General features: G+C 35.2%; 14 protein-coding genes and 2 long non-coding RNA genes across 35 annotated transcripts; 10 read left to right on the plus strand and 6 right to left on the minus strand.

The window, feature by feature from the left end:
• The first annotated feature begins 1,070 nt into the window (after nucleotides 1–1,070).
• Nucleotides 1,071–11,966, plus strand: Nox (NADPH oxidase). Of its 3 annotated transcripts, XM_072013652.1 has the most exons (19): nucleotides 1,071–1,317; nucleotides 3,154–3,248; nucleotides 3,380–3,491; nucleotides 3,597–3,694; nucleotides 3,829–3,949; nucleotides 4,264–4,414; nucleotides 4,530–4,740; nucleotides 4,857–5,086; nucleotides 5,198–5,386; nucleotides 5,623–5,816; nucleotides 6,135–6,456; nucleotides 6,960–7,101; nucleotides 7,246–7,388; nucleotides 7,596–7,731; nucleotides 7,980–8,200; nucleotides 8,643–8,839; nucleotides 9,102–9,315; nucleotides 10,712–10,911; nucleotides 11,538–11,966. In XM_072013652.1, exons 1-19 carry the CDS (start codon nucleotides 1,174–1,176, stop codon nucleotides 11,733–11,735), a joined length of 3,318 nt encoding a protein of 1,105 aa, XP_071869753.1. In that variant the 5' UTR covers nucleotides 1,071–1,173; the 3' UTR covers nucleotides 11,736–11,966. The 3 variants fall into 3 exon arrangements, with proteins under 3 accessions (XP_071869753.1, XP_071869754.1, XP_071869755.1); XM_072013653.1 differs by lacking the exon at nucleotides 10,712–10,911 and having other exon boundaries at nucleotides 9,102–9,311; XM_072013654.1 differs by lacking the exon at nucleotides 1,071–1,317 and having other exon boundaries at nucleotides 3,411–3,491.
• A 1,018-nt stretch (nucleotides 11,967–12,984) lies between these two features.
• On the minus strand, nucleotides 12,985–16,656 carry Dgkepsilon (diacylglycerol kinase epsilon). 3 transcript variants are annotated; one of them, XM_072013657.1, is made up of 11 exons: nucleotides 16,564–16,653; nucleotides 15,997–16,346; nucleotides 15,457–15,628; nucleotides 15,163–15,293; nucleotides 14,938–15,076; nucleotides 14,602–14,819; nucleotides 14,206–14,351; nucleotides 13,963–14,131; nucleotides 13,711–13,891; nucleotides 13,509–13,645; nucleotides 12,985–13,370 (listed from the first exon to the last, which is right to left on the minus strand). In XM_072013657.1, the coding sequence occupies exons 2-11, from the start codon at nucleotides 16,156–16,158 to the stop codon at nucleotides 13,242–13,244; spliced, it is 1,584 nt and encodes a 527-aa protein (XP_071869758.1). In that variant the 5' UTR covers nucleotides 16,159–16,346; nucleotides 16,564–16,653; the 3' UTR covers nucleotides 12,985–13,241. The 3 variants fall into 3 exon arrangements, with proteins under 3 accessions (XP_071869758.1, XP_071869759.1, XP_071869756.1); XM_072013658.1 differs by having other exon boundaries at nucleotides 15,163–15,284; nucleotides 15,997–16,656; XM_072013655.1 differs by having other exon boundaries at nucleotides 15,997–16,655.
• A 302-nt stretch (nucleotides 16,657–16,958) lies between these two features.
• LOC139992638 (uncharacterized) lies at nucleotides 16,959–17,749 on the plus strand. Its single transcript, XR_011801169.1, has 2 exons — nucleotides 16,959–17,211; nucleotides 17,351–17,749. It is a non-coding gene; the product is annotated as an uncharacterized lncRNA (long non-coding RNA).
• A 1,334-nt stretch (nucleotides 17,750–19,083) lies between these two features.
• On the minus strand, nucleotides 19,084–21,718 carry Lic (dual specificity mitogen-activated protein kinase kinase lic). 2 transcript variants are annotated; one of them, XM_072013660.1, is made up of 7 exons: nucleotides 21,583–21,718; nucleotides 21,235–21,407; nucleotides 20,838–21,003; nucleotides 20,520–20,756; nucleotides 20,253–20,432; nucleotides 19,955–20,172; nucleotides 19,084–19,819 (listed from the first exon to the last, which is right to left on the minus strand). In XM_072013660.1, coding segments are annotated over exons 2-7 (867 nt in total). In that variant the 5' UTR covers nucleotides 21,300–21,407; nucleotides 21,583–21,718; the 3' UTR covers nucleotides 19,084–19,818. The 2 variants fall into 2 exon arrangements, with proteins under 2 accessions (XP_071869761.1, XP_071869760.1); XM_072013659.1 differs by having other exon boundaries at nucleotides 19,084–19,884; nucleotides 21,583–21,717.
• Nucleotides 21,719–21,772: 54 nt separating this feature from the next.
• Nucleotides 21,773–23,794, plus strand: LOC139992639 (uncharacterized). 3 transcript variants are annotated; one of them, XR_011801172.1, is made up of 4 exons: nucleotides 21,773–21,888; nucleotides 22,143–22,333; nucleotides 22,411–22,859; nucleotides 23,342–23,794. It is a non-coding gene; the product is annotated as an uncharacterized lncRNA (long non-coding RNA). The 3 variants fall into 3 exon arrangements; XR_011801171.1 differs by lacking the exon at nucleotides 21,773–21,888 and adding an exon at nucleotides 21,943–22,061; XR_011801170.1 differs by lacking the exon at nucleotides 21,773–21,888 and having other exon boundaries at nucleotides 21,956–22,333.
• A 275-nt stretch (nucleotides 23,795–24,069) lies between these two features.
• LOC139992640 (SUN domain-containing ossification factor) lies at nucleotides 24,070–36,205 on the plus strand. Of its 4 annotated transcripts, none has more exons than XM_072013662.1 (7): nucleotides 24,070–24,854; nucleotides 25,552–25,647; nucleotides 27,094–27,298; nucleotides 27,421–27,551; nucleotides 28,931–29,559; nucleotides 29,756–31,689; nucleotides 32,006–33,758. In XM_072013662.1, the coding sequence occupies exons 2-7, from the start codon at nucleotides 25,589–25,591 to the stop codon at nucleotides 33,326–33,328; spliced, it is 4,281 nt and encodes a 1,426-aa protein (XP_071869763.1). In that variant the 5' UTR covers nucleotides 24,070–24,854; nucleotides 25,552–25,588; the 3' UTR covers nucleotides 33,329–33,758. The 4 variants fall into 4 exon arrangements, with proteins under 4 accessions (XP_071869763.1, XP_071869765.1, XP_071869762.1 ...); XM_072013664.1 differs by lacking the exon at nucleotides 24,070–24,854 and adding an exon at nucleotides 24,945–24,996; XM_072013661.1 differs by lacking the exon at nucleotides 24,070–24,854 and adding an exon at nucleotides 35,920–36,205 and having other exon boundaries at nucleotides 25,030–25,647; nucleotides 32,006–33,310.
• A 316-nt stretch (nucleotides 36,206–36,521) lies between these two features.
• Nucleotides 36,522–37,986, minus strand: LOC139993178 (beta-1,3-galactosyltransferase 5). The gene is made up of 2 exons (XM_072014663.1): nucleotides 37,073–37,986; nucleotides 36,522–36,859 (listed from the first exon to the last, which is right to left on the minus strand). Exons 1-2 carry the CDS (start codon nucleotides 37,888–37,890, stop codon nucleotides 36,628–36,630), a joined length of 1,050 nt encoding a protein of 349 aa, XP_071870764.1. The 5' UTR covers nucleotides 37,891–37,986; the 3' UTR covers nucleotides 36,522–36,627.
• Nucleotides 37,987–39,340: 1,354 nt separating this feature from the next.
• LOC139993181 (putative oligosaccharyltransferase complex subunit CG9662) lies at nucleotides 39,341–40,715 on the minus strand. 2 transcript variants are annotated; one of them, XM_072014667.1, is made up of 4 exons: nucleotides 40,608–40,715; nucleotides 40,011–40,084; nucleotides 39,706–39,923; nucleotides 39,341–39,517 (listed from the first exon to the last, which is right to left on the minus strand). In XM_072014667.1, exons 1-4 carry the CDS (start codon nucleotides 40,609–40,611, stop codon nucleotides 39,499–39,501), a joined length of 315 nt encoding a protein of 104 aa, XP_071870768.1. In that variant the 5' UTR covers nucleotides 40,612–40,715; the 3' UTR covers nucleotides 39,341–39,498. The 2 variants fall into 2 exon arrangements, with proteins under 2 accessions (XP_071870768.1, XP_071870767.1); XM_072014666.1 differs by lacking the exon at nucleotides 40,608–40,715 and adding an exon at nucleotides 40,192–40,428.
• A 329-nt stretch (nucleotides 40,716–41,044) lies between these two features.
• On the plus strand, nucleotides 41,045–46,207 carry Ints2 (integrator complex subunit 2). The gene is made up of 5 exons (XM_072014656.1): nucleotides 41,045–41,328; nucleotides 41,432–43,518; nucleotides 43,613–43,817; nucleotides 43,905–44,211; nucleotides 45,753–46,207. Exons 1-5 carry the CDS (start codon nucleotides 41,045–41,047, stop codon nucleotides 46,203–46,205), a joined length of 3,336 nt encoding a protein of 1,111 aa, XP_071870757.1. The 3' UTR covers nucleotides 46,206–46,207.
• Nucleotides 46,208–47,742: 1,535 nt separating this feature from the next.
• Nucleotides 47,743–52,722, plus strand: Grip91 (gamma-tubulin complex component 3). 2 transcript variants are annotated; one of them, XM_072014657.1, is made up of 11 exons: nucleotides 47,743–48,175; nucleotides 48,623–48,789; nucleotides 48,946–49,078; nucleotides 49,188–49,602; nucleotides 49,684–50,186; nucleotides 50,672–50,864; nucleotides 50,946–51,150; nucleotides 51,356–51,577; nucleotides 51,659–51,790; nucleotides 51,984–52,244; nucleotides 52,468–52,722. In XM_072014657.1, exons 1-11 carry the CDS (start codon nucleotides 48,103–48,105, stop codon nucleotides 52,642–52,644), a joined length of 2,481 nt encoding a protein of 826 aa, XP_071870758.1. In that variant the 5' UTR covers nucleotides 47,743–48,102; the 3' UTR covers nucleotides 52,645–52,722. The 2 variants fall into 2 exon arrangements, with proteins under 2 accessions (XP_071870758.1, XP_071870759.1); XM_072014658.1 differs by lacking the exon at nucleotides 47,743–48,175 and having other exon boundaries at nucleotides 48,652–48,789; nucleotides 48,914–49,078; nucleotides 52,468–52,721.
• Nucleotides 52,723–52,942: 220 nt separating this feature from the next.
• Nucleotides 52,943–54,930, plus strand: LOC139993182 (protein C19orf12 homolog). Of its 3 annotated transcripts, none has more exons than XM_072014669.1 (3): nucleotides 52,943–53,597; nucleotides 54,255–54,372; nucleotides 54,465–54,930. In XM_072014669.1, exons 2-3 carry the CDS (start codon nucleotides 54,273–54,275, stop codon nucleotides 54,719–54,721), a joined length of 357 nt encoding a protein of 118 aa, XP_071870770.1. In that variant the 5' UTR covers nucleotides 52,943–53,597; nucleotides 54,255–54,272; the 3' UTR covers nucleotides 54,722–54,930. The 3 variants fall into 3 exon arrangements, with proteins under 3 accessions (XP_071870770.1, XP_071870771.1, XP_071870769.1); XM_072014670.1 differs by lacking the exon at nucleotides 52,943–53,597 and adding an exon at nucleotides 53,615–53,849; XM_072014668.1 differs by lacking the exon at nucleotides 52,943–53,597 and having other exon boundaries at nucleotides 53,941–54,372.
• An 834-nt stretch (nucleotides 54,931–55,764) lies between these two features.
• On the plus strand, nucleotides 55,765–59,207 carry Rps27a (ribosomal protein S27A). The gene is made up of 4 exons (XM_072014665.1): nucleotides 55,765–55,888; nucleotides 57,739–57,856; nucleotides 58,217–58,434; nucleotides 59,011–59,207. Exons 2-4 carry the CDS (start codon nucleotides 57,754–57,756, stop codon nucleotides 59,158–59,160), a joined length of 471 nt encoding a protein of 156 aa, XP_071870766.1. The 5' UTR covers nucleotides 55,765–55,888; nucleotides 57,739–57,753; the 3' UTR covers nucleotides 59,161–59,207.
• On the plus strand, nucleotides 55,821–57,634 carry Ip259 (NSA2 ribosome biogenesis factor-like IP259). The gene is made up of 3 exons (XM_072014664.1): nucleotides 55,821–55,888; nucleotides 56,227–56,416; nucleotides 56,748–57,634. Exon 3 carries the CDS (start codon nucleotides 56,785–56,787, stop codon nucleotides 57,562–57,564), a length of 780 nt encoding a protein of 259 aa, XP_071870765.1. The 5' UTR covers nucleotides 55,821–55,888; nucleotides 56,227–56,416; nucleotides 56,748–56,784; the 3' UTR covers nucleotides 57,565–57,634.
• Nucleotides 59,208–59,340: 133 nt separating the features above from the next.
• On the minus strand, nucleotides 59,341–64,994 carry LOC139993177 (protein Aster-B). 4 transcript variants are annotated; one of them, XR_011801322.1, is made up of 14 exons: nucleotides 64,513–64,993; nucleotides 64,066–64,345; nucleotides 63,777–63,978; nucleotides 63,287–63,567; nucleotides 63,007–63,159; nucleotides 62,708–62,861; nucleotides 61,497–61,655; nucleotides 61,236–61,357; nucleotides 60,889–61,081; nucleotides 60,592–60,822; nucleotides 60,346–60,499; nucleotides 60,138–60,258; nucleotides 59,823–60,010; nucleotides 59,341–59,718 (listed from the first exon to the last, which is right to left on the minus strand). XR_011801322.1 is itself a non-coding variant. In XM_072014659.1 (14 exons), the coding sequence occupies exons 1-13, from the start codon at nucleotides 64,557–64,559 to the stop codon at nucleotides 59,876–59,878; spliced, it is 2,232 nt and encodes a 743-aa protein (XP_071870760.1). In that variant the 5' UTR covers nucleotides 64,560–64,993; the 3' UTR covers nucleotides 59,341–59,718; nucleotides 59,840–59,875. The 4 variants fall into 4 exon arrangements, 3 of the variants coding, with proteins under 3 accessions (XP_071870760.1, XP_071870761.1, XP_071870762.1); XM_072014659.1 differs by having other exon boundaries at nucleotides 59,840–60,010; XM_072014660.1 differs by having other exon boundaries at nucleotides 59,840–60,010; nucleotides 64,072–64,345; nucleotides 64,513–64,992.
• A 649-nt stretch (nucleotides 64,995–65,643) lies between these two features.
• Nucleotides 65,644–68,922, plus strand: Cbs (cystathionine beta-synthase). Of its 3 annotated transcripts, none has more exons than XM_072013673.1 (6): nucleotides 65,644–65,914; nucleotides 66,851–66,960; nucleotides 67,033–67,382; nucleotides 67,473–67,720; nucleotides 67,802–68,072; nucleotides 68,160–68,922. In XM_072013673.1, the coding sequence occupies exons 1-6, from the start codon at nucleotides 65,832–65,834 to the stop codon at nucleotides 68,595–68,597; spliced, it is 1,500 nt and encodes a 499-aa protein (XP_071869774.1). In that variant the 5' UTR covers nucleotides 65,644–65,831; the 3' UTR covers nucleotides 68,598–68,922. The 3 variants fall into 3 exon arrangements, with proteins under 3 accessions (XP_071869774.1, XP_071869776.1, XP_071869775.1); XM_072013675.1 differs by lacking the exon at nucleotides 65,644–65,914 and adding an exon at nucleotides 66,336–66,453 and having other exon boundaries at nucleotides 67,022–67,382; XM_072013674.1 differs by lacking the exon at nucleotides 65,644–65,914 and adding an exon at nucleotides 66,337–66,453.
• Trs33 (trafficking protein particle complex subunit Trs33) lies at nucleotides 68,159–70,446 on the minus strand. Its single transcript, XM_072013676.1, has 2 exons — nucleotides 70,126–70,446; nucleotides 68,159–69,541 (listed from the first exon to the last, which is right to left on the minus strand). Exons 1-2 carry the CDS (start codon nucleotides 70,249–70,251, stop codon nucleotides 69,140–69,142), a joined length of 528 nt encoding a protein of 175 aa, XP_071869777.1. The 5' UTR covers nucleotides 70,252–70,446; the 3' UTR covers nucleotides 68,159–69,139.
• Between the last annotated feature and the right edge of the window lie 53,721 nt (nucleotides 70,447–124,167).

Consider the following 124,167-nt stretch of genomic DNA (forward strand, 5'->3'; position numbering starts at 1 on the left):
AATTACCTAGTCGAATATAAGAGATTTTGTTATAACCGAGATCGAAGTGCAATGGCCTTTGGCATTTATTTATTTATATATTTATTTATAGGAAATAAATAGAATAAGTGCAACTAAATGAAAATTCATTTGGTACTTCTAAATGGCTTATAAAACAGCTTATAAAACGGGATTAATCGGAATTACATCAGGACTATGTACATACATACATACATACATACATACATATATACATATACGAAATCTCTTATAAAAGCGCCAGTGTATATCCAAGAAGATTATTAAAGAAGAAGCGAGAAATGGTAAAGGGATTTTATTTATACGGGGAAAAAAATCGGAAAAGAGGAAGAAAAAATAAGAAAGGGAAAGAATAGAGGAGGCGGAGAAAAAGAAACGGAAGGAACGAAAAAAAGAGACGATGACTCAAGAAGTGAAAGGTTGTCTGTTTATTCGTCCGTCTGTTTCTCTGTTCGATTGCATGATCTTTATTGAAAACGAATGGCATCCCCCCTTCCGTTTCGTAGATCTGAAACGTGTTCCAAAAATTCTCGTCGGGATAGATTTGACGGTGAAGAAGTGGATGGGGGTCTCTCTCGGCTTTCGTCAATAGTAATCGATTTTCGTTCGTTAGTCTGCGTCTATCAACGAACCAAGTCGCAACTTGTAAACACAAGAGTGTGATTCTGATTTTGATACACAAGTGCTTACATCGTTTCCTTTCTTCCGTCCGAAGAATCGACTCGAAGTAAAATATTTCTGTTAAACTATCGAATATAAATTAATCGACTAAAACTTTTTACGGCTACATAAAAAACAAAAACAAAAAAAAAAAGGAATGCTGTTCTTCGATTAAAACGAAGAATCCTGTGTAAAGTGTTAACAAAATCCTATTCGATACGGTGAAAAAGATAAACAAGAACCTTAAATGGAACGATTCGGTTCGTTAACTTAACTTTTCTCCCCGAAGTATTGAAAATTTGACGGAACAGTTTGAAATAATACGATCGTGACCTGAAGTGTATTCTCTAATATCTTTTATACTAGATCAAACCCTTTGTAAACGTTGTTAATGCGTACAGTGATATTTCCCTTCTCTTTTTATTTATTATAGGAATTATTCATTGGAAGAAATTATTCGTTATTTAATAAAAGGTGTGGCAAAATTTTTTTTAAATGGAAAGCGACATAAGCCATATGGAGGGGGAATTAATCGAAAGGAGGAGAGCGACCACCTTGGAAGAGTGTTCCCGTATAATCGGGGTGAACGGCGTGGCTCGTCACAACAGAGACTCGTTTAAACAACTGTTGCTGGATGTGGTGAATATTTTACTTACCTAATAATCGAGTCGAGATTTTTATGAAAATTTCGAAATGTTTATCTCTTTTCATTCGTTACGCGTATTAATAATAGTTACGAATAAAATTAGAATAAAATTAGAACGAACGGAAAAAGATGCTATCGGCTCGATTCCAATTTTCTCATTCCACTTTCATTATCATGGTGAAAGCGTATCACGGTGTACCATGGGCACATAAAGAGAAGTAAAACGGTAAAAGCCAGATACATATGTACATACTATATGTATTTTAATATAGCTACGTATACTAGAGGAAATTGATCTTACAACGAACAAGATTTTAGAACCAATTATTGCAATCTAGAGCTTCCTACCAGAGGTAGGTAAATAAGAGTCTTAGCTTAAACGTACTGACTAATACTATACTAAGAAAACTTGACGAAAATGTTGCGAAACATCGTGAATGTCGAACGGTAATGAGCGAATACGTAGATATGTATGTATATCAGCCGTTCGGTGATTCAAGAGTCGAAGTCAGGGAGTAATTATAAGTAACTGTCTGATTAAAGGAAAAAGATCGCATAGGTTGTTGGGCGGTTTAAGAAAAGCTGAAAACGATAAGAAATAAGACAAGGTCGTGCTTTCCATTGAAAGCAAATAACGCCAAGGTTAGATCGTTATCGAGCAGAGGAATGATTTAATATCGGAGAATCCGCTCGCTCAAGGGAGAAGGAGAGACAACGGAGACGGGACCGGAGGTAACGGCAATGGGATTTATCGAAGGCCAGAGATTTCGATCAAGGTGACCGATTGCCCGGAGCCAACGAGCCTCGTTCAGCCTCGCGTTTCACGCTTCGCGCTTCATGCCTCCGGCATATTCGGTGCTCGTCATTCGGTCGATTTTTACTCGATGATGATCCTGTTTCTCGAACAGAGAAACGTGGAACGAGACGAAAGATTACTCGGTGCATTACCGAGATGTCGGATCGGTTAACCCTTTACACTTTATACCGTGAAATAAGCAAGTGTGTTAAACAGGGGGTTTTCTTCTTTTATAGTTTGTGGTAGCGGTACGATATATCATTCAAACAAATACAATGTACCGTTACGCGTCGTACGCATGGTAATCGTATGCATGATTATGAAAGAGGTATGACAATGAGTTGAAAATCTGGAAAAATCCAATTTATTATTACGTGAAATAATATACATATAGAGTAATATGCTGCAAGTATTCTAGTAAAATAATTGTAAATCGATCGTTTTTTAAACACGCACAAATTTCTAATCGTGCCTATATTTTACGAAAAATTTAAATATCAACTTAAATTAAACATTTGTCGTTAACGATTTCATTTAATTAAAATTAAATTTACTTTCTTGTCAGTTTACGTTATATATCTTTTAAATAAAATTGTATCGATTATATTTTCTATACGCGTTGTCATTATTATTCATTTTTATGGAGAAAACTTTTATTCTTTCCTCTCTTGCTCTTATATGTATTGGGTTGACAACTAAGTGATTGCGGATTTTGTCATTACATGGTAATTGGATGGTAATTAGATGGTAATGACAAAATCCGCAATCACTTAGTTGTCAACTCAATATTTCAGAGACCGCTTTATCACAGAAAATACGTAGTCGCTCGCTCGAATTATAAGCTTCTGAAAAATATCACTTATAAATATATATCCTTATTACTTCAAGTTTGTCGTTTCCTCCCTTATATACACATAGCGATTTTCAATAATTTAGAAGTTTAAGATGAAAGAAAAGACATTTCTTCCTCGATAAATTATACCAATTACGCTTTTCACATTCTCTAAAATCTTCAAAATAATATACATTTCAGACGTTGATGGAAAAAGTGTTTTCATTGTTCGACCGCAATCAGGATAAAATATTGACGCAGGATGAGTGGATCGAATTCTTGAAGGGAAGATTGAAGTGAGAGCTATTATATGTATACATATATGTATTATCTGCAAAATCATGTTACAAATAATAAACACTATCTTTCTACATTTATTGTTCATATATCACGTACGTTGTATTAAACTTGTATGTTATTGTAACAGAAATGACAAACCAAACGATCTTATTATCCAGCTCGAGAACGTTGCATACAGCATATGCGGCGATAATCCTGTAACTTTTCCGAAATTTCAACAGATATTTTCTACTAAAGAGGTAAGCGTTATCGTTAAATGGCATTTGCGTGCCTCTATAAATATGTATACACAGACGTACGTTTACTAGGACACCGATGTATGTACGTACATGCATATATTACAGATCGTAGATAAATTATTTCGAAGGATCGACGAAGAGAACTTGGGATATGTAACATCGTTTCAAATCATGGAATTCCTCTCGACCATTAGCAACACAAGGTAACTTTACTATTACTATTGTCGTATAATTATCTGGCAGAAATTTTTATCAACGATATATCCTAATTTCTTAAGATCTTCTATTACGCGTATTTGTCAATGGCTCGTTGATGTCTTATAAAATTTGTTCAAAGACCACTCGCCGGCTTCGACAAGCGCAGCTTGGAATGGCTGGAAAAACTTTTTAAACAGACGGTGGGCAATGAAAAGGAAATTAGGCGCGAGGAATTTAACAAAATCGTCACTTCGAAGAACGTAGGCAGAGGGCATAAGTATTTCGCATTTCAAATTTGCACTTTAATATTCTTCTCTTGCTTTTTTTCTTACTTCTTTTTCTGTTTACAATTCTATTTCGTTCACTTTATAATACGAAATATCAGATATACGACACCATTGATTGGTTACCCCTTGTTTGTTGTATCTCGGTACTTTACTTACCATGCATATCTATCAATCATTGATTCAACTTCAACCATCAACATAGTACTATCAACGATCAACAAGTATGAAAAGAACAGTAAATCTTCACATGCTCTTGAAATATAATCGGAGATATAATTTCTTTTCAGCCGTTTTTCACCGACCGGGTGTTCCAAATTTTCGACAAGGATAATTCTGGAACGATATCGCTTCAAGAGTTCCTCGATGCGATGCATCAGTTCGCTGGAAAAAGTCCCGACGATAAGATAAAATTTCTCTTCAAAGTTTACGACATAGATGGTGAAGTAACTTTAAATATTAAACAAAATTTTTATCAGATGAAAACAAAGTGCTACCTATAATAATCGTTATCGAATCTAAACTGTTGTAAAATCTGTTGTTCGTGACGGATTAGGTGACGGATTAATACAACTTCGTGAATTGGAACACGTGATGAGAGCCTGTATGGAAGAAAATGGTATACAATTTAACGAAGAACAAATCGAGGAATTAACTATGGCTCTGTTTGATGATGCTGATCAAGCTAACCGAGGTGCCATCACCTTTGAAGCCTTAAAAAAACAATTGGAGAAACACGAAGGCCTATTAGAAAATTTATCGATTAGGTGAAAAGAGCTTTATCTCAAAATCACTTTTCCCGTTTATTTTAATTGGGAATCCGCTTGTCCGATATTATAACTTATACCTATAAAAACTCTTAACAACGAATATTGAATTACAGTATCGACCGATGGCTGGTACCGCCAAAGCCGGAAACCAAGCGAAAATCACGGTTAGAATTTCTCACCACTTCACTGCGTCCTTATCAGTTAACGAAGCCATATATGAAAAACAATTACGTTTACATCGTTTTCATCTCGATCTTCGTCTCAATCAATGTGGCCTTATTCGTAACAAGACTCTACGAATATAGAACGTCTAATGGCTACGTCATGGTTGCGCGTGCCTGTGGTAAAAGTTTCTTAGCCTATTTCTATATTTCATAAATCACCCTGACTGATCATTATCAGACTGGTCACACGGTATATCATTCGTATTTTCATAAACGTAATTTTAATACAGGTCAGTGTTTAAACTTCAACTGCAGTTTCATCCTGGTTCTTATGTTGCGTCAGTGCATTACCTTCCTACGAACTCATCGCTTTAATTCTGTACTGCCATTAGATCAACATATCTATCTTCACAAAGTGACTGGAGCTCTAATTGGTATCTTCAGCGTAGTACACACGGTGATGCACCTTCTTAATTTTGGTACGATATCACATTGTATCACGATACGATACAATTGGGGGTAGTGAAAATAAAGTTAAGCTCAAGCTTCTCTCTCTAGAACAAGTACAGTATATCGGGTCGTGCGTAAAGTTCCGTCGAATTTCCCAAGAAGAATGCTCAAAAATTATTCTTCTTTAGTCAACTGTAATATTCATTCGGATATCAACTTGAGTAATTAAGGAAAATTGTATTCTAAATGCGTTAAATGTTTTTAGGCACTATAGTGGTGTATGACGAGGCTTTTAACTACAATAACTATACAATGTCTGAGTGGCTATTAACAAGTCGGCCAGCTCTATTTGGGCTCATAGGAGGTTATGCAAACCCAACTGGAGTCATCCTTATCGTTCTTCTTGCCGTAATAACGATGTGCTCCATGCCATTTGTTCGACGCGGTGGATGTTTCGAGGTAATAAGTAATTTTTCATTGCAGCCGTTAAATCATCGTACAATTAGACGAGTAAATTGACAAGTATATCGATCGATAGCCTTTAGAGAGAGAGAGAGAGAGAGAGAGAATCCGAAGTAATGGTGTAACTCTTTAAGAAACATTGTTCCCCAAATTTGTTAAGTTCTACAAGACATCATAGCTACAAGACCTACAAGAGATATTTTCTATAGAAATATGGCAATTCATTTTTATCGTATAACACGACTATGCCTATAGCCTATATTGAAATAAACATAACATAAAATAGAGAATAAGATTAATATTAATATTTTACAGGTATTTTATTGGTCACACTTATTATACATACCATTCTGGATTTTGACGATACTACACGGACCGAATTTCTGGAAATGGTTCATAGGACCAGGTACCATATACATGCTGGAAAGGATACGTCGAATTGCCTGGTCTCGTTCACAATTGGGAAAAACGTACATAAGCTCAGGCCTTCTGTTACCATCGAGAGTGACGCATTTAGTCATCAAGAGACCTCCACATTTCGTCTTCCATCCCGGCGATTATGTTTTCGTCAACATTCCAGTTATAGCACGTTACGAATGGCATCCTTTCACTATTAGCAGCGCTCCAGAACAAGAAGGTTCAAATAATTTATTTTACACAACTAATTTAAAATTATGCGTTTATTTTAGCGTTTCTTATGCGCTTATGCAAAAAATACACAAAACCCATACACATGGGTACATAATATGCAGATATATGTGTATACATATAGGATACCTACATACAAAATATCTAGAATAAGGTATTCGTTACAAATTTTCGTTAGTGAATCATACCTTTATTTAACTTCTACATCTTTATAGTACGTATAGTTTATAAGAATATGAATTTAAATAGATAGTCCTAGCAGTCTATACTTGTAAATAATTCATACCAAGTCATCGCACGAGTAACGCTGTTTTTCTTTTCTTTTTTTCTATTTCTTTCCCTTTTTTTTTTTTTTTTTTTTTTTTTTTTTAATTTGAACAAATGTTCATATCTCGTTTAGGTGATGTAGTTGATCAGATAGAAAAGTCAGCAGGCATTATAATATATATATATATATATATAAAGTACATGTCTCATGTTTGATTTTCATAGGCTACATATGGCTTCACATACGAGCAGTAGGTGAATGGACGAATAGTCTTTACTCGTACTTTGAGAAAGAGCAGATAAAACTTCAAAGAAACAATATATTTTCTGTCGAGAGTTGCAGCAGCACCGACGCACCCAAGAAAATGTGAGTTCCACGCAGTTCTGTTTATCGGTTGACCCGTATCGCTGAAACTCTCACTATACATATGTATGTAGTACGTAGACGGACAATAGACGATAAACGAAAGATACATCATTCTTAATCGTTTCTTATTCCTTCGCGATATAGATATCTTAACGAAAAACAACAACTAAATGCCAATGACAAGATACTCTTTCCCAATACGACGAACGGAAATCATCGTTGTTTCGACAATTCTGTGTTTGTTCCTGATAGTGAAAAAATAATACACTCGCCACAATCTGCAAGCGGTAATTCATTTGAATTTTGTTAAATTATTCGAAATCCGAAGGTATTTTAGAATCAAAGTCTGTTAGCTTCGTAACATTTTCTATCTCGAATTTGAAATCTCGAATTTGAAATCTCGAATTATTATCAGAATTTCTCAAATTGCCTTCTAAGATGCTTTCTATAATTCTTACTCGTTTTATTCTTTTACTTTTACTTCGTAAAATTAGGCACAGCAGATAACAACACGTTAACGAACAAGCGGGAACTTTGTCATTCGCTGTTTACTAGCAGGACCCCTTTGGAAAAGTCTATTTCGGTACCTAACATGCTGTCAGGAAGGAAGAAAAGCGAAAGATTAGCTGTGTAAGTAATAATAATTAATGTTTCAAAATTAGAATTTTATGTTGTTTTTATATTGAACAAAACACAATATCCATAATCATGTATTGTTTAAAATATCAGAGAACTACCACTATTATAAATTATAATATAGTTGTACAATAATATGAACTATTATAAACTATATGTATACTATTATGTATACCGTTTCAATTTACAGAAAAAATTAATTTCGATGGCTACATAAAATGATCAAGTCGTTTCTTTTACAGACTTCGCGATTACACGAGATCAGAATCGGAAAGAAACTTCAACGACCGTGAAATACGCCATAAGCGTTTAAAATCTCTAGACCAGGCCTATTCCAGCCCGCAGAATAAAGGATTAGCACAAAGCTTCCGGTACATGCGAAATAAACCCACGATAATTGCTTTCAAGACTCCAAGTCTGGAAAACTACGAATTAGAATCAACAACATCGGCAAACGGATACAGTAAGTCACCGTGTTCCGACATTTCTCAAAAAATAATCTTCTTTCAGAATAAATAGCAATTTTCTGTCTGAATAATGTAAATCGTCCGTCCGTACCTGCTTATTACTTATAAATAGAGTGGTTACCGATCTCCTCCATCATCAAATTTCAATCCCGTACAATCCCTCTTTCGTTGAGAGCTACACATATTCAACTTTGACAAATAGTTTCATCTTCCGCTTTAATTTAATACCTGCTTCAATTTTGTAATTAAACTGCGTATATCTGTGCAAATTCGTACTTCTATGAATACATGCAACTAAAAGAGCAGAACCTTGTTGTTTTTCTACTATTCGTTTTCTTTGAATATGATTCGCAAAACGTTTTCATTTCTTATCTCTTGCACCTTAAAATAAAATACTTGCGATATAAAAGTAAATTGATAAAGTTCCTGATGAAATAGTAATGCCGCAAACAACTGTGGACGAATACGGAAGAAAATCATCGAATAATCCAATAATAATTACGATGCAAGCAGCAGCAGAGGAAGGTAGACTACAAATGAAATTCGAAGAGACTTCGAAAAGAGATTACGATGATATGAAATCTGACGCTCCTTCGAATATAACACCAAACTATACCGTCGGCAAACCATTGGAGGTATATTACATAAATATGCAAGGTTTTAATTTAAAAGTTACTTAAGCTACTTAAGTTTAAGTAACAGATATTTATTATGCTTCTGCTTAACGTTGTATTATAAAGAAGTAATAAAAAAATTTGAAATTCGATTTAAAGACATTAGTAAAAAGGTAAAAATGTATATACCATATGTAGGTAATAAAGGCAATTTAATAAAGTAATTTGTGTGACTTATGAAATGACTTGTAATTTAATTAGTAATTAATCATTATGTATTCAGATTTTTCTGGATGGACCATACGGAGCTCCTTCGAGTCACATATTTCAGGCCCAACATGCGGTTTTAATCGCAACGGGAATCGGAGTAACACCTTTCGCTTCGATATTACAGTCCATCATGCATCGTTACTGGAAAGCCAGGCATACTTGTCCAAAATGCAAATTCTCCTGGGCCAGTGAAATACCTCCCACCGTGATGCATCTTCGTAAGGCAAGTATCTATCGCAGTATTTACACTTTTTTTTTACGCTATCTTAGAAACTCTTTCAAATACTTTAAATGATATTCGATATATGAAATTACACCGTCTTCATAAAATCAAAATAAAAACCAAATATTCTCGAAATAATCCTCATAGCAATAATTTCAAAGCATTTGGAATAAGGGATTTATATCTATAGTATCCAGACTGCGAAAAACGTGCCTTTACGGTGGTGGTATTGTTTTCTGTCGCCTGAAAGCCGAAAATGAGGAATTCCATTTTTTCATGGAAACGAGCGGTTCTGGCCTATAAATTCATCCGAACATTTGGCCGACGAAGGTCTTAACTTTAAAAATCTGTGTAACATTTATTACACAGAAGAGAGGTAAACAACAATCGCGTTAAGCGATTTATCGAGCGACGGATGAACATACAGATGAGCGACAAAATCATGTCGCAGTAGCAACTTTTAATATGACTAGAGATTTTTAATATTGCCGGAAGATCGCCTTGTATGAGCGAGCTGAAAAAACGATACATAAGATAGAAATAGAAAAAGAACGCTGCATAGAGGCCTGTTGTGCCCTTGTCTAACGACGCTAACCGGTTTCTTCTTCTTTCGCGAGACAGAAGAACTTTATTTCACCGTTCTTCCAATCAACGGCACCGCAACGGTCTCGTACGGTAAAATAATCGTTCGTGTCCAGCCTTCTCTTTCTATTCACATATCGCATCTGCTTACACGATAACATATGACTCGTGTACTCAATCCTTGTATCGCTATGCTCTTAACAAGGCTGTTCTTTTTAGCTTATGGTTCTTCTTACCTGTTTGTCATGGATACGTACTAAAATACAAACATAATAATCGAAGATTGAGCGACAACCTTTTGCCTTTCTGTCCTTGTCTAATTAGACGTACACACTGACGCCGTTCGTGAAATCCATGTTGCACTTATATATACACTGTACGATGGTGCATGCATTATTAGACAAGGAACGCAAGAATTTGTTTGTAGCGTTCTTTTCATATTCCTGCATCATTTTACCGAGTCGCTCACGCACTCCATCTTCATACGTACTATCTCTATAGACCATACAAAGCGTTGAGCGACAAGCGACGGAACCAGCGATGGCCAGAAGACAGTTATTTGTCATCGCTTTAAAAGCCTATTTTACCGCCTATCGCTTAAATTCTCCTATTCTCTGTATTTCTTGATTCGATAAGTTCATTGCTAATTGCTTTTGCTCAGCTTTTGACTATTGAACATTATCGATTTATGCATATGAAAAGTATATTAATTCTATTACTTATAATATTAAGTAGATAATATTAATAAATTCAAAATATGTACGCATATATTTTAACAAAATATTTGATTATCAATGAATCGTCGCATCTACAGGTAGACTTTTTCTGGATCAATAGAGATCAACGATCCTTTGAATGGTTCGTGAATTTATTATCGCAACTAGAAATGGAACAAGCAGAGTTAGGCATCGCTATGGAGCGTTTTCTTGAAATGCACATGTACATTACCAGTGCCTTGCAGAAGAACGATATGAAAGCCGTTACCTTGCAGCTAGCTATGGACTTGGTTCACCAAATGGTTCGAAATCCATAAATTTCTATCCTTCTTCTTTACTTGTCTGCTTTTTCTTATTATTATTATTATTGATGCAAATCAAACGAAGAATGTCTTCACCTGTCTAATAAAAGTTTTATTTTCCCACATATTTTTAATCTTAAATATGTAATATTACGTACATGAAACATGATGAGTTTTAGTTTTTTTTCACAAAAGGAAAACAATACAGTTCTGCAATAGTTTTAACCCTTCCTTCGTTCGCTATGAAACTCAGGAGATTTTATTTTTATTACCATTAATAAAATTCTTCCTATGAATTTTCATATTTTATCTCTCTTAAAGAAATCACCTTTTTCAAATATACTTCTATAAATTCTGTTATTAGAACGTTAAATATTATAGATGTACATAAAACTAAATAACTTATTATGCCGTCTGATGATTTTAATATATGCAATTATACAAACAACACGTGCGGTGGGGGTTTCTTTCTTTTTTCTTTTTTCCCTTTTTAAATAATTATACGTAATATTTGTTGTCACATGTGTGTACACGTACTTCATAGTGAAAGGGTTCAAACCGAAATGTTGATCTTATAAAACGAAAAATTAGACAATTCCACAGGAATAAATGGCTTAATTTTTCAGGAAAAACGGGATCTTATAACAGGTTTAAAAACACGGACGAATGCTGGCCGACCGAACTGGGATAAAGTATTCAAGCAGCTTCAGGATCAGAAGAAAGGCAAAGTGACAGTCTTTTACTGTGGTCCGCCGCAACTGGCAAGAATTTTACGTTACAAGTGCGACCAATTCGGTTTTATCTTTAGAAAAGAGTCATTTTAAGCTTTTTAAGAAGAGAAACCATACCATAATGTTTATTTATTTATTACATCGTACTGTTGCGAGACATGTTTATAAAATCTTCATTCATCATCATATTATGTTTTAAAAGTAATGGCATACGTCTTAACTAAATGGATCCATTATACAGCGAATGTTATCTAATTTTGTTTCGTCTAGAATCAGTGTATAATCCTTTCAGTAATGTCATTCAAATACAAAAATTTTACTTCATGTTATTCATAATTCTGGCTGTTTCGTGCATCAACCAAATTGTTATTAATACAAGCAGAAAATTTATTTGTCGTTCTGTCATAATCGGAAAATTTGTCAAACTGCGACTACAGGACCAACTAACGATCGTCAAATTACTTTCTCTACAATTTGCAATCAGAATTGCGATATTTGGCTAATTTCAAATGTGTAACAACTTCATATGTCATATTCATATGTCTGTATGTATACCTCTGGCCGACGAGACGAGGCGCAGTAAACGTAATCAAATTTTATTTACTATATGGTTTAGTGAATATATATCGGTCTATTTATTCTGCAGAACATTTTATTTGTTATTAGAAGTGAGAAACAATAAAGGAAATTAAACTCGAAAAATAAATTAATTTATTAAAAATAACTATATAAAAATAACTAAAAATTAATGACGAAAACGGTTAATTTGAAATCACATTAAAACCGTCAAAGTTGAAGTAAAAGAAATAGAACAAGCGCGTTACAAGAATATATGTAAATAGAAAATTCATCTAAAATTTCAAATAAAATTGAAATAATCAAACTATCCGATTCATTTTATATAAGATCAAAGAAAAGACTAATATTTAGAATGATATGATAATAGATCAAGAATATTTAAAAAGTTATTAGCAGACTATCAACTGATATTATTAAAATAAATAAATAATTGTATATTTCAGGGAACAGTAGATGGTGATTTGTGACAATTAATTGTAGGATTTAACGCGTGCATTGGCAACTGTTACACAATCTAGGAATATAAGACAATTACGGCTGTGTGCTATTTAATATTAATAATACAGATAGTAAATTGTCAAAACCTATTCATGAAGCACAATTCTAAACATAGATTGCAAATAAAGATAATATGCGAGAAGAATCTTATACATCATCCTTCCTTTATTACAACTCACAATAAGTGCTTGATATACGTAGTTAATTGTTATTATAGGCTTTTCTTATAGTTAAAGAAATATAGATAATAAATTATTACATATGCGAAAACAATATCAATATATACCTTTTATTTCAAAGTTTAATAACACGAATTAGTAATAAGGTTTAAAGTACATAACTAATAAATAAAAATATAAAAATATACAATTCACATGCATAGAAAATAATTTCTATCTTACATTTTACCTTTATCATGCTTGTTCCTTTATTCATGAAATATAGTGAATCCTTTTCCATTTAAAACCAAACTTTGGAATGTACAAGTAATTGAGACCTCTTACATACTCCAGAATGAAAGAATTAAATAGTTCTTTCAACTGTGTTTACAAGCATGACTGCTTTATTACAATATCTAATATTGAATTCGCAAGGATGTTGATACCATGGTTCGCCATCAATTTGCATAGCGCAAGGTTTTATTATCTTTACCTGAATTTTATAAAATGTTTGTGAGAAGAAAGATAGATAATAGTAGAAATATAAAGTAAATAATATCACACTACGGATAATGCTTCTTTAAATATTTTTAAAAGCTCGATCTGTTGATTTGAATAAACTTTAAAATACCTTTACACTGTTAGCTTGTCCAAGTCGATAAGGCTGAGACAATCCTACTTGAAGTTGAGCCATATGAAATGATGAATAAAGCGCAACTACTTCTAATTTACCGTCATTGATACTTTGTTTTCCATATTCTTCGTGGCCTATTCAATATAAAACGTTCACGTTTCTCCAATTACGTCACATATAAAAGGATATGTGTAAGTACCTTCCAATCCCATATTCCACAGATCGACACCAGCAGCCCATGATGGAATGTTTAATATTACAATACTTTCGATGGATGGCAAATTCACTTTCTCTTCATCCAAATATAACTCTATATTCTTATCAAGATCTTTGCAGTCCCGTTCAACTACTTGTTGCATACCAAAGCACAAGTATAGTAGCTAACAAAAGCACAAAAACACACATCATTTTATACAATAACAAAGTAAATATCCAATAAAATAGAGAGTACCTTATTAAACAATCTACTGCTATAGAAGTAAAAACGGCTCTCTCTTGTACGATGAAAATTTAATGTTACTTGTGCATCTACTCCCACGCTTAAGTAATTATACATGTAAAATGTTTGCTGCGAACTTCTAAGTCCTAATCCACCGTATGGTTTTACTATCACAGTCCACCTAATAAAATATTTAGATAATTACGCATATTAGAAACAATTTAAAACGGATTGTACGGGATATTTTCTGTGCACCTATCGAGTTCCACTTTTTGTGCTTTCTGTATTTCATGCAAAATATCTGCAGGATCCTTATCTGGATCATGCTCTTTTCCCCAGCCTAGCACTCTTGATAAATCATTTCCTGTTCCCAAAGGAATTACCGCTACAGATGGAACTGGCTATTACAAGTAAAAATATTTAATTCACAAATATATACATATATATATATATATATATATATACACACGCACACGCACACACGCACACACGCATCTTTTACATGCAATGTTTCCCAATGTCATCGTGTATTAAAAAAAAAAAAAGAAAAGGAAAATTAACATCGAGATCTCTACAAGAAACAATGTTGCAAGGTATATATTCGTCTCTCTTTTCACATAAAAAAACTAGTGTTAGTAGTACGCGTATTACCTCCAATCCAAGCTTATGAATGGCATTCAATAACCAAGCTATTGTTCCATCTCCACCTGCTACAAGGACTGTACATGTTACTTTCCCAAGTAAGCGACACCATTCTAAAACAGCGACTGGATCACGCTCTGATAAATCAACAACTTGTGCAGGATTTAATAACCTTCTAAACAGAGACAAGATTTCTGCACCATCATTATTACCAGATCTTTTATTCGCTGAAAATAAATTTTATAAACTAAACTCTGATTGTAAAAAAATTATGTTTTATACATACATGTATAATATATAATTATATTATTATAACATTGTTATAATTTTCTTGTGCTAACATACCAACAACTATAAGAGGATTCCACTGAGGCCAATTTGGAGGTATAACCGAACAAAGATATAATCTACGTCTTACAGTACTTCGTAGATTTAAACTACTTGGTGGAATTATCATTAACTTAAATTTACCAAAATCACATATCTAACAGAATTTAAAAGATAACAATAAGTAATCAATCATTCCTATAGATTATAAGCAATCGTAAGAAATATTTAGAAAAAGCATACTTTAGAAAGCTTAGACTTGCAGTTATCGTGGACACATTTTTGACACCAACAGCACCACCAATCTGTTAGTCCAGGTTCCACATCACATTCCTCATTACATATTTCACATATAACATTTAGAGCTAAATTACCTTATGCGAAATGAGTAGACAGAGATTAACTTAAATAACTTTATAATTTAATTTAAATAATTTAATACATAATTTATGTAATACCTAATATTTAAAAACAAGTAATAATTTAATTTTTATATATTGTTCATAAAATATAGAAACATAAGAGGATAAAACGTACCTTTTATCCAATGGTGCTTCATTGGTTCATTTGCGTTTACAGTAATAAGTTTGCACTTTAATTGCTTATCTGCGATCTTGACACATGTAGGATCCGCACAAACACCACATGAATCACAGATCAAACCATTAATATTTAACAACAAGCTTTCACAAATGCTACAATAATATGCCTACAGATAAAAGCAATATTTGTAACTTTTATATACCTATGTACACACGTTATAATTCAAATAAATTTTATATTTAACATTCTAAATTAATGTTGTCCAAAATGATCAGTAATCATTTATTTCAATTAATTCATACTCAACAAATTACTTTCAAAACATAATCATTAATTACCAATAATTTTGTATTTCTGTAATCAATAGTACATTCATATTGACATTTGTATATTTATGCTAAAAACGAGAGGATTGTAATTATGTTATATATATTATAGAGTAATTATAAGATACGAAGCTTGCCAAATATAAATGAAGATATATGCATATAAGCAATATATTTGTTAATATATAAAACATGCACAGACACATACCTTCGTTTCCCTTCTTATGGATTTCCAATTATGCTCTTTGGTAACATCTCTAATATGAATATGAGGCTCTCGTACAAGATATCGGAAGAAATTTAGCATAAGTATGAAAAATATGGTAAACAATGCACACAGAACATTGGTACTATATCCGTCCTCTAACATGTTATTAAATAAATTTTGTTTCTTCCAAAATCATCACATTCATAAGATGATTACTGCTGTCAAATATATTAATATATCACAGATATTTTTATATACCACAGTTTCTTATATCAGAAAAGCTTGTTTCATATGATCCTAAAATAATCTGACACCTTTCTTCTCGTTTCGATTGCATCAAGAAAAAAGAGCTACAAACATAAAAATATATATTTCATTCGAATAATTAAAAATGTGAATAATAATGGATAGTGACATTAATTTAATGGCATTGGTTACACAAACATAAAAGAAAGACAAATAAATACATTACCACCATATATAGAGAAAAATATAATAATAGTAAAAAAGCTATTCCATTTTGATAATCAAACTAAATAAAATTGATAAGGAATAAAATTTTTATACCTTTCTTAACTTTTTTACCATCAAGTCATTTGAATCTTATTCGCCTTCTGCCGCACTGTCCGCTGTCCGCAGTCCGCACTGCACTTCACTTCATTCTATATGAACTACTTCTTGTGTAATGTAATGTGTAATAGTCTATACATACTGCCAACATACTAATATAGAAAAATAAAAATTGTAGTGTTAAATCATTTTCATTGCTTGATTTAATTCACGTATGTAAAATACAAATTTGTTTATTAAATATTCCTTACTCCACGCCTATTTTTATAATATAAATAGAGTTTCATAAAACTACGAAATTGATTTGGAAAATAAATTATAACTAATTATAATTTTATCGAATTAATTTAAAAATTACATTATTTATACAAAATTGCTCGTACAGTGTAATATAGTATTAATAGAAAACAATATCTTTGTAATATCTGACAATATACATCATCTTCGCGTATATACATTACATTAGAAATAACTTTAAGCTTGCACTTCTTCCGATACTATATATAATTTCATGTTAATTCAATTAGATACTTTGCCAGAAACAGAAACAATTGAACAAGTGAAGATTTATCTACCAAAAATAAAGATCACAATGGCATCTGTTGTAAAATACGCAAAGAATGTTTATTATGATTCTTTTAAATGGTATGTAATAATAAAGTTTCATTATGTTGTATATAACCTTCGAGTCAATTTTATAAACATATAACCTTGTTCAGTGTATGCCTAATTAAATAAAGATTATATTAATTACAAATATATACACATAATCTTTCATTTACAGGTCTGTAATTAAGAGCATTGGATTATTTGTATTAGGCGTAAAGATTGCTCTTGAATGTAAAGGAATGAACCTAATGCCACCAATCTCTTAAAAACTAAACTATATGCAAGCTAAAAATGTAAATTATACTAATATATTTAAATCTGCCATATTATACATGTGCATATGTAATATTATGTAATTTTATCATGTAAAAAAATCATGTTAAACGAAGGAGAACATTTATATATACTTACTTTACCCGATCCCTTCATTCATTTCTATGCTTGTACGTATGTAAAGTCAAAAACACAATATATCATGTTAATATTGTTTGTAATATGTAATAAAGCTTTCAGCTGTTTTTATCTATTAAGAAGTTTTGTGTAAAATGTATTAATAAATGTATTTGTTTTCCTTCATCGGATACGATTATGTTTGTATATTATGTACACAGACTACTAATGTATACTAATATATATATATATTATATTCACGACGATATTCAACAACAAATAATTAAAAAGAAATAGTGTAATGTTTAAAGGATTAAGGACTTAATATAAAATAAAATAATATTATATATGTTGATAACATTGTCACGTTGTCTGCCACGACACCCGTATTCGGGTGTCAGCAAAGTTTCTGGTAGAGCCGCGTAACCCGTATTCGGATGTCGCTTATTTGACTACTTGCGAAGGATCGTCGTAAGAATTTGAAAAGATATTCCAGAGGAAATAATAAAATTATTGAATTGTTATAAAAGTAATACGAAAATGGTTTATTAAAAAAATTATTTAGAATGTAAAACTTTAAAGCATTCTATACATAGCTGAGGTTGGTCGGGATAATTTGGACAATAAGTTGTTGTTTCCTTTAAATTCTTTTATGCCTTTGTTCGGTCCATTCTTTTATTTGCATAACATGTCTTATTTGCATGCGCGTCTAATGCTTCTTCCGAAATCATTTTTCCGAACAGCGATATTATGCTAACTCCGTCGAAGTCAAAGATTTTTTGTATTTTCAGGCAATCCTAATAATTTTGCAGCTAATAACTCTCTAAATATTCTAATATTTATATTCTTCCTTGTTGCAATTTTGTAAACCGTCGAAGCGTTTACAATAGAAATTCCCAGAAGGAGTTGAACGCCAAGTTTTCTGTACCGTTTGATTCCTTTTCTAATTTTGGTGGCATAAGAAACCATTTGGTCGGAATAATTTATACCACACTTTCCTCCATTACATTCAGCAACAGCTAGTGGTTTTAATATTGCGAACAAACGAAACGAGAGATCATTCTTGGGACCATCACTTGAGCGATTCGCATTACTAAAATATCGATGGGAATACCTAGCAGAGAATGCTTGGTACTACGGCACGCGTGGCCCGACGGAGATTTCCTTGAAAACACGCGTGGCAGTCAACGTGTTACGTGTGTATATATATATATATAAAGAAAAAAGTATGAAAATTTTATGATTTATATACTATTTGTATATAAATTAAAATTTCATAAACACCTTTGTTAATATGGAAAAATATCTTCTAAATGTGATACATTTTCTTCGAAGATTTCTTAGTGAAATCAAAGTTAATTTTTATTAATATATATTATAAGAATAATATTATACTCAGTAAAATAACACACTGATTTCTTATTATTTTACTCTACTATTACACTAATTAAAAAATTATTTCATTCCTTAGTGCTTACAATAAAGCTTTTGTACTGACTTACACTTTATAATGTGTAATATGTTTCACAATTATATTTATTATCAATTAATATCCGTTACATTATTACAGTATATATAAATGGACAAATGTAATTAGCTCTATATTTTTTCCATTTAAACTCTTCCAAAAGGGTGGATATTTTTTACATAACTTTTTCTCGTAAGCAAATATTTTTTCAGTTGTTGTTCGTGTTATTTATATTAATATCACTAATTTATTATCATTAGACTCACGTTATGTAGAGCACGTGTTATATAGAAATATATATATATATAATACTTAGTTCAATCAAGTATTTATAATTTAAATTTTATTTACTACATTATTACAATAACAATCTATTGTTATATGTGAGAAAGTATTTGTATATTATTTACATGGGTTTGCTCTCTGTTTAAAGAATAGTTACTAATCCGGAAGAAATTATTAATGAAAATTATACATAGGTTACATATTGAACAAACAAGAAAGTGAACTTTTGAAGACATAGATTTTTAGACAAAAGTTACACATATTATGTTTTACACTATACTTTAATTTACTTGTAGCGTGCATATGTATGAGTGAATAATATGACTGATGAAGATATAGAGAACTGATTATATAACTTCGATACATAATACGAAGTTACATTAAAGATCATGTAACACACCATGTCAAAAATATTTATATACTATGCTGATTACTCAACTTCAGGTAGGTCCAAAATTTCTCCAACAAATTCAGCAACATTTATGTCCTTTTTGGCATGCTCTGTGATAAAATCAAGTTTCAATAATTGATTATAATTTGGACGGGCAGTATAATCTTTCATTAAACTGAAAAAACAATTATTAATTGAACTGTACATAATGGATTTAAAATAACATTACGAACAATTGAATTTACCACTTATTGATAAATTCTTCAAAATTGGCCGAAAATTTATCAGCTGGCAGCTTTGGCGCTTCATCCTTTACAACTTGTTTTAATTGTTCAAAAGGTGTACCCCAAGATTCATAGGGAAATTTTCCTGTTGCTAGTTCAACAAGAGATATACCTAACGACCAAACATCAGACCTGATGTCATATTGTGAAGGGTTACCCGACGGGTCTATCCTTTCTGGCTAAAAGAAAGGTTACAATGGAGAATTTATTGAATAGACAGGATCAGAGATGTTATAATCTATCTTAGAAAGTTACGTACAGCCATATATGGTTTACAACCGGCATCAATAGTCTTAGCAACAGAATCCACAAGATAACCAGATATACCAAAGTCACAGATCTTGACCTCTCCTTTTCGATTAATTAAAATATTACTAGGTTTCACATCCCTGTGGATCACCCGTAACTGTGAATATAGATAATGTAATGCACTTACTACCTGTAAACATTTTTAAAATTATAATTATGATTGATGTTATAATAAACAGTAAGTTTTTTGTTATATAGTCATTCAGTTTCTCCTTACTGCAAAAGCAATTTTCCCTAAAATATCTTCAGGAATGGCACGACCATGCTTATATACTTTTGTATAAAATTTGTCCAAACTCATATCCATAACTTCCATACATATCCAAACATCTCCTTCCCTAAACAAAGCTCCATAAAATTGTACTGTATATTGACATGCTGAACTACGCATCGAAATATCTAAGTCCATAAGTAAACGCTTTTGTTCCTGTGTATTAACTGTTGCGGTTATTCTCTACAATGATATATAAAACAGCTTAATTACAAACACATAAGAAATATATTAATATGATTTCTTCATAGAAATACGTTATACCTTGACTGCCATAATAGTACCACTTTGTTTGTGCCGTACTTTATCCACAATACCATATGCTCCTCGTCCAAGGATACAGATTGTTTCTAAATCATCTGCCTCTACTACAAATGTTTTATCACCTATGGTTATTGTAGTTCTTTTATCCAAATTTCTTGGCGGAGTGCTATAATGTATAAAAGTTATTATCAACTTATTATATAATATTACTGAAAGTTGAACAATTATCAAAGAAAAAGTAATTTATTAAAAATCAGAACAGTCTTAACATATTATGATATATTTTTCACTTGGATATATGTTTCTCACATTTATTCATAAGAATATATTTATATAGTGTTAATAGAAATAAATTGCTATTATAATAATAGATTAACAATATAATAATATTACGTACACAGGCACAGGAGTCTCTTCAGAGACCTGCAATTTCAAGTTTCTGTTTCCTCGACGTACAGCCATAATTCAATAGACAACTAATAAATAATATTAAGCCTGCAATCGTGGCAGTATATGCAGTTGAACATAATACATATTCAGATGAATCCTAATAAATTACAGATATGTATTCTGTAAAAAATGTTGATATATGTTTATTTCATACACTAGGATAATATTAGTTATTAAGGATTAAAGGTTATGCAGTAAATTTACTACAGATAAATACAAGTAAACTAGTAAATAAAATTAAATTTCTTCGGAAATATTTTTATTGTAAGATCATTAACAATAATTCACACAATACCTTATTAATAACATGATGATATTGTAAGATAATATTGATAAAATTCTAAATCTCCGTTGCCCATATATGAAGTTTTCAGTAAACTCAAATAGTCGCTTGAAATTGCTCACAAAAGCCAATTCAGTTTCAACTTAATTTAAACTCTGAACTGAATTATCGTACTCTAGATATATTAGAAAATTTAAAAAAAAGAGGATTGCGTTATTTTATTCCAAAATTTAATGAAATAGTAATACATAGCTGATATAAATTGTTTAATAGTAAAATTATAATATGTCTCAAATTATTTAAGACGAAGCATTAAAGGTACGTTTACACGCTGCATTAAAAGTCATGACTTTTAATGTCGCAACAGTTGATTATCGTTGTCATGACATTGTATGCTGTAGCATACTCCCTCTATTGAACACTGCGTGAACTATTCCGCGCCAAATTCAGATCATAAAGTGTTGTTACTGAAGCAACGAACAGATATAATTGTAATGAATTATTGACAAAATTATGTATTAACGGTAACTATAATCACTCTCTAATTTGCATATTTACCTCTGTTTCAATAGAAAAGAACATTGCCAAAGCATAAATCCCTCGCTCTGCTATGTGATAAACTCCAATAGGAACAGTTATTATTAATATCATTTATTAAAATTTTCCTTATTGGATCATAGATAAGTCGCGTTTTGTTAAAATCTGAAATAAATAGACCAAACAATGATAGTAAACTAAGCTCTGTGTCCAAAATGCAAACATGGTAACAGTTTTAAGTTTCCTTAATTTGCAATTAATTATTAAGATACAGTTATTTGTTTCAAAGCTTATTTATTTTAGATTTAAATATGGCGTGCGACGAAGTGGCCGCAGCGAATACTTTTTGGATTGTCTTTGAAATAATAAATCGTGAACTTCAAATAACTAGAAGAATATGTAAAAAGAAAGTTTGAACATAAAGTAGGATTGATAAAGGGAATGCTTTAGAAGCAAGCAACACTCTGTTGAAAGAACTTGCTTTGGAAGACTCTCAAAGTTTCTTCAATTCTTTTATGTTTATAATATATATCTGTATATATAATAGAGTGCCAAAATGTTCTATATCTAAGATTTTATTCAAGGTGTAGGATGCAATATATATCTCATTAGAAGAATATATTCAAGTAAATAAAAAAGGGTTCCGTCAACATTTTTAAGCAGTCATTGAAAGCCATTGGATTACAATAATTATTTAATTTCAGTTTTTTTGGACACTATCATACATAATAGAAATTTTTTAAATTTACAAGGTAATCAATTTGAAAAAAGATTTCGAATGTTTGATGTTTGTTTTTGTGTATCTGTGTCTTCTATGTTGTTCTCTTCAAAGTGATGCAATAATGCTACAGGTAGAGGCAGATGGAGACAATGATTGTATATAATTTAAGCGTGTTCACATAATTGACATCATGTTATGTACATCTTGTTATACTTTAATTGCCACCTCGTTTGGCTACGTATGTAGTTGCATTGCAATAGAATTTCCAAACGTCCCAAATTTATTAGATTTCTGGTTATTGGAAATATCCTTTAATGCTTTAACATCATTGTCAATCGATGTGGCACGTTGTTTATTAAAATTGGTTATATTCCTCTCTTTTCTTTATTTTCGCGGGTGTTGGTTTTGCATGTGTTTCAAAAGCAGTACCATCTTTCCTTGTTGAACAACTGCCATTCATATGTACTCACATAACAATTCTATTTCTTGAAACAAGATATTTCATTGTTTCAGGTATACAAAAATATAAATGATTGGATGAACATTGCAAAAGAATACCGTGCAAGGTAGAACTATTCAAACTGTATAGGAGCTTTAGATGGAAAACATGTTGTCATTTAATGACAGGCCAATCGCAACTACACTATTGTAGCCCCGGGATTAGTTGATCACAATTATTGTTTCACAGTGATAGATGTTGGATACTATGGGACTTGACCGGAAGATGCAATTTTTGATAATTCTAATTTGAAAACAGCTCTCAAAGGATATGTATTAAATGTATCATCTGAATGTATAATCTTGTGAAATGATGCATTTCTATTATCCAGGATCATATCTTATGACACAATGTGCCAGACATCATTATATGCTCTTCAAAGAGAAGATTTATAATTGTAGACATCGTAATTGTTGTCATATTAGACGCATATATATATATATATATATATAGCGAGAGAGGGAGAGAGAGAGAGAGAGAGAGAGAGAGAGAGAGAGAGAGAGAGACTAATATATTTCGCATGTTCCAAAAAAAGATAATTTTACAGAAGAGATAATTAGAAGTTTAAAATAAAATCACTATTATCTAAAGATGCTAAGAACGTTTGTCGCATAAAAAGTTTTTATCTTTTTATTAAATGGACTGTACTTTATTTCAGTGGACATGAAATCATTTTTTCTTTTTTTTTTTTCTCATTTAATAGTTTTCGACACGTGGGATCAAAAAAATATCAGTCTTAACTTTAAGAATCCAGCGATTTAAGAGTGATGGATATGTAACACCAGAGGGGAAATTTTCTCTAATAAAACTAAGCGTTTTAACTTATTTTACAGGATAGTATGACGTCCTAATGCTTCTATTAGCTTCTATGAATCATCTGATTGGTCCGCACTCCGCTCCATGATCATATGAACAGGTCTCGACGCCACGATCCACAATTATGTAAACGGGTCTCGACACTCGCCAAGGGAAATCGTCCGAAAATTGAGTCGTGAAAAATTAACACGGAAGACCAGAAGGTTCTCGTTCTACAAGACAGATACAGATGAGTAAAGTGTCCCTGCTCTGTGAAATATTCATAGCATATTACGCATGCGCAGATTGTGACAAATCTTGTCTTTCATATTGATTTTTCACGATTCAACCATGTGTTTTTCTATGTTCGCGGTGCAAAAGTGCCAAGATTTCTTTATATAATTATAACCGCTGCGCTTCGCACAGATTAGCATTGAACTAAACTTCTACACTTCTATAAACTTTTATAGAAGTAAAGGAACCTAATAAAAGATATCTCAAATCAGTTCAAACCTAATCCAATACTTACGATTCAAAATCCCGCCGCAAAATGGTAGCCACCTATGTGCATCTATCATGGACGTATACCTATGGCATTTATTTACAGCCAGCAACTCCGCTCATTGGACGAATCATAGATAGAAGTTAATATGGCGTCAAAGTAACGTGTTAAATACGCTTAAAACGCTCAATTTTACATATGTATAACTTCTGAACCGTTAAATTCCTAAGGTTAAGACTTGAATTTTTGGATTCTACGCGTTGAAAGCTATCATAATATATATATATATATATTATGATAGCTTTCAAAAATTTTATGTTCACCAAAGTAAAGTTTAGCTATTTACATTATTTATGATATCTACATGTAATAGTATAGTTTTGTATAAAATTTCAGTTAAAAATATTACGACAAAATAAGTTGTTTTTTCAATTTTTTATTCAAGATATTCAAGAACACTATTTGCTTGAACATTATTTATTTGGACACTATTTACTCGAGATCATATTGTAGAAAGTCATTGGATCAATAGGTTAGTGTTAAGATACCTACAACACATGCTTTAATTGAATCAGCTGTTTTCGTTACACGTAGAAAGATTTTTGATGCGAAGTGTACTGTCGTTCTTTTCAAAATTGCATTATTTGTTACAAGAAATTTTACACAAAATGATTGAAATTGCAGCACAACAAAATGATATTTAACGAAGTTATGGATAATTCAATTATTTTTATGTCAAAACCATCCTAATTTGACCACGTCAGACTTTTACTGTGTAATAACTGTGGTGGTGATACTGATGGTTATAAAAGGGGTTATAAAGATGGTGGTAGTGGCGGTGATAACAGTAACGGCAGTAATAATGATAGTATAGTAGTAAAGTCGTGATATGTTTTTATATTTATGAAAATATCTATCTATTGACAGAGGAATTTTCTGAAGAGTAATGTGAGCATTTAAGAAGATGAAGATTTGTATAACGTGCGTGTATTGGATATTACTTTTTATATCAGTTGCTTCCAGGTAAGCATTTTTTCTTCCTCTTTTATCAACAATTTACATGCATGTGTATATAAAATTACTGATAACCTTGTTATGCACTGAATTTTTTATAGTACTAGTGTAGCATATTGTTTAACCGGTATGTTTTATTTAAACAAACAAATATAATAAAAAGTATAAGGTTACTATTAATTGTCCTTATAACTAGTGTTTTAACTAGCATTACACAAAGTTACAATATTTTGTTAGTAAATTTGATGTTTAGAATACCATAATATATGAATTAACAATATTTGACACATATAGAATATAGAAAGAATTTATATCCATAATTTCAATTCAAAAAGTACAAATTTCTATTAACTTGTAAAAAGATAATTCATTTTAATGTTCTATACATTATAACTTTGTGAAGGAAGTATATAAAATAAATACGTATATAAAAATATAATACATCAAATGAATATATGAATATCTACTTATATTTTCAAGTAAATTTCTTATTATCTTATAAATTAATGTAAATTTTATAAAAATTAAGTATAAAGTATCATTACTTTAATATTTATATTTTATTATAAATTATAAATTCTCATATATATATATATATATATATATATATATAAAATAGAAAATGTTAATTTCATATTTTTTGTTAAGTTATTCATTTGTTTTAATCCATATATTAACATTGTACTATCATTCAATATTTTTGTTACTTATTTATAATACGTTATTGTAATAAAATTATAAGACATTGTGCAAAATGATCATATTGAGATATATTATTTTAATCATGTATAAAACTATTTCAAAATAAAAACGTTTGATTTATAAGAATGTGTAACAGGGTGTTCACCATTTTTTCTTACATATCATGGAAATATAATTAATAATAAAAAAATGTTATATAAAATGCAGTTGCAAACATTTGTTTGCAATGTTACAAGTAGATTGCATATTGAGTTTAATAAAATACCTTCATTAACTTCTTGTTTATAGAACAGTAAATAACAATTTTTTGTTACACTTATATAATTGTCACAATTTCAGGATTACTTATTAATTAAAGAAAGACATACAGAGAGGTGCTGGAAAATTGAAGAACTAATCATTTGAACTTGTATAAATTTTGTGTGATACAATGTTTAGGTAATTGGCTCTTTTACTTAGGAAGAAAGAAATAATCGTACTATTTAAATTTGTAATACATCTAGAATATAACGTAATAACAGTAATAGTTTATTTTTCAGCCTTTTGGACATGAAGAAGGACTGAGTTTACAATTGTTTACGTTTAGAATATATGTATCTTTATATATTATGTATATATATATATATATAATATTAATAATAAGAGCTTTCAGTTTCAATTTTGGATATCTCATTTCATATAAAAATACACTGTTTTGAAATAATATACAGTTTCTCCTTTTTACTATATGATACCCTTTTTTTTTATTTACAGTGCACTTCTGTTCATCATAGTTGCTTCTGAAAATGCACAAACCAATTATCACTCATCCCTTAAAATGAATGAAACTTCTGAAGCTGTTGATAATAATACATTAAATGATATGGAAATTATTGATCTAAACACATCCACTATACCAATTACGGAACTACATGATCTAAGCAAATTAGAAACTGATTATAAAGATCATTATTATCATGTAAGAAGTAAAAATAAAAAATATGTTATAAATTGCGACATTATTAAGAATTATTACATTATTTCTTATTCTATGAAATTTCTAGTTATGTAGAAATATCTAATTCATCTATAAAAATTTAGGAAAAATATATTGAAGAATCTGCTGGTTTTGAAACAGTTATAAATGGCGAAGCAAGAAAGAAAGAGAATCCTTATAAAGATTCAGATATTGTAGCGGAAACTCTTACTCAACAACCTAATTTATCTCAGGGGTAAGTTTTTACTATGTCAACATAACACAGAAAAATCCTATTACATTTGATTGCATAAGGCTGTGAAATGTAAACTTTATATACTTTACTTAGCATGTATAGACTAATATTTCTAATTCTTACTTATGAATAATTTACAACTAAAAATATTTTTGTTTTAATATGTTACATTTAGAGCAGTATAAATGTACAAAATTTAGAATTATTGAAGCTTGCACTTGAATGAATTATTGAATTTATTATCATAAAAGAAAGAAATTTACACTCTATGTATATTTTTGTGGATCATTTACGAAGTGTTGAAGATAAAATATAAGAAATCTAATCTATTGATTAAGAATTATAAGTAATAAATACATGCTGGTATTTAAAATACTAAATAATATTTTGAGCCCGGTCTTTAATTAAATTTCATTAAATTCAATATGTATTGCTGAAAAAAATGTATGTTATGCTGAAAATCGTAATTAACTTATATATCTATAAAGTTATACTTTAATGTATAATATATGTAATAAAATCTTTTCATTATTATGTTTAAGGTATTGAAATGATGAAAATTTAGTAACACAAAAAGTATTGTGGCACAATATATGAAATGTTTTAGTTTTCAGTAGCCTTATCAAAATTATGCTTAAAATAAAAAAAAAAAAAAAAAAAATTATGTATAATAAGGCATAATTAATGATCTTTGCCTGACAATTAAAATAAAAGATAAGATAATAGCTGATAAGACACACAGTGATTGCATTAAATGCGTAATTTGAAATGGGAAAGATAAGAAGTAAAAAATGTAAGGATGAAAATAATAAAAATATCTATCCAAGAAAACATATTTTATATAATTAATAATGATAATTATTATAAATGTATTATTGTGACAGAACCGATGTACGATTATGATCATTGTACGAGTTTTATTTTCAATAAAATGTTTTACCTGTAACATATAAAGAGTTATATATGTATAATAAAAACATCGTTGGCAAATACAAAAGAAGAATAAGAACGTTAAAAATACGTTTTTAGTATGTTTTGGTTCAGAAGAATAAGCTTGAACCTTCACTATATATATAAGGATTCACTGTATCAGAGAGTGAAAAATTAATTTAAATACTTTTCTGTCATTAAACATAAATATTTTACAACAAAAATTTTAAACCTAAGTTGTTACCAAAATAAAGATGCCAGAAATGTTTAGCTTAAATAATAGAAATAATTATTTCCTAATCTACAATCTTTTATTTAACTAACTAATTCTTTCTTAGAACAAAGCTATAAAATCATATGCATTTTAAAATTATGTTGATTGCCTTATTTAAAGCAATTTTTCATAAATATATTACAAGTATATATGCATTCAGTTTTCTTCTTTGCAGAATTTCTGAAAATGAGGAAGCAACAGTTTTAACATCGGTGAATACATCTGTAGCAGAACTTCAAAGTTTAGCAGAATCAAAGCTTAATTCTGAGTTTTCAAAATCTAGATTATTTCCAAAAAAATCATCTATATTGACAAAAAATGGAAATAAAAGGCAAAAAATAAAAAAAATACAGGAAGAGACGTCATCTAGCATACAAACACCATCACCATCACCATCTATTGTCAATGAAATTACTGAAACGCGTAATGAAACAAATAGTCTTGAAGAAGAATCTTTGTTACTGACAAATTTAGTTGGAGAAGAGGAAACATCTGAGGTAGTGGTTGTAGTAAGGGCTGAACAATCTTCTATTACCACTGATGGGCCAGAGTTGAAGCTTGAAGAGAGTGTTGTCAAAGTACTTCCCGATGAGATATCTAAAGTTGATGGGACATTTGCAACAACCTCAGAATTAAGTGATACTGATGCTAAAGCTAGATTAGTGGGAGAAAATAGAGATGATGCTGCTGCAGTTGTACTTGGTGAAGGAATCGTAACTGTGGGATCTTCAAATCCACATGAAGATATTCCATCTTTCAGTGAATGGACACAAAAAAGATTAGAGGAAGCTGAAAGGAAAAAAAGTGAGTTCTATTTATAAACTCAACAATAGTGTTGTCGTGTTGCGCAAAAATTAGTCCAAAATGTGTCTCATTTTTCATATAGTATTTGTGAAAATAATTTCATTGTAACAAATATTATAATCGAAAAAATAATATTTTCATTGTTTTAATTATAAATTTGTTTTTAATTATAAAACAGTAATTACCTGTTTTGTAGCACATCCAAATGCTTCTGTTCAGAATTCTGGGACACCAACACGAGGAATTGGTGGAATGAAAGTTCGTTCTAAAAATTATGCATCTCCAGATTGTGGTGCAAAACTCGTAGCAGCAAATCCAGAAGCAAGAAGTGTTGGAAGCGTTTTAGTTTCCACCCGAGATGAATATATGCTTAATACATGTACGTCACGTATATGGTTTGTAGTAGAACTTTGTGAAGCGATTCAAGCTAAGAAGATCGAATTGGCCAATTTTGAACTGTTTAGTTCGTCACCAAAAGATTTTTCAGTGTATATTAGCGATCGTTTTCCTACAAGAGATTGGAGTCCAGTTGGTCAGTTTACTGCAAAAAATGTAAAGGATATTCAAAGTTTTGCTCTAGAACCACATCTTTTCGGGAAATTTATAAAAGTGGAACTTCAAACCTATTATGGATCTGAACATTTTTGTCCTATTTCTTTATTTCGTGCTTATGGTACCAGTGAATTTGAGGTTCTCGAAACAGAAACAGAGAATCAAATCCCAAGAGAGTCGCATACAAATGTAGACGACGACGAAGACAGTGATGAAGAGGAGATTTTAGATGTTGAAAATGGTGAACCACCAAGAAATTTATTTGGCAGTGCTAGAGATGCTGTATTGAGCATTATGAAAAAAGCAGCCGAGGTATTAGTAAAATCAAGTGATTTAACCTATAACAACATCACGAAAATCCAGCAAAGTATAGACAGTGGTAATATCCTTGAGAACTCTTTTATCAGTTGTACTACACCAAGATATACCATCCTTTGTGATAGCTGCTCAGATCAAAAATTTGCAAAAATCTTCCAATTAATTAGTTGTAGGGAAAAGCAATTAAATGAATTGCTTAAAATTGATCTGGTGAATAGAACTTTAAGACAAAGCGGACTATGTAAAATTCATGGTGTTGGAGTTGAAACTTCCGCAAAAGAGGAAACGAGAGGAAATAATGAAAATGTAAAAGATACGGAAAAACATGATCAACTTAATGAAGGATTTAGTTCAAGTAAGAATTTTCAGCTAGCATTCATAACATCTATACTTAAATCTGAATATATCGCGGCGCTTTGCAATGTATTAGCCATAAAAGAACGTAAAGTGGTAATGAATACAAGCCATGAAATACCATTTAATAATTTCAAAGAGGTTATTAAAGAAGATATATCACACAAACACAAAGAAGATTATAATAGCGATACATTTCAACACACATCAGCTACACATGCTTTGACTTCAAATGTTGATATAACTTCTCAAGAGCCTAAAAAAGGTATTCAGGAACCATCTAGCGAAGAAATTAACATATTCTCTAGTACACCTGTCGAGATTTCTTCCAGTTCTAAAAGTATAGCTTCACAGATAAAGCCTGCTAAAACTTTTGGAAAAGAAGAAATTAAGAATGAAACATCGATACCAATTTTGGAAATTGAGGAAACAATTCAGGCTGAAGTATTAACAACTGTTCCTGTATCTTTAAATATTGAACAACATCCAATCTTAAAGGCCTCCGAAGAGCCATCTATAACTCCTAGTATTTCTATCGAAAATTCACCTCAAACAACTGCTTCTGTCTCAATAACTACTACTGATAGCAGCGAATTTCCAAATGATGATGTAATATCAGACATGGAACCATTGGAATTTGCTAGTGTACCAAATAAAATGGAGAAAGTGGGACGTCTGGATCAAGAAGGGAAACAAGAACAAACAGAGATTTTAGATCAAGAAATTAAGTTACCTCCTCAAGATTCTTTAACGTTTGACAATTTATTATCTGATCTAAAGGATTTAGAAGGAGAATCAGCCCATATTCAAAATGGTCCTATTGCAAGTGCTTCAGTGACTCAGTCAACGGCAAATACCATGCCGCAAAAAGAATCTGTTTTCCTAAGACTGTCTAATAGAATCAAGGTATGTATGTAGTTACTTATCAAATTAATAATTCTAATTGTTATTATGTGACAAAAAGAATAGAAATTGTGCAATATAATTTTGCTAGTTTTGGAATCCAATAAACATATTGTTAGATGAAATCTCTTTGTTATATATAATAATGCTCTGTGCTCTTGGTACATGTTGTTATGTACATATTTATGCTAATATAATATATAAATATATAATATATATCTATATGTATATATGTACATATATACGTATATAAATATATACCTGTATATATATATATATATATACACACATACACACACAGACTCTTTATTATTGTTAGGCATTAGAAAGAAATATGTCTTTGAGTGGACAATACTTGGAAGAATTAAGTCGTCGATATAAAAAACAGGTTGAAGAAATGCAAAGATCTCTTGAACGCACGGTTTCAGCTATGAGTGAAGAAACGCGAAAAAGAGACGAACGTGAATCAAAAAGGGCAGAAGAAATTTCTATTTTAAAAGAGAAAATCGTTAATCTTTCCAACTCGATGAAAAATCTTCTACATGATCGTGATAGTTGGCACGGAAAAATCTCTATGATAGGTCAACATATGTTGTTAATATGCTCCGAAGTTTTTATGATATATTTAATTTTAATGTATTGTTGGGGAAATAACAATAAAGGAGTTGAAGTTAAGAAGAAGCAACAGTCAGACAAAGACATGATGCGGCGTAAAAGTGCAGAAAACTATAATTCACATATGAAGAAACCGAAGAAGCGAAGACCAAGCGAAATAGCTTCTCACATTACAGGTACATACCGCGAATTAATGATTATTGGTAAATCTAATGAAACGAAAAAGGAAAAAAAGAGGAAACGTAAAAAAGCAGTCACCTTGATTGGTGATCAAACAAATGTAAATAATGATATAGAGATATGTCCAAATACACAGTTCAGAACTTCAACTTCAACTTCAACAGATGTTACACACGAAATGGAAATAACATCAAAAATTGCTTCGTCTGTTGAAGTGTTGCATACAATTGATGCCCCAAAACAGGTTTGTAAAAGGCTTAAATCTGCCCCAGAAAATATGATTAATTCGCACGATGATAATGTTCACAAAGCAGAGAGTAATATACAACTGATATACAACTTATCATGTGCTGATAACTCTGAGACAGATTCCATTAAAAATTCTGAGCTAAATAATTCATATACTGACAATTCAAATGAATTGAATTCATTAACAGCAGATACATATCCAGAAAGAATTGCTTATAGTGAACAAACTGTCATGGAATCTGAAGATCTCTTAAATTCCAAAAACATTAGTGGCATATTAAAAGACACAAGACTAAGTGTAACATCTTCCTTTATGAAAACAGCTTTAAGTACAAGAAAGAAAAGAAAAGCTTATTCAAATGATGTGAATGGAGAATGGAGTAAGAATTCACTTGATTCTAATGATAAGACTGTACAAGTAAGTTATATTCCCTTAAAACTGTCTTCAGAAAAAGTTCATACCGATGGTGATACAACTACTAACGGTCTGTTAATGGATCAAAGTGATGAATCTAGAAGTAGTAGTGTGACGTCAATATCAAAGAAAAAGGAGAAAAAGAGCACTGGTTTTAGGAAAATGGTGAGAAAATTTTTTTGATTAAAATAAACTTGCCACTGACGGCTGATTGAGGGAATAACTTGAAATTGCTAGAGCTTATAAGACTTTCTATTTAAGTATAAAATACGCTTGGTTCGAATGCTTTGCTCGTATGAAGTTACTTAAGATATGTGCAGTTTCACAGACTTACATTATTTGTAGAGCTGTATTCCTATATAATGTTTCTGTAAATAGTTGATCAGTTGGTGAGATTTTATAATATATTATCACACAGCATATTATAATATGTGGCACATAATCATCGTATTATATCTCCAAAAAATATATGCAGACTGTGTGCATGTACATATATTGCGCATCCGTATGTCACAAAATTTTACTAACTGACCATGAACTGTTTTCAGAAATTTTATATGCAAATAAGTCTGTACCTCTGTACATACATTAAATAGATCGTATAATATCTGAATATTGTGATTTGTTTGTATGAAATTTCTTATCAATAGGTGTAAATATAAATATTATTTAAAATATCTCTTACATAGAACTGTTTCTGAAATAAAGCTTTATTATAGTGTACTAGACTGATTTATGTATCATTATTATTTTCAACATTATAACTTATATATTATTTAATATTATTTTTTTAAATTGTGGATGTTTATGTAAAGGTAATAGACAAAATACATAAAATGTACGTTGTTAACACACGTGGTTAACATGGCGTGATTGATCTTTTAGCTACAATGGAATTTAGTGTATTTACACAGGTTTATTGTAACGTTTCTTGACTACTGCGCTGAATGGCCTAATAGCGGTAAATGTAGAAATAGAAGAAATTCCGAAATAAGACAGGACTAATAAACATCCACAACTATCATACTTACTTACCATTAGGTATCTCAAAAAGTTTGTCTATATACCGGTATTAAATAAAACCTACTCTGCTTCAGGGGGACATACAATTATGTACATAATATCACGTCACTGGTTAAATGGAGATAAAATTTCAAGATGACTTTTAATTTTTTAAATAAACTACATATTTTCGTTTAGCTTGTAACCCATTCTAAAACAAAGTCATTGACCTTTGATATGTTGGTCTTCCAAACTTATTCAAGATCATTTACCATTCTTTAAAGCCTTCCTTTGCTGAACTCATAGAAAAGATCCTTTAAATTTAGAACGAATTTCTTTCTCTTATTCAACAACCAGGAAACATATAACAAAGCCTGTTCTTGTAGATAAGAGCATCACCATGTTGAAATCATATCCATATTCTAATGATAAATAAAACGATTTTCATCTCGTAAAGAAACCAGGAAGTCGTGAAGTTCAGTGATGAGAGTTAATCGTCATATTTGTGACAAAATTACTCTTATTAGAAAAGTCTTATGGATGTACAGTGAAAGAAGATTAAATGCTGAGAAATATAAAAATCACGCCATTTTACTTTTTTTACTTACAGTGGTAATATTTCATAATGTTTTGTAAAATCGAAAATGCATTTATATATTATCTTTTGTACAAAACCTTATCTTAATATCCAACTACATTAGAAATATGTACTAATATAAAAAATAGAAAGTTTCTTGATGCTATATGAGATAAAGAAAATCACATTGGAAGAATACTTTAAAAATTTAATAAGAAATTTTAATGTATTCTCTATATTCTTTAAATCTTCTATTAACTATTATCTGTTTTCATTAATGCTATGGTTTTCTTGTCTTTTCTTTTTTTTTTTTTTTCTTCTTTTTTTTTCTTTTTTTTTTTTTTTTTTAAATCAAAGTAGCAAAGTAACCATTTAATTATACAATGACTGCGTAAATAACTAAAATTAATAAAATGGTAATAAAACATACTATAATTTTAAGTTGCAACAAAACACTTTATGGGATACCTAATATCATTATCATTATTATTATTATCAGAATCATCATAACTTACATATTACACATAAAATTATATATATTACGTTTATTATGATAAACAGCCTAACTAAAAATTCGTACTGATTCAGTCTAGTGTTATTTTATAAAGTATGTCAATTTTTAATGTATTATAAAATTTCGTAGTAGAAGTTACTTTGTAATAGGAAAGGTATAATTATGAAAATAAATCTTTAACTTATAACTTTAATGTTAACTTTACGTGATCTTACTTTAAAATGTTTCTGTTTTTTACGGAATAATAACAAATATTTCTTATATGATCTGTTTAACTTTTAAACAAACAAATTTGATTTTATTATATAAATAATTTGATTTTCAAAAATATTTTAACTTTTTTCGTTTACAAAGTAACTCTAATACCTGATGAATGCGTTGAACTGTTGTATTTATTATTATTTATTATGTACATTAAATTTTGTACCGTGTATGTCGGATAAATATTTAGGTATAATTAATATGTATTTATAAATATGTAATTTAGAAAACAATAATATTATAATTAAAAGTACTTCGCTGGTTAGAAGAAATTAAGATAAATTCAACAGTGAATTTGTTTTACAATAGCATAAAAGATTTAAAACAAGATGTTGATAGATTGATCTAAATATAAATTTATGTCATTACTAGCCTTCATACTATTTACTTTCTTAAATACTTACCAAATTTAATTTTCAGGGTAAGAAAAGAACATAATTGACCTCAGCCAAATATTATAAAATAATCAATAATATCTTTTGAAGTGGCTGTAGTTTAGCATTATATAATGTAAACTAAGCTTTTTTGGCGCGTGTATGGAAGTTACATTCAAGTAAAGTTACAATTAAAGATATATAAATTCTTAAAATGATGCTTTTATCATTGAGATTTTTTGTCTATAACACTTTATTGACTTGAGCAAATAACTAATAAGCTTACAAAAAATGAGTCAGAGATGGAAAAGAAAATTTTAAAATAAGATAATTATTGACAATATCTGGCAGCATCTATACAATAAAATTCTTCCTAAACAGAAATCAGGCTTGAAATTGATTGAAAGCGATGCATGAGTATTATTAAAATTAGGTGCTAAATGTGAGAGAGAGATAATAATTGTTATCAACTATCATAGTGTAGCAAGCTTTTCCTAAAACTATGAAGATTACTGTGTATTGATTTTTAATAATCTGATTTGTAATAATCTAGCAAGTGGGGAAACAAAAATTTTAAACAATTAAAAAAATGAATGTAACAGTTAAAAACAATGATATATGGTATCACCATAACATGATAATCCAAGATGTTCTTAGAAAACATTTATTTTCATTTGAGAAACAAGAAATATTATAAATATATTTATAATAATAAAAGTAGTAATTTTGCAAACTTCTTCTTCTGTTCCAAACTTTATATATAATGAATCTGAACTTTAGGATTTATAATATTTACTTTTTCTTCATAAGCAGCTACACAAGTTTTTGATACTAATTGTTCTTTCATTCTTTCAGAACAGCTCGATTGGCAATATTCAGAAAATTCTTTAAATTTAATATGTAATTCTTTCTTGCCTCCATCAGGCCCTGCAATAAACTCACATTTTAGCTTCCGTTTTTTACCTCGTATACAGCATTCCAAATACCTGTGAAAATTAATTTATCCTTTCAATGAAAAATAAAAGATAATTAAGATAGTTACTACAATTTATAATTTAATATAAACGATTTCTCATATTTCCCCAAAAGGAAACAATTGAAAAGTTAACAAAATACACCAAATAAAGAAATTTTAGTTTAATTTAATAATCAAATGGAACTTCTTCTTTTTTTATGTATTAGTTGTTATACAAAATTACCTATAATCACTTGCATAAAAACTATTTAGTTCTTCAATTTTAATACCACATTCTTCCCTTAAAATTCCAGTAATAAATACATCATCAATCCAGAAAAAGTTTTTAAACTTTTCACTTGCACGAACTAATAATTGTGCAACTTTCAAGTTTGTTATATAAAACCAACCTGAGAGAAAATCAGGATAAACATCATCTGAAAAATCTTCATCAGTAACAAACCATTTATTATTTGATGTTCGTATTGGTTTCATCTTCCTTAAAACATATCCAGATATAGCATTTTCCTTTTGCATTGCCTTTTTTTGTAAAAGTTCTAGCGTTTCAAAAATATTTAATACAATATCATTGTCAGTTTTTATTAGGAAAGTAGACCTACAATTACTTGATGCCCATCTTAAACCCATCAAATGTTTTAACGTAAGGTTTTTATAATTTTCTAAGAAATCTCCTTGCAACAAATCATTATACATCTGTGATTCTTTTAAAATGTATTTCAATATATTTTTTTCTTTAGGCATTCCTAATAAAAATATCCTCGTGACATTCAAAGTTTTTAACATTACACTTGGATATGCACGTCTCAATGCTGTTCTGTATAAAAGATTATCTGCAGAGGACATAATGATCCAAACAATGAAGTTAGGATCACACTTTGGTTCAATGATAAATTTTATAATTGTGGAATTTTTATTTGTGTAACTTGCATTCTGTGAATACTTTAATTCAGATTTTGTATTATTTACAGTATCTGTTTTTAATATAATTAATAATAAGATGAGTATCATACAAAGTACTATAAAAATGAACTTTTTTTTCATATTTCTGAAAATTATTTACTGTACTATCTGTCTCATTTGATCTAGATAAAGCATACACACACACATGCGCGCGCGCGCGTGCACGCACACATGTTATCACATTTATGCAATCATTAATATCGTTCAACAATTATACCTATTGATATTGATACAATTAGTATTTGTTCTTAATTCGTATAGTCATATGGTTTGGATAATACTTCGTATTATTTCCTTCATCATAGAAAAATATGGTAATTGTTCGGAATCATACCAACCTCACCAATTTCAATGATTTTTGAATATATTACCGGGGGCATGATTCTGAACAACTACTTTTTATACATATAACAGCCGCTCGACCTTAGTTTCCGAGATATGTGCAAAGAAATTACCGGTATCACTACAATTCTGCCCATAGTTGTGCGTTCATGGCAGTGTATGTAACCGAAACGGTTATGGGCTCGTAATGATTACAGGCAGAATTCATTGTAGTGGTACCGACAGTTTTTCGTGAATATGTGAATATGACGGTACGTGCATAGAAGAGGGTGGTATAATCCTGAACAATTGCCAAAAATATGTAATTTTGTTTCTACACTTTATTTCTCTTATAATAATTGCTAAACTGGAATAAGAAATATATAAATCGTAATGTTTTTTATTGCAGCAATTAAGAATGACATATAAAATTATATATGTATAACTTTATTATCATATTTACATTATATTACACTACTACATTACTGCTTATTACTATGTATAGAAGCGTAACTTTCATTAATTATGATACTAGTACTTTATTGGTTTTGTACGTTTAAGATCATGTCATTTTGTACATAAAAAAATTTTATATAAAATATAATAAAAAACATGTTTTTTAATAGTAAAAAAGGTATAACATTCTAATTACTTTTATACACAACAATTGTGTCACATATTGAAAGATATTAGTGGTTGTGCTACATAACCAAATACGTATGTATATATAACAATCTTATTGTTGCCATTAGCAGATTTCATTACCCTCATTATTAAACATATTGAAACATGTTGTAAAGTATACCTCTGTTGTGGCGTATTAAAAATCCATAAAATAATAATAGTAAGGTATTTTGGAAACCAGAAAATTACGAAACATTTTTAATTGTATTTTTTATTGAAGAACTACTTAATATTTGTTAACTATCGATTTTGATGCTTGGGCTGAATATAATTTCTAAAATCGTCGCAATAAGTCATAGGTAAGTATCTCACTAATCATTTTTAGTGTTAATATTTCATGTGACTTAAAATCCTAATAAGACGCGTGCACGCGCACGCGCACATACACGTACACACGCACAAAGTTTATCATAATAAAATTCAATTATTATCAGGAAAAAAACTGTACGAAACATATTTCTTCATAAAAAATTATGCTATTTGCTACTATTATTAAGAAAGCAATAGGGAGATAAAAACAGATAAGAATTTTTCATCTTTTGAGATATATTTGACACAATTTTTAAATATTTTTTTAATATTATTTGTAAAGTACATTTTAAATACATTTGGTACAAAATGTGATAGTTTTAATGTGTAAAAGATATTGATCTCTAATTCACATCGTTCTTAATCTCACTTAATTTATGATTGTAGATATCCCCTGAAATAATATGCATTATTAGAATTATGTATTAATTTTTATATCCAAGTTATTTTATATTTATCAAATTTTTATTATATTTCACGTAATGAAGTATAAATAAAGTAAAACTAATAGTAAATATTGCTTTCGATAAGGAATTTCTTATTTTGTTATAAATTGTAATATATAATATATAAAAATCTTACGGTAGCTTCATCCTCATGAAAATCCAACAGGTAATAAACGATACAATAACACTAATAAATCCGACACATATTAAAAGAACTCTATTGAGTTTAGGCGTTGATGGACTATGTGTTTGGTCTAATAGTATAAAGCCAATTCCACCTGAAGTAAAGAGGAAACTAGATGCCAGTCCTTCCATAATATATTGCCCATTTACACGGTATGGCATGAATGCCACCTATAAAAAATAAATACATAATCATAACAAAGCAACAATTATGTGTTAATATAAAATTTTTAATATAAAATTACTCCATTTACTTACAGGTCTTGTATGACCGTGTTCATCTGTTGTTGATCCTACACTAGGTGGTTCCACAATTACGTCATATATTATACCTTTAAACAGATGTATCATCGAAATATAAATAATATTTACTTTTATTTCATTGAAAAAATTTATAAAAAAAAAAAAAAAAAAAACTTATATTTTACACAATTCTAACCTCCAGTTACTAGAAAATATGACAAAAGTATAAGCGAGAAAACTACCATAGCACTAGGTTTCACAAACCATGATGGTTTTTTTAATTTTAAGTTCGGTACTTCTAATGCTAAAAATGGTAAACGGTATATATATTCCATATTTATAACAAAATTGGGATGTTATATACGGTACAACATTCCCATCGACCCCTTTGCAAAACAAACTTCCACGTTTGCTATGTATTACATTTAATAGATGGCAGTATGGCATAAAGGAATACGAAAAGTTGTTGGTTTACGCAAATTTGTAATTCACAAAGCTTTCATAAATTAGAAATGTTCTTCGAAAGCCAATGTTCTAATAAATCTATACAAATTATTCTATTTTCAATATAATTATCAAGAATATGGCTATTTATGTAACAAAATATCTTATCCATTTTAATATTTCTATTGTTTCCTTGTCATATTTTCTTATATGGTGCGTGATTTTAATCTCGTTTTATGCATAAGTAAATTTATATAGACTAGCCAACAAATTATAAGTAACTTTTTCATCTAATTCCGTATATGTACATATTTACATTTAAAGATGGACGACCGTGCATCCACATGTGACAGTATAATTAGAATAGAAATATGGATGACAGATTCATGCTTCCTAACCTAGTTGGACTCGAATAAAGTAATTTTTATTAGGTCGAGGTATCAATCCTAGAGTATTTTATCCCCAAAATATATAAATTCAATTTTAATATAAACATACACACTGTGATATAAGTAAAAGTATAGTTACACTAGTTTACAAATTTCATGGTGTTAAGTGTTCGTGTTTGATTAACTTTAAGCAGTTGCAAATAATATAAGTTAGCCATGCAAGAGAATACACGTGTATTACCACGAATTTTTACTGCAATACAAAATGTAGATATAGGAATTTTAGCTGTGTGTCCTCACAAAGAAATACGACCAATTCTACCGTGTTTAGTTCGAATGAGTCTTATATCTCCGTTAGATGTAACAAAAGAATGTGTAGAACAAAGAAAGCAGGTCCTGTCAATTTTATCTGGTATTGAATCAGTGAATTCAATAATTGCTCTGCTTTCTATTGACTTTCATGCATTGGAAACGGATGTTCGAAAAGAACAACAATTAAGGTTAGTTATATTGTTGACATGTATGTTTTATCATCTAATATCGTTAAGGATATTATGAAATATATAAAGTATACTTACAAAAATGATAAACTTCTTTTTATAGACAAAAGATGGGAAGCTTGCAAAGGGATAGTGTACTTGCTCAGTCACTGCAAAGTGGTCTTGCTCTAGAATTTGAGCGCAGTGAATCTACTAGGAGAATTAGATTAGTCCTAAGTGAATTGTTATATATAGCTTCTCAAGTACAGGAGCAACAGAAAAATCAGGAATTTCAAATTAAACAATCCGATTTATTTGATAATGCAGTTTATATGGAAGAGATTAGTTATGTGATTTGTGTAGCACTATCAGAATTACCAACAGTTTTATCAATATTGGATATTACAGAAACATTATTACATGTTAAATATGGTCCAGAAATAATTTGTTGGATAGTTGCTAATATCCCTGATAGTTTTTCCGAAGTTTGTGCACATTTGATAAGTAATGGAGAAAGGCAGGAAGAATCGGCATTAGGTAGGATTAGAACAATGGCTTTGACAATGTTATGTCAAATGAATCCAAGTCAAGCTTTAGCAATAAGAGCCAAGTGTGTAGAACTATGTAGAATGCCTGCCTTAGCAATTACATTAAGCTTGGAACATGAAAATATCAATAATACACTGGCAGAAAGTGATATAGTTGCCTTTGTATCAGGATTATTGCTTGGCAGTGATCAACAAGTAAGAACATGGATTGCAATGTTTATTAGAAATGGTCAAAAACGTAAATGGGAATCTCATACAGCGTTACAATGTTTAAGAGAAGAACTGCTAAAGCGATTGCAAGCAATAACATCTCAAAATGCTGGTCAATTACCAGAAAGTCAGGTTGTTCAAGCTAGTGCATTGTTGCGTCTTTATTGTGCATTAAGGGGCATTGGAGGTATTAAATTTCAAGATGATGAAGTAGCAATGATAGTGCAGTTGTTGACATCTCATCCTCCTCCATCACCGGCTGGTGTGAGATTTGTCTCTTTAGGCCTTTGTATGCTTATTGCATGTTCTTCATTAATAGGCCATCATAATCTTGAAAAGCGAAGCATAGAATGGGTGCAATGGCTTGTACGTGAAGAAGCCTATTTTGAAAGTGCTAGTGGTGTAACAGCAAGTTTTGGAGAAATGTTGCTTTTGATGGCAATACATTTTCATAGCAATCAACTATCAGCTATTTGTGAACTCGTATGTGCAACTTTGGGGATGAAAATACCAATTAGACCAAATAATTTAACTAGAATGAAGCAAATTTTTATGCAAGAGATATTCACTGAACAAGTTGTCACTTCTCATGCTGTAAAAGTACCAGTAACAGCTAATTTAAATGCAAATATCCCAGGATTTTTGCCTGTACACTGTATTCACCAATTGTTGAAGTCAAGAGCATTTGCTAAACATCGAGTGCCAATAAAAAATTGGATTTACAAACAAATTTGTAACAGTGTACCACCATTGCATCCGGTTCTTCCTGCTTTAGTCGAAGTATATGTCAATTCAATTTTAGTGACAAATAATAAAACATCAGAACACACAAACAAGCCAATTACTGAAGATGAAATTAGAAGAGTATTTCAAAATAGCGTTTTCGGGGCAAATTTTGATTTTAAGAATATCAACAGTGTCCCCAAGACTGAAACAGATAATATGGATATCGATATATCAAAACCTTCTCTTACATCACAGTTACTATTGTTATATTACTTATTACTGTATGAAGATGTCAGATTATCTAATATGCATACTTTTATATCACAAGATAGAAAAGTTAAATCATATTCAACTGAATTTTTATCAGAGCTACCAATAAAATACCTACTTCAGCTGGTTCAAAGAGATCAGATGAATTATGCTGGATTATTTTCTCCTCTTCTCAGATTATTAGCAACACATTTCCCCCATCTTTCATTAGTAGATGATTGGCTTGATAATGAAATGATCAACATTGATTCTACAGTAACAAATTATGAGAATGTAAAAATTACTGATATCATGATAATTGAAACATTTTCGCATATCCAAACATGTCCTTCAAGAACAGGAAGACTTTTAAGACAATTAATGTCAATGAAACCAACTGACATTTGGCCACATGCCGAAGTTATAATTCATTATTTCAAAGCAACTGTAAGTCCAAGAGTTCCTAGGTACATTCAAGGTAATAATTTATTTCAATTAAATAAAATATTAATATTAATACTTTTATTAATATTTTGAAAAAATAATTTTTTTAATTTATCATAATTTTTTAGAATTATATAAACAAGTATGGCTTAGGTTAAATACAGTACTACCAAGATGCTTATGGGTTTTGTCAATAAATGCTTTATTAATAGAAAATTCTCTTGTAAAAAATGTTTTTTTAACACAAGAAAATATTGTGTTAGATCCTTTACAAGTATTGAGATGTGATACAAGAGTTTTTAGATGTGCTCCAATTTTGTCTGTTATTTTAAGGTAAAAAAGAGATTGAGTAAGTCTTTAAATATCTAACGTTCAATTACTTATTATCAATTGGTACTTCATTGGTACAAATATTTTTAGAATTCTACAAGCTGCATTAGCAGCTTCCCGATCTCAGTTATCTAGACATATACAAGACAAACCATTGATAGAAAAGATTGGTCAGTTATCAAGTGAAGCCGAAAGAGAAGATTTAAGAACAGCATTAGTGGCAGGACAAGAAAGTGCGGCTGTTCAAATATTATTAGAAGCATGTTTGGAGACGGCAGAAGATAGAGAAACACCCGGACAGATGTGGTCATTGAGAGAAATACAAAGTATAATCTGTTCATATTTGCATCAAGTCTTCATAGCAGACCCATCATTGGCTAAATTGGTTCACTTTCAAGTATGTACAACCAAATTTGCTTATTTTTATTTTTACTTATTAAAATATTAAGTATTGAATATTAATTACTGACATATCGTTATCATAACACACACACACACACGACCATGTATACATTACACATGTAATATTACCTATTTTATCTCTATCTTAGCACTAAATTCATTAACTTAACCTAAGCTTAAAATTCATCTTAATCCTACCCTACCTACAATTAATATATTATTAATCAATTATGCTAGCTTATTCTTTATTTTCTTCTGACTAACCACTTTAAGCTACATCTATCCATCTCTCTTTTCTCACCCCCCATCCTCTCCATCCTCTTCTCTTTCAAATTCTACATCTACTCTTCCTCCTCATCCTCCTTTTCCAATATTCTCTCTACATTATCCTGCCAAACACTTGAATCTGTTTTATACCCTCCACATACCTCCCACACACGCTCCCTTGTCTGCATCTTTCCTCCATTTAATCTGCGTTCCATTTTCTCTTTCCTTAACCACTATTTCTCATCTCTAACCTCACTGCCTAGTCTGAACTTCACTATTCTTTCCACCTCCCCCGTCCCTCTCACTCTTTCTCTCTCTCACCGCCCCCTTCCTTCATTCTTCAAGTATTTTGGTACTCCTTTCGTACCTTAATACCTTATATACCATCTGTTGTATCTGGATTCCAATTAAAATTTCTTTTCTCTTTCTAACTTCTCCATTTTTCTCTCTACTCTCTCTAATCTTTCCCTCTCCCCATCCTCCCCTTCTTCATTCACCCACATAGCACTTTCCATTTTTTTCCACGCAATCTTCCTTTCTCCCCAAATATCTATCCTTTCCACTACCCGTTTCTTCTCTACTTCTGACCTCCTCCAGACATATTATTGTCAAATCTCCACCCTGCTCTATCTTCAGCCTTTCTTCAAACCTCCGTGCCAAATATTCTTGCTCTCAATCTCATCTTGTCTGCTATTAACTTTTTTCTTATTAAATATCCTGACACGTTTCATTCCACTCTAGCCATACACCTCTCATGTAAGCTCTTTACCTCTGTTCTCTTCTTCTACCTCCGTACCTTCGCTTCATATCCTGCTATCATCCAAACGAATTTATCATACAATTATATCCTTTTCGACTAGTTCTTTTCGAATATCCTCTTTTCCAGCAGATCTCTCTCCCCCCCCCCCTCTTCACATCCTGCCCACCGTTCCTCATGATCCTATAACCCAAATATACCTCTCACCTCCTCTAATTTTAATTCCTGTTTCCATTTCCATTTCTCCTCCTTCATTTTTCTATCCTTTGCCTTGAATTTTGTCACCTTTGTTTTTGTCGCATTCAGAGTCAGGTCCTTTTCTCTGAAATAAATCCAGACTTTCAATGAGTTCTGTTATCTTTCCCTCATCCGCTACATATTTTTCCATATTTCTAAAAATAATAGAAATATCAAATAATTGATACGGTGAAAGTTATATACTCTGTATAATATATATCATAAACTATATAAATATTTAATTTGTAGTAATTTAGTATTACCTTTAATTATAGGGTTATCCAAGAGAGCTGTTACCCATTACAGTTACTGGTATTCCATCCATGCATATTTGTCTTGATTGGATTCCTGAATTATTGTCACAGCCGGAACCAGAAAAACAAATATTTGCTGTGGATTTAGCTTCACATCTTGCAATTCAGTATGCTTTACCAAAAGCTTTAAGTGTTTCTCGTTTAGCTATCAACACTTTGATAACACTTCTAGGGGTATTATCTGCTAAAGATCGAGTAATTTTATTTATGCCAGTGCTATCAGCATTAACGCGTATATGTTTAGCTTTCCCACCACTAGCTGAGGATACAACAAGTTTGTTGTTACAACTTGGTAGAGTTAATTCTGCACAAGCAGCATTAGGAGATAAATCTGCAGATATTTTATGTCAAGAAGTTAATGAAACCTTTTGTTTGTTATTACAAAAAGCAATATTACAATCACAAGTATATTGAAATATTATTCTTAATTTCTTTATACCGATACTGAAACCAATGTTTGATTGTATTACAGTAGAATATTAATTATCCAAACTGTTCTAAATATGTATCTACAGGGTGTCATATACAGGGTGTCCCATTTAACTATGCCACCCCTAATTATTTTCTTATTTGTCACAACACAGAAAAATGTTTCATGAGTATTGTATTGCATCGGAGTATATTAGGTTCTGAGTGTGGAAATCACCTCAAGGTCATATCATGTGAGATTTTATTAATAGTAACGTTTTTCTAAGCGGATCATCATATTTTCTTTCCCTGTTTTTTTTTTCTTTTCTTTTTTTTTCCCCGCACCATTAACCCCTTGGCCTATAACCACGAGCGAGACTCGTGGTAAAGAATTTGTGCCATGAGCGAAAACCACGAGTCTAAAAACACTATTTGTCCTCAAACATTGTTTATTATTTCACAATTCCTTTTGTAGCCCCTAAATATACATGTCATAAGAAGTATACATCTTGCAATGTTCAGTTCGAGTACACGGCTGAACAGATGAATGGCACGGCACGCGACCGAACTCCTTGCTTACTTTATGGCTCGCGCGATCGGCAAATAGCATGTAGGCCAAGGGGTTAAAAAGGTGAGATCAAAACGCATCCGATTATGGCACATACCATGATTTTGAAATGACCTGAACCGAAAATTTGGCAAGCAAATAACTGAGGTGAAAGCTCACGGAAAATTAATTACAGAAACAAAATAAACACTTTAATCGATTAAACTTCATTTCGGGGAATCACCTTGCTTTTTTAGCTCTTTTGATGAAATTGCAGAAAAGTTTTCGTTCGCACCTTTGATTCGAATGATTTTGAAATATATTATAGAAATCAACATTTTAAACAATATTTCCTTATACATATAATAGACGGTATGACATTGCTTAGTTTTCGAGATATTCGTAAATTACAGTGTTGGTATCATTACAGTGAATTATATGCGTAGCACAGTTTTATCATACCGTATCAGGATATATGTTAGTAATGTTTGTTGGCGGCCGAATGAAATAACATAACAATAACACAACCCTAACTTTTATCTTTTGTTTATAATTGATATAGATTTCGGTTAGGTGTCACTTTATCTGACCATCGTGAGGCATCCGTGAAGCATTATTCCTATGTCCATGTTGATACTTATCTGCTTCCACCATTAGTATCCATCTCTAAACCCCGTCTTTGAAGATTTTAATAATTTGGTTACGATTCAAGATTATTAAAAACTTTTATAAACGCGAAAATGATTTGTAATTTTTATTAACTCCAATTAATGTCATTAATGAATTAATTCGTATTATTTTTAATTAAACCGGTAGTAATATATTATTAATTTGATATGTCCATTCATATGTTTATTAAATTATTGTTCATATTTAGGTTACATGAAATAGGAATTTAATCATTCTATTACTATTTCTACTATAGCACATTATTATTTTCTATAATACGTACGATCAATATTAAATTTTTTTTTTGTTAAAATAAATCTAATAAATAATTTACATTCTAATTTTAATTTTAACTAGATTTTACGGTATGTCGCGTAAGGAAGATAGGTTAAACTTAAAAAATTATTGTAATATGCATCTTCTTTCAGTACAATTTTTATTTTATTGTATTTTATATAAATTGTTATTTTAAAATACGTTAGGAAAGGTAATTCGTATTCACTCTATATAATCGTAGTTCCATGATAAAACTAGTTCTCGTACTTACGTTTGTTGACTACATGAAGCAATACTAAGAAGTTTTTATTATTTAGTGACGATTCGAATGTCATAAATTTAAGTTTATGTACAAAGTTTGCCTGAATGAAACAGTATTAAATGTTATTGGAATAAGTACGATATACAAGCATGATGGAGGCTGAAACTGTTGGTAATCTCGTTCAAAAGATGATTATTTCACTTTTTGGGGAACAAAAACCAGGTATGAAACATAATTTCTCGCTTTCTCCTACACTCGGAAAATATTTTATTAAATAATATCAATTATAAACCAAATATTTCTTACTTTTACTTGTATACCTTTTCAGTTTATTTGACTCTTTTTCTATGTATACAAGGTGTTTTTACTCTACTTTTTACTTTCATTTTGTTTTCCCATTAACTCAGACTAAAGTAAGACAAAAATATAGGTATTTTCGCGCTATTATTACAGACAAGAATAAATCCTATAATTATACAACAAAATTAAAAATTGCTGTATAAATGTAAACAAACTACTGGACATTAAAATTTTATTTGTTTATTAAGAATGAAATGGCAAATCTTGTAATTAAACAATAATAAACTTTACGTATTAAGTGCAAATATTTCATTAATGAAACTGTAAGAATCTTTCGAAGAAACATACGTTTTGAATCAATGATTTTAGAAATAATTAGGAAGTGGATGCGCTTCTGCCTTGGATTATTGTCATCAACCCAAGGAGTAGAAACATTACAAGAAGATGAAATTACTGTAGGAAGTCAAATAAGAGAAAAGTTATCAGTATGTGATGCAGCACAGTTTGATAAATTATATAATGAATTAAGATCTGGGGTATGATATAAATATAATTTTTTTAAATTCAATTATTTATCTACTTCTTTATACAGTTATAAAATATTTGATAATTGTATCATGACAGTTTAAAGAAAATTTTTTATATTGTTAAAAATGACAGGTTACCATTTATATATATTTATATATGTTTAGTCATTGAAGAACAGAGCACAAATCCTGATATTTTTGTTAAACATGTGCCAATCAGCAGAGCAGTTAAGGGATAGAGTTTTCTCAGCTCCTGATTTGAAATTAGGTTTATGCTCATCTTCTGCATCCACTAGTGGTAAGCAATATATTTTTACAACCTAGATCTTCTTTTATTTTCTAACTAACTAGCTTAAAATTTTAATGCAATTTAGAATATTTAATATTTAATATACTTTGTTATTTAGGACAATCATCTGAAATTTCTGCACCACCACAAATTGTATCTATAAATAACACAGACAAAAATACAAGAGATTTTTTAACCAGTTCTAATAAAATATATGGAGAAGAGTATATTTCAGAAGATATATTGGTTCAGGATCTTATATATTCTTTCCTAGGTATTGAAGGAAAGATATTAAAGTTAGACTCCAATTATGGTTTCCAAATAGATCCAATGATTAGCATTGATAGGCCACGGAAACAAGCTACATTGAGATTAAGTGAACTTGGATATTTACATAACATAATTCAAAAAGGTTTAGAAAGAATGTCAGTTGCTTCGAGTGGCCAAGTGGCTGATAGTTTTATTGCATCGTTACATTCTGAGTTATCGGAATATTACAGGTTTATAGCCCTTATTCAAGAAGAAGTGAGCAGGTATTGATAAAAATATAATGTGATGACATATAATATTCTATCAGTTTATTATAAATAATAATGCGTTTAAATGTGTAATAGAGTTCAATCTGAATCAGGGATATACAGAGTTACACTGTCCCATTTGCATCTTTGGGCATATGATCCTTTAGAAACTTTAAAATGGCTAGCAGGTATAGTAAGAGCTTGTCAAGGACAAAAAGGTGGCGCATTAGCTTCTGCAGTATATGAATTTAGTAACCATGGTGATGCCAGTGTGAAAAAATTAGTTAAAAGGATTTTACAAAGTGTTTGTGATCCTCTGTACAATATGTTGATAAGATGGATTGCAGACGGTGAATTAGATGATCCGTATAGAGAATTTTTCATTGAAGCTTGTGCTGATATTACTGGAGAGAGAATGTGGCATGAGAAATATCAAGTTCGCAATAATATGCTACCATCTTTTATTACAAAAATGCAAGCTAGAAAAATTTTAGGAACAGGGAAAAGTATTAACTTTTTGCGTGAAGTGTGTAAAGATTTTACTCCATGGCAAGGAAAACATACAAAAATGTTCAAAAATTTCAGCGAGGAATATAAAGGTAATTATATGTAATAATTAGAACCTTGCTAAATAAATACATAAATTTCGATACATTTACTCATACCTTTGTATATACATATCCGTATGTATCTTTTGCAACAAAACTATGAAACATATATGATTTTAGCGAATATTATAATACAATTATACAGTTTCATAAAATTGCCAAAGCGAAGCATAAATTAGAATTGTTTAATAAGGATATATATTTTGTTTATAACAACTCCTATAATTTCGATTGAAGTAGATATTATTTAGGATTGCAGATCTTGTACAGAAAAGAAGCTTAACAGCATTACATGGCAAAATAAATTTTATTTACTTGTTAATAATATACGATAGTACAATCTCCTGTAGTTTTAATAATTTGGAAATCATTTAACTTATAAATGAAAGACAATTTTTTGAAATTTCCTTGCATGTTTTCTAGTTTTCTCTATGAAATGTATGTACATTTTTCTGCAAAATTTACATGTTGTTTAGTTGACGTTCTTTTCGATATGGATCCCGATGGTCGATTACAAACGATGATGGACACAGCTTATAAAGAAACTTCAACTAGAGTAGTTGAAGTGTTAACAAAGCAGTATCACCTCATGGAACATTTACATGCAATCAAAGGTTATCTGTTATTAGGACAAGGAAACTTCATTCAATATCTTATGCATTTATTAGAGTAAATAATATTATCTTTTATTATTCTTCCTATTGTTTCTGATCTTTGAATTATTTTTTATTAATGTATTTTATATTGTAGACCAGAATTAGATAAACCAGCCAGTTCTGTATATCCACATAACATCTCTTCTATTTTGGAAACTGGAATAAGAGCGACTGTTACAAAGATAGATGATTTAGATATACATAGGCGACTTGATGTAAGATTATTAGCACCTTCGGAAAATGAAAGGGGATGGGATGTTTTTATTCTGGATTATAATGTAGGAGGTCCTATTGGAACGGTAAGTATGAAAATAATTTGTATCTTTTAAGAACAGACATTACATTTAGTAGTCAGTACTAACAATAAATTATGTATAAATAGAGAGTATTTTAAATTTGCTTGAGAACTTATAAAAATATTCTTTGGTTATTTTTAAAAATCTCGGTGTTGAAATATCATTTTTTTATAACAACAAAACTAATAAAAGTATTTTATCTGTTTAGATTTTAGAACCTTGTAGGCAAATATATCAAACTGTATTTTTTGCTTTATGGAGGGCAAAAAGAATGGAATCTATATTATCTACGATTTGGAAACGTCAAATAACTTCAGCAAAGATGTTCCGTAAAATGCCTGAAGTGTTGCCAATTCAAACTCACATTCATTTAATTACAAGTAGTATGGTTCATTTGGTTCATCAAATGCAATATTTTTTCTTATTTGAGGTAAGATAGAATATTTTAATTTTGGTTTTAATTAACTGTTTTAATTAATTTAAAATGTTAAGAGTATTAACAAATTTTAAGGTAATCGAGTGTTCTTGGGATGCATTTGCAAAACAATTAGCACAAGCAGCATCATTGGATGATATTATCACAGCACATAATCATTTCATAGATGCTGTAAGACGCGGTACACTGTTAGATGAAAGATCACAGGTGGGCACGCATATAACTTTTTAAGAAATTATTGTCTTATTGTAATTCTCTTCTATGCCACATAATTTTCCCTGTTATTGACGTACCTTATTTAGAAATATTTGCTCAGATTAATTGTAATAAATTTACAATTGACATTTCTAATATAAAACAAACAAATATATGTATAATATGTAAATGCTACTTTCGACAGGAACTTATGGATCACTTACGTTCCGTATATGGCCCAATTTTAGACTTGCAAAATCTTGAAGAAACGTTTCTTACACGTGCAACACACGAGTACGAGGAACGATTAAAGGATAACAATACGTTAAATGTAACTCTAGCAATGTCAAATCGGTTAGATTTGTCAGAAACTAATGATGCAGAAATTACCAAACGTCAAGCCGCATTTTCGAAATATTTAAACACACTTTCAATTCAGCTTAGATTGCTTTCGAGAACGTATCAGGTAATATATCATTTATATTATTAATTACAAATATTTCTTTTTATTTCTTTTTCATCAAATTAGGTTCAAGTATAGTGGTTCTTAAGCTAGATATAAGCTTATATAATAGCATGTAAAATCATGAAATCACGTACACTTTCACTTCTTTCTTACTTATTATAACAAGAAACGTTCAATTTCTTTTACTTAAACATAATTTCATTAAAAAATTTTCTTTTAACAGGATAGAGTGAAAAAGTTTCTCATAATGCTTGCATCAGCCGAAGATGTGTCTTTACAGTTGTTAAGTGTACGTTTAGACTTTAATGAATATTATAAAAGTAAAGATAGTCGTCTTGTTGTGCCATTAACATATTTGCACCGTAGACAAAGTGACCAAAGCTATCTTAATTGTAAATAATAAGTAAAAAATTTATCATCGCTAATTATGAACATAATTTAAATATGTTATTTTTTTAATAAAAAGTGTCTAAATAAAAATTTATTTATGTTAATCTTCCCATATATTATTTTGTCTATGTATCTTTAATCTTTTAAATATACAAGAATCAGCTATAAAATACTTTATTTTCTTCTCTATTCGAATATTTTATATAGTTACATAAGTAGCAGAAGATTATCAAAATGAAACAATTACTATCGGCAAATGTGTCTTAATCATTCTGATAATTCAGGAAAGACAATCATGATTTTTCTAATTTTTTTTTATCTTGAAGATAAGATTTTACACAATCACAAAATGTTTAATATTTTTATGTTTTACAAACAGTTGCATATAATTAGGGGATTCCCCAAGTAAAGATTTGATATTTCAGGATTAAGGATAGGATTAATCTATGCAATTACTAACAGTAAAGTATAAACATTACTAGGAAAAAGTAAATCATATAAACGGTACCACTATAGTGAATTCTGCCTATAGTATTACGTCTGTGGCAATACATGCGCTAGTTTGGTTGTCGGACGTATGTAACTAGACGAGATAAATAATATATAGAAAAATATCAACACGTATACATATGTATTCTTATGTACATAAAAAATATACAGATGTATCTCAATCTCACAACATTTGCTAATTAATTCCTCATAAAATCACACATTGTAAAACTGAATCTTGTCAAAAGTTGCTAAAATTAGGGAGTTTTTTATTTATTAAGTTTCGAGTTAGGAAAAGCAGAGCCAAGGGTCGGGCAACAGCAAATATTATATCACTAGATAGGTATTATTCATATCTTTTTTCTTTTTTTTTTTTTGTTTTTGTTATTATTTAATTTGTACTTTACAATTTGTCCAGCTGGTCAGTATTATTCATTACGATGACAATTATGAGAATAGAGATACGAAGATAAAGTGAGTATGCGTGAGCGAGATGAAAGGGTAATATAAGAATAGAAATAGAACGTTGAATAAACGCTAATAATGCATGCGCATATTCGTAGAGTAAATATGTATAGTCTGTCCAATGATTGAAACTTGAGTATCACTAGTTGAGTAGTCAATAGTTGTAGCCGCAGCAATGAAATTTCCTTTAAATTTACTGCGTCGTCTCGTTGGACAGATTATACGTGGGTTATAATACTCAACGATCAACGAACGGCATCGGTATGCATGTTTGATCAGACGAGGACAGAAAGAGCCTCTACGCAGCGTTCTATCTCTATTCTCATATCGTATCCACTTATACGGGCGCATAGGGACATCATCATACTCTATAGTAACATATGACTCACATATTCTTTCTTTCTTGTCTTATTTTCATGCACCCATCCACTTACACGATAACATATGACTAACACACTCTACCCTTATATCCCTACAACTATAAATGGGATTCACCGCTCTTTTTAGTTGCAAAATATACTTGAGTTGCAGAATTGAACGTTTCAACACAGAGTTTGATCATAAAGTCCATTAAAAAGTCGTTAAAATTTATTTAATTTTTTATTTCTGTTCAATTTAACTACAATGGATTTTCGAACAGATGAATTATTAAACGAAGTTTTACAGTACCCAGCTGTACAAGATATGAAGGTTACCGTAACATCCAGTGGAAAATATGCAATGATAATCGGTGGATCGTCATTTCTTGGTGGTATAATTGCTGGACCTGTCGGACTTGCAGTGGGTAGTTATTTAATTATAATCTATTTTTTAATTATTTATTGTTTGGGTTGTATATAAAAATTATTCAATATGAAAATAAATTTCTATTTTTAGGTAGTATAGTTAGTGGTATTATATCAGCAGCTGTTGGATCTAATGAATTTAAATCTGTCCCATATATCATCTTGTACGAAACTACTCCAGCACAAAGAGAAAAACTAGCATTATTAATAGCTAAGTTCCTTAAGTCAAGATATATTTGGACTTTTAGAGATCTCTTATGTTTTAATAAGGAAGAATTGGCATTAGGGATAATACCTATAATAGCAAAATTTATAACTGATGACATGCATTATTCTTTAGCAAACTGATTGTGGATTAGAAAGAGAGATCACCCTGTATAGAGTTTATTGACCAATATAAAATCTATAATTATTTTTGACAAGAATGAATATTTGTAATTGTTGAAGTAATTACTTCAAGAAAAACTTTAGATCTTTATTTATGTATATCCGTGACCTGGAGGCCGCTATTACACAGAAAATAGAATTTACTAAAACAAAATTATTCTAAATAAGAAGAGGTCCATATTATTGTGCCCTTGAATATAAATTATGTTTCGGGTTAGAAGGTCTAAGAACAAAAGAACTAACAAATAGATTCCTATTTATGTTTCTTGTAGCCTGTAGCTAGAGCTACAAGGTTAAGTTTTTTGGTAATGTCCTTTTGCTATAAATATATGAACTTGCTCCCTATCGATTCTATTGTATTGTAACACTAAGAGAGTAAGGAACTGGATCAGCATAAACTTTTACATTATACTTGTACATTATATTTATACTTATACCTTTATTTATTTCAATATATTTCTCTATTACAAATTCATCCACTCGTTCTTCTATCAGCCAACCTCAACAGTAATAAAGTACAGTGTAAAAAGAAAAATATATGTATGTCTTTAAGTAGTTTAAAATGTGTAAATTTATCTGTGTTTTCTTAAATAGTAAAATTTTCTGTACTCAAAAATATGAATGGTATCCAGTTTCAAATTTCGCGCTCGTTTTTCGCGTTTCGCGCATGTTCATTAAGTATATGTATAATGCTGTGTTTTATGACTTTGCAATAACAATATTTATTGGGAATAGATCATTTTCGTTTATCATTTATAAACTTTACGTTTTTTTTACATCTTAAATGTATTAATACTTAAAAAATTGTTGATGTTACATGTTGATGTCAAATCATAGTTAGGTTTCGTGACAAGAAGTTACTATTAAATTGGGTTCCAAGTATCCATTTGCGTACAAACTATTCTTTTTTCTTTTTTCTTTGCAATATATATCATTATAATTGTGGAATTGAATTACTATAAATATTATAATAATATAAATACTGTATTAATTAATAAATATTAGTATATTAATTATTTTTTATGTGAGATACTTAAGTAACATAACACCAGATGACGTTGTTTCTTTCTCAACATTAGATTGTCTCGTCTTTCAATTTCTTTTTATATGTGCATGGAGTAGACGAAGGTACGTTAAATTAGAAATGTTTAAAATTATTAATAAATTGCAATTATTCCAGCATCTGTTTATATATGATGTTCTGTTAAAAATCTCTTAAAAAGTTTAAAGTTGTTATAATACTCTTAATAGTAATATTTCAATATTTATAACATGAAAGAAGTTGCACACATGGCACGTTATAATAAACGTGGTTGTGTGTTTTCCAAGGAAATCGCGTGAACACAATTTTGTAGTTGTTACAAACATCATATATAATTTAATTTAATATCATATACAATTCTGTAGAATCAATTATTTAACAATTAAGGACCTTTTAAAATACCATGAACGTTTCAAATATCTAGTGACGTTATATCGAACAAAAGCGTGAAGTGCGGATGCTATAGTCTTATCTCTGTTTGCTTATTATCTTTTTGATATCTACGTTTCTTTATACCAAACTATTGGATATCGAGGATAATGAAAATATAGTGTTATTGAATAACAATCGGGATACGGTGTATACAAATTACTGGAAAACAAAAAATATAGAAGGTAGGTATATAATAAATATTTCCAATATATCACACATAATTAGCGATAAACAGAGAGGGAAAATGAGTTATTAAATGTGTAATTGAACAAAGAAGGTTATCGTATTATTGGGAAAACATTAATTATATTAATGATTAGTAATACATTTTTTTCTTATCATTATAAAAAAAATATTTTAAAAGTAGATTATTGTCAAAATATAAATTATGCGACGTTTGTAAGGTAAGTTTTTGGGACAGTATGTATAATATTTTTTTGGATTTTAAACCTTTTTGGCTTGTACAGCCTTAGCTTTTCTAGAAACTTTTGTACAGAAAAAGTTATTTTGTAGATAAGAGAAATTTATAAAGAAAAGAGGAAGATCCAACATGCCACAGAACGAGTATATCGAGAGGCATCGTAAACTATATGGACGACGTTTAGATTATGAGGAAAGGAAAAGAAAAAGAGAGGCCCGTGAGCCTCATAAACGTGCGGAACGTGCTCGTACTTTACGTGGTATAAAAGCAAAGATTTTCAATAAAGAACGGAGAAATGAAAAGATCCAAATGAAAAAGAAGATTAAATCTCATATGGTGAAGAAAATAAAAGAAAAATCTTCTAATGTACCAGAAGGAGCACTACCTGTATATTTACTGGATCGTGACATTAAAAAAGATGCGAAAGTATTGTCAAATATGATAAAACAGAAACGTAAAGAAAAAGTTGGGAAATGGGATGTACCAATACCTAAAGTTAAAACACAGTCAGAATCTGAAGTCTTCAAAGTAATGAGAAGTGGAAAGTCTAAACGCAAATCTTGGAAAAGAATGGTAACAAAAGTGACATTTGTTGGTGAGAACTTTACTAGGAAACCACCAAAATTTGAAAGATTTATTAGACCAATGGCACTCCGTTTCAAAAAGGCACATGTAACTCATCCTGAACTAAAAGCCACATTTTGTTTACCTATTATTGGAGTTAAAAAGAATCCAAGTTCACCAATGTATACAAGCTTAGGTGTTATTACTAAAGGAACAATTATTGAAGTGAATATTTCAGAATTAGGTCTTGTAACTCAATCTGGAAAAGTAGTATGGGGAAAATATGCTCAAGTTACAAATAATCCTGAAAACGATGGCTGCATCAATGCTGTATTACTTGTATAAATTCCTTTTGTTGTATTGTTGCACATATGTGTTGATAATATGTCTGTAATAAAAATTGTTTAAATGTAAATTGTTTGTTATTATGTTTTTTAAATATCTTTTCGAATAACCTTTAATCTTGAAGGCAGAACTTGAAACTATAAGAAACACGTAAATTTTTGGTATGTTTTGCAGTTATAAGCGTTTACCATGCAGATATTTGTGAAGACTTTAACAGGCAAGACCATCACTCTTGAGGTCGAGGCATCGGATACTATCGAAAATGTTAAAGCAAAAATTCAGGATAAAGAAGGTAACAATCTATATTAAACACATATTTTAACACTTTGAGGACTGGAGACGGGAATTCGCGTCTTACATATTTCATGCGGTATGCTATGAAAATATTAACTACTGTTAAATAAAACAGTATAAAAAAAAAAGCAATGGATGCTATAAATAAAATGTTATAAATGTGTTTTTACATTAAATGCTTGAGTAATACTATATCGATATATTAATATATTAAATATAATATTAGTCGTTTTGAATCTTTTCACTCACTCCAAATATACACGGTAATTCAGGCTATATACTTCTCAGAGCGTACAGCCCTCAAAGCATTAAATATTTTGTAAATAATTTTTTAAAGAAATCTACGTTTAAATTTTAGGAATTCCACCAGATCAACAAAGATTAATCTTTGCTGGAAAACAATTAGAGGATGGTAGAACTTTATCAGATTATAATATTCAGAAGGAATCTACATTACACTTAGTGCTACGTTTAAGAGGTGGAGCTAAAAAGCGCAAGAAGAAGAATTATTCAACCCCAAAGAAAATCAAGCATAAGAAGAAGAAGGTCAAGCTTGCTGTACTCAAATTTTATAAGGTATTTTATTTAATAACTCTTTTAGCTTTAATTTAATGCATAGCTAAATAATGTATAACCAACTTGGAATAACTTTACTATATATATATATATATATATATATATATATATATATATATTAAAAATCATTAAGTTAAAGTTAATCCAACGACCTGCTAACTGAATATAACAATTCTCTAGAATTACAAACCTTCTAAAATGTTCCCTTTGTCTCTGCACTTTTAAGGCACTAAACTCTATCGTATAGGAGGTCACATTGAATTTTCATCTTGATAGCCGAGAACTAATTACGTGAACACCCTGTATATATTGCAATTTAATTGCATCATAAATGATTGGATGACTCGTTGCATTTGCTCTCTTTGAATGTATGATTGCTCGTAAAAAACTTGCGCGCGTTATAACTTTATATGTATTTTGAATCGGGTTTTGTAGATTTCAAAACAATACAATGATTGCAAAATACAGTTTTTTAAATAAAATTTAAACAAGTTTTAAACGAAGAGATTATGTTTATTATTTATCGTCAGTTGTAAAATTTTATTGCTCAAATTCTTTAAATATTTTTCTAAATAGGTGGATGAAAATGGAAAAATTCATCGTCTAAGAAGAGAATGTCCCATGGAACAATGTGGAGCAGGTGTTTTTATGGCTGCAATGGAAGACCGTCATTATTGTGGAAAATGCGGTTATACTCTTGTATTTAACAAGCCGGAAGATAAGTAAATTCAAAATATATGACTTCATTTAATTAAAGAAATTTCGTAAAGTAATTTCAATGCCTTATGTTATTCTGTATATCCCGCTCCCATATACTGCATTAGGTATTATCATATTGATAATGTTACAGAAAAGTAAAAAACTTTGTTGAAATGATAGGGAGAAGTACAATTCTTAAGACTATAATGCTCTAAAAATTATTTATTCTTTCTTTACATTGTGCTAATATACAACTTTCATTCACACAAACAAACATATAAATATAAATTCATATATATATATATACACACACATATATATATATATATATATATATGTTTTTGTGTATGATATAAAGAATATATTAAAAATGTAACTTAGTTTAATTTAGTATTCTACATGGAAAAAATTTACGTACATATATAACATACTAGAAACATTGAAAGTAATAAGAACGAACAAATTTAAATTGCATTTCCTATTGATCATAAACAGTTTGCATGTGTATTGTTGTGCATTTGGAGTTATCAACAATCATCATCATCATCATCATCATCATCATCATCACAGAGCGCACTTGTGTACCTAATTATAAGTTATATGCAAGTACAACAATAATTAGTGTTATATTCTTCTTATTAAATATACTTAATTAAAGTTCACTAGAATCATGACTTTTAATGACTTACCGCATTATAATACTCACGTTACTTTTATCGGAATATTTTTACACAATTCATTTTTACATTTCTGAGTGACTTCGCTGTTCTGTTGTACGCGAATTAAAGCTTTTCAAGCTCGGTTTTAACACAGAGAACATTTTTTCCGTCGCAGTTGGATGAATACTCATTTGTAATTCTGTTAACGATTCCTCTGTCTTTAAAATTAAGAAGATAACTTTAATCGGTTGTAATCTACTATTGTAATTCTATACAAATAGAACACACACACACACACACACACACACACTACGTATATAATTTATAATGGAATAGAAAATTTACTTGTCTAAGTAATTGTGCAGCAGTATGTAATACTCTTTGCCATTTCCTCATTTCTATATTATGCAAACTTTCTTGCTGTTGCAATAAGTGAATCCAATCTTCTTCGGTTTTTGGTGTATTTCTACATGTTGAAAAATTAGAAATATTAATATAAACGTCAATTTTATGTAGTAATTTATCATTAAACATTTAATATACTAATATGTACTTTAATACATGTAAATCCATAATAGTATAGGCTGCTGCTTCTTCTAAGCCCCATAATTTATAATACAATAAACCATTAATTACCATCAAACATAAGACAGCAATTAATAGTATTGAACTGATTATCATATTTGAGTCACCTCGAGTAGCAGAAACTGCACATGAAAAATTTGCACGTATTGAGTTTTATGAATTTCTATTCTTATATACTGTATTTTAATATCTTATTATACCATTGATTTCATACCAGTATTATCATTAATATGTGGCATGTTTAAAGAGTTTTGCAGAGCGGAAGACGTATGATCTGAAGAATGAGTTTGTAAAGAAATACCAGGGCCGGTAGCACGACGTCGTCTTCTTGCTTTTCTTTTCACTCCTCCGCTTCCAGTAGTTTCTTCACATTCTACCGTTAGTGCTTTAATCAAGCTCGTAAAATATTCATCTATTCCAGCCCAACAATTTTTCTCAATAACGCCTGTTATTGTTCAAAATATATAATTATCACTTATAAATAAGAAAAGCACATGTCACAAGTTCTTACTTTTTACAAAACCCCATACATTCTTTTTGTACTTTATTTGAGCATAAATTGCGATAGTTGTTTCATTCTCAGAAGCACTCGTAATGCAATAATGGAGTAATACAGAAAATGAATCTGCATATGGGATTCCAGCATTTACGCTTTCTACATCAATACTGTATAAATGACCAGGTCTGCTACATGGTAACATTATCTAAAAATTCCATTATAAGTCATCATTATTATATATAAACGAATTTGAGAGGAATGCTTTAATAGGGTATTAGTGAATATAAAAGCACTCTGTAATTAATATATATATATATGTGTGTGTATTTAATTGATAATAGTTTTATGAAAATAACAACCTGGGTTTCTGAAATATGAGAGGTTCTTGGTCCAATAGCTTGAGACAGTGCTATTGTAAACGATAGATTTCTAACTTTCTGATCAGTTTGCTCGTTTTGAGTCCATTCTGATTGTACTAAATCTAAATAGATCAATATGTCTGATAAGATAATAAGGTTAAATATGTTAATAATAAGTAAGTCATAAAAATATTTCTATATTAATCTTATTATTTTTATAGACTTTTTATGACACTAGATATGTGAATTTTTATATCTCACCAGTAGTTTTACGAGCAGTTTGGAAATCTAAGAAAAATTTTGAGTTTGTAAATAGCAAGGTAAATAATTGATCAATATGAATAGGGAATGTAGCCTTGCTTATTTGACGGCCTTCATGTGGTGAGGTACACACTACACTGCCTCGAACACCTAATTTTACTGAAATCATAATGATTAAAACATTTATATAACAGTACGAAGAATAATTTAATCGTTATTAATGGAACATAGATAGCAATATAGCTTCAAAAGTTGAAGCAAAATGCAACTAGTTGATAATTATATTTATTTAATTTTAAATGATATTGTGTCATTGAGATCAAAGGATAATTGATATCAAAATATCAAAATATTTTTGAATTTTTTTGCAATGTATTTAAAAATAATCCAACTTTCAAACTTTCAAAGAATATTTTAACTATGTTAAAAGATCACGTGTTTTTGTATTTTAAGAATATAAAGGAAGATCATATAAACATGAATTAATCTATAACAGAGTATCATAAAAATAATTTGGTATAAAAATTATTGGAAATAACTTTTTTTCTACAGTATATCTGGCATAAACGTTTTAAAAATTCATCAAATGGTATAAGAAACAGTAATATAATAAATAAAAATGATAGTAAATAAAATTCCATGATATTGGAATCAGTAAAATATACAAACCATACTATTAATTCTTTCTTGTTTATCCATGTGAACATTATTTGAAACTTCTTCAATAATATCTGTTAGATAGGAATCACATGTCACCAAGCACGTATCTTCAATGAAATGTTGAAAGAATAACTAAGCAGTTTTATTTTTAAAGGCTGCCTATAATTACTATACTATGGAGCGTAGGTAGGAAAAAATTGGTTTAATAAGAAATTCTGTAATAGTAACAACCCACATATCGCGCGAAAATTGATGCTGATGCTAAGAATAAGTAATAAACGACAAATGTACAGTGGACATCATCATCTCAGTGCTGAACTAATTCGCGCGATTACAAATATTATCATTTATTCTTTTAAGTAGATATAAAAATTGTATCTTTATATGGTAAAATATATTTATATCCTTGGGACATGTTTTGAGATCTATCTTAATATTATATTCTTCACATTTGTAAAGTAAGTAGCATACATTCCTAATGTTAATGTCTTTTCTAGCGGAGGAATTTCAAAAAGAGATTTAACAAAAAGGCACCACTATCAAAAACTTACATGTATGCTTTTCTGCTTCACTTTCTGTTGTATCACTTAGGTCTGTTGCATCGATAATAGGATCTGGTCGAGGCAAATGATGAACTTCTGCTTTTGTTTCAGAGATTGTATCTGGCACTCGAGTTGCTGCATGTTCTGTATTACCACTCTCTACCTTTGATATAAAACACATCATTTCATAAAAAAATTAAATTAAAATTAATACATGTTATTGAAAAACAAAAATAGCACACGCTGATTGATACTACACTCTAACTCCTATCATTCATTAATTTTTTATATGTTAATATATAAATTACCTCGGAAAATGATTCTACAGATAATCTTGTTGATAACTTCTCTTCATCAGGTGCTGGTAACGGCGGAACATAATCTTCATCATCCGATGTTAAACCCAATTCATCTCCATAACAAGAATGTACAAGTTGCCACATTTCAGGTGCATTCATTGGCTTAAACAATTAATTTCTTATTTAGACACTTCGACGTCTAATTACATTGAAAGTTTTATATTATTTTATATAAAAGTAATACGAATAAATATTTGTAATATGTTTCCATATCACATAATTTTCATACCTCACCAATAAGAGCATTTTGCCATACACGAAATAACATTACATATGTTTTATCTCTTGCACCGAAAGATGTCAAGAAAAACTTGTCAGTGGCAGTGCATATTAAAATTGCATTAGGTATCACAAGTGCAGTTTTTTCTTTGGTGATAGATGTAACATCTTTCCAGCGTAAACATACTAGAGTTTCCCAACTAAAAATATTTGCATAAAAGCATACGTAATTTTGAGATACATAGAGTCTTCCATGAACTAATATTTCACGTTGCATTGCACATGAATAATCTAGAAATTATATATTTTCTGTTATGTTTAAATATATTTGCAATCTGATATGATTAATATACTAATATTATTATAATAGTGATAAAAATGATTTAAAACTTGAAGTAAGTTTAGAACAGAAGCATTAAGAGAAATAAAGTATCAGTATTGACAGCACCATGTACTATATGTTATTACAATAAAATATTACATGAAAATTAATTACTTACCGACAACTAATCTTTCATCATCTGGTACATCTTTAAATATACGCCTAAAATCATCAGATCTAGATTTGTAAGTTGGATATAAAACATGATACCAAGATTTTTTTTTATTTCGTTCACTACTTCGTGTTTCTTTTTTACCCTCGTGAGAACTTTTTACAGCCTGAGAAGAATCTGACGATTTGTTTGCTATATCTTGTTGTTGCTATATTATGTTTTTAAAATGAATTGTGCATTAATTTGTGACAAAAGAAATTTTATAACAAAAGATTTTTTAATGATAAAATCTTACATGTACTTGATGATCATCCAATTTGTTGACACTATTAGATTCCTTGGTACTTGAATCATGACTTGTTTTGGAGTGATCTCGTTTATTACGCACTTTTGGACTAGGGCGTGGAGATAAATTTGGACTTGATACTGGACTATCTTTCTTTTCTCCACTTGCGCCACTCTCTTGTACATTATCTGATATACCATTGCCTATGTTTGTTGCTGTTGGATTCTGATTTTCCAACTCGGTCATAACTTCACGATTATATATTAACAAGTCCTCCATTGACTTATTCCTATCAAATTAAAGTTGCAAATCATTAGAAATAAAAATATATTAAAACAGCTATTTTAAAATATATACGTAAAAGAAATGAATAAACAATAAAAAGAAAAGAGAAACAAAATACAAAATAATGTGAAATAAGAATATCACTGTAAAATTCTTTGTAAAATTACATACATGTTTGTGGTTGGATATTTTTGAACAGATTCCACTTCAAAGTGCATAATATGTAATTATACAGTGTACTACTCGTAAGTTTTGTTTGATGAATGCTATGAACTTGTCACAATTTTAGAATAGAATACAACAATTTCTACCGAACGATGGCATTACAATACAATAGGTACCGATAATGTAATGCAGTATTTTTTACTGTTAATACATTTTAGAAGCAGAACATACGTGTGACTTTTTACGAACTGTATAATCGTTGCGGTAAAGACAATCCATTTCAACTAAAAACGTGAACCGTTACCGAACACGCATCAATCGTTGTCATTCATGTAGACTTATAATTCCTATTAACCTTCTGTTTAATTATCAAGTTCGTACTTCCTTAACAAAATTTTTATCAGTGTATATCAATGTTTAAAAAGAAACAAAAAGTACCGACAATGAGTACTTCAAAAACGATCCACCATATTGAAATGGCATATTCTCTTTTCCGGTCCGATACGAATCAAAATTTTCAAAAAATTAGCATGAACGTAATATTATAACATAGTTTAGTCAATAATCGTTTAGTAACATAAAATAAAATGTATCAATTACGTAAAATAAAAGCTGGAAAAATGTCGCGAATGTAGTTGTATCTTTTTTTATTTAATCAATGTATATATTAAATAATACAGTTAGTAGTTACGCGTGGAAACAACATTCTTTGCAAAAACCATATGTATGGTATGTAATCATCAATTACTGAGAAATAGTCAATATATTAGCTCTTAAATTTTAGCGTAATGTCCTTATTGTGACATTTGCATAATAGTTTTCATGAATACTGCAAATTCATTAATTGATTACGTATAGGTATATATACGTGCGTTTATATATATAATATAATATAATATAATATAATATAATATAATATAATATAATATAATATAATATAATATAATATAGTATAATATAATATAATATAATATAATATAATATATATATATATATATAGTTTATTTTTATACTTTAGAAATTGCATTTCACTTGTAATAGCGAGTACGTTATTAGTAAAAAACGAAATAAAAAATCATGATTACGAAAAGACAACCAATAATGTTAAATAAGCAGTTGTTGCAACACTTAGATGATCATATCGCGCTTACCGTAAAGCACATGTATGTAGCATTCATCGCAAGCATCATCTTTTTTATTAATCTTGGGACATATTAGTTAAAAAATCATGTACATATAATATTTAAATCGTTTGGTTGTATCGAGTTTGAAGATTATTTTTATTTTTTTATTCAAGAAACTAGAGTGTAATTTAAATCTTGATCATGGAATTTAAGAAGCCTAATAGATCTAGTAGCTGCACATGGGAGTTAAACGCAACAAATTCACCACATACATGTAGAATGGAGTAAGTTTATAACAAAAGTATTAACCAAAAAAGAAAAAGATTAGAAGTATTAATCTAGTGTAAGTGAAATTATTGTCATAGATACGTCATCGTCATACTCAGTTAAAAGATAGAAGGTATAATCAAATAATATCTTGCGGTATAATAAAGATGTAATTATAACATAAAAATTATCTACAACCATATCGTTGATTAAGTCCATTATACATATAATAATTACATAATTATATAACCGTTTCATTTTATTTTTTCTATTAATGTAGGTTATATTTTTCTGTGAATAAATTTCAAATTCTTGATGTAGATAACATTATATAATAGAAGAAACACATCCGTATGTATGTTTTCTATTTAACTTCTTACAGCTACACAGTTACGTGACTTAAAAGTTGTACACATCTGTGTGTACATATATTCTTTAAATTTTATTCATATATATTTGCCCATCGTTATAATATATTGTTAGACTAGCATCGAATGATCCATGATTATAAGATTATTACTTTCGAAGTTGGAATAATAAGTACTTAAAAATTAGAGTAAGAAGACTACAATTTATTACATAAATTTGTTATTTTAAATGAAATTTTAGTTATAGAAAGTTGAATTTCGTAAATCAATAACATATTATAATCATTTGAGATAGCAGAAAATATTTATTTCAAAGATTTAAAAGACAACTGTAAATGTTTTGGTTCAAAAATTTAAATAGATAATTCTTTTTGTCTTTCTTATCATACTTAGCCTATTCTTTAAAAATAAGAAATAGTTGGAAAATTTTAAATCAAATATAATACCGTTATTCTTAATATTTGTATAGTATGCTTATTTACTTTGTTATGTAAGAGTTTATATTTTATATGAAGCTTTCTTTTCTTTTTTTGAATTTCAATGTTGACTTTTTTTTACATTGTATTAATATGATCTTTATTTCAGAAATGGCGACCGTACCAAGATACTTCCTGATATTTTAACTACTATTGGACAAACTCCACTTATAAAATTAAATAATATCCCAAAATCTTGTGGGATTAAATGTGAAATGTGTTAGTATTAATTTTTTTTATTCAATATGTAATTTAGAAATTTGATATAATTAAATATTAGTTTACTTTTAGATGTAAAATGTGAATTCCTTAATCCTGGTGGTTCTGTGAAAGACAGAATCGCATATAGGATGGTGCAGGATGCAGAAGAGAAAGGCTTGCTAAAGCCAGGATATACCATTATCGAACCTACAAGTGGTAATACTGGGATTGGTTTGGCAATGGTTGCTGCAGTTAGGGGATATAGATGCATTATTGTTATGCCAGAAAAAATGTCTGATGAGAAAGTGTCAACACTTTGTGCACTTGGTGCTGAAATTGTTCGAACCCCAACAGAAGCAAGTTGGGATAGTCCAGAAGCTCATATCAGCGTTGCACAAAAGTTACAAACAGAGATACCAAATAGCATTATCCTCGATCAGGTAATGTCACATATATGTGTACATGTATATATTGTATATTATTGAGTATCGTACAATTTTATTACTTTCTATTTATATTGTATCGCTCAGTATACTAATCCTGGAAATCCATTGGCTCATTATGATCAAACTGCAACTGAAATTTGGAAGCAATGCGAGGGGAAATTAGATTATGTAGTAGCTGGTGCGGGCACTGGTGGTACTGTTTCAGGTATTGCGCGAAAACTGAAAGAATTATCACCAGATATAAAAATCATTGCCGTAGATCCCAAAGGAAGTATTTTAGATCCTGAATCGCAAGATACAGAAGTTGGTTTTTACGAAGTAGAAGGAATTGGGTGGGTATAACATCCTTTTCCGTTATATCAAGATACAGTATCTTTTTTTGTATTTTGGATGATCGATGAAATTGTTTTTAGGTATGATTTTGTACCAACAGTGTTAGATCGTAACGTAATCGATAAATGGGTAAAAACCGAGGATTACGAATCATTAAATGCTGCTAGAATGCTTATACGTGAAGAAGGTTTACTATGTGGTGGTAGCAGCGGCTCTGCGCTTATAGCTGCCCTAAAGATAGCTAAAGATATTCCCGAAGGAAAACGTATAGTTATTGTTTTACCCGATGGAATAAGAAATTATTTAACTAAATTTGTATCCAACCATTGGATGGAAGCTAGAGGATTTTTGGTAAATTATACATAATTTCAATCTATACAAATACTGTACGTCTGTTTTATTAGAAATTAAAATGATGTATCATTGAATAAATTGCAGCAAGCTACATGTCAAATTGAAACAAATAAGTGGTGGTGGAATATGAAAGTTTCAAATTTATCTTTTGATAAACAATCTTTGTTGAAGGAAAATACAGTAACATGTCAAGAAGCTATTCAAATGATTAAAAATACGGATGTACAACTGCTGCTTATTAGCGATAATGATATACATATAAAAGGTGTCATTAGTTTGAATAAAATTTTGTCAAACATAATATCTGGTGCAGTAAACTATACAGACTTTGTAGAAAAGACTATGGTTAAACAATATGTTAAAGTTAAGTATTCAGCATCTCTTGGCTATTTATCACGGATTCTTGAAAAAGAACCGTATGCGGTAATTTTAGATGATGAACGCGATGATGCTTTTGTTGGAATCATAAACCAATTTCATATTTTGAATTTTATTACTAAAAATAATGGATACAACATCTAATAATTATTCGATGTATCAGGTCTTAAACATTAACATACAATCGTTAAACCACTTTTAAGATTATCTTACTCGTTTGTTTCATTATAATTGTTTTTCATAGTTTTTACTTTTATTATACTCTGTAGCTACAAACAAAATTGGATGTATATACTTGGAAACTTATAACTAGCATCTCCAGTTATTTTATGCATTTAAATTAAATATTATACAATGCATTTAAAGTATATAGATACTCATTTTGAAAAAAATGTAAAACTTATTATATGATTAATTTTACATATTTGTAGAAAAAAAGAAAATTATATATATATATATATATATATATATATATATATACTTTTAATAAATAAATCCTTATAAAAATTATTTTGCATTAAAATATACGGTTTATGATACTTCAATCAAATGTACGTTTTAATGCACTACCTATTGTTACAACTAGACGAAACGTATATTCTGATTCTTTGAAAGAATCGTTAAATATTATTTCGTAATATGTATTAACTTTTATTGAACATGATTTTGCATCGTATTTACGAACATTAAATTCTTTGAACTTGTACATGAAATTTACAACTTGGTAATGTAGAAATTTCTGCATTAACGGTACTAATAATTCCGAGATTAGCTAAACTTCCTCTTAAAAGACCACAAGTAAATGTCAATAAACGTGGACTTTCTTGAAGATATTGTTTATTACTATTAGTACCTACTTTATTCAATAACCGAAATGAGTTGTCTTGTAATACATATACACCATGGTGATTTGTCCTTAAATTATCAATTTGTTTATGATAAAGACCAGACCAAAAATCAGTACAAATAAATTTTATCATATCCAATTCATCTTTAAATCGATTCCATTCCCTCGTCAACCGTTCAATGATTCTGTAGCCAACACTGAATCCCATCCATTCTAGTCGAGACAGCTCTTCTTCCCCTTCCTTTATATATTAAATATTATGTAGATATTATCATACAAGTTATAATGTTTTTATAATATTTAACTTTAATATCAATGTATCAGGATTTGATCCAACAAAATTGAATATAAAAATGAAAGTTTTAAAGTTTGATATTAAAATTCGTAAATTTGATATATTTATAAATTGATAATTACAAAAAATAATAAGACATTTATAGTTTCTCTTTCACTGAGTGACTAATGCTTTATTGTAGGATTTAAAAATCTAAAAATATATTATCATAACAATTGATAAAAAATGTATTAATCGTACATTTATAGGATTGACACATTTTATTGTATATTGCTCAACTAGTGATGTGTATTTTTAAATGTCAACAAAATTAAAGTACACAATAAAATATAACATTTAATAATTTAAAAGATAGTTGTAAAAATAATGTTTTATTTAAACAAAAAATGTTAGTCAAATATGTATATATATATATAAAATAATAAAAGATATAAGGGATGCAAAAAAGAAATATAGAGAAATATCTATATAATATCACGTAGTGCAAAATTTTTGAATTATGTAAAATTTATGGTACTGTGCATAATTACCTTATTTTTACATGATTTACTCAGAGTATAATTAACTATCTCAGCGTGTAAATATTCGAAAAGGCATTCATCAGCTTCTCCGGATGCGTGAGAATTAGTTTTCGTGTCAATTACTTGTGGCCTCATATTGATATTTTAAAAAATCACGAGTTAGTATTATAATATATAAATAATATATGCAATGTATGAATAGATCGTATATTATTTTATGTTCACAAAATATACAGACAATCTGCTGCTAATCTGTTTACTATTTATACATTACACAGTATAATATGAACATTTAACCTTATTTGTCTGGCTTTTATCATTGACTAAGAATTGAATAGACACGATATGCAATCATTCCCTACTCCCTACAAGCAGAGATGAGTAAGTAGAGAGATGACCAACGCTTATGGACGAAATTTAACCAAGAATTGGACTGCGACGTGTATCTGTGCGTACCTACGTTTATTTCTTTTCTGGTATAAATTTGCTTGATATACTGAAAAGATGGTCCATTGGAGAGGAAGGAAATTGTTGAAAGGCGTAATGTTATTTGAGAAAGGAAAGTTAGCACAGAAAGAAGAGAGAAATGTATAGGATTTGGTAAATTTAATAAGTGATAAATGGATGGCAAATGGAAAAAAGGGTAGAGAATAATAGGATGTATTTAAAATATTTTTTTGATGAAAAGATAGAAAATAAAATAGCGGTGATTGTGGAAAAAATGGATTAAACATAAATGTAGGTTTAAGCAAGCAACACGTAAAGATCCCGGTTAGCTCCGTGTTAAGGTGTCGGACTCATAACTTTTTGGTGGCGTGTTGGATTCTCAAGGCTGCGTGCGGAGCCCCGTTGTTGTTGCGGGGTGCTCGTTTCTTCATCCTGGGGTTTCTTCCTCGGGGTAGTGTGTACAAACCGGCTCGAGGTAGTGAAAGCTACCTGATTTTGCTCCCATAAGCAATTTTTGTTGTATGTTTGGTAGGGGTGTGGGAAGGAAGAGAAGAAGAGTACCGTGTCTAGTCCGGGTAGGCATGGCATGTAGATGGGTAAGAACATGAGCATTTATCGCACGACAGATTCAAATATAGAGGGAATTCTACCGGATATTACAATTACAAATTACGAACGTTATTAAATAAAACGAAGTAAGTAATTAAATGAATAATTGATCTACAACAACACACTAATATAATCTTATATTAGAAACAGAATTAGAACAGAACTATCTGTGTGACAATATCAGAATTACATATATATTTAAGGATTAAAGTAATTGTTGTACGAAGTAGAAAAAGTTTATTAATCGATATAAAATATTTTGTCGAGTTGCAAAAATTAACAATGTTGTAAAATATCTGCAATTGTTATGAATTCAAATATTATATAAATTCTCCTCCCTCTGAAATAGGTGACTATAGGTTGACCACTGGCCAACTTCACGTTTGGTTATTATAGTCATTATTTCGTGTGATTAATTCACTCTCTAAGGTATCGTACAAGCTTCCTTAGATCCTGTACCAAGTTCTTCGTGAAGAAAGGATCGTAAATTAACTACATGTAGCGGAAACTATGCGAAATTTCGCGGCATCGCTCCTGCCTGACGAGAGAAACTGAATAATTATTCACAAATTCCGCTCGAAAGAGGTGCGAGAATGTTGTCAGAGATCCACTCTATATTCTGCGATTCCAAAAGTGCACGAGTTTGTTCCAGAAAGGGAGCAACTGTTGAAAATTCGATGAATTAGAAAAAGACGTGCACGATCGATGCTGCTATCTATCGGAGTCGGCTGGAACTGCGAGAAAGTAATAGGAATATAGAATGTGCGTGGATGTATCTCAACTTCTGTTAGACGAAGAGAGCTATATTGTGCGACAAAGATAGACACACTTCTCCCTCTAATTTCACGATTATTCCTTAAGTACTCTTTTCCCTGGTAAAAGTAAGGAATTTTCAGCATCGTAAGACAAAGGTTGAACCTCTGGCAAGATTCACACACCGATTTCGACGGAATTTCCCTTTCATTAAATTAGTTATGAACAATTATTTTAGAAAATGTCGTGACTGTGGCTACCGCGGTACGTGTCTGCGATTTTTTCTTCTTCTTTTTTTTACTAATACTAACTTTATGCAATATTAACACGTTCGTCGCCACGTCTCCCATATCTATGTGACAGGTATACTTCCGTGGGGGCCCCGTCACCAAAGTATAGGTGATGCTCTTCTTGTTCGAGTTAATTAGATATAGGATATTATATATAGGATATACAAAATAAAAATATTAAAAACTTATTTTTATTATTAAAAATACTTTTTATTAATTTATATTCTAGATAAAATATTACATTATGCTATATCGCATGATGTTTCTTAAAACATTCCAAATCAAGACCTGTATGGGGTAGGATCGTCCGTCTGACGGAGTTAACGGTGGTCTGCGTTGTCACGTAATTTTTTTAAAGTGAAAAACACAAGATTCGGTCTGAAGTCAAGTTTATTTTTCACAGTTAGGTTTTGTTACAAAAAAGATCGGAAGAAGAACTGTTCGGTCCTGGCTCGTACCATCAGGGAAGAAAGCTCGGTGTGGGTGTGCCCTTTTGAACTCAGAACGCGGATTCGTCGTCCACACTTTTCGGTAGAAAATGATCCGCTAATGAATGATAAAGAAAACCAGATATGGGCATCCTTGTTCATGGGAAAAGTTTGTTATCTCGCCAGACACCCGCTTTCTCCGTAATAGTTAAGAGCGTGCAACAAATATGCGGACCATCTGTAAACCGAAAATGTTTATGTGAAAAGAAATGAAACAGAACAGATTCGGTTTACGGTGTCTCCTTAGGCCTGTTGAGAGTTAGCGTTAACAATGGATACCTCCGAAGGTCCAGACTAGGAGGAATCTCGCAAGGACCATCGCATCTGGCGTAGCATGTGCTAAACAGAAATTTGATCCGTGACAGCGTCGTCGCCGCCATCAGGGATTTAGGGCTGGGGGTATCCCCGGAAAAGTTCGAAGCCATGTGGTTGTGCAAGAGGGCCGATCACGGGACGCCTCCGGCGGGTTACCGGCTGCGGTTGGGAAGGCCCGATGTCGAAGTCGGTACCCGGATGAAGTATCTGGGTCTGACGCTCGATAGCCATTGGACCTTTGGCGATCACTTGGAGCGTCTGGTACCGTCTGGGGCGTGTGTTGCTTCGGCTCGGCGGACCGGGCGTCGGGGTGCGCCGGCTGTACGCCGGGGTGCTCCGATCTAGGCGGCGAGCCTGTTGGACAATCGTCGCAGCCTCCTGCTGATCAGGAGACTGCATCGTACGGTGGCCGCCAGGACGGTGAGAGTGTATCGCATCGTCTCGGCTACGGCGGCGTCGTTGCTCACGGGGTTTGCCCCACTCGAGTTGGAGGCCCTACGGTGTTGCGAGATCTATCAATACACGCGAGCACTGTCGGGCGGTCTAGACGAGGCGGCACGCGGTGACGCTGTGGTGCGGGCTCGAAGAACCTTATTGGATTCGTGGCGGGCCGGTCTCGCAACGGGAACCGGCACGCCTGGCCTCAAGGTCCTCCGCAGGGAGGGCTCGCTGAGTGCGAGTTTATGGGGGCTGGCAAACCCACGTTTCCACAGCCAGGGAGGACCGTCGGGACGAGCGTTCTGCTTACGAGAGTCCTCTATGTACACCGCAGGGTAGGTCGCCGGGAGTATACGTGCGCTTAAGTGCGGCTATATTCTCTCTACGCGGCCTTGGGTAGTAGCGCACCCACGATCCCGATGCGAAGGATGGGACCGCCGGGATAAATCCCTGGGTACAAAAGTACCGCAGGTCCCCGCTTGCGTGAAGTCCCATCTTGGTCCGCTGACTGGTCGGCTAGCAGGTCGTCAAGCCAGCAGTGACGTGGCCATACATCCACACGGTGGTCCCACCAATGACATAAGTTGGTACCACGGGCGGTCGAGTGTTAGCCCGGAGGGAGTAGCGACCCCTCTGCTCGTCCAAAATTCGGGTATGGACTCGTGGTGGCAGTGGTTGATGGCCCAGATGCTGGAAAGGCGGCCGTTCACGGAGCGCGGGTGTCCCTCCCGTGACTTCGGAACGGTTACGCCGGCGGGTAAGCAGCGTACCAACTGCTCCGGAACAGTCCTGGGAGACGGTAGGGCTTTGGAAAACAGCCCCGTCTGACCTGAGGCGAGCGAAAGCCCCTGCCAGGCTTAGTTACTCAAGGTGGCAAGGTACAAGAGTACCTTGTGCGCTGGTATCCCAACCCCAATGGACCCTAGGGGGCCCGAGTTTAGTGTGATGTCCGCATCGAGGTATAAGCTCGCAAATACGCGTTAATTTCTCCTTTTGACAAGTTTCCCATCTCTCTATAAACTCTTTGACTTTATTTAATAAATATGGAATTTTATATCGTTCTTTTATTCTTTGGTATGTCTTTTGTATCCCTAAATGTCCTATCGTACCGTTATGATTTTCCTGAATTATTTTCTCTATCGTTTCTTCGGTTAATTCTTGGATTGGGTCCCACGCGAAAGTGACAGGATATCGGGTATCATTGAAATATAGAAGCATAAGTTTGATCTGGTTCTTTTCTAATTCTGCAAACGTGTTGTTTCCTATACCTACTTTCTTGTTATTTCGTAATATGTTGTCGATTTTCCGTAACCACACTGCCTCGTTGAACTCTCCTCATTCTGTTTTAGATAATTGATAGAAAGATTGGTCGTTAGGTTTTATTTCTAATCGTTTTGGGATATCTGATTTCTTTTTCCATTTTGTAAAATGTTGTAAGAAATCTAAGACTACTGTTCCTTCGGGAGTTTCTACTTTTTGAATCGCGTGAATTCTAGATAAGCTACCTGCGACTGGGTTTTCTTTGCCTTTAACGCATTCGATTGTGTATTTGTACTCTTCTAGCTTTAGTCTCCATCGCATTAATCTAGACGATGGGTCTTTGCAATTATTCAACCATTTCAAAGCTTGATGGTCTGTTCTAATAATAAATTTTCGCCCTAACAAGTATTGTCCTAGTCGTTTCAATGCCCATACGATAGCTAATAATTCTTTTTCTGTAGTCCTATAATTTTTCTCTGGGGGGTTTAGCGTTCGAGAGATGTAACAGCACGGGTGTCCGTCTTGTGATAATACGGCTTCTAATCCTTCGTTACTAGCGTCTGTCGTTAATATGAATGTTTTAGAGAAATCTAGGTATGACAGAACAGGTGCTTGACAAAGTTTTTGTTTGAGCGTATCGAAACTGTTCTGTTGTTTGTCCGTCCAGTCGAAGTTAGTGTCTTTTTTGTTTAAGTCAGTCAGGGGTTTGGCTATTTTAGAGAAGTTATGTATAAATTTCCGGTAGTATCCCACGAGTCCTAAGAATGATTTGACTTCGATAAGGTTTTTAGGAATTTTAAAATTTTCGACTGCTTCTATTTTATTCGGATTAGGTTTTACTCCTTCCGATGTTACTATGTGTCTTAAATATTCGAGTTCTGGTTTTAGAAATTCACATTTATCCAGTTGAATTTTTAGTCCTAATTCTCTTAGTCTTTGTAATACTATGGTTAAGTTTTCATTATGTTTTTGAATAGTGCTTCCAAATATGATAATATTTCGTTTAAATATACAAAGCAATGTTTATTAATTAATCCGCGAAATGCTGTATCCATCATTCTTTGGAATGTTGCTGGCGCGTTTTTGAGTTCAAAAGGCATTCTGTTAAATTGGAAATGTCCTTGCGGTGTTGAGAAAGCAGTGTATTTCTTTGAGTTTTCGTCCATAGGGATTTGATGAAAACCGAATGATAGGTCAAGTGCTGAGAAGAATTTCGCGTCTCCTAGTTGGCTTAATATGTCTTCTATGTCAGGTAATGGATAGGCACCCATGCTAATGTTCTTGGAATCTCGCTATCTTATCGCTTTGTTTAGTCGGATTTCGTCTCTGACATTTCGTCTGTCACAAGCGCATTTTCACAAAGAAGTCGGCATACGTGATGATCGGCACGAGCGGTGGCGTGATCCGAGCGCGGTGGGGGTCGTCTCCCCGAGAGGACAAGAAATTTATCCAAGGGGAGTCAGTCTAAGTTCAAAATTCATATTGCATACATCGAAAGCCCTGACGAACAAAGTCGCTTAAAATATCGGAAAATATCAAAGGTCAAGTTCTCGGTGCTCTACCCGTCAAATCGATCAACCTTCGTGTCAATCAATTATTGTACTTTCCGACACGACGAAGTCAAACAATATCTGTCGATATAGATTATATAACTGTAGATTCCAGTTATAACCAAACACCCCTATTATCCTATAAGAAATAAGGGGATCGCCCTGCTCGTGGTGTCGATTCGTTTAATCGTAACGGGAATTTACAACTCCCGTTGACGCGCTTCAACGCTATCGCGTCTCCCCGCGACTGGACGAAAATACAGGGACAAACAGTCTTTCTCTTAGCAGTCCCTAAACCTATCACCTCCGAAGACACGAGAAATCTGCTTTTCTCACGTACGATACTTCCCGTCAGCGACTTTCTTTCAAGGGCAGTTAGCATTCTTTTCCAACCACCAACACAAAAATGAGCCAATTAGCAACGGCGTCCATTTTCCTTACTTTCCGAATCAAGGCTTTCTTCAACGAATCCGATGATCTCGCATCCTAAGACACACCCCAATACAGTTTTCCTTCGTGGCATCATCGTGACGGAAAGTCAGTCGTTACATATCGGTCCGAAGCAATAGTTGGTAGTTCGTAATAATTGATCAGAGTTCCACGGCATCTTAGGCAATCATCATCCGAGCTTATATCGCGCATCAAAACGCATCAATCAGAAATCGAATTTGTAATTGCGAATCGCGAACCGTTACTAATAATAATCGTGAACCGCCAATATAACAACCGCGAGTTCTACACATCGTGTACACACAGAATATATTATAATAAATATTTATTATTAAATATATCTGAGTGATTTTTCAGTACCTATCACGACCCAACCACCTCACAACCAATAATTAACAATATTTAAGCAACTAATTAATAACAATTAAACTATTAATTTATAGCAATGGAAACATTTGTTAACAACATTTAAAACATTAATTTATAACAATCAAACTATTCTTCAAGGAATCAATAAGTCTCTCGCTAATAGCCTAATAGATTGTTTGATAGATCTAACGAAGAAATACCTAATCGCGATTACAGCCAATTAATTCATATTATTCGCTACAAAATCAATATCAGTATCACGTACAGCGATGCAGGCGGTATCGAAGAAAAAAAGCCATTTTATGTTACAACTGTAACGAGTAAATTTACTTGTTTAACTTTAGAGGAATTAAAAAGGTACCTGACTTTTAAATAAGCATTAAATAAGAATTTTAAATATCGGACACAGTGATGTAGGTGTTATTTAAGAAAAAAGAACATTTTCTTTTGTAATTAGCACGAGTAAATGAATCAATATCGATAATATAATATAATGTTTAATATGAATTTTATCTATCTAATTATTTAATACCTTAACTTATTTCACAGTAACGTCATCGACTGCCGTTAGGCTTTGTTTCCCTTTCTGTTCAAACTAACTGATAGTCGAAAACTAGTATCAAAGAAGTGTGAATATAGCTTTAGCTTGTAGGAACTATTAAAACGATAAAAATGGATATCGTATTAAATCGTTGAAGGCGCCTATTTACGATAAAAATTAAGAAATTGGTCAATGTGATTTTGTGATAATGGAAAAACCGTCTTTTGCTTTGTCAAAATATCGTTACCCTTTGATTGACATCTCGATACTTTGTAAAGGTATATAAGGGACCCAGAAGTGGCGCGCGAGCTTTTTAGCGCCTGAACTGTCGGAGAGTGAACATCGAAGGAGAACTTAAATATACGATAAATAAACAAAAAATATTAACAATAACATTGAACTAGTAATTTATAACGTCTAAACCGTTAATTTACAACACTGAAGCTATTAATTTATAACATTTAAGCTATTAATTTACAACACTGAAGCTATTAATTTATAACATTTAAGCTATTAATTTATAACATTTAAGCTATTAATTCATAATATTTAAGCTATTAATTTGTAATGTTTAAACTATTAGTTTATAACGTTTAAATCATTAATTTATAACATTTAAACCATTAATTTATAACATTTAAACTATTAATTTATATCATCTAAGCCATTAATTTATAACATTTAAGCTATTAATTTATAACATTTAAGCTATTAATTTGTAACATTTAAGCTATTAATTTATAACAATCAAACCGTTAATTAACAACATTTGAACCATTACTGAAGAACAATTAAAGCACTAATTTGTAATATTTAAGCCATTACTTAATAACAGTTATACCATTAATTTATAACAATCAAACAATTAATTAACAACTTTTAGACCATTAATTCATAACAATCCAACTAATAATTAACAACATTTAAGCGAGTAATTAATAACAATTAAACTATTAATTTATGCCAATGGGAACATTAATTAACAACATTTAAAACTTTAATTTATAGCAATTAAACCATTCTTTAAAGGATCAATAAATCTCTCGCTAATAGCCTAATAAATCCTTTGATAGATCTAGCGAAGAATATTATTCGCTACATAATTAATATCTGTATCACTTACATCGATGCAGGCGCCAATGAAGAAAAAAGGGCCATTTTATGTTACTACTATAACGAGTAAATTTACTCGTTTAATTTGAGAGGCATTAAAAAAGAACTTGACTTATAAGTAAGTATTAAATAAGAATTTTAAATATCGCATACAGTGATGTAGGTGTTATTCAAGAAAAAAAAACATTTAATACAAGAACATTTATTATTTAATACCTTAACTTATTTCACAGTAACGTCATCGACTGCCGTTAGGCTTTGTTTCCCTTTCTGTTCAAACTAACTGATAATCGAAAACTAGTATCAAAGAAGTGTGAATATAGTTTTAGCTTGTAGAAACTATTAAAACGATAAAAATGGATATCGTATTAAATCGTTGAAGGCGCCCATTTACGATAAAAATTAAAGAATGGTCAATGTGATTTTGTTATAATGGAAAAATCATCTTTTGCTTTGTCAAAAGATCGTTACCCTTTGATTGACATCTCGATACTTTGTAAAGGTATATAAGGGACCCAGAAGTGGCGCGCGAGCTCTTTAGCGCCTGAACTGCCGGAGAGTGAACATCGAAGGAGAACTTAAATATACGATAAATAAACAAAAAATATTAACAATAACATTGAACTAGTAATTTATAACGTCTAAACCGTTAATTTACAACACTTAAGCCATTAATTTATAACATTTAAGCTATTAATTTACAACATTTCAGCTATTAATTTACGCCATTTAAACTGTTATTTTATGCATTTAAGCTATTAATTTACAACATTTAAACTATTAATTTATAGCATTTAAACTGTTATTTTATACATGTAAACCATTAATTTCTAACATTTAAACTATTAATTTATATCATTTAAGCCATTAATCTAAAACAATTACTCCATAAATTCTTAACAATTATACCAATAATTTATAACTATATCCTCCCATTAATTTAAAGTAATTATGCTCTTAATTTATAACAGTTGTACCATTAATTGGAAACAACTCTACATTCATTGATTTAAATGAATACCATGAATTCGTTGTGAGTAAATTAATGATTTATTTTGTTTTATTTAATATTTACGAAATCTTTCAAGTCCCTGAAGTGCTATTGTATTTCTATATAGCATTATTTTTTAATTTTAAATTCTAAAGTATTTAATTTCTCATTTCACTATTTCATATAAAACCAGTGGTAACGCAGAGTGTACCTATTGAGTGTCTATGGATGAAATGTAATTTTCCATGTCTGCACAAAACCAAGGAAACAACACCGTATTCATCCATACGCACTACAATTGGTATCTTGCATGGTTTCGTTTCTTCGATGATAAGTTCAATATTCCAGTATGATTATGCAGATCCACGTAATACAGCCATTCTAATTAATAAATTTCAATACGCGCTACTTCTTTGTTATAAAATAATTTTACATCTCTGCTTCCAATGCTTAAAAACTGTTTATGTAAATGGGACCCGAGCGTAGTTACCTCCTCGTGGTGGGTCCCGGTAATTGGTATCGTTTTCCAAATAATAATACACCAAGTACTATTTTGAATATTAGTATTATTATTTGAAAAACGATATCAAGCTAAAAACTACTTGAATATAGTCTGGTCTTGATCATCCAAAATAATTTTGGTGATCTAGACTGGACTAAGACCCCCCCGCGGGGGCAACGTTGGACACCGTGGGACATCGTGGGACATCGCGGGACCCCGTGGGACACCGTGGGATGCGTGCGTTTTAGCTTTAATTAATCATAAGATAGATACCTATGTTATGTGCATTGTAAGCTCATTTCGTACAAAGATACTTATCCATCTTGGAACGAAAAATATAAATCTCGTCTCTCTGGATGCCCTCACTTACCACGTTGGAAAAATTTTTCCCGCGATTTGTCGGTTCGCGATCGCTCAGTTCTTTCAAACTGTCGCGTGGCGTACTCACTCGCGCGTATTCCGGGTACGTGCGGGTCAACGTGCACTGGACAACTCTTTAGATTCGCAGGTCGCCCAAGGACACCTCTTGTCTTGGTGACTACTCGACGACTGCTCGTCGTTTGCCTCGAATCGCGGGCGTTGTCATCACGCTGGCGTTACCTGTGAATCTGTTGACGATTGAGTCGCAGGTCCACAATCCTGCCCGATTGGTACTTCGGTATTTGGACAGGGGACCTGCATTTAATGTCCTCCGTAATTCTGTTCGAACTCGCGGGGGTGGACCCCACTGTTCAGTTGGGGCCTTGCCTTTGTAATCCTGTTCAGCGGTCCCTTCCCGGGTTCAACTGTTCAGTTGGAGTGTGTTAAATTGCAGGCCCATCTGCTGGACACTGGTATCATCGGTAAGTGCCATCGACCGTGATAAGATCCAAACGACGTGACAGGAATCGAGCGAAGGTCAATGCTTGCGCTTCTACTGAATCTTTGAGTTATCTGGTGCACGGGGGAACGTCACGTAGGTTTGTTAGTTTTTTTGAGAGATCGCGATTACGTTCGTTCCGGGCGAGCCGCGGTTTTTCTTCATCGTCTGATTGTTGGGGCTCCTTTTCCATAGTAGCCCCATTTCTTTTCTTTCGTTCCAAGTTAGACAAATGTATCTTTGATACGGAATGTTGCCGATAGGGTTGCGAATTATTGTACGATGTTTGTACTGATCGATGTAATCGTTGTGAGTGAGATAATGTTGCGTTGTGTGGAAGATAGATATTGCGCCGCGTAAGCGTTGTTTTACGTTTGTAAAGATTCGTGTAACTGCTGCGTAGGAGATAGGTGTTTCGCGGTTAGGCTACGAAATAACTATCTTTTTACGCAGGCCCATGATGGAGTAGAGTCAGAACTCGATATTCTTGCCAATAGGTTGAATGTCGAGACCGATGCGTAATGTTAAATAACTCATGGGCGGGTCTCGTGCGTAGTCACCTCCTCGTGGTGAGACCTGGTAATTGGTATCGTTTTCCAAAAATTGATCAGTTGATTAATCTTTGAAAAACGATGCCAAGCTAAGAACTACGCACCAGTCCAGTTTGGGTCAGCAAAAGCCGCGAAAAGAATTTTGGATGATCTAGACTGGACTGCAACGTTGGACACCGTTGGACACCGTTGGACACCGTTGGACACCGTTGGACACCGTTGGACTCCGTGGGACATCGTGGGACACCGTCGGACACCGTGGGACACCGTGGAACACCGTTGGACACCGTGGGACACCGTGGGACACCGTGGGACACCGTGGGACAAGTGTATTGTAAGCTCATTCTGTACATCGATACTTTTCTGACTTGGAACGAAATATAAAAATCTATTCTTCTTTTCCACTGAATCTAGACTATAATTTCATTTAATTATTTTATACATTTGTTTTAATTTCTAGTAATTTTTCGAGTAACTTATTTGTCGAAAGCAGAGATAATATAAAAGTAACAGAAAAATTGACATATGGATGCGAAGACTATTAAGGATCAATCCGATAAGTATATTTTAACTAAGACAGTTTTGTATGAAAAATTTTGTTGTCTTTTTATTCGAATATGGATTACGTTTGATATACAATTTATATTTATTTTAAAGTATATTTGATACATATTTCATAATAGATAATTTCTTAATTATTTGGAATACTAAAATGAACATAAAGACGATTAAATAAATTAATGTTCTATTTCCTATGTATGAAATCATTCTCTTATTTCAAACAAATTTTTAACGAATTATCTTATTGTTTAAATTGAGTTATATCAAAACAATTTACTTATCTGAATTCAATTTCTTTTGCTACAATATGTGAATTTGCTACAGTTAACGTCATAAACTTGCACCCTAACAACAGTTAGATTCAAATACCTCGAAGCAAGGTTTCGCGCTCGTTTGTGCAGTATTCTTTAAGTATATTTAGTGGTGAACTTTTGAATTCTTGCAAATATTTTCCAATAGTTATAACACGCGACTATAGTGTATTAGTGTAATGTATATTTCGTATTCTAATAACGAAAATTCACAGTATATATTCTAATTACGAACAATATAATTCTTGCAAACGATTGCACTGCATTCACGGTATTCGTAAGCATTTGTTGGCTATCGAGAAATATCTCACAATTTTCAACTAAATAATATTTTTCAAACTTATTCCAATTTCTTAATAATAATTTTTGAGTGTAAAAAAGTAGCAGTATTTTCTAAGTAAACGTCCGATAGGAAAAAGAAGAAAATTATCGAAACGATGTTTCGCTTCTTTTCCACCCCCACCCCCATCCCCGCCTTTAAACAGCTTTATTTTCAGGAAATATTTGTGACCGCGCGCAATGCGGTTGTAGAGTCAGTGTTTGTTACGCGATAGTTTCTTTTCAATATTTTAAAATCACGATAGTTTTGATTAAATTCGATCGAATAATCACACGCGAAAATAATAAAATTTTATCAATCAAATTTGTACGCGATATTAGAGTTCTTGTTCGCCGATTATAATTTACGCGGTCGTGGTAACGTAGTCTTTTCTTTTTCTTTTTTATACATTTATTTTTTTGAATATTCGTTTTCGGTATTAGAGTCAGTGCCACCCTCAAGAGGATAAAGCCTCTCCAGGAGCTCAAGAATGTAAGTAGTTTTATATATTGTATTTCAATTTGTTCTATTTATTATATTTTGTTTGAAATATTGTTAATTATAAAATAAAAATTAATGATATTTTAGAAAGCTATAAATGTCCTTTTTAATTGAAATAAAATCTTAAAGTCTTAATATTTAAGTACGATAAAACCGTCTGATACGCATAAAAAATCACTGAATGTTTTGTTTTCAAAACTTTTGTACTAGAGTTCCAATTTACATATTTATTAGACGTTACTCTTTATTATTGCTAAAGTTTCAAGTTTGTTATTACGTATTAACGATATTAATGATATCTCATGTTCTGTTATAGGCATATCACTGCTTCAACTTCTTCATCTTCTTTGAGAATGTTTTAAGAGTGGCTCAAAGGCCAAGAATGTAAGTATTTTTACATATCGTACTTCTATTATATCTATTCGGTATACTTTTCTTTGATCACTATCAATTAAAAAATACAATTTGATTGAAAATTTGGGAGGTTAGTGTTTTCTGTGGTTATTCTTTCATTAAAATAAAATAAGTGTTAAAGTCTTAATACCGAATTATGAAACAAATAATTAACATATTTAAGAAATCATTAGATTCTTAATTTTTAGATTTTGAACTTTCATATTAGAGTTTCAGTTTTTATACTAATCAAAGTTTATTAGAATTTCAATCTTTATTATTACTAAAATTATTAAAGTTAAGAAACCTTCATTTTTCATTATCTCCAACTTTTCAAATAGTCAGCAATCACTCATCATGTTTTCTTTTGTAACAGATTTTTCGCAACCCCCATTGCTACCATTGGCCATTCAACGATTCCTGCCTGATGTTAGTCTCCCTGATGATATTCGCTGGGATACCACAGCATCCAGGGTAACGTCCTCTGTTTCTTCGCATCGAACGGTGAGTCGCATGCATTTCTGTTCCTCCGGTCACTCAATCATGTCGTAGGATGAAAGGTCCGAATCGGCACGGGTGACCGGTTGTATTACGTAGAATTTCTTGCGAGCATAGTGACCGCGGGTATTTTTTATACCCGCGAGTAGTAACATTCTTTTTTCAAATTTATTAGTTTAGGATAGGTTTTCTTGCATATCGCGATTATAATAATTAGTTTTTTAATAGTTAGGTTAAACATAAACATTTCCGAATATATTCGTGTTATTTATAAATATGCGTGTTAATATTCCGTATGAATATTTGCAAATGGCTAATATTTACACGAATATACCTGTATGACATAAATATACTTGATTTTTAGCAATGAATTGATCGTGACAATATTAAGTCACGTTTATCAGGTTAGTCAGTATTAAGTAAAATTCATTTTTTTCCGTACAAAAATGTGTGAAATTTTACATGCAAGAAGACACTTCGCGACAGGCAGATGTTTTAATCAAAGCAATAATTTTGAACACTGCTTCTGCATTTTCGAGTATGTGCTTTGATAAAGAGATCGCCTGAGATTATTTCTTAGTAATATATTTAGAGTAAACTGTTCCATTTGATCGAATCTTAATCTTTTTTCAATTAACGCTACCTCTTTCGCAATATTAAAATTTTGTTCTTATTTATGAAATTAATAAAGTAGAGTTATTACAATATGAAACGAAGTAATGAAATATAAAATCAAAGAAAGTTAGTCCGTTAAATAAAAATTGGACAAACTAATCATCTTTTTAGATCAGGATTTTCAGGTTTAACCATTTCCGTGCCCATTGTCAGGATCTCATTCACGTGCCCAGGTGCTACTTGAATGGGAGAAAGACATTGGGCACGATGATCTAGAATTAAGTAATGTAATAATTTCTCAGCGACTGACGATGCGTTAGCGTATCGTGCACGACGTAATTTCCACATTGTGTATGTGTGTTATTAGGCCGTGGAATTGCGTCGCTTTTTTTCATTCGTTAAAACTTCAAATATTAAAAATATCGAGACATATATCGATTCAATTTACGTCTCGATACAATCACATTTTGTGATAATATCATCCACGCGATTAAGTGTATATGCACTCATAATATTGCTATCAATTGCAATTATAATTTCAAGTTTACTTATATTCATTTAAAAAATATAATTTCTGCAGACGTGTTTTATCACGTTGTACGCAATGATCACTAGCCTTCGTCAGTCGATTTCAGGAAAAAGGTACGTACCCTTAGAGTGTGCATGTTTGCTAAGCTCGGGTGTCGGAGGCGTCCCGGGACGTCCTCTCTAGTGTAGGTTCTTTGCACCCGGGCGTTTGCGTGAGAACCGTGGAGCGAGTGTGTTGGTGTGCCCGTTTTGCCATTTTTAAATATAGCGCTAGGTAGGATAGGTAGTATACTTTCTGGTGTGTCTGTTAATTATAAGTAGGTAGGGCCGGGCAGGTTGGCACAGTCTCTGGTCGGGTAGGCACATTTTCGTGTGACCAACCTGTTTCTGGAAATTGGTTTGAAAAATCGACGGTGAAACTGGCACGAGTAGAGCATGCTCTCGTCTCTGGTTTTGCCTATCGATTTTTCGAATTTCGCGGTCGCGGTCGCGTGGGCTCGAAACGAACGTTTATCGCTCGAGCACGCACATGCGAGTGGACAACGATCACAGCTGTGATCGTTGGCCAGTCCATGCGCACTTCCATCAGCTTCCGCGGTTTATATTTTTATTTCACCTTTATAAGTTTTTTTTTTTGTTTGCGATTTAGAAGTCTCGAGCTTAGATTTAAGTTTCAGCGGGCATTGCGCTCGAAGAAAGAAGAGGCTATATGCCGAAGAGGCCCGACAAACTGTCACTCAAGAGGGCAACTACCAATGGCTACTCATCCTCTGGGTCGTCCAGAGCATGGGAAGTCATTATCGTTACTACTTTGTCACTATGCTCGCTTTTAGTGTTTGTAGTAATAGTAGTAGTAGTTTTTGGCCGATGTATATATCGGTCCATCGTCCCATTGGGCCAATCGCGATTTTTCGTATTAGTGTTGCGACGAATTAATCACGGATTGTATTAGAGTTACGAAATAATATCGCGGCTTTGCATTAGTGTGGCGAGAAAATGATTACGGTTTGAATTAGAGTTGCGATAAAATGATAATCGCGTTTGCTTTAGAGTAGTGAATCGTCTTTTGCAAATTTTATTATGAATTTTTAGAATTTCTTATAGAACTATACGTATCAGAATTTATCCTTTTTTCTGTTGTTTAAAATTAGATTATAAAAATGTTAGTTTTCAATTAATTTTATAGTATTGCAAGTTTCAGCATCAGAATATTTGAAGTAGCTTTTTCATATAGTAAAGAATAATTTTCATTAAATTCACTTTAAGAGTTAGCGTTGCGATATTGTTCCATCGCGAGTTCTACTAATTTTTCCTGTTAGCGTTGCGATAATGAATGATCGCGTTTTCTTAAGTAGAGTTGCGTTTATAAAATGCCCAAACCCTCCGACTGCATTTGTCGGACACTGTTTCTGGCTCACACGATACAGCTGGAAGAGCTGTGCAAGTGTGATCGTTCATCGGCAACCTCCTAAATGGTTGCACTGCGATATGTCAACCCTCCACTCGTGATTTTTCTTATTAGTGTTGCGATAAATTAATTACGGGTTGTATTAGAGTTGCGATAAAATGATAATCGCGTTTGCTTTAGAGTTGCGAATTACGATATCGCGATTGCCTTTTGCAATTTTTAGAACTTTTCCTGTTTTGCATTGTTTAAAATTAGATTATAAGAGTGTTTAATTAATTTTATAGTATTGCAAGTTTCAGCATCAGAATATTTAAAGTTGCTTTTTCATATAGTAAATAATAATTTTCATTAAATTCACTTTAAGAGTTAGCGTTGCGATGTTGTTCCATCGCGAGTTCTACTAATTTTTCCTGTTAGCGTTGCGACAACGAATGATCGCGTTTTGTTAAGTAGAGTTGCGTTTACAGAATGCCCAAACCTTCCGACTGTATTTGTCGGACACTGTTCCTGGATCACACGATACAGCTGCAAGAGCTGTGCAAGTGTGGTCGTTTATCGGCAACCTCCTAAATGGTTGCACTACGATCTCTCGCTATTAGTGTTGCGTATTGTTTAAATACGAGTGCGTAGATTTAAATTTATTAGCGTTGCGTCTCGTTTTGGGAATTTTCAGACTTTTCTTTTTTTTTTTTTTTTTTTTTTTAAATGATAGATTAATTGATATTGCAGATATAACAAAGCACTCTTCGCGTTTGATTTTGAGAATTTTTTGCTTCATAAATATTAGTAGTAAATTAGCGTTGCGAAACAAGAATATTCAGTTCCACTCTCGGCGCGTTGATCGGGTTTATATAGAGTGGAAGACGATCGAATTTTAGTAGCCCTTCTGGCTACTGCTTTGTTTCTTTTTCAGCGTCCCTTATTAATGCACCTCTTATTACTACGTTTATTACTGAAAATACTGCTATAAGACATATTCCTTTCTCAGCGTTAACGTTACCATGACTGCTAAAATACAGAACTTTATTACGAATGTATAATTTATATTTACATGTATATATTTACATTATTACATTACATACATTTCTTACATGTATATATATGTAATAAATATTTACATGTATGAAATTGTGAGCGATTTCATGCGTAAAAAAGTATTATAATGAAATATCTTAATGTTGCTATGAAGGCTTGAAATATTTTTTAAAATTTAATTCATTGCGATTGGAATTAATGCTGGTGATTGTTCGTTCTTAGAACCATAACTTTTAGAATGTTTTCGACCGCGATATTTTTAATCTTTTAACAGTAATGTAGAATTTTATAAATATTCGAATTTCATTTGTGTTACGCCACGAGGCTCAGTAGATATCATATTTCCAACCGTCGCTCGCGTTCCTCCAGCGTCGCAGATATATCCTCTTATCTGCCGGACGAAAAACATACATTCTATCGACGAGCGCATAATGATCACGCAGGCCGACTTCTTTGTTAGAAATAACGGTCCGAAATCGACGGTTCCAGAACTCGCTGCCTGGTGACAACTATGCGATCGTCGATACAATGTATGTTTTTCGTCGGGCAGATAAGAGGATATATCTGCGACGCTGAAGGACCGCGAGCGACGGTTGGAAATATGATCTTTACTGAGCCTCGTGGCGTAACAATTTGCATGAAACAAAAGTTCATTCGCGATAATCGTCACGTTTGTAACAAAAATTCTGAACAAAATTATTTATGTGCATCTCTTTCGGTACATTATGTTGCAAGTCACTATGTTGTTGTAGGAAATAACAGATACTGTTAAAAGTTAAAAGACGAAGCAAGTGATTTTCTAATAAGCGGGTTTTCTCTCATCTTAGTTATTTTAAATGAAATTTTTAATTTTTAATTCAGTTTAAATTCTATTACTTAAAATTCTTGTTTTCAACGTAACCCTAGTTTCGATTAAAAAGATACAAATGATTCTCTATATTCGCTAAAATTTAATCAATAGTAATTTGATCTATAATTGGTCATTAGTACTAGTTTAGTTTTCATGTATAAAATGTTCTCGTTTTAAAGATGCCTGTTTCTTTCATATACTAAATCTAGTAAATATGTTTGTTTCAAATTTATCAATTTACAGAAAATACATTTCAGTTACATATTTGAAAATTTCATAGCATATTAAATATGTATGCTAGATACCCAAATGATTTTTCTTTCATTGCCTGATTGTTCAGGTTTCTTCCTGTTTTCCCATTTTTAAAAGAAACATTTTGCGATCACGTTGGAGTAATATAACTTCTCGATATTTTCATAAGTTTAGTACAACGAGTCGTATGTATCCTTTGCAAGACTTTAAATTGTATATGCAGTGTCAATAGTTTCATTTTCCTTCTCTCGTTCCAAGTTAGACAAATGTATCTTTGATATAGAATGTTACCAGTACGATTGCGAATTATTGTACAATTTTGTACTGCTCAATGTAATCTTTTTCGCAGATTAATCAGATGATTAATTTTTGGAAAACAATTATATCGATCAGTACAAACATTGTACAATAATTCGATACCAAGCTAAGAACCATGCTAATACAGTCCAGTTTAGATCAAGAAAAAATAGGAAGAGAATTTTGGATAATCTAAACTGGACTGCAACGTGGGACACCGATGGACACCTTGGGACGCCGTGGGACACCGTGGGACACCTTGGGACGCCGTGGGACACCGTGGGACACCGTGGGACACCGTGGGACACCGTGGGACACCGTGGGACACCGTGGGACACCGTGGGACGCCTTGGGACACCGTGGGACGCCTTGGGACACCGTGGGACGCCTTGGGACACCGTGGGACGCCTTGGGACACCGTGAAACGACATGGAACGCCGTGGGATGCTGTGGAACGCCGTGGGATGCTGTGGAACGCCGTGGGATGCTGTGGAACGCCGTGGGATGCTGTGGAACGCCGTGGGATGCTGTGGAACGACGTGCGACGCCGTGGGACACCGTTGGACGCCGTTGGATACCGTTGGATACCGTTGGTCCAGTGTGGATATCCAAAAGCCGCCAAAAGAATTTTGGATGACCTACACTGGACTGCAACATGGGACGTCGTGGGACGCCGTGGGACGCCGTGGGACGCCGTGGGACGCCGTGGGACGCCGTGGGACGCCGTGGGACGCCGTGGGACGCCGTGGGACGCCGTGGGACGCCGTGGGACGCCGTGGGACGCCGTGGGACGACGTGGGACGCCGTGGGACGACGTGGGACGACGTGGGACGTCGTGGGACGTCGTGGGACGACGTGGGACGCCGTGGGACGACGTGGGACGCCGTGGGACGACGTGGGACGCCGTGGGACGACGTGGGACGCCGTGGGACGACGTGGGACACCGTGGGACGACGTGGGACACCGTGGGACGCCGTTGGACATCGTTGGACATCGGGGGGACACCGTGGGACGCGTGCGTTTTAGCCCTAATTAGTCATAAGGTAGATACGTATGTTATGTATTGTAATGCATTGTAAGCTCATTCTATAGAACGATACTTGTCTATCTTGGAATCCATTCTTCGAGTTTTATCTTTGAAAAAATAAAAATCTTTTCTCTCTTGATCACCTCGCTTACCACATTAGAAAAATTGTTCCCGCGATTTATCGTTTCACGATCGCTCAGTTCTTTCAAACTGCCGCGTGGCGTACTCGCTCGCGCGTATTCCGGGTACGTGCGGGTCAACGTACACGGGACAACTCTTTGGATTCGCTGGTTGCCCAAGGACACCTCTTGTCTTGTAGACTACTCGACGACTGCTCGTTGTTTGCCTCGAAGCGCGGGCGTTGTCATCACGCTGGTGATACCTGTGAATCTGTTGACGATTGAGTCGCAGTTCTGCAATACTGTCCGATTGGTACTTCGGTACTTGGACAGGGGACCTGCATTTAATGTCCTCCGTAATTCTGTTCGAACTCGCGGGGGTGGACCCCACTGTTCAGTTGGGGCCTTGCCTTTGTAATCCTGTTCAGCGGTCCCTTCCCGGGTTCAACTGTTCAGTTGGAGTGTGTTAAATTGCAAGCCCATTTGCTGGACACTGGTATCATCGGTAAGTGCCATCGACCGTGATAAGATCCAAACGACGTGACAGGAATCGAGCGAAGGTCAATGCTTGCGCTTCCACCGAATCTCTGAGTTATCTGGTGCACGAGGGTACGTCACGTAGGTTTGTTAGTTCTTTCGAGAGATCGCGATTACGTTCGTTCCGGGCGAGCCGCGGTTTTTCTTCATCGTCTGATTGTTGGGGCTCCTTTTCCATAGTAGCCCCATTTCTTTGCATTCGTTCCAAGTTAGAGAAATGTATCTTTGATACGGAATGATGCCGATAGGGTTGCAAATTATTGTACGATGTTTGAACCGATCGATGTAATCGTGTGAGTGAGATAATGTTGCGTTGTGTGGGAGATATTGCGCCGTGTAAGCTTTGTTTTACGTTTGTAAAGACTCGTGTAACTGCTGCGTAGGAGATAGGTGTTTCGCGGTTAGGCTACGAAATAAATATCTCTTTACGCAGGCCCATGATGGAGTAGAGTCAGAACTCGATATTCTTGCCAATAGGTTGAATGTCGAGACCGATGCGTAATGTTAAATAACTCATGGGCGGGTCTCGTGCGTAGTCACCTCCTCGTGGTGAGACCTGGTAATTGGCATCGTTTACCAAAAATTGATCAGTTGATTAATCTTTTGAAAACGATGCCAAGCTAAGAACTACGCACCAGTCCAGTTTGGGTCACCAAAAGCCGCGAAAAGAATTTTGGATGATCTAGACTGGACTGCAACGTGGGACGCCGTTGGACACCGTTGGACCCCGCGGGACACGGTTGGACACCATTGGAGAACGTTGGACAGGGTTGGAAAACTTTGTACAGAGTTGGAATGCTTTCTACAGAGTTGGAATGCTTGCTACAGAGTTGGAATGCTTGCTACAGAGTTGGAATGCTTTCTACAGGGTTGGAATGCTTTCTACAGGGTTGGAATGCTTTCTACAGGGTTGGAATGCTTTCTACAGGGTTGGAATGCTTTCTACAAGGTTAGAATGCTTTCCACATGGTTGGAATGCTTCGTACAGAGTTGGAATGCTTCGTACAGAGTTGGAATGCTTCGTACAGAGTTGGAATGCTTCGTATAGAGTTGGAATGCTTCCTACAGTGTTGGAATGCTTCCTACAGAGTTGGAATGCTTTCCACATGGTTGGAATGCTTCGTATAGAGTTGGAATGCTTCCTACAGTGTTGGAATGCTTCCTACAGAGTTGGAATGCTTTCCACATGGTTGGAATGCTTCGTACAGAGTTGGAATGCTTCGTACAGAGTTGGAATACCTTTGTACAGGGTTGGAATACCTTTGTACAGGGTTGGAATGCTTTCTAGAGGGTTGGAATGCTTTCTACACGGTTGGAATGCTTTCTACAGAGTTGGAATCACTTTGTACAGAGTTGGAATACCTTTGTACAGAGTTGGAATGCTTTCTACAGGGTTGGAATGCTTGCTACAGAGTTGGAATGCTTGCTACAGAGTTGGAATGCTTTCTACAGGGTTGGAATGCTTTCTACAGGGTTGGAATGCTTTCTACAGGGTTGGAATGCTTTCTACAAGGTTAGAATGCTTTCCACATGGTTGGAATGCTTCGTACAGAGTTGGAATGCTTCGTACAGAGTTGGAATGCTTCGTACAGAGTTGGAATGCCTCGTACAGAGTTGGAATGCTTCGTATAGAGTTGGAATGCTTCCTACAGTGTTGGAATGCTTCCTACAGAGTTGGAATGCTTTCCACATGGTTGGAATGCTTCGTACAGAGTTGGAATGCTTCGTACAGAGATGGAATGCTTCCTACAGAGTTGGAATGCTTCGTACAGAGTTGGAATGCTTCGTACAGAGTTGGAATACCTTTGTACAGGGTTGGAATACCTTTGTACAGGGTTGGAATGCTTTCTAGAGGGTTGGAATGCTTTCTACACGGTTGGAATGCTTTCTACAGAGTTGGAATCACTTTGTACAGAGTTGGAATACCTTTGTACAGGGTTGGAATGCTTTCTAGAGGGTTGGAATGCTTTCTACACGGTTGGAATGCTTTCTACAGAGTTGGAATCACTTTGTACAGAGTTGGAATACCTTTGTACAGAGTTGGAATGCTTTCTACAGGGTTGGAATGCTTTCTACAGGGTTGGAATACCTTTGTACAGAGTTGGAAGGCTTTCTACAGGGTTGGAAGGCTTTCGACAGAGTTGGAATGCTTTCGACAGAGTTGGAATGGTTTCGACAGAGTTGGAATACCATTGTACAGGGTTGGAATGCTTTCTACAGGATTGGAATTCTTTCTAGAGGGTTGGAATGCTTTCGACAGAGTTGGAATGCTTTCGACAGGGTTGGAATGCTTTCGACAGAGTTGGAATGGTTTCGACAGAGTTGGAATACCATTGTACAGGGTTGGAATGCTTTCTACAGGATTGGAATGCTTTCTAGAGGGTTGGAATGCTTTCGACAGGGTTGGAATGCTTTCTAGAGGGTTGGAATGCTTTCTAGAGGGTTGGAATGCTTTCTAGAGGGTTGGAATGCTTTCTAGAGGGTTGGAATGCTTTGGACAGAGTTGGAATGCTTTCGACAGAGTTGGAATACCTTTATACAGAGTTAGAATCTTATGTACAGGGCTGGAATGCTTTCTACAGTGTTGGAATACCTTTGTACAGAGTTGGAATGCTTTCTACAGGGTTGGAATACCTTTGTACAGAGTTGGAATACCTTTGTACAGAGTCAGAATGTTATGTACAGGGTTGGTATGCTTTCTACAGGGTTCGAATGCTTGCCAGAGGGTTGGAAGGCTTTCGACTGGGTTGGAATACCTTTGTACAGAGTTGGAATGCTTTCTAGAGGGTTGGAATGCTTTCTAGAGGGTTGGAACAGCTTTGTACAGGGTTGGAATACTTTCTACAGGGTTGGAATGCTTTCTAAAGGGTTCGAATGCTTTCGACAGGGTTGGAATACCTTTGTACAGAGTTGGTATACCTTTGTACAGAGTCAGAATGTTATGTACAGGGTTGGTATGCTTTCTACAGGGTTCGAATGCTTGCCAGAGGGTTGGAACAGCTTTGTACAGGGTTGGAATACTTTCTACAGGGTTGGAATGCTTTCTAAAGGGTTCGAATGCTTTCATCAGGGTTGGAATGCTTTCGACAGAGTTGGAATACATTTATACAGAGTTAGAATGTTATGTACAGGGTTGTAATTCTTTCTACAGAGTTGGAATACCTTTGTACAGAGTTGGAATGCTTTCTACAGGGTTGGAATACCTTTGTACAGAGTTGGAATGCTTTCTACAGGGTTGGAATACCTTTGTACAGAGTTGGAATGCTTTCTACAGGGTTGGAATGCTTTCTACAGGCTTGGAATGCTTTCTACAGGGTTGGAATGCTTTCCACAGGGTTGGAATGCTTTCTACAGGGTTGGAATGCTTTCTACAGGGTTGGAATGCTTTCTAGGGGGTTGGAATGCTTTCTACAGGGTTGGAATACCTTTATACAGAGTTAGAATGTTATGTACAGGGTTGTAATTCATTCTACAGAGTTGGAATACCTTTTTACAGAGTCGGAATGCTTTCTACAGGGTTGGAATACCTTTGTACAGAGTTGGAATGCTTTCTACAGGGTTGGAATGCTTTCTAGGGGGTTGGAATGCTTTCTAGATGGTTGGAATGCTTTCGACAGAGTTGGAATGCTTTCGACAAAGTTGGAATACCTGTATACAGAGTTAGAATGTTATGTACAGGGTTGGCATTCTTTCTACAGAGTTGGAATACCTTTGTGCAGAGTTGGAATGCTTTCTACAGGGTTCGAATAACTTTGTACAGGGTTGGAATGCTTTCTAGGGGGTTGGAATGCTTTCTAGATGGTTGGAATGCTTTCGACAGAGTTGGAATGCTTTCGACAAAGTTGGAATACCTGTATACAGAGTTAGAATGTTATGTACAGGGTTGGCATTCTTTCTACAGAGTTGGAATACCTTTGTACAGAGTCGGAATGCTTTCTACAGGGTTGGAATACCTTTGTACAGAGTTGGAATGCTTTCTACAGGGCTGGAATGCTTTCGACAGAGTTGGAATACCTTTATACAGAGTTAGAATGTTATGTACAGGGTGGGAATTCTTTCTACAGAGTTGGAATACCTTTGTACAGAGTTGGAATGCTTTCTACAGGGTTGGAATACCTTTATACAGAGTTAGAATGTTATGTACAGGGTTGTAATTCTTTCTACAGAGTTAGAATGTTATGTACAGGGTTGTAATTCTTTCTACAGAGTTGGAATACCTTTTTACAGAGTCGGAATGCTTTCTACAGGGTTGGAATACCTTTGTACAGAGTTGGAATGCTTTCTACAGGGCTGGAATGCTTTCTACAGGGCTGGAATGCTTTCGACAGAGTTGGAATACCATTATACAGAGTTAGAATATTATGTACAGGGTTGGAATTCTTTCTACAGAGTTGGAATACCTTTGTACAGAGTTGGAATGCTTTCTACAGGGTTGGAATACCTTTGTACAGAGTTGGAATGCTTTCTAGAGGGTTGGAATGCTTTCTAGAGGGTTGGAATGCTTTCGACAGAGTTGGAATACCTTTATACAGAGTTAGAATCTTATGTACAGGGCTGGAATGCTTTCTACAGTGTTGGAATACCTTTGTACAGAGTTGGAATGCTTTCTACAGGGTTGGAATACCTTTGTACAGAGTTGGAATACCTTTGTACAGAGTCAGAATGTTATGTACAGGGTTGGTATGCTTGCTACAGGGTTCGAATGCTTGCCAGAGGGTTGGAAGGCTTTCGCCTGGTTTGGAATACCTTTGTACAGAGTTGGAATGCTTTCTAGAGGGTTGGAATGCTTTCTAGAGGGTTGGAACAGCTTTGTACAGTGTTGGAATACTTTCTACAGGGTTGGAATGCTTTCTAAAGGGTTCGAATGCTTTCGTCAGGGTTGGAATGCTTTCGACAGAGTTGGAATACATTTATACAGAGTTAGAATGTTATGTACAGGGTTGTAATTCTTTCTACAGAGTTGGAATACCTTTGTACAGAGTTGGAATGCTTTCTACAGGGTTGGAATACCTTTGTACAGAGTTGGAATGCTTTCTACAGGGTTGGAATACCTTTGTACAGAGTTGGAATGCTTTCTACAGGGTTGGAATGCTTTCTAAAGGCTTGGAATGCTTTCTACAGGGTTGGAATGCTTTCTACAGGGTTGGAATGCTTTCTACAGGGTTGGAATGCTTTCTACAGGGTTGGAATTCTTTCGACAGAGTTGGAATACCTTTGTACAGAGTTGGAATGCCTTCTACAGGGTTGGAATGCATCCGACAGAGTTGTAATGGTTCCGACAGGGTTGGAATGCTTTCTACAGGGTTGGAATGCTTTCTACAGGGTTGGAATGCTTTCTACAGGGTTGGAATTCCTTCTACAGAGTTGGAATACCTTTGTACAGAGTTGGAATGCTTTCTACAGGGTTGGAATAACTTTGTACAGGGTTGGAATGCTTTCTAGGGGGTTGGAATGCTTTCTAGATGGTTGGAATGCTTTCGACAGAGTTGGAATGCTTTCGACAAAGTTGGAATACCTGTATACAGAGTTAGAATGTTATGTACAGGGTTGGCATTCTTTCTACAGAGTTGGAATACCTTTGTACAGAGTTGGAATGCTTTCTACAGGGTTCGAATAACATTGTACAGGGTTGGAATGCTTTCTAGGGGGTTGGAATGCTTTCTAGATGGTTGGAATGCTTTCGACAGAGTTGGAATGCTTTCGACAAAGTTGGAATACCTGTATACAGAGTTAGAATGTTATGTACAGGGTTGGCATTCTTTCTACAGAGTTGGAATACCTTTGTACAGAGTCGGAATGCTTTCTACAGGGTTGGAATACCTTTGTACAGAGTTGGAATGCTTTCTACAGGGCTGGAATGCTTTCGACAGAGTTGGAATACCTTTATACAGAGTTAGAATGTTATGTACAGGGTGGGAATTCTTTCTACAGAGTTGGAATACCTTTGTACAGAGTTGGAATGCTTTCTACAGGGTTGGAATACCTTTATACAGCGTTAGAATGTTATGTACAGGGTTGTAATTCTTTCTACAGAGTTGGAATACCTTTTTACAGAGTCGGAATGCTTTCTACAGGGTTGGAATACCTTTGTACAGAGTTGGAATGCTTTCTACAGGGCTGGAATGCTTTCTACAGGGCTGGAATGCTTTCGACAGAGTTGGAATACCATTATACAGAGTTAGAATATTATGTACAGGGTTGGAATTCTTTCTACAGAGTTGGAATACCTTTGTACAGAGTTGGAATGCTTTCTACAGGGTTGGAATAACTTTGTACAGGGTTGGAATAACTTTGTACAGGGTTGGAATGCTTTCTAGGGGGTTGGAATGCTTTCTAGATGGTTGGAATGCTTTCGACAGAGTTGGAATGCTTTCGACAAAGTTGGAATACCTGTATACAGAGTTAGAATGTTATGTACAGGGTTGGCATTCTTTCTACAGAGTTGGAATACCTTTGTGCAGAGTTGGAATGCTTTCTACAGGGTTCGAATAACTTTGTACAGGGTTGGAATGCTTTCTAGGGGGTTGGAATGCTTTCTAGATGGTTGGAATGCTTTCGACAGAGTTGGAATGCTTTCGACAAAGTTGGAATACCTGTATACAGAGTTAGAATGTTATGTACAGGGTTGGCATTCTTTCTACAGAGTTGGAATACCTTTGTACAGAGTCGGAATGCTTTCTACAGGGTTGGAATACCTTTGTACAGAGTTGGAATGCTTTCTACAGGGCTGGAATGCTTTCGACAGAGTTGGAATACCTTTATACAGAGTTAGAATGTTATGTACAGGGTGGGAATTCTTTCTACAGAGTTGGAATACCTTTGTACAGAGTTGGAATGCTTTCTACAGGGTTGGAATACCTTTATACAGAGTTAGAATGTTATGTACAGGGTTGTAATTCTTTCTACAGAGTTAGAATGTTATGTACAGGGTTGTAATTCTTTCTACAGAGTTGGAATACCTTTTTACAGAGTCGGAATGCTTTCTACAGGGTTGGAATACCTTTGTACAGAGTTGGAATGCTTTCTACAGGGCTGGAATGCTTTCTACAGGGCTGGAATGCTTTCTACAGGGCTGGAATGCTTTCGACAGAGTTGGAATACCATTATACAGAGTTAGAATATTATGTACAGGGTTGGAATTCTTTCTACAGAGTTGGAATACCTTTGTACAGAGTTGGAATGCTTTCTACAGGGTTGGAATACCTTTGTACAGAGTTGGAATGCTTTCTAGAGGGTTGGAATGCTTTCTAGAGGGTTGGAATGCTTTCGACAGAGTTGGAATACCTTTATACAGAGTTAGAATCTTATGTACAGGGCTGGAATGCTTTCTACAGTGTTGGAATACCTTTGTACAGAGTTGGAATGCTTTCTACAGGGTTGGAATACCTTTGTACAGAGTTGGAATACCTTTGTACAGAGTCAGAATGTTATGTACAGGGTTGGTTTGCTTTCTACAGGGTTCGAATGCTTGCCAGAGGATTGGAATGCTTTCGACAGAGTTGGAAGACCTTTGTACAGAGTTTGAATGCATTCTACAGGGTTGGAATGCTTTCGACAGGGTTGGAATGCTTTCGACAGAGTTGGAAGACCTTTGTACAGAGTTTGAATGCATTCTACAGGGTTGGAATGCTTTCGACAGGGTTGGAATACCTTTGTACAGAGTTGGAATACCTTTGTACAGAGTCAGAATGTTATGTACAGGGTTGGTATGCTTGCTACAGGGTTCGAATGCTTGCCAGAGGGTTGGAAGGCTTTCGCCTGGTTTGGAATACCTTTGTACAGAGTTGGAATGCTTTCTAGAGGGTTGGAATGCTTTCTAGAGGGTTGGAACAGCTTTGTACAGTGTTGGAATACTTTCTACAGGGTTGGAATGCTTTCTAAAGGGTTCGAATGCTTTCGTCAGGGTTGGAATGCTTTCGACAGAGTTGGAATACATTTATACAGAGTTAGAATGTTATGTACAGGGTTGTAATTCTTTCTACAGAGTTGGAATACCTTTGTACAGAGTTGGAATGCTTTCTACAGGGTTGGAATACCTTTGTACAGAGTTGGAATGCTTTCTACAGGGTTGGAATACCTTTGTACAGAGTTGGAATGCTTTCTACAGGGTTGGAATGCTTTCTAAAGGCTTGGAATGCTTTCTACAGGGTTGGAATGCTTTCCACAGGGTTGGAATGCTTTCTACAGGGTTGGAATGCTTTCTACAGGGTTGGAATGCTTTCTACAGGGTTGGAATTCTTTCGACAGAGTTGGAATACCTTTGTACAGAGTTGGAATGCCTTCTACAGGGTTGGAATGCATCCGACAGAGTTGTAATGGTTCCGACAGGGTTGGAATGCTTTCTACAGGGTTGGAATGCTTTCTACAGGGTTGGAATTCCTTCTACAGAGTTGGAATACCTTTGTACAGAGTTGGAATACCTTTGTACAGAGTTGGAATGCTTTCTACAGGGTTGGAATAACTTTGTACAGGGTTGGAATGCTTTCTAGGGGGTTGGAATGCTTTCTAGATGGTTGGAATGCTTTCGACAGAGTTGGAATGCTTTCGACAAAGTTGGAATACCTGTATACAGAGTTAGAATGTTATGTACAGGGTTGGCATTCTTTCTACAGAGTTGGAATACCTTTGTACAGAGTTGGAATGCTTTCTACAGGGTTTGAATAACTTTGTACAGGGTTGGAATGCTTTCTAGGGGGTTGGAATGCTTTCTAGATGGTTGGAATGCTTTCTAGATGGTTGGAATGCTTTCTAGATGGTTGGAATGCTTTCGACAGAGTTGGAATGCTTTCGACAAAGTTGGAATACCTGTATACAGAGTTAGAATGTTATGTACAGGGTTGGCATTCTTACTACAGAGTTGGAATACCTTTGTACAGAGTCGGAATGCTTTCTACAGGGTTGGAATACCTTTGTACAGAGTTGGAATGCTTTCTACAGGGCTGGAATGCTTTCGACAGAGTTGGAATACCTTTATACAGAGTTAGAATGTTATGTACAGGGTTGGAATTCTTTCTACAGAGTTGGAATACCTTTGTACAGAGTTGGAATGCTTTCTACAGGGTTGGAATACCTTTATACAGAGTTAGAATGTTATGTACAGGGTTGTAATTCTTTCTACAGAGTTGGAATACCTTTTTACAGAGTCGCAATGCTTTCTACAGGGTTGGAATACCTTTGTACAGAGTTGGAATGCTTTCTACAGGGCTGGAATGCTTTCGACAGAGTTGGAATACCATTATACAGAGTTAGAATATTATGTACAGGGTTGGAATTCTTTCTACAGAGTTGGAATACCTTTGTACAGAGTTGGAATGCTTTCTACAGGGTTGGAATACCTTTGTACAGAGTTGGAATGCTTTCTAGAGGGTTGGAATGCTTTCTAGAGGGTTGGAATGCTTTCTAGAGGGTTGGAATGCTTTCGACAGAGTTGGAATACCTTTATACAGAGTTAGAATGTTATGTACAGGGTTGGAATTCTTTCTACAGAGTTGGAATACCTTTGTACAGAGTTGGCATGCTTTCTACAGGGTTGGAATGCTTTCCACAGGGTTGGAATGCTATCCACAGGGTTGGAATGCTTTCTACAGTGTTGGAATGCTTTCTACAGGGTTGGAATTCCTTCGAAAGAGTTGGAATACCTTTGTACAGAGTTGGAATGCCTTCTACAGGGTTGGAATGCATCCGACAGAGTTGTAATGGTTCCGACAGAGTTGGAATGCTTTCGACAGAGTTGGAATACCTTTATACAGAGTTAGAATGTTATGTACAGGGTTGGAATTCTTTCTACAGACTTGGAATACATTTGTACAGAGTTGGAATGCTTGCTACAGGGTTGGCATAACTTTGTACAGGGTTGGAATGCTTTCTAGAGGGTTGGAATGCTTTCTAGAGGGTTGGAATGCTTTCTACAGGGTTGGAATGCTTTCTACAGGGTTGGAATTCCTTCGAAAGAGTTGGAATACCTTTGTACAGGGTTGGAATGCTTGCTACAGGCTTGGAATAACTTTGTACAGGGTTGGAATAACTTTGTACAGTTTTGGAATACCTTTGTACAGAGTTGGAATGCTTTCTACATGGTTGGAATGCTTTCTACATGGTTGGAATGCTTTCTACAGGGTTTGAATGCTTTCTACAGGGTTGGAATACCTTTATGCAGAGTTAGAATGTTATGTACAGGGTTGGAATTCTTTCGACAGAGTTGGAATACCTTTGTACAGAGTTGGAATGCTTTCTACAGGGTTGGAATGCTTTCTACAGGGTTGGAATTCTTTCGACAGAGTTGGAATGCTTGCTACAGGGTTGGTATAACTTTGTACAGGGTTGGAATGCTTTCTAGAGGGTTGGAATAACTTTGTACAGAGTTAGAATGTTATGTACAGGGTTGGAATTCTTTCTACAGAGTTGGAATACCTTTGTACAGAGTTGGAATGCTTTCTACAGGGTTCGAATAACTTTGTACATGGTTGGAATGCTTTCTAGGGGGTTGGAATGCTTTCTAGATGGTTGGAATGCTTTCTACAGAGTTGGAATGCTTTCGACAGAGTTGGAATACCTGTATACAGAGTTAGAATGTTATGTACAGGGTTGGAATTCTTTCTACAGAGTTGGAATGCCTTTGTACAGAGTTGGAATGCATTCTACAGGGTTGGAATACCTTTGTACAGAGTTGGAATGCTTTCTACAGGGTTGGAATGCTTTCTACAGAGTTGGAATGCTTTCGACAGCGTTGGAATACCTTTCTACAGAGTCAGAATCATATGTACATGGTTGAAATTCGTTCTACAGAGTTGGAATACCTTTGTACAGAGTTGGAATGCTTTCTACAGGGTTGGAATGCTTTCTACAGGGTTGGAATACCTTTGTACAGAGTTGGAATGCTTTCTACAGGGTTGGAATACCTTTGTACAGAGTTGGAATGCTTTCTACAGGGTTGGAATGCTTTCTACAGGCTTGGAATGCTTTCTACAGGTTTGGAATGCTTTCCACAGGGTTGGAATGCTTTCTACAGGGTTGGAATGCTTTCTACAGGGTTGGAATGCTTTCTACAGGGTTGGAATGCTTTCTACAGGGTTGGAATTCTTTCGACAGAGTTGGAATACCTTTGTACAGAGTTGGAATGCCTTCTACAGGGTTGGAATGCATCCGACAGAGTTGTAATGGTTCCGACAGGGTTGGAATGCTTTCTACAGGGTTGGAATGCTTTCTACAGGGTTGGAATGCTTTCTACAGGGTTGGAATGCTTTCTACAGGGTTGGAATGCTTTCTACAGGGTTGGAATACCTTTGTACAGAGTTGGAAGGCTTTCTACAGGGTTGGAAGGCTTTCGACAGAGTTGGAATGCTTTCGACAGTGTTGGAATGGTTTCGACAGAGTTGGAATACCATTGTACAGGGTTGGAATGCTTTCTACAAGATTGGAATGCTTTCTAGAGGGTTGGAATGCTTTCGACAGAGTTGGAATGCTTTCGACAGAGTTGGAATGCTTTCGACAGGGTTGGAATGCTTTCGACAGAGTTGGAATGGTTTCGACAGAGTTGGAATACCATTGTACAGGGTTGGAATGCTTTCTACAGGATTGGAATGCTTTCTAGAGGGTTGGAATGCTTTCGACAGGGTTGGAATGCTTTCTAAAGGGTTCGAATGCTTTCTAGAGGGTTGGAATGCTTTCTAGAGGGTTGGAATGCTTTCTAGAGGGTTGGAATGCTTTGGACAGAGTTGGAATGCTTTCGACAGAGTTGGAATACCTTTATACAGAGTTAGATTCTTATGTACAGGGCAGGAATGCTTTCTACAGTGTTGGAATACCTTTGTACAGAGTTGGAATGCTTTCTACAGGGTTGGAATACCTTTGTACAGAGTTGGAATACCTTTGTACAGAGTCAGAATGTTATGTACAGGGTTGGTTTGCTTTCTACAGGGTTCGAATGCTTGCCAGAGGATTGGAATGCTTTCGACAGAGTTGGAAGACCTTTGTACAGAGTTTGAATGCATTCTACAGGGTTGGAATGCTTTCGACAGGGTTGGAATGCATTCTACAGGGTTGGAATGCTTTCGACAGGGTTGGAATGCTTTCGACAGAGTTGGAAGACCTTTGTACAGAGTTTGAATGCATTCCACAGGGTTGGAATGCTTTCGACAGTGTTGGAATACCTTTGTACAGAGTTGGAATGCTTTCGACAGCGTTGGAATACCTTTGTACAGAGTCAGAATCATATGTACATGGTTGAAATTCTTTCTACAGAGTTGGAATACCTTTGTACAGAGTTGGAATGCTTTCTACAGGGTTGGAATGCTTTCTACAGGGTTCGAATGCTTGCCAGAGGATTGGAATGCTTTCGACAGAGTTGGAAGACCTTTGTACAGAGTTTGAATGCATTCTACAGGGTTGGAATGCTTTCGACAGGGTTGGAATGCTTTCGACAGGGTTGGAATGCTTTCGACAGGGTTGGAATGCTTTCGACAGGGTTGGAATGCTTTCGACAGAGTTGGAAGACCTTTGTACAGAGTTTGAATGCATTCCACAGGGTTGGAATGCTTTCGACAGTGTTGGAATACCTTTGTACAGAGTTGGAATACCTTTGTACAGAGACAGAATGTTATGTACAGGGTTGGTATGCTTTCTACAGGGTTCGAATGCTTGCCAGAGGGTTGGAAGGCTTTCGACTGGGTTGGAATACCTTTGTACAGAGTTGGAATGCTTTCTAGAGGGTTGGAATGCTTTCTAGAGGGTTGGAACAGCTTTGTACAGGGTTGGAATACTTTCTACAGGGTTGGAATGCTTTCTAAAGGGTTCGAATGCTTTCGTCAGGGTTGGAATGCTTTCGACAGAGTTGGAATACATTTATACAGAGTTAGAATGTTATGTACAGGGTTGTAATTCTTTCTACAGAGTTGGAATACCTTTGTACAGAGTTGGAATGCTTTCTAGAGGGTTGGAATGCTTTCTAGAGGGTTGGAATGCTTTCTACAGGGTTGGAATGCTTTCTACAGGGTTGGAATTCCTTCGAAAGAGTTGGAATACCTTTGTACAGGGTTGGAATGCTTGCTACAGGGTTGGAATAACTTTGTACAGGGTTGGAATAACTTTGTACAGGGTTGGAATAACTTTGTACAGTTTTGGAATACCTTTGTACAGAGTTGGAATGCTTTCTACATGGTTGGAATGCTTTCTACAGGGTTTTAATGCTTTCTACAGGGTTGGAATACCTTTATGCAGAGTTAGAATGTTATGTACAGGGTTGGAATTCTTTCGACAGAGTTGGAATACCTTTGTACAGAGTTGGAATGCTTTCTACAGGGTTGGAATGCTTTCTACAGGGTTGGAATTCTTTCGACAGAGTTGGAATGCTTGCTACAGGGTTGGTATAACTTTGTACAGGGTTGGAATGCTTTCTAGAGGGTTGGAATAACTTTGTACAGAGTTAGAATGTTATGTAGAGGGTTGGAATTCTTTCTACAGAGTTGGAATACCTTTGTACAGAGTTGGAATGCTTTCTACAGGGTTCGAATAACTTTGTACATGGTTGGAATGCTTTCTAGGGGGTTGGAATGCTTTCTAGATGGTTGGAATGCTTTCTACAGAGTTGGAATGCTTTCGACAGAGTTGGAATACCTGTATACAGAGTTAGAATGTTATGTACAGGGTTGGAATTCTTTCTACAGAGCTGGAATGCCTTTGTACAGAGTTGGAATGCATTCTACAGGGTTGGAATACCTTTGTACAGAGTTGGAATGCTTTCTACAGGGTTTGAATGCTTTCTACAGAGTTGGAATGCTTTCGACAGCGTTGGAATACCTTTGTACAGAGTCAGAATCATATGTACATGGTTGAAATTCTTTCTACAGAGTTGGAATACCTTTGTACAGAGTTGGAATGCTTTCTACAGGGTTGGAATGCTTTCTACAGGGTTGGAATACCTTTGTACAGAGTTGGAATGCTTTCTACAGGGTTGGAATACCTTTGTACAGAGTTGGAATGCTTTCTACAGGGTTGGAATGCTTTCTACAGGCTTGGAATGCTTTCTACAGGTTTGGAATGCTTTCCACAGGGTTGGAATGCTTTCTACAGGGTTGGAATCCTTTCTACAGGGTTGGAATGCTTTCTACAGGGTTGGAATGCTTTCTACAGGGTTGGAATTCTTTCGACAGAGTTGGAATACCTTTGTACAGAGTTGGAATGCCTTCTACAGGGTTGGAATGCATCCGACAGAGTTGTAATGGTTCCGACAGGGTTGGAATGCTTTCTACAGGGTTGGAATGCTTTCTACAGGGTTGGAATGCTTTCTACAGGGTTGGAATGCTTTCTACAGGGTTGGAATGCTTTCTACAGGGTTGGAATGCTTTCTACAGGGTTGGAATGCTTTCTACAGGGTTGGAATACCTTTGTACAGAGTTGGAAGGCTTTCTACAGGGTTGGAAGGCTTTCGACAGAGTTGGAATGCTTTCGACAGTGTTGGAATGGTTTCGACAGAGTTGGAATACCATTGTACAGGGTTGGAATGCTTTCTACAAGATTGGAATGCTTTCTAGAGGGTTGGAATGCTTTCGACAGAGTTGGAATGCTTTCGACAGAGTTGGAATGCTTTCGACAGGGTTGGAATGCTTTCGACAGAGTTGGAATGGTTTCGACAGAGTTGGAATACCATTGTACAGGGTTGGAATGCTTTCTACAGGATTGGAATGCTTTCTAGAGGGTTGGAATGCTTTCGACAGGGTTGGAATGCTTTCTAGAGGGTTGGAATGCTTTCTAGAGGGTTGGAATGCTTTCTAGAGGGTTGGAATGCTTTCTAGAGGGTTGGAATGCTTTCTAGAGGGTTGGAATGCTTTGGACAGAGTTGGAATGCTTTCGACAGAGTTGGAATACCTTTATACAGAGTTAGATTCTTATGTACAGGGCAGGAATGCTTTCTACAGTGTTGGAATACCTTTGTACAGAGTTGGAATGCTTTCTACAGGGTTGGAATACCTTTGTACAGAGTTGGAATACCTTTGTACAGAGTCAGAATGTTATGTACAGGGTTGGTTTGCTTTCTACAGGGTTCGAATGCTTGCCAGAGGATTGGAATGCTTTCGACAGAGTTGGAAGACCTTTGTACAGAGTTTGAATGCATTCTACAGGGTTGGAATGCTTTCGACAGGGTTGGAATGCATTCTACAGGGTTGGAATGCTTTCGACAGGGTTGGAATGCTTTCGACAGAGTTGGAAGACCTTTGTACAGAGTTTGAATGCATTCCACAGGGTTGGAATGCTTTCGACAGGGTTGGAATACCTTTGTACACAGTTGGAATACCTTTGTACAGAGACAGAATGTTATGTACAGGGTTGGTATGCTTTCTACAGGGTTCGAATGCTTGCCAGAGGGTTGGAAGGCTTTCGACTGGGTTGGAATACCTTTGTACAGAGTTGGAATGCTTTCTAGAGGGTTGGAATGCTTTCTAGAGGGTTGGAACAGCTTTGTACAGGGTTGGAATACTTTCTACAGGGTTGGAATGCTTTCTAAAGGGTTCGAATGCTTTCGTCAGGGTTGGAATGCTTTCGACAGAGTTGGAATACATTTATACAGAGTTAGAATGTTATGTACAGGGTTGTAATTCTTTCTACAGAGTTGGAATACCTTTGTACAGAGTTGGAATGCTTTCTACAGGGTTGGAAAACCTTTGTACAGAGTTGGAATGCTTTCTACAGGGTTGGAATGCTTTCGACAGAGTTGGAATACATTTATACAGAGTTAGAATGTTATGTACAGGGTTGTAATTCTTTCTACAGAGTTGGAATACCTTTGTACAGAGTTGGAATGCTTTCTACAGGGTTGGAATACCTTTGTACAGAGTTGGAATGCTTTCTACAGGGTTGGAATACCTTTGTACAGAGTTGGAATGCTTTCTACAGGGTTGGAATGCTTTCTACAGGCTTGGAATGCTTTCCACAGGGTTGGAATGCTTTCTACAGGGTTGGAATGCTTTCTACAGGGTTGGAATGCTTTCTACAGGGTTGGAATTCTTTCGACAGAGTTGGAATACCTTTGTACAGAGTTGGAATGCCTTCTACAGGGTTGGAATGCATCCGACAGAGTTGTAATGGTTCCGACAGGGTTGGAATGCTTTCTACAGGGTTGGAATGCTTTCTACAGGGTTGGAATGCTTTCTACAGGGTTGGAATTCCTTCTACAGAGTTGGAATACCTTTGTACAGAGTTGGAATGCTTTCTACAGGGTTGGAATAACTTTGTACAGGGTTGGAATGCTTTCTAGGGGGTTGGAATGCTTTCTAGATGGTTGGAATGCTTTCGACAGAGTTGGAATGCTTTCGACAAAGTTGGAATACCTGTATACAGAGTTAGAATGTTATGTACAGGGTTGGCATTCTTTCTACAGAGTTGGAATACCTTTGTACAGAGTTGGAATGCTTTCTACAGGGTTCGAATAACATTGTACAGGGTTGGAATGCTTTCTAGGGGGTTGGAATGCTTTCTAGATGGTTGGAATGCTTTCGACAGAGTTGGAATGCTTTCGACAAAGTTGGAATACCTGTATACAGAGTTAGAATGTTATGTACAGGGTTGGCATTCTTTCTACAGAGTTGGAATACCTTTGTACAGAGTCGGAATGCTTTCTACAGGGTTGGAATACCTTTGTACAGAGTTGGAATGCTTTCTACAGGGCTGGAATGCTTTCGACAGAGTTGGAATACCTTTATACAGAGTTAGAATGTTATGTACAGGGTGGGAATTCTTTCTACAGAGTTGGAATACCTTTGTACAGAGTTGGAATGCTTTCTACAGGGTTGGAATACCTTTATACAGAGTTAGAATGTTATGTACAGGGTTGTAATTCTTTCTACAGAGTTGGAATACCTTTTTACAGAGTCGGAATGCTTTCTACAGGGTTGGAATACCTTTGTACAGAGTTGGAATGCTTTCTACAGAGTTGGAATGCTTTCTACAGGGCTGGAATGCTTTCTACAGGGCTGGAATGCTTTCTACAGGGCTGGAATGCTTTCGACAGAGTTGGAATACCATTATACAGAGTTAGAATATTATGTACAGGGTTGGAATTCTTTCTACAGAGTTGGAATACCTTTGTACAGAGTTGGAATGCTTTCTACAGGGTTGGAATAACTTTGTACAGGGTTGGAATGCTTTCTAGGGGGTTGGAATGCTTTCTAGATGGTTGGAATGCTTTCGACAGAGTTGGAATGCTTTCGACAAAGTTGGAATACCTGTATACAGAGTTAGAATGTTATGTACAGGGTTGGCATTCTTTCTACAGAGTTGGAATACCTTTGTACAGAGTTGGAATGCTTTCTACAGGGTTCGAATAACTTTGTACAGGGTTGGAATGCTTTCTAGGGGGTTGGAATGCTTTCTAGATGGTTGGAATGCTTTCGACAGAGTTGGAATGCTTTCGACAAAGTTGGAATACCTGTATACAGAGTTAGAATGTTATGTACAGGGTTGGCATTCTTTCTACAGAGTTGGAATACCTTTGTACAGAGTCGGAATGCTTTCTACAGGGTTGGAATACCTTTGTACAGAGTTGGAATGCTTTCTACAGGGCTGGAATGCTTTCGACAGAGTTGGAATACCTTTATACAGAGTTAGAATGTTATGTACAGGGTGGGAATTCTTTCTACAGAGTTGGAATACCTTTGTACAGAGTTGGAATGCTTTCTACAGGGTTGGAATACCTTTATACAGAGTTAGAATGTTATGTACAGGGTTGTAATTCTTTCTACAGAGTTGGAATACCTTTTTACAGAGTCGGAATGCTTTCTACAGGGTTGGAATACCTTTGTACAGAGTTGGAATGCTTTCTACAGGGCTGGAATGCTTTCTACAGGGCTGGAATGCTTTCGACAGAGTTGGAATACCATTATACAGAGTTAGAATATTATGTACAGGGTTGGAATTCTTTCTACAGAGTTGGAATACCTTTGTACAGAGTTGGAATGCTTTCTACAGGGTTGGAATACCTTTGTACAGAGTTGGAATACCTTTGTACAGAGTTGGAATGCTTTCTAGAGGGTTGGAATGCTTTCTAGAGGGTTGGAATGCTTTCGACAGAGTTGGAATACCTTTATACAGAGTTAGAATCTTATGTACAGGGCTGGAATGCTTTCTACAGTGTTGGAATACCTTTGTACAGAGTTGGAATGCTTTCTACAGGGTTGGAATACCTTTGTACAGAGTTGGAATACCTTTGTACAGAGTCAGAATGTTATGTACAGGGTTGGTTTGCTTTCTACAGGGTTCGAATGCTTGCCAGAGGATTGGAATGCTTTCGACAGAGTTGGAAGACCTTTGTACAGAGTTTGAATGCATTCTACAGGGTTGGAATGCTTTCGACAGGGTTGGAATGCTTTCGACAGAGTTGGAAGACCTTTGTACAGAGTTTGAATGCATTCTACAGGGTTGGAATGCTTTCGACAGGGTTGGAATACCTTTGTACAGAGTTGGAATACCTTTGTACAGAGTCAGAATGTTATGTACAGGGTTGGTATGCTTGCTACAGGGTTCGAATGCTTGCCAGAGGGTTGGAAGGCTTTCGCCTGGTTTGGAATACCTTTGTACAGAGTTGGAATGCTTTCTAGAGGGTTGGAATGCTTTCTAGAGGGTTGGAACAGCTTTGTACAGTGTTGGAATACTTTCTACAGGGTTGGAATGCTTTCTAAAGGGTTCGAATGCTTTCGTCAGGGTTGGAATGCTTTCGACAGAGTTGGAATACATTTATACAGAGTTAGAATGTTATGTACAGGGTTGTAATTCTTTCTACAGAGTTGGAATACCTTTGTACAGAGTTGGAATGCTTTCTACAGGGTTGGAATACCTTTGTACAGAGTTGGAATGCTTTCTACAGGGTTGGAATACCTTTGTACAGAGTTGGAATGCTTTCTACAGGGTTGGAATGCTTTCTAAAGGCTTGGAATGCTTTCTACAGGGTTGGAATGCTTTCCACAGGGTTGGAATGCTTTCTACAGGGTTGGAATGCTTTCTACAGGGTTGGAATGCTTTCTGCAGGGTTGGAATTCTTTCGACAGAGTTGGAATACCTTTGTACAGAGTTGGAATGCCTTCTACAGGGTTGGAATGCATCCGACAGAGTTGTAATGGTTCCGACAGGGTTGGAATGCTTTCTACAGGGTTGGAATGCTTTCTACAGGGTTGGAATTCCTTCTACAGAGTTGGAATACCTTTGTACAGAGTTGGAATACCTTTGTACAGAGTTGGAATGCTTTCTACAGGGTTGGAATAACTTTGTACAGGGTTGGAATGCTTTCTAGGGGGTTGGAATGCTTTCTAGATGGTTGGAATGCTTTCGACAGAGTTGGAATGCTTTCGACAAAGTTGGAATACCTGTATACAGAGTTAGAATGTTATGTACAGGGTTGGCATTCTTTCTACAGAGTTGGAATACCTTTGTACAGAGTTGGAATGCTTTCTACAGGGTTTGAATAACTTTGTACAGGGTTGGAATGCTTTCTAGGGGGTTGGAATGCTTTCTAGATGGTTGGAATGCTTTCTAGATGGTTGGAATGCTTTCGACAGAGTTGGAATGCTTTCGACAAAGTTGGAATACCTGTATACAGAGTTAGAATGTTATGTACAGGGTTGGCATTCTTACTACAGAGTTGGAATACCTTTGTACAGAGTCGGAATGCTTTCTACAGGGTTGGAATACCTTTGTACAGAGTTGGAATGCTTTCTACAGGGCTGGAATGCTTTCGACAGAGTTGGAATACCTTTATACAGAGTTAGAATGTTATGTACAGGGTTGGAATTCTTTCTACAGAGTTGGAATACCTTTGTACAGAGTTGGAATGCTTTCTACAGGGTTGGAATACCTTTGTACAGAGTTGGAATGCTTTCTACAGGGTTGGAATACCTTTGTACAGAGTTGGAATGCTTTCTACAGGGTTGGAATGCTTTCTAAAGGCTTGGAATGCTTTCTACAGGGTTGGAATGCTTTCCACAGGGTTGGAATGCTTTCTACAGGGTTGGAATGCTTTCTACAGGGTTGGAATGCTTTCTACAGGGTTGGAATTCTTTCGACAGAGTTGGAATACCTTTGTACAGAGTTGGAATGCCTTCTACAGGGTTGGAATGCATCCGACAGAGTTGTAATGGTTCCGACAGGGTTGGAATGCTTTCTACAGGGTTGGAATGCTTTCTACAGGGTTGGAATTCCTTCTACAGAGTTGGAATACCTTTGTACAGAGTTGGAATACCTTTGTACAGAGTTGGAATGCTTTCTACAGGGTTGGAATAACTTTGTACAGGGTTGGAATGCTTTCTAGGGGGTTGGAATGCTTTCTAGATGGTTGGAATGCTTTCGACAGAGTTGGAATGCTTTCGACAAAGTTGGAATACCTGTATACAGAGTTAGAATGTTATGTACAGGGTTGGCATTCTTTCTACAGAGTTGGAATACCTTTGTACAGAGTTGGAATGCTTTCTACAGGGTTTGAATAACTTTGTACAGGGTTGGAATGCTTTCTAGGGGGTTGGAATGCTTTCTAGATGGTTGGAATGCTTTCTAGATGGTTGGAATGCTTTCGACAGAGTTGGAATGCTTTCGACAAAGTTGGAATACCTGTATACAGAGTTAGAATGTTATGTACAGGGTTGGCATTCTTACTACAGAGTTGGAATACCTTTGTACAGAGTCGGAATGCTTTCTACAGGGTTGGAATACCTTTGTACAGAGTTGGAATGCTTTCTACAGGGCTGGAATGCTTTCGACAGAGTTGGAATACCTTTATACAGAGTTAGAATGTTATGTACAGGGTTGGAATTCTTTCTACAGAGTTGGAATACCTTTGTACAGAGTTGGAATGCTTTCTACAGGGTTGGAATACCTTTATACAGAGTTAGAATGTTATGTACAGGGTTGTAATTCTTTCTACAGAGTTGGAATACCTTTTTACAGAGTCGCAATGCTTTCTACAGGGTTGGAATACCTTTGTACAGAGTTGGAATGCTTTCTACAGGGCTGGAATGCTTTCGACAGAGTTGGAATACCATTATACAGAGTTAGAATATTATGTACAGGGTTGGAATTCTTTCTACAGAGTTGGAATACCTTTGTACAGAGTTGGAATGCTTTCTACAGGGTTGGAATACCTTTGTACAGAGTTGGAATGCTTTCTAGAGGGTTGGAATGCTTTCTAGAGGGTTGGAATGCTTTCGAAAGAGTTGGAATACCTTTATACAGAGTTAGAATGTTATGTACAGGGTTGGAATTCTTTCTACAGAGTTGGAATACCTTTGTACAGAGTTGGAATGCTTTCTACAGGGTTGGAATGCTTTCCACAGGGTTGGAATGCTATTCACAGGGTTGGAATGCTTTCTACAGTGTTGGAATGCTTTCTACAGGGTTGGAATTCCTTCGAAAGAGTTGGAATACCTTTGTACAGAGTTGGAATGCCTTCTACAGGGTTGGAATGCATCCGACAGAGTTGTAATGGTTCCGACAGAGTTGGAATGCTTTCGACAGAGTTGGAATACCTTTATACAGAGTTAGAATGTTATGTGCAGGGTTGGAATTCTTTCTACAGACTTGGAATACATTTGTACAGAGTTGGAATGCTTGCTACAGGGTTGGAATAACTTTGTACAGGGTTGGAATGCTTTCTAGAGGGTTGGAATGCTTTCTAGAGGGTTGGAATGCTTTCTACAGGGTTGGAATGCTTTCTACAGGGTTGGAATTCCTTCGAAAGAGTTGGAATACCTTTGTACAGGGTTGGAATGCTTGCTACAGGGTTGGAATAACTTTGTACAGGGTTGGAATAACTTTGTACAGTTTTGGAATACCTTTGTACAGAGTTGGAATGCTTTCTACATGGTTGGAATGCTTTCTACAGGGTTTTAATGCTTTCTACAGGGTTGGAATACCTTTATGCAGAGTTAGAATGTTATGTACAGGGTTGGAATTCTTTCGACAGAGTTGGAATACCTTTGTACAGAGTTGGAATGCTTTCTACAGGGTTGGAATGCTTTCTACAGGGTTGGAATTCTTTCGACAGAGTTGGAATGCTTGCTACAGGGTTGGTATAACTTTGTACAGGGTTGGAATGCTTTCTAGAGGGTTGGAATGACTTTGTACAGAGTTAGAATGTTATGTACAGGGTTGGAATTCTTTCTACAGAGTTGGAATACCTTTGTACAGAGTTGGAATGCTTTCTACAGGGTTCGAATAACTTTGTACATGGTTGGAATGCTTTCTAGGGGGTTGGAATGCTTTCTAGATGGTTGGAATGCTTTCTACAGAGTTGGAATGCTTTCGACAGAGTTGGAATACCTGTATACAGAGTTAGAATGTTATGTACAGGGTTGGAATTCTTTCTACAGAGTTGGAATGCCTTTGTACAGAGTTGGAATGCATTCTACAGGGTTGGAATACCTTTGTACAGAGTTGGAATGCTTTCTACAGGGTTGGAATGCTTTCTACAGAGTTGGAATGCTTTCGACAGCGTTGGAATACCTTTGTACAGAGTCAGAATCATATGTACATGGTTGAAATTCTTTCTACAGAGTTGGAATACCTTTGTACAGAGTTGGAATGCTTTCTACAGGGTTGGAATGCTTTCTACAGGGTTGGAATACCTTTGTACAGAGTTGGAATGCTTTCTACAGGGTTGGAATACCTTTGTACAGAGTTGGAATGCTTTCTACAGGGTTGGAATGCTTTCTACAGGCTTGGAATGCTTTCTACAGGTTTGGAATGCTTTCCACAGGGTTGGAATGCTTTCTACAGGGTTGGAATGCTTTCTACAGGGTTGGAATGCTTTCTACAGGGTTGGAATTCTTTCGACAGAGTTGGAATACCTTTGTACAGAGTTGGAATGCCTTCTACAGGGTTGGAATGCATCCGACAGAGTTGTAATGGTTCCGACAGGGTTGGAATGCTTTCTACAGGGTTGGAATGCTTTCTACAGGGTTGGAATGCTTTCTACAGGGTTGGAATGCTTTCTACAGGGTTGGAATACCTTTGTACAGAGTTGGAAGGCTTTCTACAGGGTTGGAATGCTTTCGACAGAGTTGGAATACCTGTATACAGAGTTAGAATGTTATGTACAGGGTTGGAATTCTTTCTACAGAGTTGGAATGCCTTTGTACAGAGTTGGAATGCATTCTACAGGGTTGGAATACCTTTGTACAGAGTTGGAATGCTTTCTACAGGGTTGGAATGCTTTCTACAGAGTTGGAATGCTTTCGACAGCGTTGGAATACCTTTGTACAGAGTCAGAATCATATGTACATGGTTGAAATTCTTTCTACAGAGTTGGAATACCTTTGTACAGAGTTGGAATGCTTTCTACAGGGTTGGAATGCTTTCTACAGGGTTGGAATACCTTTGTACAGAGTTGGAATGCTTTCTACAGGGTTGGAATACCTTTGTACAGAGTTGGAATGCTTTCTACAGGGTTGGAATGCTTTCTACAGGCTTGGAATGCTTTCTACAGGTTTGGAATGCTTTCCACAGGGTTGGAATGCTTTCTACAGGGTTGGAATGCTTTCTACAGGGTTGGAATGCTTTCTACAGGGTTGGAATTCTTTCGACAGAGTTGGAATACCTTTGTACAGAGTTGGAATGCCTTCTACAGGGTTGGAATGCATCCGACAGAGTTGTAATGGTTCCGACAGGGTTGGAATGCTTTCTACAGGGTTGGAATTCTTTCGACAGAGTTGGAATGCTTGCTACAGGGTTGGTATAACTTTGTACAGGGTTGGAATGCTTTCTACAGGGTTGGAGTGCTTTCTACAAGATTGGAATGCTTTCTAGAGGGTTGGAATGCTTTCGACAGAGTTGGAATGCTTTCGACAGAGTTGGAATGCTTTCGACAGGGTTGGAATGCTTTCGACAGAGTTGGAATGGTTTCGACAGAGTTGGAATACCATTGTACAGGGTTGGAATGCTTTCTACAGGATTGGAATGCTTTCTAGAGGGTTGGAATGCTTTCGACAGGGTTGGAATGCTTTCTAGAGGGTTGGAATGCTTTCTAGAGGGTTGGAATGCTTTCTAGAGGGTTGGAATGCTTTCTAGAGGGTTGGAATGCTTTGGACAGAGTTGGAATGCTTTCGACAGAGTTGGAATACCTTTATACAGAGTTAGAGTCTTATGTACAGGGCTGGAATGCTTTCTACAGTGTTGGAATACCTTTGTACAGAGTTGGAATGCTTTCTACAGGGTTGGAATACCTTTGTACAGAGTTGGAATACCTTTGTACAGAGTCAGAATGTTATGTACAGGGTTGGAATGCATTCTACAGGGTTGGAATGCTTTCGACAGGGTTGGAATGCTTTCGACAGAGTTGGAAGACCTTTGTACAGAGTTTGAATGCATTCCACAGGGTTGGAATGCTTTCGACAGGGTTGGAATACCTTTGTACAGAGTTGGAATACCTTTGTACAGAGACAGAATGTTATGTACAGGGTTGGTATGCTTTCTACAGGGTTCGAATGCTTGCCAGAGGGTTGGAAGGCTTTCGACTGGGTTGGAATACCTTTGTACAGAGTTGGAATGCTTTCTAGAGGGTTGGAATGCTTTCTAGAGGGTTGGAACAGCTTTGTACAGGGTTGGAATACTTTCTACAGGGTTGGAATGCTTTCTAAAGGGTTCGAATGCTTTCGTCAGGGTTGGAATGCTTTCGACAGAGTTGGAATACATTTATACAGAGTTAGAATGTTATGTACAGGGTTGTAATTCTTTCTACAGAGTTGGAATACCTTTGTACAGAGTTGGAATGCTTTCTACAGGGTTGGAAAACCTTTGTACAGAGTTGGAATGCTTTCTACAGGGTTGGAATACCTTTGTACAGAGTTGGAATGCTTTCTACAGGGTTGGAATGCTTTCTACAGGGTTGGAATGCTTTCTACAGGCTTGGAATGCTTTCTACAGGGTTGGAATGCTTTCCACAGGGTTGGAATGCTTTCCACAGGGTTGGAATGCTTTCCACAGGGTTGGAATGCTTTCCACAGGGTTGGAATGCTTTCTACAGTGTTGGAATGCTTTCTACAGGGTTGGTATTCTTTCGACAGAGTTGGAATACCTTTGTACAGAGTTGGAATGCCTTCTACAGGGTCGGAATGCATCCGACAGAGTTGTAATGGTTCCGACAGGGTTGGAATGCTTTCTACAGGGTTGGAATGCTTTCTACAGGGTTGGAATGCTTTCTACGGGGTTGGAATGCTTTCTACAGGGTTGGAATTCCTTCTACAGAGTTGGAATACCTTTGTACAGAGTTGGAATACCTTTGTACAGAGTTGGAATGCTTTCTACAGGGTTGGAATAACTTTGTACAGGGTTGGAATGCTTTCTAGGGGGTTGGAATGCTTTCTAGGGGGTTGGAATGCTTTCTAGATGGTTGGAATGCTTTCGACAGAGTTGGAATGCTTTCGACAAAGTTGGAATACCTGTATACAGAGTTAGAATGTTATGTACAGGGTTGGAATTCTTTCGACAGAGTTGGAATACCTGTGTACAGAGTTGGAATGCTTTCTACAGGGTTGGAATGCTTTCTACAGGGTTGGAATTCTTTCGACAGAGTTGGAATGCTTGCTACAGGGTTGGAATAACTTTGTACAGGGTTGGAATGCTTTCTAGAGGGTTGGAATAACTTTGTACAGAGTTAGAATGTTATGTACAGGGTTGGAATTCTTTCTACAGAGTTGGAATACCTTTGTACAGAGTTGGAATGCTTTCTACAGGGTTGGAATAACTTTGTACATGGTTGGAATGCTTTCTGGGGGGTTGGAATGCTTTCTAGATGGTTGGAATGCTTTCGACAGAGTTGGAATACCTTTGTACAGAGTCAGAATCATATGTACATGGTTGAAATTCTTTCTACAGAGTTGGAATACCTTTGTACAGAGTTGGAATGCTTTCTACAGGGTTGGAATGCTTTCTACAGGGTTGGAATACCTTTGTACAGAGTTGGAATGCTTTCTACAGGGTTGGAATGCTTTCTACAGGGTTGGAATTCTTTCGACAGAGTTGGAATACCTTTGTACAGAGTTGGAATGCCTTATACAGGGTTGGAATGCATCCGACAGAGTTGTAATGGTTCCGACAGGGTTGGAATGCTTTCTACAGGGTTGGAATGCTTTCTACAGGGTTGGAATGCTTTCTACAGGGTTGGAATGCTTTCTACAGGGTTGGAATTCCTTCTACAGGGTTGGAATACCTTTGTACAGAGTTGGAATGCTTTCTACAGGGTTGGAATAACTTTGTACAGGGTTGGAATGCTTTCTAGGGGGTTGGAATGCTTTCTAGATGGTTGGAATGCTTTCGACAGAGTTGGAATGCTTTCGACAAAGTTGGAATACCTGTATACAGAGTTAGAATGTTATGTACAGGGTTGGAATTCTTTCTACAGAGTTGGAATGCCTTTGTACAGAGTGGGAATGCCTTTGTACAGAGTGGGAATGCCTTTGTACAGAGTTGGAATGCCTTTGTACAGAGTTGGAATGCATTCTACAGGGTTGGAATACCTTTGTACAGAGTTGGAATGCTTTCTACAGGGTTGGAATGCTTTCTACAGAGTTGGAATGCTTTCGACAGAGTTGGAATACCTTTGTACAGAGTCAGAATCATATGTACATGGTTGAAATTCTTTCTACAGAGTTGGAATACCTTTGTACAGAGTTGGAATGCTTTCTACAGGGTTGGAATGCTTTCTACAGGGTTGGAATACCTTTGTACAGAGTTGGAATGCTTTCTACAGGGTTGGAATACCTTTGTACAGAGTTGGAATGCTTTCTACAGGGTTGGAATGCTTTCTACAGGTTTGGAATGCTTTCTACAGGGTTGGAATGCTTTCCACAGGGTTGGAATGCTTTCTACAGGGTTGGAATGCTTTCTACAGGGTTGGAATGCTTTCTACAGGGTTGGAATTCTTTCGACAGAGTTGGAATACCTTTGTACAGAGTTGGAATGCCTTCTACAGGGTTGGAATGCATCCGACAGAGTTGTAATGGTTCCGACAGGGTTGGAATGCTTTCTACAGGGTTGGAATGCTTTCTACAGGGTTGGAATGCTTTCTACAGGGTTGGAATGCTTTCTACAGGGTTGGAATGCATTCTACAGTGTTGGAATGCTTTCTACAGGGTTGGAATACCTTTGTACAGAGTTGGAATGCTTTCTACAGGGTTGGAATGCTTTCTACAGGTTTGGAATGCTTTCTAGGGGGTTGGAATGCTTTCTAGATGGTTGGAATGCTTTCGACAGAGTTGGAATGCTTTCGACAAAGTTGGAATACCTGTATACAGAGTTAGAATGTTATGTACAGGGTTGGAATTCTTTCTACAGAGTTGGAATGCCTTTGTACAGAGTGGGAATGCCTTTGTACAGAGTGGGAATGCCTTTGTACAGAGTTGGAATGCCTTTGTACAGAGTTGGAATGCATTCTACAGGGTTGGAATACCTTTCTACAGGGTTGGAATGCTTTCCACAGGGTTGGAATGCTTTCTACAGGGTTGGAATGCTTTCTACAGGGTTGGAATGCTTTCTACAGGGTTGGAATTCTTTCGACAGAGTTGGAATACCTTTGTACAGAGTTGGAATGCCTTCTACAGGGTTGGAATGCATCCGACAGAGTTGTAATGGTTCCGACAGGGTTGGAATGCTTTCTACAGGGTTGGAATGCTTTCTACAGGGTTGGAATGCTTTCTACAGGGTTGGAATGCTTTCTACAGGGTTGGGGTTAGGTTGGGGTTAGGTTGGGGTTAGGTTGGGGTTAGGTTGGGGTTAGGTTGGGGTTAGGTTGGGGTTAGGTTGGGGTTAGGTTGGGGTTAGGTTGGGGTTAGGTTGGGGTTAGGTTGGGGTTAGGTTGGGGTTAGGTTGGGGTTAGGTTGGGGTTAGGTTGGGGTTAGGTTGGGGTTAGGTTGGGGTTAGGTTGGGGTTAGGTTGGGGTTAGGTTGGGGTTAGGTTGGGGTTAGGTTGGGGTTAGGTTGGGGTTAGGTTGGGGTTAGGTTGGGGTTAGGTTGGGGTTAGGTTGGGGTTAGGTTGGGGTTAGGTTGGGGTTAGGTTGGGGTTAGGTTGGGGTTAGGTTGGGGTTAGGTTGGGGTTAGGTTGGGGTTAGGTTGGGGTTAGGTTGGGGTTAGGTTGGGGTTAGGTTGGGGTTAGGTTGGGGTTAGGTTGGGGTTAGGTTAGGTTGGGGTTAGGTTGGGGTTAGGTTGGGGTTAGGTTGGGGTTAGGTTGGGGTTAGGTTGGGGTTAGGTTGGGGTTAGGTTGGGGTTAGGTTGGGGTTAGGTTGGGGTTAGGTTGGGGTTAGGTTGGGGTTAGGTTGGGGTTAGGTTGGGGTTAGGTTGGGGTTAGGTTGGGGTTAGGTTGGGGTTAGGTTGGGGTTAGGTTGGGGTTAGGTTGGGGTTAGGTTGGGGTTAGGTTGGGGTTAGGTTGGGGTTAGGTTGGGGTTAGGTTGGGGTTAGGTTGGGGTTAGGTTGGGGTTAGGTTGGGGTTAGGTTGGGGTTAGGTTGGGGTTAGGTTGGGGTTAGGTTGGGGTTAGGTTGGGGTTAGGTTGGGGTTAGGTTGGGGTTAGGTTGGGGTTAGGTTGGGGTTAGGTTGGGGTTAGGTTGGGGTTAGGTTGGGGTTAGGTTGGGGTTAGGTTGGGGTTAGGTTGGGGTTAGGTTGGGGTTAGGTTGGGGTTAGGTTGGGGTTAGGTTGGGGTTAGGTTGGGGTTAGGTTGGGGTTAGGTTGGGGTTAGGTTGGGGTTAGGTTGGGGTTAGGTTGGGGTTAGGTTAGGTTGGGGTTAGGTTGGGGTTAGGTTGGGGTTAGGTTGGGGTTAGGTTGGGGTTAGGTTGGGGTTAGGTTGGGGTTAGGTTGGGGTTAGGTTGGGGTTAGGTTGGGGTTAGGTTGGGGTTAGGTTGGGGTTAGGTTGGGGTTAGGTTGGGGTTAGGTTGGGGTTAGGTTGGGGTTAGGTTGGGGTTAGGTTGGGGTTAGGTTGGGGTTAGGTTGGGGTTAGGTTGGGGTTAGGTTGGGGTTAGGTTGGGGTTAGGTTGGGGTTAGGTTGGGGTTAGGTTGGGGTTAGGTTGGGGTTAGGTTGGGGTTAGGTTGGGGTTAGGTTGGGGTTAGGTTGGGGTTAGGTTGGGGTTAGGTTGGGGTTAGGTTGGGGTTAGGTTGGGGTTAGGTTGGGGTTAGGTTGGGGTTAGGTTGGGGTTAGGTTGGGGTTAGGTTGGGGTTAGGTTGGGGTTAGGTTGGGGTTAGGTTGGGGTTAGGTTGGGGTTAGGTTGGGGTTAGGTTGGGGTTAGGTTGGGGTTAGGTTGGGGTTAGGTTGGGGTTAGGTTGGGGTTAGGTTGGGGTTAGGTTGGGGTTAGGTTGGGGTTAGGTTGGGGTTAGGTTGGGGTTAGGTTGGGGTTAGGTTGGGGTTAGGTTGGGGTTAGGTTGGGGTTAGGTTGGGGTTAGGTTGGGGTTAGGTTGGGGTTAGGTTGGGGTTAGGTTGGGGTTAGGTTGGGGTTAGGTTGGGGTTAGGTTGGGGTTAGGTTGGGGTTAGGTTGGGGTTAGGTTGGGGTTAGGTTGGGGTTAGGTTGGGGTGGTGGGGTTAGGTTGGGGGTTAGGTTGGGGGTTGGGGGGTGGGGGGGTTGGGGGTGTGGGGGGTAGGGGGGGTTGGGGGGGGTGGGGTGGGGGGTGGGTTGGGGGGGTGGGGGTTAGGTTGGGGGGTGAGGTTGGGGTTAGGTGGGGTTGGTTGGGGTTGGTGGGGGTGGGGGTGGGGGGTGGGTGGGGGGTTGGTGGGGGTTGGGGGTGGTGGGGGGGGGTTAGGTTGGGGTTAGGTTGGGGTTAGGTGGGGGGGTGGGTAGGTTGGGGGTTGGGTTGGGGTTAGGTTGGGGTTAGGTTGGGGTTAGGTTGGGGTTAGGTTGGGGTTAGGGGGGGTTGGTGGGGTTAGGTGGGGGGTTGGGGGGGGTGGGGGTTGGGGGGTGGGGTTGGTTGGGGTAGGTTGGGGTGGGTGGGGTGGTTGGGTGTGGGGTTAGGTGGGGTGAGGTTGGGGGTTAGGTTGGGGTTAGGTTGGGGTTGGTTGGGGTTAGGTTGGGGTTAGGTTGGGGTTAGGTGGGGGTTGGTTGGGGTTAGGTTGGGGGGGGTTAGGTTGGGGTTGGTGGGTGGTGGGGGGGGTGGGGGTTAGGTGGGGGTGGGTTGGTGGGTTAGGTTGGGGTTAGGTTGGGGTTAGGTTGGGGTTAGGTGGGGGTTAGGTTGGGGTTAGGGTTGGGGTTTGGTTGGGGTTAGGTTGGGGGGTTGGGGTTGGGGGGTTAGGTTGGGGGTTGGGGTTGGGGTTAGGTTGGGGTTAGGTTGGGGTTAGGTTGGGGTTAGGTTGGGGTTAGGTTGGGGTTAGGTTGGGGTTAGGTTGGGGTTAGGTTGGGGTTAGGTTGGGGTTAGGTTGGGGTTAGGTTGGGGTTAGGTTGGGGTTAGGTTGGGGTTAGGTTGGGGTTAGGTTGGGGTTAGGTTGGGGTTAGGTTGGGGTTAGGTTGGGGTTAGGTTGGGGTTAGGTTGGGGTTAGGTTGGGGTTAGGTTGGGGTTAGGTTGGGGTTAGGTTGGGGTTAGGTTGGGGTTAGGTTGGGGTTAGGTTGGGGTTAGGTTGGGGTTAGGTTGGGGTTAGGTTGGGGTTAGGTTGGGGTTAGGTTGGGGTTAGGTTGGGGTTAGGTTGGGGTTAGGTTGGGGTTAGGTTGGGGTTAGGTTGGGGTTAGGTTGGGGTTAGGTTGGGGTTAGGTTGGGGTTAGGTTGGGGTTAGGTTGGGGTTAGGTTGGGGTTAGGTTGGGGTTAGGTTGGGGTTAGGTTGGGGTTAGGTTGGGGTTAGGTTGGGGTTAGGTTGGGGTTAGGTTGGGGTTAGGTTGGGGTTAGGTTGGGGTTAGGTTGGGGTTAGGTTGGGGTTAGGTTGGGGTTAGGTTGGGGTTAGGTTGGGGTTGTGGGGTTAGGTTGGGGGTTGGGTTGTGGGTTAGGGGGGGGTTAGGGGGGTGTGGTAGGTTGGGGTTAGGTTGGGGTTAGGTTGGGGTTAGTGGGGTTGGTGGGGTTAGGTTGGGGTTAGGTTGGGGTTAGGTTGGGGTTAGGTTGGGGTTAGGTTGGGGTAGGTTGGGGTAGGTTGGGGTTAGGTTGGGGTTAGGTTGGGGTGTGGGGTAAGGGGGGTGGTTGGGTTAGGTTGGGGGTTGGGTTGGGGGTTAGGTTGGGGTTAGGTTGGGGTTAGGTTGGGGTTAGGTTGGGGTTAGGTTGGGGTTAGGTTGGGGTTAGGTTGGGGTTAGGTTGGGTTAGGTTGGGGTTAGGTGGGGTTAGGTTGGGGTTAGGTTGGGTTAGGTTGGGGTGGTTGGGTTGGGGGTTAGGTTGGGGTTAGGTTGGGGTTAGGTTGGGGTTAGGTTGGGGTTAGGTTGGGGTTAGGTTGGGGTTAGGTTGGGGTTAGGTTGGGGTTAGGTTGGGGTTAGGTTGGGGTTAGGTTGGGGTAGGTGGGGTTAGGTTGGGGGTTAGGTTGGGGTTAGGTGGGGTTAGGTGGGGTTAGGTTGGGGTTAGGTTGGGGTTAGGTTGGGGTTAGGTTGGGGTTGGTTGGGGGGGTTGGGTGGGGTTAGGTTGGGGGTTAGGGGGTGGTGGGGTTAGGTTGGGGTTAGGTGGGGTTAGGTTGGGGTTAGGTTGGGGGTTAGGTTGGGGGTTAGGTGGGGTTAGGTTGGGGTTAGGTTGGGGTTAGGTTGGGGTTAGGTTGGGGTTAGGTTGGGGTTAGGTTGGGGTTAGGTTGGGGTTAGGTTGGGGTTAGGTTGGGGTTAGGTTGGGGTTAGGTTGGGGTTAGGTTGGGGTGGGGTTAGGTTGGGGTTAGGTTGGGGTTAGGTTGGGGTTAGGTTGGGTTAGGTTGGGGTTAGGTTGGGGTTAGGTTGGGGTTGGTGGGGTAGGTGGGGTGGTGGGGGTTAGGTGGGGTTAGGTTGGGGTTGGTTGGGGTTGGGGGGTTAGGTTGGGGTTAGGTTGGGGTTAGGTTGGGGTTAGGTTGGGGTTAGGTTGGGGTTAGGTTGGGGTTAGGTTGGGGTTAGGTTGGGGTTAGGTTGGGGTTAGGTTGGGGTTAGGTTGGGGTTAGGTTGGGGTTAGGTTGGGGTTAGGTTGGGGTTAGGTTGGGGTTAGGTTGGGGTTAGGTTGGGGTTAGGTTGGGGTTAGGTTGGGGTTAGGTTGGGGTTAGGTTGGGGTTAGGTTGGGGTTAGGTTGGGGTTAGGTTGGGGTTAGGTTGGGGTTAGGTTGGGGTTAGGTTGGGGTTAGGTTGGGGTTAGGTTGGGGTTAGGTTGGGGTTAGGTTGGGGTTAGGTTGGGGTTAGGTTGGGGTTAGGTTGGGGTTAGGTTGGGGTTAGGTTGGGGTTAGGTTGGGGTTAGGTTGGGGTTAGGTTGGGGTTAGGTTGGGGTTAGGTTGGGGTTAGGTTGGGGTTAGGTTGGGGTTAGGTTGGGGTTAGGTTGGGGTTAGGTTGGGGTTAGGTTGGGGTTAGGTTGGGGTTAGGTTGGGGTTAGGTTGGGGTTAGGTTGGGGTTAGGTTGGGGTTAGGTTGGGGTTAGGTTGGGGTTAGGTTGGGGTTAGGTTGGGGTTAGGTTGGGGTTAGGTTGGGGTTAGGTTGGGGTTAGGTTGGGGTTAGGTTGGGGTTAGGTTGGGGTTAGGTTGGGGTTAGGTTGGGGTTAGGTTGGGGTTAGGTTGGGGTTAGGTTGGGGTTAGGTTGGGGTTAGGTTGGGGTTAGGTTGGGGTTAGGTTGGGGTTAGGTTGGGGTTAGGTTGGGGTTAGGTTGGGGTTAGGTTGGGGTTAGGTTGGGGTTAGGTTGGGGTTAGGTTGGGGTTAGGTTGGGGTTAGGTTGGGGTTAGGTTGGGGTTAGGTTGGGGATAGGTTGGGGTTAGGTTGGGGTTAGGTTGGGGTTAGGTTGGGGTTAGGTTGGGGTTAGGTTGGGGTTAGGTTGGGGTTAGGTTGGGGTTAGGTTGGGGTTAGGTTGGGGTTAGGTTGGGGTTAGGTTGGGGTTAGGTTGGGGTTAGGTTGGGGTTAGGTTGGGGTTAGGTTGGGGTTAGGTTGGGGTTAGGTTGGGGTTAGGTTGGGGTTAGGTTGGGGTTAGGTTGGGGTTAGGTTGGGGTTAGGTTGGGGTTAGGTTGGGGTTAGGTTGGGGTTAGGTTGGGGTTAGGTTGGGGTTAGGTTGGGGTTAGGTTGGGGTTAGGTTGGGGTTAGGTTGGGGTTAGGTTGGGGTTAGGTTGGGGTTAGGTTGGGGTTAGGTTGGGGTTAGGTTGGGGTTAGGTTGGGGTTAGGTTGGGGTTAGGTTGGGGTTAGGTTGGGGTTAGGTTGGGGTTAGGTTGGGGTTAGGTTGG

The sequence above is a fragment of the Bombus fervidus genome, chromosome 12 (genome assembly GCF_041682495.2).
Source record: "Bombus fervidus isolate BK054 chromosome 12, iyBomFerv1, whole genome shotgun sequence".
In the NCBI taxonomy this organism is placed as follows: Eukaryota; Metazoa; Arthropoda; class Insecta; order Hymenoptera; family Apidae; genus Bombus; species Bombus fervidus.

Bases quoted from the DNA above. Each gene is read 5' to 3' on its own strand.
- Nox (XM_072013652.1), top strand. From the start codon at position 1,174: ATGGAAAGCGACATAAGCCATATGGAGGGGGAATTAATCGAAAGGAGG. The intron at 3,695-3,828 runs GTAACTTTACTA...ATTTGTTCAAAG, and splicing joins TCGACCATTAGCAACACAAG to ACCACTCGCCGGCTTCGACA. The intron at 5,087-5,197 runs GTAAAAGTTTCT...ATTTTAATACAG, and splicing joins CATGGTTGCGCGTGCCTGTG to GTCAGTGTTTAAACTTCAAC.
- Ints2 (XM_072014656.1), top strand. From the start codon at position 41,045: ATGCAAGAGAATACACGTGTATTACCACGAATTTTTACTGCAATACAA. The intron at 41,329-41,431 runs GTTAGTTATATT...TTCTTTTTATAG, and splicing joins CGAAAAGAACAACAATTAAG to ACAAAAGATGGGAAGCTTGC. The intron at 43,519-43,612 runs GTAATAATTTAT...ATAATTTTTTAG, and splicing joins AGTTCCTAGGTACATTCAAG to AATTATATAAACAAGTATGG.
- Cbs (XM_072013673.1), top strand. From the start codon at position 65,832: ATGGAATTTAAGAAGCCTAATAGATCTAGTAGCTGCACATGGGAGTTA. The intron at 66,961-67,032 runs GTTAGTATTAAT...GTTTACTTTTAG, and splicing joins TGGGATTAAATGTGAAATGT to ATGTAAAATGTGAATTCCTT. The intron at 68,073-68,159 runs GTAAATTATACA...AATAAATTGCAG, and splicing joins TGGAAGCTAGAGGATTTTTG to CAAGCTACATGTCAAATTGA.
- LOC139993177 (XM_072014659.1), bottom strand. From the start codon at position 64,559: ATGCACTTTGAAGTGGAATCTGTTCAAAAATATCCAACCACAAACAT. The intron at 61,656-62,707 runs GTAAGTTTTTGA...TTATGATTTCAG, and splicing joins TGAAGCAGAAAAGCATACAT to TAAAATTAGGTGTTCGAGGC. The intron at 60,011-60,137 runs GTAAATTTTCTA...TTAATTTTAAAG, and splicing joins CTGCACAATTACTTAGACAA to ACAGAGGAATCGTTAACAGA.
- Trs33 (XM_072013676.1), bottom strand. From the start codon at position 70,251: ATGAGGCCACAAGTAATTGACACGAAAACTAATTCTCACGCATCCGGA. The intron at 69,542-70,125 runs GTAATTATGCAC...TAATATATAAAG, and splicing joins GTAAATCATGTAAAAATAAG to GAAGGGGAAGAAGAGCTGTC.
- LOC139993182 (XM_072014668.1), top strand. From the start codon at position 54,213: ATGGATTTTCGAACAGATGAATTATTAAACGAAGTTTTACAGTACCCA. The intron at 54,373-54,464 runs GTAGTTATTTAA...TTCTATTTTTAG, and splicing joins ACCTGTCGGACTTGCAGTGG to GTAGTATAGTTAGTGGTATT.
- Grip91 (XM_072014657.1), top strand. From the start codon at position 48,103: ATGATGGAGGCTGAAACTGTTGGTAATCTCGTTCAAAAGATGATTATT. The intron at 50,187-50,671 runs GTAATTATATGT...CATGTTGTTTAG, and splicing joins TTTCAGCGAGGAATATAAAG to TTGACGTTCTTTTCGATATG. The intron at 52,245-52,467 runs GTAATATATCAT...TTCTTTTAACAG, and splicing joins TGCTTTCGAGAACGTATCAG to GATAGAGTGAAAAAGTTTCT.
- Lic (XM_072013659.1), bottom strand. From the start codon at position 21,299: ATGGCTGTACGTCGAGGAAACAGAAACTTGAAATTGCAGGTCTCTGAA. The intron at 20,433-20,519 runs GTAAGGAGAAAC...AAATGTTTACAG, and splicing joins TAGGGAAAATTGCTTTTGCA to GTAGTAAGTGCATTACATTA. The intron at 19,885-19,954 runs GTAAATTCAATT...TTGTTTTTTCAG, and splicing joins GAAGAATTTATCAATAAGTG to TTTAATGAAAGATTATACTG.
- Ip259 (XM_072014664.1), top strand. From the start codon at position 56,785: ATGCCACAGAACGAGTATATCGAGAGGCATCGTAAACTATATGGACGA.
- Rps27a (XM_072014665.1), top strand. From the start codon at position 57,754: ATGCAGATATTTGTGAAGACTTTAACAGGCAAGACCATCACTCTTGAG. The intron at 57,857-58,216 runs GTAACAATCTAT...TTTAAATTTTAG, and splicing joins AAAAATTCAGGATAAAGAAG to GAATTCCACCAGATCAACAA. The intron at 58,435-59,010 runs GTATTTTATTTA...TTTTCTAAATAG, and splicing joins CTGTACTCAAATTTTATAAG to GTGGATGAAAATGGAAAAAT.
- LOC139993181 (XM_072014666.1), bottom strand. From the start codon at position 40,330: ATGGAATATATATACCGTTTACCATTTTTAGCATTAGAAGTACCGAAC. The intron at 40,085-40,191 runs GTTAGAATTGTG...ATCTGTTTAAAG, and splicing joins ATATTTTCTAGTAACTGGAG to GTATAATATATGACGTAATT. The intron at 39,924-40,010 runs GTAAGTAAATGG...TATTTTTTATAG, and splicing joins AACACGGTCATACAAGACCT to GTGGCATTCATGCCATACCG.
- LOC139993178 (XM_072014663.1), bottom strand. From the start codon at position 37,890: ATGAAAAAAAAGTTCATTTTTATAGTACTTTGTATGATACTCATCTTA. The intron at 36,860-37,072 runs GTAATTTTGTAT...TAATTTTCACAG, and splicing joins TTTTATGCAAGTGATTATAG to GTATTTGGAATGCTGTATAC.
- LOC139992640 (XM_072013662.1), top strand. From the start codon at position 25,589: ATGAAGATTTGTATAACGTGCGTGTATTGGATATTACTTTTTATATCA. The intron at 27,552-28,930 runs GTAAGTTTTTAC...TCTTCTTTGCAG, and splicing joins CAACCTAATTTATCTCAGGG to AATTTCTGAAAATGAGGAAG. The intron at 29,560-29,755 runs GTGAGTTCTATT...CCTGTTTTGTAG, and splicing joins GGAAGCTGAAAGGAAAAAAA to CACATCCAAATGCTTCTGTT.
- Dgkepsilon (XM_072013655.1), bottom strand. From the start codon at position 16,158: ATGTTAGAGGACGGATATAGTACCAATGTTCTGTGTGCATTGTTTACC. The intron at 15,294-15,456 runs GTACGTTTTATC...ATTTCGCATAAG, and splicing joins GAAGCACCATTGGATAAAAG to GTAATTTAGCTCTAAATGTT. The intron at 13,646-13,710 runs GTACTTACACAT...TATATTGAATAG, and splicing joins GTGGAATATGGGATTGGAAG to GCCACGAAGAATATGGAAAA.